General features: G+C 38.6%; 24 protein-coding genes and 1 pseudogene across 36 annotated transcripts in view; 11 read left to right on the top strand and 14 right to left on the bottom strand.

The window, feature by feature from the left end:
• LOC148212553 (uncharacterized) overlaps positions 1-1,907 on the top strand; it is a 4,503-nt gene extending 2,596 nt beyond the window's left edge. Inside the window, exons 3-5 of the mRNA XM_088122045.1 lie at positions 337-489; positions 592-1,037; positions 1,174-1,907. Of these exons, the coding sequence (XP_087978171.1) occupies positions 337-489; positions 592-1,037; positions 1,174-1,800 (1,226 nt within the window). The 3' untranslated portion in view covers positions 1,801-1,907. The remainder of the gene's footprint in view (positions 1-336; positions 490-591; positions 1,038-1,173) is intronic.
• A 9,091-nt stretch (positions 1,908-10,998) lies between these two features.
• LOC148212552 (uncharacterized) lies at positions 10,999-13,732 on the top strand. The gene is made up of 3 exons (XM_088122244.1): positions 10,999-13,081; positions 13,125-13,265; positions 13,323-13,732. Exons 1-3 carry the CDS (start codon positions 12,133-12,135, stop codon positions 13,730-13,732), a joined length of 1,500 nt encoding a protein of 499 aa, XP_087978370.1. The 5' UTR covers positions 10,999-12,132.
• A 4,172-nt stretch (positions 13,733-17,904) lies between these two features.
• LOC111025740 (uncharacterized) lies at positions 17,905-21,509 on the top strand (annotated as a pseudogene).
• Positions 21,510-25,449: 3,940 nt separating this feature from the next.
• On the top strand, positions 25,450-25,950 carry LOC148212551 (uncharacterized). The gene has a single exon (XM_088122243.1). It carries the CDS (start codon positions 25,450-25,452, stop codon positions 25,948-25,950), a length of 501 nt encoding a protein of 166 aa, XP_087978369.1.
• Positions 25,951-25,952: 2 nt separating this feature from the next.
• Positions 25,953-29,205, top strand: LOC111025722 (uncharacterized). Its single transcript, XM_022303621.2, has 3 exons — positions 25,953-26,598; positions 26,825-27,254; positions 28,112-29,205. Exons 2-3 carry the CDS (start codon positions 26,856-26,858, stop codon positions 28,739-28,741), a joined length of 1,029 nt encoding a protein of 342 aa, XP_022159313.1. The 5' UTR covers positions 25,953-26,598; positions 26,825-26,855; the 3' UTR covers positions 28,742-29,205.
• A 3,354-nt stretch (positions 29,206-32,559) lies between these two features.
• LOC111025721 (uncharacterized) lies at positions 32,560-37,065 on the top strand. The gene is made up of 5 exons (XM_022303620.2): positions 32,560-33,122; positions 34,623-35,111; positions 35,495-35,647; positions 35,750-36,195; positions 36,332-37,065. The coding sequence occupies exons 1-5, from the start codon at positions 32,912-32,914 to the stop codon at positions 36,956-36,958; spliced, it is 1,926 nt and encodes a 641-aa protein (XP_022159312.1). The 5' UTR covers positions 32,560-32,911; the 3' UTR covers positions 36,959-37,065.
• A 10,943-nt stretch (positions 37,066-48,008) lies between these two features.
• Positions 48,009-50,830, top strand: LOC111010878 (uncharacterized). Its single transcript, XM_088121760.1, has 4 exons — positions 48,009-48,449; positions 49,596-50,084; positions 50,458-50,607; positions 50,691-50,830. The coding sequence occupies exons 1-4, from the start codon at positions 48,149-48,151 to the stop codon at positions 50,804-50,806; spliced, it is 1,056 nt and encodes a 351-aa protein (XP_087977886.1). The 5' UTR covers positions 48,009-48,148; the 3' UTR covers positions 50,807-50,830.
• Positions 50,831-50,984: 154 nt separating this feature from the next.
• LOC148212550 (uncharacterized) lies at positions 50,985-52,219 on the top strand. The gene is made up of 2 exons (XM_088121759.1): positions 50,985-51,137; positions 51,298-52,219. Exons 1-2 carry the CDS (start codon positions 50,985-50,987, stop codon positions 51,922-51,924), a joined length of 780 nt encoding a protein of 259 aa, XP_087977885.1. The 3' UTR covers positions 51,925-52,219.
• A 2,194-nt stretch (positions 52,220-54,413) lies between these two features.
• On the top strand, positions 54,414-58,868 carry LOC111010939 (uncharacterized). 5 transcript variants are annotated; one of them, XM_088121534.1, is made up of 5 exons: positions 54,414-54,615; positions 56,866-57,060; positions 57,149-57,659; positions 57,761-58,393; positions 58,424-58,868. In XM_088121534.1, the coding sequence occupies exons 3-5, from the start codon at positions 57,198-57,200 to the stop codon at positions 58,484-58,486; spliced, it is 1,158 nt and encodes a 385-aa protein (XP_087977660.1). In that variant the 5' UTR covers positions 54,414-54,615; positions 56,866-57,060; positions 57,149-57,197; the 3' UTR covers positions 58,487-58,868. The 5 variants fall into 5 exon arrangements, with proteins under 5 accessions (XP_087977660.1, XP_022140216.1, XP_022140217.1 ...); XM_022284524.2 differs by having other exon boundaries at positions 54,416-54,615; positions 56,866-56,963; positions 57,761-58,868; XM_022284525.2 differs by having other exon boundaries at positions 54,416-54,615; positions 56,866-56,963; positions 57,146-57,659; positions 57,761-58,868.
• Positions 58,869-59,637: 769 nt separating this feature from the next.
• Positions 59,638-64,046, top strand: APA1 (aspartic proteinase A1). The gene is made up of 14 exons (XM_022284252.2): positions 59,638-59,797; positions 60,722-61,100; positions 61,221-61,281; positions 61,450-61,544; positions 61,632-61,744; positions 61,838-62,006; positions 62,087-62,126; positions 62,275-62,339; positions 62,619-62,732; positions 62,864-62,928; positions 63,039-63,195; positions 63,280-63,399; positions 63,559-63,647; positions 63,749-64,046. Exons 2-14 carry the CDS (start codon positions 60,729-60,731, stop codon positions 63,831-63,833), a joined length of 1,545 nt encoding a protein of 514 aa, XP_022139944.1. The 5' UTR covers positions 59,638-59,797; positions 60,722-60,728; the 3' UTR covers positions 63,834-64,046.
• Positions 64,047-64,125: 79 nt separating this feature from the next.
• On the bottom strand, positions 64,126-66,201 carry LOC111010735 (putative F-box protein At4g22030). Its single transcript, XM_022284255.2, has one exon. It carries the CDS (start codon positions 65,505-65,507, stop codon positions 64,227-64,229), a length of 1,281 nt encoding a protein of 426 aa, XP_022139947.1. The 5' UTR covers positions 65,508-66,201; the 3' UTR covers positions 64,126-64,226.
• A 931-nt stretch (positions 66,202-67,132) lies between these two features.
• On the bottom strand, positions 67,133-70,877 carry LOC111010769 (Glycine cleavage T-protein family). 2 transcript variants are annotated; one of them, XM_022284308.2, is made up of 5 exons: positions 70,633-70,877; positions 69,957-70,018; positions 68,566-69,141; positions 68,199-68,317; positions 67,133-67,927 (listed from the first exon to the last, which is right to left on the bottom strand). In XM_022284308.2, exons 3-5 carry the CDS (start codon positions 69,121-69,123, stop codon positions 67,381-67,383), a joined length of 1,224 nt encoding a protein of 407 aa, XP_022140000.1. In that variant the 5' UTR covers positions 69,124-69,141; positions 69,957-70,018; positions 70,633-70,877; the 3' UTR covers positions 67,133-67,380. The 2 variants fall into 2 exon arrangements, with proteins under 2 accessions (XP_022140000.1, XP_022139999.1); XM_022284307.2 differs by lacking the exon at positions 70,633-70,877 and having other exon boundaries at positions 69,957-70,265.
• Positions 70,878-71,378: 501 nt separating this feature from the next.
• LOC111010750 (uncharacterized) lies at positions 71,379-72,613 on the bottom strand. The gene has a single exon (XM_022284278.2). It carries the CDS (start codon positions 72,408-72,410, stop codon positions 71,511-71,513), a length of 900 nt encoding a protein of 299 aa, XP_022139970.1. The 5' UTR covers positions 72,411-72,613; the 3' UTR covers positions 71,379-71,510.
• Positions 72,614-77,536: 4,923 nt separating this feature from the next.
• Positions 77,537-81,171, bottom strand: LOC111010870 (uncharacterized). 2 transcript variants are annotated; one of them, XM_022284448.2, is made up of 4 exons: positions 80,870-81,171; positions 80,179-80,223; positions 79,135-79,242; positions 77,537-78,426 (listed from the first exon to the last, which is right to left on the bottom strand). In XM_022284448.2, exon 4 carries the CDS (start codon positions 78,316-78,318, stop codon positions 77,755-77,757), a length of 564 nt encoding a protein of 187 aa, XP_022140140.1. In that variant the 5' UTR covers positions 78,319-78,426; positions 79,135-79,242; positions 80,179-80,223; positions 80,870-81,171; the 3' UTR covers positions 77,537-77,754. The 2 variants fall into 2 exon arrangements, with proteins under 2 accessions (XP_022140140.1, XP_087977963.1); XM_088121837.1 differs by having other exon boundaries at positions 79,160-79,242.
• A 3,159-nt stretch (positions 81,172-84,330) lies between these two features.
• LOC111010709 (L-ascorbate oxidase homolog) lies at positions 84,331-88,395 on the bottom strand. Its single transcript, XM_022284216.2, has 8 exons — positions 88,015-88,395; positions 87,734-87,843; positions 86,347-86,617; positions 86,067-86,169; positions 85,577-85,922; positions 84,943-85,308; positions 84,790-84,868; positions 84,331-84,697 (listed from the first exon to the last, which is right to left on the bottom strand). The coding sequence occupies exons 1-8, from the start codon at positions 88,153-88,155 to the stop codon at positions 84,485-84,487; spliced, it is 1,629 nt and encodes a 542-aa protein (XP_022139908.2). The 5' UTR covers positions 88,156-88,395; the 3' UTR covers positions 84,331-84,484.
• Positions 88,396-89,290: 895 nt separating this feature from the next.
• On the bottom strand, positions 89,291-92,212 carry LOC111010713 (endonuclease/exonuclease/phosphatase family protein). The gene is made up of 4 exons (XM_022284220.2): positions 91,488-92,212; positions 91,265-91,410; positions 91,076-91,183; positions 89,291-90,150 (listed from the first exon to the last, which is right to left on the bottom strand). Exons 1-4 carry the CDS (start codon positions 91,999-92,001, stop codon positions 89,566-89,568), a joined length of 1,353 nt encoding a protein of 450 aa, XP_022139912.1. The 5' UTR covers positions 92,002-92,212; the 3' UTR covers positions 89,291-89,565.
• A 732-nt stretch (positions 92,213-92,944) lies between these two features.
• Positions 92,945-97,208, bottom strand: LOC111010711 (O-Glycosyl hydrolases family 17 protein). 4 transcript variants are annotated; one of them, XM_088121834.1, is made up of 6 exons: positions 96,878-97,208; positions 96,181-96,774; positions 95,220-95,439; positions 93,825-95,132; positions 93,283-93,349; positions 92,945-93,183 (listed from the first exon to the last, which is right to left on the bottom strand). In XM_088121834.1, the coding sequence occupies exons 3-6, from the start codon at positions 95,281-95,283 to the stop codon at positions 93,000-93,002; spliced, it is 1,623 nt and encodes a 540-aa protein (XP_087977960.1). In that variant the 5' UTR covers positions 95,284-95,439; positions 96,181-96,774; positions 96,878-97,208; the 3' UTR covers positions 92,945-92,999. The 4 variants fall into 4 exon arrangements, with proteins under 4 accessions (XP_087977960.1, XP_087977961.1, XP_087977962.1 ...); XM_088121835.1 differs by having other exon boundaries at positions 96,710-96,774; XM_088121836.1 differs by lacking the exons at positions 96,181-96,774; positions 96,878-97,208 and adding an exon at positions 95,574-95,900.
• A 148-nt stretch (positions 97,209-97,356) lies between these two features.
• Positions 97,357-100,182, bottom strand: LOC111010712 (5'-adenylylsulfate reductase 3, chloroplastic). Its single transcript, XM_022284219.2, has 5 exons — positions 100,006-100,182; positions 99,791-99,919; positions 99,552-99,681; positions 98,083-98,896; positions 97,357-97,949 (listed from the first exon to the last, which is right to left on the bottom strand). The coding sequence occupies exons 1-5, from the start codon at positions 100,085-100,087 to the stop codon at positions 97,719-97,721; spliced, it is 1,386 nt and encodes a 461-aa protein (XP_022139911.1). The 5' UTR covers positions 100,088-100,182; the 3' UTR covers positions 97,357-97,718.
• Positions 100,183-103,668: 3,486 nt separating this feature from the next.
• On the top strand, positions 103,669-105,795 carry GLX1 (glyoxalase/bleomycin resistance protein/dioxygenase superfamily protein). The gene is made up of 8 exons (XM_022284424.2): positions 103,669-104,153; positions 104,232-104,356; positions 104,438-104,502; positions 104,604-104,819; positions 104,936-104,983; positions 105,064-105,171; positions 105,257-105,409; positions 105,533-105,795. Exons 1-8 carry the CDS (start codon positions 104,029-104,031, stop codon positions 105,572-105,574), a joined length of 882 nt encoding a protein of 293 aa, XP_022140116.1. The 5' UTR covers positions 103,669-104,028; the 3' UTR covers positions 105,575-105,795.
• Positions 105,796-106,010: 215 nt separating this feature from the next.
• On the bottom strand, positions 106,011-108,083 carry LOC111010852 (autophagy-related protein 8C). The gene is made up of 6 exons (XM_022284425.2): positions 107,907-108,083; positions 107,723-107,778; positions 107,127-107,182; positions 106,993-107,045; positions 106,532-106,650; positions 106,011-106,435 (listed from the first exon to the last, which is right to left on the bottom strand). The coding sequence occupies exons 2-6, from the start codon at positions 107,757-107,759 to the stop codon at positions 106,344-106,346; spliced, it is 357 nt and encodes a 118-aa protein (XP_022140117.1). The 5' UTR covers positions 107,760-107,778; positions 107,907-108,083; the 3' UTR covers positions 106,011-106,343.
• A 704-nt stretch (positions 108,084-108,787) lies between these two features.
• Positions 108,788-112,508, bottom strand: LOC111010866 (Galactosyltransferase family protein). Of its 3 annotated transcripts, none has more exons than XM_088121585.1 (11): positions 111,566-112,508; positions 111,116-111,173; positions 110,800-110,861; positions 110,484-110,695; positions 110,322-110,385; positions 110,158-110,230; positions 109,887-110,010; positions 109,639-109,726; positions 109,425-109,550; positions 109,227-109,336; positions 108,788-109,132 (listed from the first exon to the last, which is right to left on the bottom strand). In XM_088121585.1, the coding sequence occupies exons 1-11, from the start codon at positions 111,688-111,690 to the stop codon at positions 108,984-108,986; spliced, it is 1,191 nt and encodes a 396-aa protein (XP_087977711.1). In that variant the 5' UTR covers positions 111,691-112,508; the 3' UTR covers positions 108,788-108,983. The 3 variants fall into 3 exon arrangements, with proteins under 3 accessions (XP_087977711.1, XP_087977712.1, XP_087977713.1); XM_088121586.1 differs by having other exon boundaries at positions 109,887-110,007; positions 111,566-112,500; XM_088121587.1 differs by lacking the exon at positions 111,566-112,508 and adding an exon at positions 111,418-111,513.
• A 1,454-nt stretch (positions 112,509-113,962) lies between these two features.
• On the bottom strand, positions 113,963-115,952 carry LOC111010704 (protein S40-1). The gene is made up of 2 exons (XM_022284213.2): positions 114,828-115,952; positions 113,963-114,687 (listed from the first exon to the last, which is right to left on the bottom strand). Exon 2 carries the CDS (start codon positions 114,679-114,681, stop codon positions 114,157-114,159), a length of 525 nt encoding a protein of 174 aa, XP_022139905.1. The 5' UTR covers positions 114,682-114,687; positions 114,828-115,952; the 3' UTR covers positions 113,963-114,156.
• A 1,611-nt stretch (positions 115,953-117,563) lies between these two features.
• On the bottom strand, positions 117,564-127,975 carry SS3 (starch synthase 3). 2 transcript variants are annotated; one of them, XM_022284536.2, is made up of 17 exons: positions 127,777-127,975; positions 127,430-127,694; positions 126,936-127,008; positions 125,548-126,849; positions 124,592-124,806; positions 123,970-124,240; positions 123,618-123,793; positions 122,484-122,591; positions 121,912-122,021; positions 121,334-121,439; positions 120,469-120,639; positions 119,980-120,108; positions 119,447-119,629; positions 119,170-119,301; positions 118,976-119,087; positions 118,368-118,491; positions 117,564-118,021 (listed from the first exon to the last, which is right to left on the bottom strand). In XM_022284536.2, the coding sequence occupies exons 2-17, from the start codon at positions 127,559-127,561 to the stop codon at positions 117,892-117,894; spliced, it is 3,474 nt and encodes a 1,157-aa protein (XP_022140228.1). In that variant the 5' UTR covers positions 127,562-127,694; positions 127,777-127,975; the 3' UTR covers positions 117,564-117,891. The 2 variants fall into 2 exon arrangements, with proteins under 2 accessions (XP_022140228.1, XP_022140229.1); XM_022284537.2 differs by having other exon boundaries at positions 127,430-127,686.
• A 1,913-nt stretch (positions 127,976-129,888) lies between these two features.
• LOC111010801 (ATP synthase gamma chain, chloroplastic) lies at positions 129,889-131,623 on the bottom strand. The gene has a single exon (XM_022284359.2). The coding sequence runs from the start codon at positions 131,173-131,175 to the stop codon at positions 130,045-130,047; it is 1,131 nt and encodes a 376-aa protein (XP_022140051.1). The 5' UTR covers positions 131,176-131,623; the 3' UTR covers positions 129,889-130,044.
• A 139-nt stretch (positions 131,624-131,762) lies between these two features.
• Positions 131,763-134,578, bottom strand: LOC111010800 (Pentatricopeptide repeat (PPR) superfamily protein). The gene is made up of 2 exons (XM_022284357.2): positions 134,255-134,578; positions 131,763-134,070 (listed from the first exon to the last, which is right to left on the bottom strand). The coding sequence occupies exon 2, from the start codon at positions 134,031-134,033 to the stop codon at positions 132,078-132,080; it is 1,956 nt and encodes a 651-aa protein (XP_022140049.1). The 5' UTR covers positions 134,034-134,070; positions 134,255-134,578; the 3' UTR covers positions 131,763-132,077.
• Positions 134,579-135,467: the final 889 nt, after the last annotated feature.

Genomic DNA, 135,467 nt, shown 5'->3' with positions numbered 1-135,467 from the left:
AGTAGAGAATAGAGATACATAAATGAACATATACCATCTAAATAAGAGTAATTTTGAGAAAATGTGGAGACCACTAAGAGCTAAATCCAGTTATTCCAAATAATCTTGGTCTATGTTGGGTTGGTAAGGTGTGCAAATAAAATTTCATGGAAGAGAGTGATTCATGGTATATAGATTAGGACAATTATCTCCTACGAAACCTTTTAAGTGAAACCAAAGCAAAATCGGTTATGCCCAAAGCAGAGTACAATAGCAAGAATAGCGTTGTCCTTTTAACACTTTGTAGGAGTAAATTAAATGCATGCATGGCTCATCTTGTTTCTTTTTTCTTTACAGATATAGCTTTGGTTATTCAAAGTTGCAACAGGTCGTTAGCACTGCAACGGGACATCAATGAAGATACACCCTTGCATATAATGGCCCGAAAGTGGAACGCGATTGGCACCAAAAATGAGCCAACCAAGTGGCAATCATACATCAATAGCGGCTGTTAGTTCTTTTTTACTCCAAAAAAAACCGGATTATAGACAAGAGTTCACTCTCACGGCTTACTTTATTTAGGTACTGACACCATTTTTGAAATTTTATTAGGGTCCAAATTTATGTACAGAAAGACAATGATGCAGATCCAAGCCCGTGAAATGGTTGTACAGATGTGGAATACTGTTAAAAGCAAAACGACTTCAAAAGAAAAGCTGTTGGATTTCATTGAACATCCGTCAAGCATGCTACACGAGGCTGCAAGAGTTGGAAATGTTGAATTTCTGAATGTATTACTCCAAAAAGATCCTGATCTTGTGTGGAGAGTCATCGAAAATGGGAAGACCATACTTCACGTAGCTCTAGAGAATCGACAAGAGCGTGTCTTCAAATTAATTTATGAAATGGGCCTCATCTACAAGGATGACTTGCTATGCTACTTCGATGAGAAAAAAATCAGCCTGCTTCAATTAGCTGCCAAAAAGCCCGACCCAATTCATCTCAACCGAGTCTCCGGAGCAGTCTTTCAAATGCACCGCGAACTTCTCTGGTTTCGGGTATATAAAATTATCTGTCTTGTTCTATCTTTCTCTTTCTCTGTTAATGATGCTACTCAACTTTCTTCATATATTAGATATCTAACATTTTCGTATTTTTGTGTTTCTAAATCGCCAAATTTACCTGAAATGATAGGATGTGGAGAGTATGGTAGAGCTTACAATGACAATAAAGAAAGGGGAGCAAACACCACATGAATTATTCACCCAAGAGCACAGAGAGCTCAAGGAAGAAGGAGAAAAATGGGTGAAGAAAACGGCGAATTCGTGTATGCTGATCGCCACTCTGATCGCCACCGTAGTTTTTACAGCAGCCTTCACGGTTCCGGGCGCCAAAAACGAGCACACGGGCTTTCCCATATTTCTTCACCACAAATGGTTCACTGTGTTTTTGATATCAGATGGGATAGCTTTGATCTCATCTTCAACTTCAATACTGCTGTTCTTGTCAATCTTGACATCGCGGTGTTCAGAAAATGACTTTCTGGTGTGGCTGCCACTGGAGTTGGTGTTGGGCCTTGGATCGCTCTTCCTCTCCGTATTGGGCATGGTGCTGGCTTTTGGTGCTGCCCTCTTCTTGTACTATGGCAAAGATACGGCTTGGATTCCATTGCTGATTACTGGGATGGCCATTGTTCCAATTTACTGGTTTGGTGTGCTGCAATGGAAACTTTGGGCAGATGCATTAGCAGCGTTACGTGGATCATTACATGCCATTGGGCTGTCTCGCTTGTTAAAAAATAGGAAGACCAAGGTATTCTGATGAATCATTCTTCTTCCTCTTCTTCTTTTTCATCTTCAATTGAACTTTGTTGATTGTTAGTTATACTTTCCTATATTATATAAATTATGTAAACATGGTTAAAATTAGTCGACCGCAAATTTAATAGTTCTTTATTATTAACTAATGATTTCGGACTACCATCCATACTCTGTTGAAAATTCATATAATTAAATTTGTTCAACCTATTATTCATCCTTAACATGGTATAAAAGTTTCATGTTCAAACCTCAACATTGAATTAAATTTATCCAGCTGATAGATATTGGGTTGAGTAATAATTTATTCATCTATAACAATACTCAAACGTGATTCAATTATAACGAAAGGTTTAGGTGTAAAATGTTTATGAATATTAAAGTAGATCGAGTGTTTATTTGTTATAGAAAAAAAGTACAAAAGTTTAGATAACGATTTGTCCCCTAATAATTAAGGTTAAGAGAAGAATAGTTCAGTAGGAATTCGTCAAATCTTGAGCGGAGACCTGTTAATTTAGAAAGAAATAAATAATAAATTATCCCGGCATTTGTTAGGTGCTCTACTTATTTATTCGAAAATAAGTCACTTATACAAAAAAATAAATAAATAAAATAAAATGGAAGCTTTAGCAAACAGAAGATAGCTACATCTTCCAACAAATGCTTCTGGGAAAGTTCGTATTCGAAGGCGGCTCCATGTGCATTACTTCGATGGTTACCCTTTGTTTGGGGAAGGGAATACTCTGGACACGTGGAAGACCCCTATTGGTGCTCCAAGATGACTCATGAATCATGCCCAGCTCGGAAGGCCGAGATGGCCGCCACCAACGCCGACAAATGCCAAGTGTGAGGGCCGAGGTGAGCCTGGCCCAGGTCCGACCCACCGAGGAGCTCGGTATGGGCCGAGATGCGCAACTGTCTGCGGCGTGATTATCGGGCATAACCGTCGGTCCCGAGATTACCGGATGTAACCGACAGTCCCGAGATTACCGAATGTAACAATCGCTAGATTAGCGGGACCACCACCCATAAGTAGGGGACCTCACTCCCCGATCAGGTACGATGATGTCTGGCTTCGAACTAGACTTGGAATCCGACCTATACTGACTTGATCGTCGGAGTGCTCACCTTTTTGTGCAGGTCCGCCCAAGTGGTCAGGTCGGTCCGGAGGCCGGGTTCGAGCTACAACCAGGAACACACTGTTGTGCACATCTTTGCATAAACATTTGGCGCCGTCTGTGGGAAACGACTGACAATCTGAGTCATCCCAATTCCTTTAAACCAACACGCGAGCGAACATGGTTCAACCAGCGAATTCGACCAATACGACGGATCGAAGGACTCTAGCTGCCAGCGATGCCCACCAGAGGGAGGTCGGAGCAGCGGCGGTAGGGTAAGGTCACGACGGCCTAGCAGCGGAACCCGTCCGCAGGTCGGCACGAATCACCGCGCCTGCCCTACCGCCTGCACACCCGAGGACGTCCAAGGCCACCCGTGGTCGAGGTGGGACCTCTAAGAAGGGCGCCCGGGGTCCAGCCCCGGCTCCAACAAGCGAGAATTTTGATGCGCTCCAGAGAGAGATGGAGGCAATGCGCACACAAATGCGCTCCATGGAGGCAATGTATAACGAAATGGTGCTAGCTGCAAGCGCAGGGTCCCGATCTGAAAATTGGGCGACGCGCATGGACGTACGCGAGCAAAAGGGTTCCCACCTCGGCCCAGCCGAGGAGGAACGTCCCGAAGACAACGAGAGTGAGTGGTACACTCGCCAGAGGGGAGACCTCCGCGAGCATCTCAACAGAAAGAGAGGCTCATCTCTCCGAAAAGGGCAGTCGTCGTCCCGCTCCCACAGGAGCTCCAACCAGCAGGCTGAATCCTCTCACAACCCCGCAGGGATGATCACAAGGGAGGAGTTCGACCAGCTGAGGGGGGAGCTCGATGCTCAAGTGGAGGCCTTAAAGGCCAAATGTGAGCAGAAAGACGATTCACTGAACGATGGCGACTTGGGAGAATCGCCTTTCACCTCGGACGTTTTGGAAGCACCAATCCCTCCGAAGATCAAAGCTCCTACCGTGAAGCCTTATGACGGGACGAAGGACCCCAAGGACTATGTTGAAGTCTTTGAAGCCCTCATGGACTTCTAAGCGGCATCAGACGCAATCAAATGTCGCGCCTTTCAGATCGCGCTTACTGGCAGCGCGCGATTATGGTACCGGAGACTGCCAGCCAGGTCGATCTCGACCTACTCTCAGCTGAGAAGGGAGTTCCTCGCCCAGTTCTCTTCTCGGCACTACGACAAAAAGACAGCGACCCATCTCGCCACTTTCAGGCAGAAGGAGGGGGAGACGCTGCGGGAGTATGTCACCAGATTCCAGGAGGAGCAGTTGAAGGTCGCACACTGCTCTGATGACTCGGCCATGTGCTATTTCCTCACCGGTCTAGCCGATGAGGCCCTCACGGTGAAACTTGGAGAGGAGGCCCCGGCCACCTTCGCCGAGGTGCTCCAGAAGGCGAAGAAAGTCATCGATGGACAGGAGCTCCTCCGAACCAAAACCGGCCGACCTGAACGAAAGATCAGCCGGGGCAGAAGTGGAAAAGATGAAAGGGCAGATCCCAAGTCCAAGGACAAAGGATCCTTCTCCAGCGGCCGAGCTGAGTATCGAAGGGCGGAGAACGGACCTACCAGGAGCCGACCTTACGAGCGCTTCACCCCAACCACGATTCCAATTTCCGAGATCCTAACGAACATCGAGGATTCTGGAATGGAAAAACTACTCAAGCGTCCGGAGAAACTTCGGGGAGCCCCGGAGAGCCGCAGCAAGGACAAGTATTGCCGCTTCCATCGGGAGCACGGCCACAACACGTCGGACTGCTGGGAATTGAAGCGCCAAATTGAAGATCTAATTCAAGACGGCTACTTCAAGAAGTTTGTGGGAAAGCCCGGGACCAGCTCAGCAGAGAAAAAGGAGGAGCGAAAGCGTTCAAGGACGCCACCTCGGCGCACCGACCGACCTGCGGTCATCAATACCATTTTTGGAGGGCCAAACGGGGGTCAATCCGGACATAAAAGAAAGGAGTTAGCCCGTGCAGCCAGACGCGAGGTGTGCATCATCAGGGAGCAGGGGCCGACCTGCCCAATCACCTTCGACGGTGCAGACTTGGAGGAGGTCCACCTGCCCCACAATGATGCCCTTGTGATTGCTCCCTTGATTGATCATGTGGTAGTTAGGAGAGTTCTGGTAGACGGGGGCGCATCCGCTAACATCCTGTCCTTATCGACCTACCTCGCCTTGGGCTGGACGAGGTCGCAATTGAAGAGAAGCCCGACGCCGCTGGTTGGGTTCTCTGGAGCATCGGTCATCCCAGAGGGTTGCATCGACTTGCCGGTCACGCTGGGGCAGAACCAAACCCGGATCACTCAAATGGCCGAGTTCGTGGTAGTTGACGGTAGGTCGGCCTATAACGCCATCTTTGGGAGACCCATCATCCACTCATTTCGGGCCATTCCTTCAACACTTCATCAAGTTTTGAAGTATCCCACCCCCAATGGCGTGGGCACGGTCCGAGGAGAACAAACCGCTTCGAGGGAGTGTTATGCCGCCGCACTCAAAGGCCCATCGGTCTGCGCCCTCGAAACTCTCAGGGATGGGACGCTCGAGTTCGAGGCCGACCTGCCGAGAAAGGAGTTTGCCGCGCCCACTGAGGAGCTCGAGCTTGTTCCTCTGCTTAGTCCCGAGAAGCAGGTAAGCATAAGAACCAAGCTGGGGGCCACCGACAGAGAGGAGCTAATCCACTTCCTCAGATCCAACTCGGACGTCTTTGCGTGGTCCCATGAGGACATGCCTGGCATTGACCCGCGAATTATGACGCATCGCCTCAGCATAGATCCATCATTCCGACCTGTGAAACAAAAGAGAAGACCTATGAACAAGGAGAGGAGTGATGTAATTGTTGAGGAAGTTAACAAACTTTTGAAAGCTGAATACATAAGAGAAATTTCGTATCCCGAGTGGCTCTCCAATGTTGTATTAGTTAAAAAATCTAACGGCAAGTGGAGAATGTGCGTAGACTTTACGAACTTAAATAAGGCATGCCCGAAAGATTGCTTCCCACTGCCGAGGATTGATCAGCTCGTGGACGCCACAGCTGGGCACGAACTGCTCACTTTCATGGACGCCTACTCTGGGTACAACCAAATCAAGATGCATGTCCCAGATGAAGGTCATACCGCTTTCATAACAGACCAAGGTCTGTACTGCTACAAGGTCATGCCCTTCGGGTTAAAGAACGCAGGAGCGACCTACCAGAGAATGGTGAACAAAATGTTCGCCAAGCAGATCGGCCGGAATATGGAAGTGTATAGGGACGAGATGCTTGTCAAGAGCAAGCAGTCTAAGTCGCATCTCTCCGACCTGGCCGAAGCCTTCGAGGTTCTGAGGCCATATCAAATGAAGCTCAACCCTGCTAAGTGTGCCTTTGGAGTCTCCTTGGGAAAATTCATTGGCTTCATGGTAAACAACCGGGGAATCGAGGCCAACCCCGAAAAGATTAAAGCCGTGATCGAGATGGAGGCACCTAAAACGCTGAAACAGCTTCAGTGCCTCAATGGCAGGATTGCGGCCCTGAACCGGTTTGTTTCAAGGTCAACGGACAAGTGCCTCCCTTTCTTCAAGGTCTTACGAAAGAAAGGGCCGTTTGAATGGACGGCGGAGTGCGAGCAAGCGTTTCAGCAATTGAAGAACTACCTCTGTTCGGCACCCTTGCTTGCCAAGTCTATGCCGGGGGACAAGCTCCAATTGTACCTAGCAGTGTCTGACAGTGCCGTCAACTCGGCCCTAATCAGGCAAGAGGAAGCGCGGCAAAACCCGGTCTACTACACAAGCAAGGCTATGACCGAAGCCGAGACTAGATACCCTCAGATGGAGAAGTTGGCTCTCGCTTTGGTCACCTCGGCCCGACGACTTAGACCATACTTCCAAGCCCATACGGTGGTGGTGCTCACTAACTTGCCCCTTAAGAGTATCTTCCACAAGCCGGAAGCTTCCGGACGCCTAATGAAGTGGCAATAGAGCTAAGTGAGTACGACATCCAGTTCGAACCCAGAACTGCGTTGAAAGGGCAAGCAGCGGCAGATTTCATAGCCGAGCTCACACCACCTTCCGAGCTGAGCGGGTCCGACCTGCCTTGGACAGTCTATGTCGACGGATCCTCCAATGAGAAGGGGTGCGGAGCCGGGGTCCTCTTGCTCGGACCAGGGGGTGAACGATTTGAGTACGCCTTGCGGTTCTGCTTCCGGACTTCTAACAGCGAGGCTGAGTATGAAGCATTTATTGCCGGCCTGCGAGTCGCTCAAGCATTGGGGGCCTCTTGTGTTAAGGTCTTCAGTGACTCCCAGCTGGTTGTGAGCCAGATCGAGGACGAATACCAAGCCAAAGACACCCGAATGGAGAAGTATTTGGGCAAGGTCAGATCATACCTCGCCCAGTTTCGAACTTACGAAGTAAGCCGGATTCCGCGGGCAGAAAATTCTAATGCTGACGCCTTGGCCAAGTTAGCATCGGCGTACAAGACCGACCTTGCCAGGTCGGTCCCTGTCGAGATCCTAGATAAACCCTTGATCTTAGAGCCAGATCTGATGGAGATCGGCGCTCCAGAACCCTCATGGATGGACCCGATCGCAGACTTCATTAGGGGCAACTCACCACAAGACCCCAAGGAGCGCAGAAAGTTGGCAAGACGGGCAGCTCGGTTCGTGGTCCGAGATGGGGCATTGTACCGACGTGGCTTTTCCCTGCCTCTGTTGAGATGCCTAACCCCTGAAGAGGGCCTGTACGTCCTCAGAGAGATCCACGAAGGAGTGTGCGGCAATCACTCAGGCGCCCGGTCGCTGTCAGCTAAAGTGATCCGACAAGGATACTATTGGCCGACCCTCAGCCAGGACGCCAAGAAGTTCGTTAGAACTTGCGACAATTGCCAATGCTACGGAACCATAATCCACCAGCCTCCCGAGCCGCTCACCCCCATCTCGGCCCCGTGGCCATTCGCGCAGTGGGGGGTAGATATCATTGATCCTTTCCCTTTGGGCAAGGGCCAGACCAAGTTCGCTGTGGTTGCTGTGGATTACTTCACCAAGTGGGTTGAGGCTGAAGCGCTCTCCCACATAACGGAATCCAGGGTCACGTCCTTCGTATGGACGAATATCATATGTCGCTTTGGTATACCACAGGCCATAGTGACAGACAATGGGAAGCAGTTTGACAACGCCAAGTTCAAAGACTTTTGCAGCAAACTTGGCATAAGTCATCTCAGCTCGTCCCCAGCACATCCGCAAGCAAATGGGCAGGTGGATGCGGTCAACAAGATCATCAAGCGAGGCATCAAACTTAGACTGGACTCCAAGAAAGGCAGGTGGGCCGAGGAGCTACCAGAAGTTCTATGGTCGTACCGGACCACCCAACGGGGGTCGACGGGTGAGACCCGTTCTCCCTGGCCTTCGGCTCCGAAGCTGTAGTCCCGGTTGAGATCGGCATGCCATCTGACAGAGTAGAGCATTACGAGCCTTGACAAATGAGGAAGAGCTGCTCCTCAACCTCGACTTGTTGGAAGAAAGAAGAACAATGGCCCAGCTACGCCTGGCGGAATATCAGGGCAGGATGGCCAGACATTACAATGCCCGCGTTCGACCTCGGGCCTTTCAGGTCGGACATCTGGTCTTAAAGAGGGTCCAAACGCATGTGGGTGCCCTTGATCCGGCCTGGGAAGGCCCATTTGAGATCAAGGGCATAGTCCGACCTGGGACGTATGTATTGGCCGATCTGAAAGTTGATGTCCTCGCGCACCCGTGGAACGCGGAACACCTGAAGCGTTATTATCCTTGAAATGCCAAAAGGGTTTTCAATGAATTTGTAACGACTGTTCCAAAAGCATTATGATCGGAATAAATGTGATGATTTAATTTCATGCTTCCGAGTTCGACCAGAAATTAAATGGGGGCCACGGACTCCCACGCGATCGCATTCCAGCAGTTGGTTCAAATTCAATCCTTCGAAGCCTAAGGATACGAGGAACGATATGAAGAATAGCTACGGATTTTAGCCTTTTTTTACCTTGTTAAGGGTGAAATGTTAAAAATCCAGAGTTGGTGCAATGTGTTGAACATTAAGAGATTCAAACTCAAACTTTCAAATTATTTTAATTAAAGGCGCGACCTCAAAAGTAAAGAGGTGCGAGGTGACATTAGCTGCAGTTCAAAGGGAAAGCAAAGAAAAGAGGTCACTAACAACAAAGTAGAAGCGAATGGGAGTCTCTTTATTGAATGAAGAGCAGAGCCAAGGCTTATAGACCTTGCAGCTCTGCCCTGACACTTACAAACAAAAAGAAAAGGGAGGGAGAACAGCGAAAAGCCTCGTGAAGGATGGTCGCCTAAGAGCCTGCTGGGGGAGCGCCCTCCTGAGTGGAGTGACCTGGTCCTCTTCGAGATTGGAGTAGTCAGAGTCCAGATCCCTGACATACTGATCCACCAACGCTTGGGGGCCAGGGGTGCCGCTAGGCCCAGACGCCCACTTCTCGGCATACCTTCTTTTCAGACCACTGAAATCGATCTGAAGGTCGGGCATGTCGGAAGCAATGCCCTTCATGAGGAACTTGAAGCCCGCGTCAGAAAAGTCTTTGGCAAATCCATCGAAGTCAGGATGTTGCCTAAACGATTCCTCCAGCAGGACTCCATTGCTGAGGCGCTCCTTCGCCGTCTCCAGCTCGGCAGTCGCATGCTCCAACTCCTTATCCTTCGCTTCGAGCGCCTGGAGCATGTCGTCCTTCTCTTTCAGGAGCTGGAACTTCTCCCTCTCCAAGCCCCTGGTGATGGCGTGGGCAGCTCGGAGTTGAGCCTTGCGCCTGTCCTCCTCCTTCTTCAGTAGCTCGGCCTGAGACTCCACCTCGCCCTTCAAAGTCTCCACCTCGGAGTGAGCCTTCAGCAGCTCATCCTTCATGGTGGAGGAAGCAGCCTCCAAGGCAGCGGAGAACTCCTCTTTCTCCCTCGATGCCAAAGCTTCCCTCCCATCCAGCTCGGCCTTTATAACGAGAGCCGATTGAATGGAAGCAACAAACGCCTGAGAAATGGTACAAGGAAAAAGTTAGATCGAACTACCTGTTGGGCGAAATCAAGCAAAAAATGGGGCACTAGTCTTACCTCGGCGGCGTAGTCAATGGTCCTCTGCAGAACGGACCCAGGAGCGCTCACAAATTTGGACGCCCTCCTTAGGCAGCGGTCCAAACTCGCAGCTGAGATGCGGGTCACCTGCTCCCTCACCCCGAGACTTGACGGCTCAATTCTGAACCGCGCCGTCACATCGGACGTCCCGCCCATCCTGGCCGCAGGATCGTCCACCCGATCAGCCCAACCTGCAGGCAAGACCCTGCAAGCTCCGACCTCCGAGGGAGAGATCGCCTTCTTTTTCTTCCTTCTTCGCTTTAGAGGGGCTTCCTCCCTCGCCTCCTCTCCCAAAGGCGGGGCGTCCGCCGCCTCGGTCTGGGCGTCCACCGCCTCGGTCTGACCCCTGGGGCGCTTCTCCCTCGAGGGACCCCCAGAAGACTCCAGCTCGATCACCGGGACTGGATCTTCCGAGGCAGGCCCTACCACGGCAGGGGTGGGAGGTTTCGAACTCTGGGCAGCCTCAAGAGCATGGGCTCGGCTTTTAGACTTGCGCTTCACGCCGCTTGCAAATCCGCAAACCATGGCTACAAGATAAAAATAAGGGTCAACACAAGGTTAGAGGAAAAAGGGGGAAGGCAAGTTCGGCATACCAAGTTCAGAGTTCGGCCTTGAGGATTCGATGGGACGAACTGCAGGGTTGTAAATAAATTATTGGACAACCCATATTTTATAATCATTAAATGTTATTACGGTACTAAATTTTGGTTCACATTTCATCGACATTTTCATATATCCACTGTGAGTTAGACATTTATTTAGTATTACATAAAAATTTGATCAAATATTATAATAAATATGGACATAATTAATATTAATATTAACAATTTTTAACTTAAAAATAATTATTTGTTAATATAAATTTTTGTTATGAACTTTTTATTTTCATAATTTTTCAAAAGACATTGATCGATAATGGACATTTCTAGTATCAAATTTTAAAACCTTGCACATTATTAGATGTTTGTTTAAAAAAAAAAGATATTTTTTTTTCCCACTGTGCATGCAAGAGAGCATTTTTCGTTTACTTCATAATGACTAATACTGAGTTGTTTTTGAGTGGCTCCCCACCTGGGAGTCGTTGCATTAAACTAATGTAAACTATATTAACTAATCATAGTGGGGCGGTATTAAATTTATATGTTGTTTAATACTTCCACTCTCTGTCTGAAAGGACTAAAAATAAAATACTTCCAGTTCCATTGTATGAATGTTTATTAATGATGTAGAGCTTATTCATCCAATGACTGAGTAAATGGTCCAATGCGCTTATAAATATGATTAGTAGTGTTTGGGAAAGAGAATACCCTGGACACGTAGAAGATCCCTATTGGTGCTCCAAGATGACTCATGAGTCATGCCCAGTTCGGACCGCCTAGATCACCACCACTAGCGTTGACAGATGCTAAGTATGAGGGCCGAGGTGAACCTGGCCGAGGTCCGATACTAGGAGCTCGGTGGGGGTCGAGGTGAGCTACTGTCAGCGGCATGATTATCGGGTGTAACCGTCGGTCCCGAGATTACCGGGTGTAACCGACGGTCCCGAGATTACCGGGTGTAACCGCCGCGAGATTAGCGGGACTACCACCCATAAGTAGAGGACCTCACTCCGCGATCAGGTACGATGATTTTCTGACCTCGAACTAAACTGGGAATCCGACCTATACTGACTTGATCGTTGGAGTGCTCACCTCTTTGTGCAGGTCCGCTCAAGTACTCAGATCGGTCCGGAGGCCGAGTTCGAGCTGCAATCTGAAATACACTGTTGTGCATATCCTTGCATAAACAAGTAGCATGGCTAAGAAATCTCATTGCCAGCTCTCGAAGTGCTATTGATCAAAGTGTGTACTAATTAAGCAGAATTCAATCACTTCCAGTTGCGTAAAGGTTTCCAAATATGAAGCCATTGACTCCAAAGCCTTCTTCAAATGAATCAGACACTATTAGGACTATATTGTAATTTTGTCCTAGTTAGTTGGGTATTAGTTGTACAGTTTATTCCTCTGTACATAGACACTTGTATATATATTGGCTACGTGTTATTGAATAAAAATAAGCCAAATATTATTTACTCTCAGTTTCAATATGGTATCAGATTTTCTCTGAGAGGTTCCACTTCCCACCGCCATGGTTGACGAAACCATTGTTCCTCCGCTTGATACTTCTTCGACAGATGCAGGAAATTCTTCGTCTACAAATGCCGGTGACGGCATTTCTGTTCTTGAGAATTATTCCAATCCATATTATCTTCATCACTCGGATAATACCAGTCTTGTTCTTGTTTCTGATCTTTTAAATGAGAACAATTATACCTCATGGAGTCGGTCTATGCTGATTGCACTCACTGTGAAGAACAAGTTAGGTTTCGTCGATGGATCGCTTCCTCGTCCTTCTGGTGCTCAACTCAATTCTTGGAAGATCTGCAACAATGTTGTAATTGCTTGGCTCCTTAATTCTCTTTCTAAAGAAATTTCTGTGAGCGTATTGTTTTCCGATTCGACTAGGGAGATCTGGCTTGATCTTCAAGAGCGCTATCAACGCAAGAATAGGCCTCGGATTTTTCAATTGCGGCGTGAATTATCCAATCTGTCTCAAGATCAACTATCTCTGAGCGCGTATTACACGAAATTGAAGACGCTGTGGAACGAACTTGTTTCATATCGTCCTTCTTGTTCATGTGGACGGTGTACTTGCGGCGGCGTCAAACATTTGATCAATTACTTTCAAACCGAGTATGTCATGGCTTTCTTGATGGGCTTAAATGAGTCGTTTAATCAGGTTCGTGCTCAACTCTTGCTCATGGAGCCTGAATCGACTATTAATCGTGCTTTTTCGTTGGTTGCTCAAGAGGTTGAACAACGAACTTCTCTTGCTACTGCTTCATCTGCTTCTGCTTCTTCAGTTCCTGCGGCCTTTTTGGCGCACACCTCAGCCTCTTCGAACAATACTCGTGCTTCGTCACAACCTCGCCGGAAAGAGAGGCCTTATTGTACTCATTGTCATCTCCAGGGTCACACAGTTGATAGATGTTATAAACTACATGGTTATCCTCCCGGTTTTCGTTCTACTTCGAAGAGTACCAATTCTTCTTCGAAATCACCCATCGATGCCATCTTCAGTTGCTTCTTCGTCCAATGCTGATTCGTTGAGTAATTACAATGCTGATCAGTTCCAAGGGCTTTTGACTTTTCTGCAGTCTCATTTGGCATCCATGAAGCCAACATCCGATTCTGGTGCCTCTTCTTCCAGTCATGTGGCAGGTACTTGCTCCCTTGTTAATCAAGTTCCTTGGTCTTATTGTTGGGTTCTTGACTCAGGGGCATCATCGCATATCTGTTTTTCTCGTGATATGTTTACTTCTCTGCTGCCTACATCTGGTATTTCAGTCACTTTGCCAAATAATTCTCGGATTCATGTTGAGTTTATTGGAGATATTCAGATTAATCAACACATTACTCTTAAGAGAGTGTTGTATATACCTTCTTTTCGGTTCAACCTGCTCTCTGTGAGTGCCTTGGCTGCTAACTTGGATGTTAATGTTCAGTTTAATGCTAATACATGTCTCATCCAGGCCAAGTCCTCTTTGAAGACGATTGGCAAGGCTGAGCTCTGGAATGGTTTATATCTTCTGCGTGCAGATGCTTCTCGGTTTGCTCATTCCAATTTGCTAGAACATGATTTGTTGCCTGTCTGTAGTGTAAATTCTGTTTCTGATTTTAATAAGTGACATGCTAGACTTGGCCACCCTTCTGATAAACACATGTTAGCATTAAAGGATATCTTACCTATTGATGCTTCTCGTGTTTCTTCTCTGCGATCATGTGTTATTTGTCCTTTATCAAAGCAGAAACGGTTATCTTTTCATGCTCACAATCATATAGCTGATATGCCTTTTGATTTACTTCATTGTGATATTTGGGGGCCATTTCGTGAGCCTACATATTCTGGTTATAAGTATTTTCTCACCTTAGTTGATGATCATTCTCGATACACATGGATTTTTATGTTGAGGCAAAAGTTTGATGTTCTTAGGCTCATTCCCCAGTTTTTTAAATATGTTGAAAATCAATTTGGTGCTACTATCAAGCAGTTTCGGTCGGATAATGCTCCAGAACTTTCGTTTACTGAGTTTTTTGCTTCTAAGGGCGTCATACATCAATTTTCTTGTGTTGCTCGCCCTGAACAGAACTCGGTTGTTGAAAGAAAACATCAGCACTTGCTCAATGTGGCTCGATCCCTGTATTTTCAGTCTAGAGTGCCTCTTTCTTTTTGGGGTGATTGTATTTTGACAGCAGCTTTTTTAATCAATCGGACTCCATCACCTGTTATTTCTTGGCAGACTCCTTATCATCGTCTATTTCATAAAGATCCTGATTATTCTCATCTTCGAGTGTTTGGATCCTTATGTTTTGCTTCCACACTCTCGTCAGGACGTTCTAAGTTTTGTCCACGAGCCACTCCTGCTATATTTGTTGGTTATCCTCCAGGGATGAAGGCTTTCCGTTTATTTGATATAGTTCAGAAGAAGTTTTTTATCTCAAGGGATGTCACTTTCTATGAACATATTTTCCCTTTCCATGAAGTTACTCTTCATACTGACATAGAGGACCCTTTTCCTCACTTGGTTCTTCCCAAGTCGTTTGATTTTTCTGGGCAAGGTCCTATAACCTCGGTTGGTTCTTCATCTGGTGCATCTCCTGTTATCCCTGATGTTTCTCCTGATATTGGTGTTTCTGATGGTGGTACTTGTGTTTTATCACCGAATGGTTGTGCTCCAATCGAGGCCTCCACTGTTGATGTTGTTAATACAGGAGAATCGTCTATTGTAGCTACTGATTTGCCTTCCATCCCTGGTGCTAATGACCCGGTTTCTTCTAGTTTAGTTGTGTCTCGTCGGTCTTCAAGATCTATCAAGCCGCCAACATACTTGAAAGACTATCATTGTAGTCTTCTTAATGCTGAGCCTATACCACAGTCTTCTACTAGCCATCCTCTACACCATTTTATTTCATATATTAGCCTTTCTCCTACCTATAGGTCTTTTGCCCTGAATGTTTCCTTACATACTAAACCCCAATTTTATCATCAAGCGGTTCCTCATGCTCATTGGCATGAGGCTATGCATGCTGAATTGCAAGCTATGGAAGCAAACAAAACATGGACTGTTGTTCCATTGCCTTCTCATTCTCATAATATTGGCTGTAAATGGGTGTATAAGATAAAGCATAAATCTGATGGGACTATTGAACGGTATAAGGCGCGCCTTGTCGCAAAAGAATATACTCAACAGGAAGGGTTGGATTATATCGAAACTTTCTCTCCGGTTGCCAAATTGGTTACTGTAAAAGTTATTTTGACAATGGCTATTTCTTTTAATTGGCCCCTAGTTCAACTTGATGTTAACAATGCGTTTCTACATGGAGATCTTTTTGAAGATGTTTACATGGATATCCCTCTCGGTTATAAGCATTCTGTGGTTGCTTCTCAGGGGGAGCGCCTTGTTTGTAAACTTCACAAATCCATATATGGATTAAAACAGGCCTCTCGTCAATGGTTTGATAAGTTTTCGCATGCTTTGCTTGTTTTGGGTTTTGTTCAAACAAAGTCTGATTATTCTTTGTTTGTTCGTGGTCAAGGCCGTCGTTTTATCGCGCTTCTAGTTTATGTGGATGATATAATCATTACTGGAGCTTCCTCATCTGATATTGTTGTTCTTAAGAAGCATCTTGATGCTACCTTTCGGTTAAAGGATCTGGGATCCCTTCGATATTTCCTCGGATTGGAATTAGCGCGTTCTGCTCAAGGCATTTTTCTTTCTCAACGCAACTATGTTCTTCATATTCTTGAAGACACTGGTTTCCTCGGTTGTAGGCCTGCTTTGGTCCCTATGGATCCGAATGTTCGTTTATGTGCTGATGATGGTGCTGTGCTTGCTGATTCTACTTCTTATCGTCGTTTAATTGGGCGACTTCTTTATCTTACAGTATCTCGGGCTGACATTACTTTTGCTGTGCATAAATTGAGTCAATATGTAGCTCGTCCTTGTCAGTCACACTTGAATGCTGCTTACTATCTGTTGCGTTATTTAAAAGGAACTTCTGGTCAAGGCATTTTGCTTCAACCTACTACTTCTTTTCATATACGTGCGTTCACTGATTCTGACTGGGGTGCTTGTTTAGACTCCCGTCGTTCTGTTTCAGGTTTTTGTATATTTCTTGGTACTTCTCTTATCTCTTGGAAGTCCAAAAAGCAGGCTACTGTTGCTCGTTCTTCAGCTGAGGCGGAGTATAGGGCTATGGCTGTTGCTACTAGTGAAATCGTGTGGGTGCAGTCTTTACTTCGTGACTTGCAGATTCGTGAGTCTTCGCCTGCTGTTCTTTTCTGTGATAATACCGCTGCTGTACATATTGCCACCAACCCAATTTTTCATGAACGTACAAAACACATTGAGCTGGATTGCCACTTTGTGCGGGACAAGGTTCTTGATGGTTCGCTTAAACTTCAACCCATCAGAACTCATCTCCAGCTTGCTGATATATTCACTAAGGCCTTACCTTTCTCGTCGTTTTCTGTTTTGTTGTCCAAAATGGGCATTGTTAATCTTCATTGTCCATCTTGAGGGGGAGTATTAGGACTATATTGTAATTTTGTCCTAGTTAGTTGGGTATTAGTTGTACAGTTTATTCCTCTGTACATAGACACTTCTATATATATTGGCTACGTGTTATTGAATAAAAATAAGCCAAATATTATTTACTCTCAGTTTCAATAGACACTTTCAATAAGCAAAATCCTGGAGCTGTTCGGTGGTCGGAATTGGTATACCAATTCCGATGGCCACCACGAAATCAATGTCATCGATGAAGCTGGGTCGTCATCGATGCAAGTGTATGTGAACGAGGATCAGAATCAGAATCAGCTTACCGTTGTTAACGAAAAAACGTCAAAACACAAGATTGATCTCCGCTGGGCTAAATCTAAATCTCATGGCTAATGTAGTGAGTGTGTAAGTGATGCCCTTTTGTTTTTCAACTTTCAAAAGGTCTATTTTAATATTTTTAAACTTAAAAAAAAAGAAAAAAAAAAACTAACTTAAGATAGTTCCAAAACCTGCCTAACATTAACACATAATAAATATGATCAAAATTAAATTTGAACTTTAAACTCTTCCTTGACTAAACTATAATGATTTTATCTACGTAGCTTCTAAAATTTCGAAAAGTTTCTATTACCTTTTTTAACTTCTGATTTAAAATCTAAGAAGTTGTTATTAATATCACTATCGTTTCTATAAATGTTGATGTGTGACAAGTTTAATGGACTAATAAGTGCTTTGCCACCTTTGTTAAAAATATGAAGCTGTTTTTTTTGGGCTACTCATCTTTCTTTTGTGATTAAATTACAAATTTGGTCCTTGCAATTTAAAAGTTTTCATTTGATCCCTATGATTTTTTTTTTTGAGATACACAGTACACTAACTAACAGAAAGCGACCAAAGAAGAAACAAAACAACCAAAAAACACTAAAACCAAGGAAACTAATTAAATTAAAACACCTCGACCATATGTAGCAATAACTTCAGAAAGATCAGGCGGCCACTCCTCAACCCAATTTAATTATTATATTTTTTACACATAGATTCAATTTAGTCTCTATGATTTTACTTTTAATTTAATTTATGTTGTTTTATAATCTTTAAATTGATTTATATGGTTTAGTGAAACTTTACTAATTGTCCCATGACTCCCATTTATTTACCACATTGACAAGATTTTATTTGTACATGGCATTGAGCCAAATATTTCGTATTTGGTCGACTGCATTAGCTGACTAGTTTGCCTATCGATTTGAGTGAAAATTGATATAGGAAAAAAACTTACTCCAACCTAATGTCATTAATATTTAATATTTGACAACTCATTATCTTTTTTAAGTTTTTATATTTTTCTTAGTTGTCAAATATTTAATGATATTAAGAATCATGTTAGATATCCATAAATGAATTAAATTTACCAAACCAACCAACTTAAACTTTTGGGTTAAGTAGTGGTTTATTCATCTTCAAGAAAGGGAGTTCCTCCTTAATTTTAAGAAGCCAAGTTTTTTCCTTTGATATACGAGCATTTTTTAGGGAGTATGAACTCGTCGGGAGTTCCTCCTTAACTGTAAAAAACCAAGTTTTTTCCTTTGGTATACGAGTATTTTTCAAGGAGCATGAACTCGTCAAGAGTTCCTCCTTAATTATAAGAAACCAAATTTTTTCTCTTGATATACGAGTATTTTTCAAGGAGCATGAAACCGTCAGTGGAGCATCATCCACATTTTCGGCTACGCGAAGGTGCAAGCAGGGGTGATTGGAAGACTGCAGAAGAAGTAGAAGAGGAACATTCAGGAGCCCTATCCGAACTAGGCAATAAGTAAAGATAGACAAGAAAGTGCTCTCTGTATAGCCACCAGATTTAAGAAGGCTGATTTTGTGGAGAAACTGGTCGAACTTCTCGACAAAGACGACTTGGCCTCCAAAAATAGATATGGAAACACAGCTCTTTGCATTGCCGCTTCTTGGAACGCTGTTTATTGCCCACTTTATGGTGAGCAAGTGTAAAGATTTGGTTCTCATTGGCGGGGCCAAAAATACACCACCACTTTTAATTGCTGCCAGATACAAACACCAACGATATGGTTTCCTATCTCCTCTCTGTCACGCCCGTCGATGATCTGCCACTTGACCAACAAATGGAGCTTCTTTTTAATGCCATCTCCGCCTTTGTTTGTACCTGTTTCGTACCATCAATCCACTTCTCTCTCTTTTTGTTAAGGATCTCACATGAGAAAAAAATAAGAGATCGATCTAAAAACCATTTGTAATAAATATTGATATAATATTATAACTCAAAAGTTCAAACAAACATCCAATTAAAAAATAGGATCCAATCCCAGGACTAATGATATCTTTCACAATATTATTGCATTACATACATTCATTCATTTGGCTTGGGCTCATCTTATTCTTAATTTGTTCCTTTATCTTTACAGATTTAGCTCTGGCTATTTTAAAGTTGAACGGTTCATTTAGCACTGGAACGGGATATTAATGGCGATACACCCTTGCTTATAATGGCCACAAAGTCAAATGATTGGCACCAAAAATAAGTCAACCAAACGGCAATTATTCATCAATAGCTGTAATTCGTTTTTTTTTTTATTTCTGTTTTCCTTTAAAAAACCTGACTATAAACAAAGAGTTGACTCATGTTAAGTTTAATTACTTTATTTCGGTACTCTAATACTTCTTAAAAAAAATTTTAGGGTTCAAATTCATATACAAGAAAAAAATTATGCAAATCCAAGCACGTCTCAGATGGTTGAACTGATGTGGGAAAGAGTTGCCAGAGAGATTCCAAAGGAAAAGCAGCTGGATTTCATTCAATGTCCGACAAGCATGCTACGCCACGCTGTAAGAGTTGGAAATATTGAATTTCTTAGAGTGTTACTACAATCAGATCCTGGTCTTTTTTTTGGAGGTCTATGAGAATCGGAAGATCATATTTTACATGGCAGTAGATAATCGACAAGAACGCGTATTGAGGCTAATTTATGAAATAGGGATGTTCAACTCAGATGACTTGGTATTTTACTTTGACGATGAAGATATCGAATTGCTTGAATTAGCTGCTAAAAAGGCTGAATCAAGTCATCTTGGCAGAGTCTCAGGAGCAGTATTTCAAATGCATCGCGAGCTTTCATGGTTTAAGGTATTTTTACTAACCGACATTTTTCTCACCTTTTTTTTTTTTTTTTTTGGTTTCTCTACTCCTTAAAACATCCAATTTTATTCTCTATCTTTTAAAAAAATGACCAATTTGAAATTTAGTATAAATTTCATACACAATAGAGAGGCTTTAATACAAATTTACGTTTACACTTGAAGAAATTGACTGCAAGTGAAATGTCATGCAATAAATGAGATATGAACGGACCAAAATATAGTCATTTTTAAAAGTACATGGACTGATAAATACACATATTTTAAAATTACATAAACTAAAAATGATCAAAATTTGAAACTATAAGATTGTCCAAAATAAACATTTTGAAAGTAGAAGAAAAATGAAACAAAGAAAAAACATAAAAGCCAAAATAGTATTTAAGCCCATTTTTATAAAAGAAATATTTGCAAATTGTATTTTTTTTTTCTAAAACTAAGGGTAAATATATGTCATTTCAAAAATAGTCACCTCTAAAAATTATTTTGTTTTGGTTTTCTTTTTTTTAAACGACACACCGTTCATTAAAAAAAGTTTGTGAGAAACATACAAGAGGAGGAAGGCTACATAAATGCACTTTAATTCAAAGAGATTGTGGAAATATTGTAATTACCAAAGAAAGATGATTCTGTTGACCAAGAAGAGGTAACCGACCTTGATGGCCTCTCATATATTAGCCGCGGGTCTCGAGATTCTAAAAATGGTTAAATCAGCAATATTACTTAAAATAATAATAGTAATTAAATCAGTGATTATCTTAAATATTGAATTAACTTAAAATAATAATGGAAAAAATTTGGCTCCAATTAAGGAGGTGATTCCTCTTCTTAACTCAATTAAATGTTTTACAACTCATTATTTTTTATAATTTTGTTTAGTTTTACATTTATCTCTCTTAATTGTCAAATATTTAATACTCGAGTTTTTTCCATCTTAATATTAAATGATCCACACGATAGTCTCGAGTAGTATACTTATTAACTATTTTCTGGATAAAATCAAATATTTTCTTCTCATTTTATCATAATTGCAAATTACTTTTTCATGTGAAATTTTTGCAATATATTACGCTATAATTGCAATTGCCTTTTAACCTAAACCTAATTATCTGATTGAAGGAGGTGGAGAACATCGTTGGGCTTACAATGAGAATAAATAAATGGAAGAAAAAACACGGTGCGAATTATTCACCGAAGAACACAAAGAGCTCGTGGAAGAAGGAGAAAAATGGGCGAAGACGACAGCAAATTCATGCATTCTGGTTGCAACTTTGATCGCCACCGTAGCTTTTGCCGCAGCCCTCACGGTGCCCGGCGGAAACGACAGCAACACGGGCTCTCAAATATTTCTCCACGACGAATGGTTCATGCTTCATGGTGCTTGTGATATCAAATGCGATCGCTTTAATCTCATCTTCAACTTCAATACTGTTGTTCATTTCAGTTCTGACGACACGTTGTGTAGAAGAAGATTTTCTATTCCTTTCTGTGCTGGGCATGGTGTTGACCTTCAGTGCCACCTTCTTTCCGTACTATGGAAAAAAAAATGGAGACTTTGGGCTGATGCGTTATCAGCATTGCATGCCACTGGGATCTCTTACTTGTTCAAGAATAGGAAGACCAACTATTATTCTGAATCTGATGACACTCATTAGACCTGGTGTCTTTGTATTCTCAAAAGAATCTCGTGTACTTTTCTTTCTTTTAATTAATTAACCTTGTTGCATTGATAATTATGTTGCCTGAAAATATATTTATCTTCAAGATCAAATATTCCTATTCTCACTCTACATTATTGTTGAATTTCGAAAAAGAGATGGAGAAGTTATTAACTGTGATTTCATTTTATGGAAAATTTTACAAATAAACTGTTCATGAGGAATTTTAAATAAGAGAAACTTGGATTATTTCTCCACGCAAAAACCAATGAACCAATTATTTTATCTTTACAAAATAAGAAAATGAACTACACATCAATCAAACAAAATTAATTAAAGACATGGAACTTAAAAAATAGCCAAAGAGATTATAACAAACATTTATTGAACTACAAAATGAATGACTAATTTAAAAATAACATTAATTTGAGCCTTTAACAAACATAGAGAAAAATAGATTACAAACTTTGGAATTTTACCGAGGAAGAACGACAGAAAGACACGGAAGAGAGAAGCCGTGGTGATAGCACAACGGTGGCATCATATTATTTCAAGATATATACTCAAATTGATTTGAAAAAAAAACAACATAACAAGTAGAGATTGTACCCTAAAGGAAGAAGAAGAGCGGTGGTGAGGGACAGAACGATGGAGATGACATATCCACGGCCGACGGATGGAGGTAGAAAGACCAATGAGGGTGGAAGGAGGGAACGATAACGACGGAGGTGCGGAGGGAGGGGAGGAAGCACACGGGACGCAGGTGACTGAGGAAGGGAATATCGCGGAGGTAGGGGGGAGAGGAAGAAAAAAAAAGTAAAGATAGAAGGGTAATGAAGAGGGTTAGATTGATTACTATCTATTTCTTATTAATATATTATTTTATTATTAATATAATACATGCAAAATTATAAAGGCATAATACTAAAATGTTATAATTTGTTTACCTCTAAGCATTCAAACAATAAATTTTAATTTCAATGCTTTGAAATTCATTTAATTCCATATATAATTAGAAATTTGAAATTATTTCAATCTTTAAAATATTGAAATTTGAATCCTTTCTAATTAATCAATTTTAATGTTAATATAATATAATTTTTTTGTTAAACCAAGTATAACTCAGCGGTAATTGACATATACTTCCAACTAAAGATGGTGAGTTCGATCATCCACCCTATATAAAGGTAACAGAAATAACTATAGAAAGGTTAAACTGAAAATGCCAGATAACAAAACTCTCTGTTAATAAACATTTCATCATATATATTATTAAAATCCTGCTTAAAAATTATTTAAAAAGCAGAAGTGTGTAGATAATTAATTATGCCACGTCATATGACCGAAGATGGTGATAAATTAATTCTGAACTAGTTTCTACTCTAACGAGACCACGGCTGATATTTATTAAAATTTGGTGGCGTCTTATTATAAAAAGAAAAAAAAAACCTACGATTGATAATAAGTTATTAAACAACTCATATTTTATAATGGTTAAATATTATTATAGTATTAATTTCTAGAAAATAATTAGCTACTTACCCATGAGGATATATTTGTCTTTACTACCATGGAATGTTTGATGACTAAGAGATAAATACAAAATTGAAAATTTATTTTCTAAATAAAAAGATGTCAAATATTCCACTAGTCAAGATTAAAATTTTTCAAAATTTTCTAAATAAGTCGTTGCATGAAGGTTAAATTAATATTTCTACAGTATTGCATTTAAAATTGACAAAATATCAATAAATATTATCAGTATATATAGACATAATATGATATAATAATTAATATTTCTACAGTATTGCATTTAAAATGGACAAAATATCAATAAATATTATCAGTATATATAGACATAATATGATATAATAATTTTTAACTTATTTAAAAAAGTGAAATATTTATTCTTTCAATTTTTGAAGAAATATTTATTGATACCGATCTCATTAAAAAAAGTAGATGTTTGTTAAAAAATATATAAAAGTAATGGTCATATATATATATATATTTTTCCCTGCCGGCATTTGCATGAGAGAGCATATTTCGTTTACTTCACAACTCCCAATACTAAGTCGTTTTTTGAGTGGTTGAGTTGAAAGGGGTGTGGCCTAGGGGAGTTGCCATTTAACTAATGAAACTATATTAACTAATTATAGTGGGGTGGTAATATATGTTATTTAATACTTCCAACTCTCTCTCCCAAAACGAGTAAACTAATTACATTGTATTAATTAATGTTAATTTCTTAGTCATGTGGAGATTTTTTTTCTCCTTTTGTTGGGGGCACATGTTAGGTATATCGTGGGTAAAAAAACATCTCACGACCTAAGATTGGACATAAAAGAATCAATCAAAGAAAGATGACAATAAAAAGTAGTAGAACAACGGAAAAAAAAGACACAACAAAACAAAAGTAGAACACAAGCCAACAACAAAAACTAGAAAATGAAATACCAGTTATGAAAAATAGATTCAAACCAAACCTCATCAAAGTTCAAGATCTATAATGAACATAATCTCATCAAGTTGTAGTAGGAACATAAATATTATTTAGACATTCTCAATGGATCATTTTGAAATATAATTCAACTTTAAACTTTTTCTTTGTTAAATTATAAATTTAATGTTGAACTTTTTGATGATTTTATCTACGTAGCATCTAAAATTAGAAAAGTTTCAACTTTTGAACTTTCTATTAAAAATTGCTACCAAAGTTCTTATTATTAATGTCATTCCTTCAACCGTTGATATATGAGAAGGTAATTGAATCGATGATTTCACCAAATGTGCTTGGTACAAACGGAGTTTTTTGACCTACCCATCTTTATGTGGTTCAATTACAAATTTAGCATCTATAGTTTAAAAGTTTCAATTGAGTGTTTATAATTTGAATTTAATTCCTTTAGTTTTAGAAGTGTTTTTTAAACTCTCAACTTAAACAACGGTCTTCTGATCCTGTTAAGGATCCCACATTGAAAAGAAAAATTATCTTGTATATATTAATAAACGTAGACTAATCATCTCTTTGTCAATTGATTTTGGAGATAGATTCGTCCTAGGAATATTAATAAATCTTACCCAACTTCCCACTTGAGGTTGTTAAGAATATTAGTCGCTAAATTTGAAACCATTACTTTTAAATTTTTCAAAATGGTCCTTAGACTCCTTTGTATCAATCATTTGGAAAGGAGTGAAAGTCAGGTGGAGGGAGAAAAAACCTTGGAAGGAGGAAATTAAAAATAAAAATAAAAAAAGTTGTTGGCTTCTTAATAAAACCCATAGTGGGTGTTAGAAAGAGAGAGGTCGAGAAGGGGATGATGGGAAGCAAGAGAGAGGAAAAGAGCTCTCTAGAAGTGGATTTGAAAAGTCGGAAGCTCGTCGGAAAAGTTGTGGCTGTCGCCGGAAAGTAGGCAACGATTTTAACCGGCCGGTAAGCTTGTTTCTAAGGGGGAAAAAAAGAGAACAAAATGGATGATTTATCTCATTAGTCTTCTTTATTTAATTTGTTCAACAAATTTTATGGATTTTTCTAATCTGCTCTCATTTGGGGTTGATTTGAATAGGAAGACGGAGACAATTTATGTGGGTTTCTCGATTTTTGTCCTTGCTCAAAGATGTTGTTTTCTTGCTTGAAATTAGTGTTGAAAGAGAAATTAAAAAGAGAGGGAAGAAAAGATAGAAAGGGATAGAAGAAAGGGGGGAGAAAAGAAAAAAGTGGAGAGGATTCCATAGAGAGAGGAGTAGGTGCCTTAACCATTTGAGCTATGTTCGGTTGACTAAACTTAAGATTGTTTTTAATCACTATATATATATATTTTTGTTTCTAGAAGAAATCGAATTTGTATAATTTTTTCCAAGTCAAAATTTGTTAGCGAGGATTTGATTTTTCAAAAGCCTTTTTTATTTATTATTAAATACCATAAATTTTAGAGAGAAACTCATTTAATTATCTAAAATCAAGAAAGCATAGGTAGTTAACACAATAATTAAAAATTTCCTTTTTCAGGAAGAAAAAGTATGGTGGAGAGTTGGCAGCGGGCTCAGATGTACAAAGCAGCGGTGAAGGGTGAGTGGAAGACGGCGGAAGAAATGGAAAGGCTGTACCCGGGAGCTCTGTCCATGGTAATAAGCGACACAACTATGGAAACGCCTCTCCACATTGCCACTAGAGCCATGAAGGCTTCTTTCGTTGAGAAGTTGGTGCAGTGCCTCGGCGAGCACGAGTTGGCCTCTAAAAACAGATACGGCAACACTGCCCTCTGCATCGCCGCCGCACAAGGCGCTGTGGATATTGCCAACATACTGGTCCACAAGTGCAAAGCTTTGGCCCTCATTCGCGGCTCTGGAAACTCAACCCCACTTTTGATCGCCGCCAGGTACAAGCGCAACCACGTGGTCTCCTATCTCCTCTCCAAGACCCCCGCCCATGGTTTCTTGACCATTCACGAGCAAATGGAGCTCCTCCTTGGTGCCATCTCTTCAAGTCTGCCTACAAATGAGGGGAGTGTTAAAATATGAATTAATAAATTAATACTCAAATTATAAATTTGGTCATGAACTCCCAGAATTATGCCTAATAAATTCATAAATTTTTGATGTTGTGTCTAATAAATCTCAACTTAATTCATGAACCTTTAATTTTTTGTGTCGGTATAGTATCTCATAAATCATGGATTTGTTAGACATAATATTGAAAGATAGAATTATTAGATCATTTCTAGTCAAAATTAAAGCAGTAATTGGCATCAGATGTTCAAACTCTCGTACCCTTTATTTGTTGTACTAAAAAAATATCATTTCTAAAATTTAAAGACTTATTAGACGTGTACACAATCAATCAAACTTATGATTTAACATGCTTAAATTAAATTTATCAGAACCTTTCATTCATATTAACTTTGGAAAAATATTTGGCTCATTGCCAGTACTAATCTTAGAATTTTAAAGAATAATAAGTTATCATTCGGATTAACACGAAAGGTTGTTTCTTTTGGTTGATATGCACAGATATAGCATTTCTCATTCTAAAGTGGAACAAGTCATTAGCACTGGAACGGGACTCCAACCAAGATACACCCTTGCATATTATGGCCCGAAACTCATATAAGATCGGTACCAAAAATAAGCCAACCAAGTGGCGATCAATATTATCTCGGATGAATTGCGGTTAGTGTTACCAATTATTGTTGATCTAGGTTCAATGTTAGCGTTCACAATCACAATTATACCTTATTATACATTATTGCACTTACACTTTTCTTCCAAATATCTTTTTACGAACATTCATGCAGTTCCAACCTACTTAGGTATCTCTATTATAAATCCTTGTATTTTCCGTATCAGATCTTTTTTAACACTTTTATTAGTTTCAAGTTAAAATTTATGTGTGCAGGGAGAAGAATGATGCAGATAGAGCGCACCAAATGGTTGAACTGATGTGGGAAGTTGTTGTCGATAAAGTTAAAAAAGAAAACGTAGTGGATTTCATTAAACATCCCTCGAGCATGCTACACGACGCGGCAAGAGTTGGGAATGTTGATTTTCTAAGAGTGTTATTACGTTTATTTCCTGATCTTGCATGGAATATTGACGATAAGGGGAAGAACATATTTCACGTAGCAGTTGAGAATCGACGAGAGAGTGTGTTCTGTTTAATCTATGAAATGGGAGACTTCTTAGACTTCTTGGATTGTTTGCCATATTATTTTGACGAGGAAAACGTCAGCCTGCTTCAATTGGCCGCCAAAAAGCCTGCTAAAAGTGATCTTAACCGAATTTCTGGCGCAGCCTTTCAAATGCACAACGAGCTCCTATGGTTTAAGGTACCTTCTAAAACCCAACTAGAGAATTCATTCATGCTATATTTTTTTAATTTCAAAGACTTCATTTAATAAAGATATTATATATTTTGTTTTAAATTTTAATTTTGAAATTTTAGCCAATTTAAACGACAAAAATAATTTTCTTTTTATTTTAAAATTTGTTCTTTTGTGTAGCCTAAATTAAATAAGAAGATAATTCCCTTGAATAAACTAATAACAATTTGAGTAACCTAAATATAAGAAGTTTATTAGTTTGTTTTACTAAAAATTATTAATATTTGTGGGTCCTATCTCATGATCCATTGGGAATGAGAGGGGTAGTTCATGTTTATTATAAACTTTTGTTACATTCTCTCGTCTGTTCATCTATCTTGGCCGGATCTCATTCTTAGACCGAAGACTCGTTTGAACTTTTGAACTATGATACCATATTAATATTCATGGGGTTTAAGTTTGGTTGGAGTGCAATAATCAACCTTTCATAGATTCTTCAAAAGCTATTCAAAAGTTTATATCATCCTTATTGGATGCCATCATAGTTCTTGCCTCCTCATGGTCATCAAAATCTACTCTTTTTTTGTAATAATTATGATATACCTTCCATTTCCTAGCCTTCCTTTTCTGTATGTTTTTCACCTACTTTAATGAAATGGTTCTGGTATTTTTTTTTTAAACAAAATATTCATGGGTTACCTCTCATAACCCAATTGACAATGAGGAAGTAATATGTTATAAACCTTTGATAGGTCCTTAATAATGCAGGATCCTTAACAAAAATATATATTTGACTTTAAGTAGGGTTTGAAGTTTACAACTTGTGTATTGGTGTATTCCTCACGTTTTGTGGTCCTAACAAGGGAGTGGAGAAGATAGTGGGGCTTACTTTGAGTAGAAACATAGGGAAGCAAACAGCACGAGAAGTATTCACCCAAGAACACGAAGAGCTGGTGAAAGAAGGAGAAAAGTGGATAAAGGAGAGAGCAAGATCATGCATGGTGGTTGCAACTCTAATTGCGACAGTAGTTTTTGCTGCAGCCTTCACTGTACCCGGCAGCGTCAACAACAACACAGGCTTTCCCATGTTTCTTCACGACAAGTGGTTCACCGCATTTGTGTTGTCGGATGCAATAGCCATGATCGCATCTTCAACTTCAATACTGATGTTTTTGTCAATCCTCCCGTCGTGCTGTGCAGAAGACGATTTCTTCTTCTGGTTGCCTTATCTTTTGGACATCGGTCATGCGACACTCTTCGTTTCTGTAGTGACTATGCTTCTGGCTTTTGGGGCTGCCTTTTTCCTCTACTATGGAACAGATACAGCTCCTGTTCCATTGGCCATTGCCTGTGCCATGGCGCTTAATCAACTCCATGCTTCTATCATACAGCTAAACCTGTGGGCTGATGCATTCCCAAAATTAAGGACTTATTGGTTTTTTCTTGTGAAGAACCGAACTTCTGATCTAATCAGGTTGCTCTCATCAACTTAGGAAGCATAGGTTTTTTTTCCAACAGGAAGCTTGGAAGAGAGATGGTTGTTGTTGAGATCTTAATCCTGATCGTGTCGTCCTTTCAAAAGGGGTGCAAGACGAGGATTTTTCAAATGGTCATCCAACTTAGTAATACTCTCACTCACGCAAGCTTAACTGTGTAATTATGATGGAATCCAGTACATTAGTATTGGTATGATCGCACCCCTAGTCGTGTCCTTTATTCGAGGGTTAATAGAATATGATATTTACAGTCATTTCCCTCGCTCCTCTCAATATTGACAGCTTGGTATAGGACATATTGCTATGGGTCACTTGATAAATTGAGGAATTTTTCAATTGGCTCTTTCTCTGAAAGACTCGTTATTTCTTCCCTTTGTAACTTCTCCTCCACTGAAAGCTTTGAAGCTCCAATTTTTTTTTTTTTACAAGATATATCTTTGCCATGTTCCTTTACCTCTCAAAATTGATGATTTTATTGAGGAAGGGCCTTATGATAATAGCCTAAATCGAAGTATTTTTGAAGTTTAACGCAATTACCGCTATCATCTCACATCTTTAGCTTGATCTATTCTATAATTTAACTCACTTTTGGGAAGAAATTGTTACATATGCCTCAACTTTGGTCCACAATATCAACTTTATTTTATAATTATGATATATTCTTAATTGGAGTACTTTTATATAAGTCTCTTTAGCCTTGCACACTTGAATATATTAATTTCTTAAAAAGAAGGAGAAAAAAAAAACTCTTCAATTCTTATCATCGTAAGGGACATGATGGGTGAGATTGACTTATTTTTAAATATAATTTTAAGTAGATAAGAGTTCGTTCCTCATTTTGAGGATAATACAAGTTTTATATTATTAATTAGTTTAATTTCTTTCAAAATAGGAGGGCAAAAGAGTATTCAAGTATTAATCATGGGTCTTTCCGGGAAGAACTAGTGAAATGGAAATGTTGTCTATTGTTTTGAAAATGTTGGTTTACATTTTTTTTTTCTTTAATTAAACTTGTTAATCAATATTCCCATAGAATCGTTTTTTTTTTTTAAGTTATGTTATGCTATATTAATAAGGCATCAACGTGAGCATAGTTCAAAATTAAAGTATTCTGTTCTTTTTTCAGAAGTCGAAGTTCCAATCTTCCATCTCCATATTTGGAGTACTAAAAAAGAAAAGAGGTGATATTTAGTTTTAGCTAACCCTATTGAATTTATGAACCTTAGACTTTGGTTTAAATTTGTATGGTCAGGATTAAATTGAATGAGTTATACAAATTTGAATTTGTATAATGTATAGACATAAAATAGTAAGTGAGCGGGAGTAGGCTTACATAGGAATTTATTAGAATTTTGATTTGATCCAACAGTAGCTACAGCTACAAGGCTACACCACAAAAAATTGAAATTGGAGACGATCGACTTTGGGGGCGCCAATGGACAGCACACAGCACAATAAAATACAAGCAAAAGGAGAAGCATGCGATCGGCTTGGGCAAATGAAACGATAAAGGGGAGAATAAATAATTTTAAATAGGGACAAAGTATAAATGTTAACAACAAAATCTTTGTTAAAATTCATTTTAAAAAAATAATAATAATTTTAAAAGCAATTTTTTTCCAAACTATTTTTGCTTTGATTGAGTTGACGTTTTGACCCGACATAATACGCTAGCTATAAAACATGTAAAATCGAGGTTTAATTGTTTATATAATTGTTGCAATTAAATCGTAACACTCTAATTTAGTGATTGATTGTAAATTGCATAAATTGTCACCACTAAACAATAAGGATGTGGACTTTATTATGGATTTCTGACCACATTTTCGATAGGTCCCTCTTATCTCTTCCTTCCCATGCATTCAAAACAGTCAAACTAGTTACAATTTAACTTACAAATTTTCATTCTATAAAATTTTAGAACTATAATATTAACCTTTAAAATATTAGTTTAAATGTAATTATAATTCTATATATAGTTGGAGATTTGATGGTAGAATTAAAAAAAATTAAGTTAAATGGCCTAATGATTCTAGACTTTTAAAAATTTATGGAATTAAAATTTTGGATTAAATCGTAATAATTATTTGAAGTTTGAATGTATCGGTTCTTTGACTGTGGCGATTCTTAGAGTCTAGGGTTGACTTTTGTGATTTGCAATCTGTCACTATTATAATTAGAATTTAGTTTAATTACAACAATTTCCTAAGTTTAATTAGGAGAATGATTGATTATATTGGATGGTAAATTCATGGGTGTGATTGTGATTGTAACTATAAATTTAAAACATGATTTTTGTAATTAAAATTTTTGAGCAGGATTGTAATAATCTCTAGTACAACCTGAGATGGGGTTGGAATACAACTGAGTTAATATTTGCTTTTATTAATTCCAATTGTTGAACTATCCACAAAAACATCACTGTGTATCTATATTTACTAACATGCCCCTAACATTCAAAACATATATTTACATGCAGATGGTGCAAAATTAAGAGGGTTGTTGTTTTGGAAAAGATTTTGTTTTGTCAATAAACTAGATTTAAGTGACCAAATATATAAACATATAATGATTTATTAGAATAAACAGAAAAGGAATTTTTTCTTTTAACTAATTGAAAATAGAAAATTTCAAAGTTAAATTTTACATTCATATTGAAGCACAAGTAGGGGCAATCCAGGTACAAAAAATATGAATAAATGATAGATAGGTACATTACATTCTTGTAAATATCTATGAATCCATATAATGTGACAAATCTAAAAATATTTTCAGTAAATTGACAATTTCTACTGTAACATCGGGTTGGGTCTGTTTAATTTAAATGGCCGTGGCCCCCTCCATCTGACCCGCTCTGCTTGGGTCATTGTTGGAACAGCTCAATTGTGACTCATGAGTGGGTTAATTCTCTCACCTACTCCGGGCTCTGGGCTCTGTTTAACCCCTCTGTAAATACCCTTTCTTTTTACTTGAGATATATGTGAGTGGTAGAGAGAGCTCGTGATAGAAAAATTATTCAATCTGACCAGTGACACTGTAGCTATACTTCTATTAATATAGTTGAATTGATTAAGACATTTATTTACTGTTAAAAGGTCATAGTTTGAATCTTCGCTCAAATTGTTATAATACTCGAGAAAAAAAATGATCCTTATGGTTTAGCCTCTAATAGGAGACTTTTTGACGTATCTTTAGAGTAGCAAAGTTACAAATGTCAACACCGACAAAAATGTAAAAAAAGAATTAAAAAATTATTAAGGTATTAATATTATGTTTAGTCTGACATTTTGTATACTTCTTTCACATCACTCTTTTAGCTTGGATCCTCTAAGGTTTTCTCTCTTTATTTCATTATACAAAAATAATTCTCCATTTTGATATCAATATATTACATAATTCCTCAAAATTGATAGAGTTATTGAAAGTTTCAATACTTATTATACATCTTATTAAGATGTGGATATGAGTATGTTCACTTTGATTTTCGTTGTCATTAGCATAAGTGTGTTGAGTTTTGTATGAGAGCATCAACGAAGAGATCTATTTGTTTGATATAATTATTTAATCAGTTTATGTTTCTTAAAAGTATAAATTCCAATCCAAACATAATAGATTATCCAATTTTGTAAATAAATTATTATAAAACTGAAACTAATTTGAAATTTTCCTAATCATAAATAAAAGGTTTTCATCTAATAAATGCACAACGAAGTATGAAAGCTGGACTTTTCTTTCTTTTTTTTTTTTTTCCTTCCTTCTTCTTTAATTTGTTTTCTCTTGCTGCCAAAGGAAGGGAAACTTCAAACTTGGTTTACTTTCTCTAATATCCAGTCGTTTTGTTGGAGACACTGATCGACTTCCAGGAAGGAGAGTAATTGCGTTTAACATTTCTAAGCTGAAACTTTTCTAATACTTCCATTTTTTCGAAAAGAAAAAAGAAATATAGCGTAAATTACTTATTGCAAGTGTATGAGTCAAGTCACGTAAGAAAGTTGACGTGGTGGCAGTCACGAGCTCAAAGCCTCGCAACTTCCACAAAGTGGTGTGGAAAGTTCAGGGTACGCGGTTTGAGCGGACCTATTGCAAATGTATATTTGTACGTAGACATGGCGAGGTGTTGCAGTTGCAGAAGGGTTTTGGTTTTAGTTTCCAATTGATCCAAATACGATGATGCCCTGGTCCCGTAGCAGTAGCAGCTGGAGCTGGTATTCTTCAAATGGATCACCAGAAACGAATGCCAATGCCAATTCCAATAATGAGCATCTGCCCATCAACAACAACGACCTTAACCACAGAACTAATCCAAAACTCATCGTTGCTCTCCATAATCTCATGGCCTGGGCTAAATCTATTCTTCCTACCTTCAATGTTCCCAGCTGTAAGTGCTGCTGCTCTTTTTCTTTTATTCTATTTCATTTCTTTGCTTCGTTATTATATCTATTTATAAGTTTGAATTTCGATGATGGATTGTGTCGTCTACAATTATAATGATTTTATTTTGCTGCTAAATTTATTCTATTCACCCGTCCAAGTGCTGCTGGTTATTTTGATTTAAATAAATGTGTGTCGTTAATTAATGTGTTGATATTATATATGATGTCAAACTGTTAGTTGGATGGGAGAATTTGGGCCAAAGAAAGTATGTCAATTAGATAAGATGGGGATAGGGAGCCACAGGGGGCTCCAATCACCTTTTTTTTTTTACCTACTCACCCTTTATTCCTACTTTTTTTATTAGATGCATTTTATATTCAATAACTTATTACCCAGAACTTTGAAAATTTAGTGAAAAACAAAAGAGAGTGAAAATAATAGTAGAGTATATTTTCATAAATATCCCTCTTGAAATGCATTAATTGCTATAGTTATACCTATAAACTTGTAATTATAAAGGTTAAAGAAAGTGAAAGTGTTAAAAATAAAAAACTTTGATTTTTTTTTTTTTGAGAAGATACCCACCATTCATTAAGAAGTAGGTGAGAAACATACCAACAAAAGGAAAGCAATAGAGAGGCTTTCCAAAGTGAGGTTGGGAGGTACATGACAAGAAGGGAATTATAAGAATGTTTTCTCAAAGGGAGGGTGGAAACATTGTAATCACAAAAAAATTTTGATTTAGACGACCATGAGGAAGCTGCAACTCTTATGCCTTCCCATAGATGATTAAGCAGCTTCTCCTTGTCGCTAGAGACCCGATTGTTACGCTCCAATCATATTATCATAAAAATTAGACTCTCAAATTATCATAAATATGAAAAATTGGGTCCCCTCTCTCTTTTCTCTCTTTTTTTTCCCCTTTCATTTATATGATAGTTTGAAAGAAAAGTAGTTTATTTTTGCATTCTCGTGAGTGCAACTATAATAATCACTATACTTCAAGAGTGGTTTATATAATTTATTCAAAATAGTGATAACAAATACAATCTTCATATTTGGTACAAACGAGACGACAGTAGGACTCGGAAAATTTGAAACTTATTCTACCTAAAATAATAATAACAATCTTCATAGCTTCGACCTATGAACATTAGACCTCTAAAATTTTGACAAGGATATTTTTTTTTTCAAAAAAATAAAGAGTTGTGTCAAACTCTCAGTGGTTATCAGCAAGAAAGATGAGTGCTAACAGCCCAGTGTTTAAATTTGATACATAGTTTAAAATAGTGAGGATAATTTTTATATTCAACATATGTATACACTACATATAGTAAACCATCACTCAACTTCTAGAACCAAAATCTTAAAGAGTTAGATAAATTGAATCTTTTATAGGTATCTTAACAACGCACCAAACTCAAAAATTTTAATATTTTAATGAGATCAACTTGTGTATTAAATATAGGGTGTGTTGGATTCATATTTATCAACTGTTTTTCAGGGAGCAGGCGATCATTAAGCAACGATTGGGCGTACGAGCACCAGCTATGCAAAGCTGCGAGCGAGGGCGACTGGGAAGCTGCAATGAAGATCGAAGAAGAACAATCAGGAACCCTATCAAGGGTTATAAACAATGATAGACAAGAAACGGCTCTCCACATAGCCACCAGATTCAACCAGGCTGCATTCATAAAGGAGCTGGTTGAGCGTCTCAACGATCAAGATCTGGCCTCCAAAAATAGATGCGGAAACACTGCCCTTTGCATCGCTGCTACTTCAGGCGCTGTTGACATTGCCAAGTTAATGGTGCGCCAGCATAGCGGTTTAGCTCTCATTCGTGGGTCCAAAGGCACAATCCCACTTCTAATTGCAGCAAAATACAAAAACAAGAACATGGTTTCCTATCTCCTCGATGTAACGCCCTTGGATGGTTTGAAAGTTGAAGAGCAAGTAGAGCTTCTTTTTGGTGCCATCTCTGCCGATTATTATGGTTCGTCTCTACTTTCTACCGAGTTACACGTTAATTTGTGTCGTTCTAGTAGAGAATAGAGATACATAAATGAACATATACCATCTAAATAAGAGTAATTTTGAGAAAATGTGGAGACCACTAAGAGCTAAATCCAGTTATTCCAAATAATCTTGGTCTATGTTGGGTTGGTAAGGTGTGCAAATAAAATTTCATGGAAGAGAGTGATTCATGGTATATAGATTAGGACAATTATCTCCTACGAAACCTTTTAAGTGAAACCAAAGCAAAATCGGTTATGCCCAAAGCAGAGTACAATAGCAAGAATAGCGTTGTCCTTTTAACACTTTGTAGGAGTAAATTAAATGCATGCATGGCTCATCTTGTTTCTTTTTTCTTTACAGATATAGCTTTGGTTATTCAAAGTTGCAACAGGTCGTTAGCACTGCAACGGGACATCAATGAAGATACACCCTTGCATATAATGGCCCGAAAGTGGAACGCGATTGGCACCAAAAATGAGCCAACCAAGTGGCAATCATACATCAATAGCGGCTGTTAGTTCTTTTTTACTCCAAAAAAAACCGGATTATAGACAAGAGTTCACTCTCACGGCTTACTTTATTTAGGTACTGACACCATTTTTGAAATTTTATTAGGGTCCAAATTTATGTACAGAAAGACAATGATGCAGATCCAAGCCCGTGAAATGGTTGTACAGATGTGGAATACTGTTAAAAGCAAAACGACTTCAAAAGAAAAGCTGTTGGATTTCATTGAACATCCGTCAAGCATGCTACACGAGGCTGCAAGAGTTGGAAATGTTGAATTTCTGAATGTATTACTCCAAAAAGATCCTGATCTTGTGTGGAGAGTCATCGAAAATGGGAAGACCATACTTCACGTAGCTCTAGAGAATCGACAAGAGCGTGTCTTCAAATTAATTTATGAAATGGGCCTCATCTACAAGGATGACTTGCTATGCTACTTCGATGAGAAAAAAATCAGCCTGCTTCAATTAGCTGCCAAAAAGCCCGACCCAATTCATCTCAACCGAGTCTCCGGAGCAGTCTTTCAAATGCACCGCGAACTTCTCTGGTTTCGGGTATATAAAATTATCTGTCTTGTTCTATCTTTCTCTTTCTCTGTTAATGATGCTACTCAACTTTCTTCATATATTAGATATCTAACATTTTCGTATTTTTGTGTTTCTAAATCGCCAAATTTACCTGAAATGATAGGATGTGGAGAGTATGGTAGAGCTTACAATGACAATAAAGAAAGGGGAGCAAACACCACATGAATTATTCACCCAAGAGCACAGAGAGCTCAAGGAAGAAGGAGAAAAATGGGTGAAGAAAACGGCGAATTCGTGTATGCTGATCGCCACTCTGATCGCCACCGTAGTTTTTACAGCAGCCTTCACGGTTCCGGGCGCCAAAAACGAGCACACGGGCTTTCCCATATTTCTTCACCACAAATGGTTCACTGTGTTTTTGATATCAGATGGGATAGCTTTGATCTCATCTTCAACTTCAATACTGCTGTTCTTGTCAATCTTGACATCGCGGTGTTCAGAAAATGACTTTCTGGTGTGGCTGCCACTGGAGTTGGTGTTGGGCCTTGGATCGCTCTTCCTCTCCGTATTGGGCATGGTGCTGGCTTTTGGTGCTGCCCTCTTCTTGTACTATGGCAAAGATACGGCTTGGATTCCATTGCTGATTACTGGGATGGCCATTGTTCCAATTTACTGGTTTGGTGTGCTGCAATGGAAACTTTGGGCAGATGCATTAGCAGCGTTACGTGGATCATTACATGCCATTGGGCTGTCTCGCTTGTTAAAAAATAGGAAGACCAAGGTATTCTGATGAATCATTCTTCTTCCTCTTCTTCTTTTTCATCTTCAATTGAACTTTGTTGATTGTTAGTTATACTTTCCTATATTATATAAATTATGTAAACATGGTTAAAATTAGTCGACCGCAAATTTAATAGTTCTTTATTATTAACTAATGATTTCGGACTACCATCCATACTCTGTTGAAAATTCATATAATTAAATTTGTTCAACCTATTATTCATCCTTAACATGGTATAAAAGTTTCATGTTCAAACCTCAACATTGAATTAAATTTATCCAGCTGATAGATATTGGGTTGAGTAATAATTTATTCATCTATAACAATACTCAAACGTGATTCAATTATAACGAAAGGTTTAGGTGTAAAATGTTTATGAATATTAAAGTAGATCGAGTGTTTATTTGTTATAGAAAAAAAGTACAAAAGTTTAGATAACGATTTGTCCCCTAATAATTAAGGTTAAGAGAAGAATAGTTCAGTAGGAATTCGTCAAATCTTGAGCGGAGACCTGTTAATTTAGAAAGAAATAAATAATAAATTATCCCGGCATTTGTTAGGTGCTCTACTTATTTATTCGAAAATAAGTCACTTATACAAAAAAATAAATAAATAAAATAAAATGGAAGCTTTAGCAAACAGAAGATAGCTACATCTTCCAACAAATGCTTCTGGGAAAGTTCGTATTCGAAGGCGGCTCCATGTGCATTACTTCGATGGTTACCCTTTGTTTGGGGAAGGGAATACTCTGGACACGTGGAAGACCCCTATTGGTGCTCCAAGATGACTCATGAATCATGCCCAGCTCGGAAGGCCGAGATGGCCGCCACCAACGCCGACAAATGCCAAGTGTGAGGGCCGAGGTGAGCCTGGCCCAGGTCCGACCCACCGAGGAGCTCGGTATGGGCCGAGATGCGCAACTGTCTGCGGCGTGATTATCGGGCATAACCGTCGGTCCCGAGATTACCGGATGTAACCGACAGTCCCGAGATTACCGAATGTAACAATCGCTAGATTAGCGGGACCACCACCCATAAGTAGGGGACCTCACTCCCCGATCAGGTACGATGATGTCTGGCTTCGAACTAGACTTGGAATCCGACCTATACTGACTTGATCGTCGGAGTGCTCACCTTTTTGTGCAGGTCCGCCCAAGTGGTCAGGTCGGTCCGGAGGCCGGGTTCGAGCTACAACCAGGAACACACTGTTGTGCACATCTTTGCATAAACATTTGGCGCCGTCTGTGGGAAACGACTGACAATCTGAGTCATCCCAATTCCTTTAAACCAACACGCGAGCGAACATGGTTCAACCAGCGAATTCGACCAATACGACGGATCGAAGGACTCTAGCTGCCAGCGATGCCCACCAGAGGGAGGTCGGAGCAGCGGCGGTAGGGTAAGGTCACGACGGCCTAGCAGCGGAACCCGTCCGCAGGTCGGCACGAATCACCGCGCCTGCCCTACCGCCTGCACACCCGAGGACGTCCAAGGCCACCCGTGGTCGAGGTGGGACCTCTAAGAAGGGCGCCCGGGGTCCAGCCCCGGCTCCAACAAGCGAGAATTTTGATGCGCTCCAGAGAGAGATGGAGGCAATGCGCACACAAATGCGCTCCATGGAGGCAATGTATAACGAAATGGTGCTAGCTGCAAGCGCAGGGTCCCGATCTGAAAATTGGGCGACGCGCATGGACGTACGCGAGCAAAAGGGTTCCCACCTCGGCCCAGCCGAGGAGGAACGTCCCGAAGACAACGAGAGTGAGTGGTACACTCGCCAGAGGGGAGACCTCCGCGAGCATCTCAACAGAAAGAGAGGCTCATCTCTCCGAAAAGGGCAGTCGTCGTCCCGCTCCCACAGGAGCTCCAACCAGCAGGCTGAATCCTCTCACAACCCCGCAGGGATGATCACAAGGGAGGAGTTCGACCAGCTGAGGGGGGAGCTCGATGCTCAAGTGGAGGCCTTAAAGGCCAAATGTGAGCAGAAAGACGATTCACTGAACGATGGCGACTTGGGAGAATCGCCTTTCACCTCGGACGTTTTGGAAGCACCAATCCCTCCGAAGATCAAAGCTCCTACCGTGAAGCCTTATGACGGGACGAAGGACCCCAAGGACTATGTTGAAGTCTTTGAAGCCCTCATGGACTTCTAAGCGGCATCAGACGCAATCAAATGTCGCGCCTTTCAGATCGCGCTTACTGGCAGCGCGCGATTATGGTACCGGAGACTGCCAGCCAGGTCGATCTCGACCTACTCTCAGCTGAGAAGGGAGTTCCTCGCCCAGTTCTCTTCTCGGCACTACGACAAAAAGACAGCGACCCATCTCGCCACTTTCAGGCAGAAGGAGGGGGAGACGCTGCGGGAGTATGTCACCAGATTCCAGGAGGAGCAGTTGAAGGTCGCACACTGCTCTGATGACTCGGCCATGTGCTATTTCCTCACCGGTCTAGCCGATGAGGCCCTCACGGTGAAACTTGGAGAGGAGGCCCCGGCCACCTTCGCCGAGGTGCTCCAGAAGGCGAAGAAAGTCATCGATGGACAGGAGCTCCTCCGAACCAAAACCGGCCGACCTGAACGAAAGATCAGCCGGGGCAGAAGTGGAAAAGATGAAAGGGCAGATCCCAAGTCCAAGGACAAAGGATCCTTCTCCAGCGGCCGAGCTGAGTATCGAAGGGCGGAGAACGGACCTACCAGGAGCCGACCTTACGAGCGCTTCACCCCAACCACGATTCCAATTTCCGAGATCCTAACGAACATCGAGGATTCTGGAATGGAAAAACTACTCAAGCGTCCGGAGAAACTTCGGGGAGCCCCGGAGAGCCGCAGCAAGGACAAGTATTGCCGCTTCCATCGGGAGCACGGCCACAACACGTCGGACTGCTGGGAATTGAAGCGCCAAATTGAAGATCTAATTCAAGACGGCTACTTCAAGAAGTTTGTGGGAAAGCCCGGGACCAGCTCAGCAGAGAAAAAGGAGGAGCGAAAGCGTTCAAGGACGCCACCTCGGCGCACCGACCGACCTGCGGTCATCAATACCATTTTTGGAGGGCCAAACGGGGGTCAATCCGGACATAAAAGAAAGGAGTTAGCCCGTGCAGCCAGACGCGAGGTGTGCATCATCAGGGAGCAGGGGCCGACCTGCCCAATCACCTTCGACGGTGCAGACTTGGAGGAGGTCCACCTGCCCCACAATGATGCCCTTGTGATTGCTCCCTTGATTGATCATGTGGTAGTTAGGAGAGTTCTGGTAGACGGGGGCGCATCCGCTAACATCCTGTCCTTATCGACCTACCTCGCCTTGGGCTGGACGAGGTCGCAATTGAAGAGAAGCCCGACGCCGCTGGTTGGGTTCTCTGGAGCATCGGTCATCCCAGAGGGTTGCATCGACTTGCCGGTCACGCTGGGGCAGAACCAAACCCGGATCACTCAAATGGCCGAGTTCGTGGTAGTTGACGGTAGGTCGGCCTATAACGCCATCTTTGGGAGACCCATCATCCACTCATTTCGGGCCATTCCTTCAACACTTCATCAAGTTTTGAAGTATCCCACCCCCAATGGCGTGGGCACGGTCCGAGGAGAACAAACCGCTTCGAGGGAGTGTTATGCCGCCGCACTCAAAGGCCCATCGGTCTGCGCCCTCGAAACTCTCAGGGATGGGACGCTCGAGTTCGAGGCCGACCTGCCGAGAAAGGAGTTTGCCGCGCCCACTGAGGAGCTCGAGCTTGTTCCTCTGCTTAGTCCCGAGAAGCAGGTAAGCATAAGAACCAAGCTGGGGGCCACCGACAGAGAGGAGCTAATCCACTTCCTCAGATCCAACTCGGACGTCTTTGCGTGGTCCCATGAGGACATGCCTGGCATTGACCCGCGAATTATGACGCATCGCCTCAGCATAGATCCATCATTCCGACCTGTGAAACAAAAGAGAAGACCTATGAACAAGGAGAGGAGTGATGTAATTGTTGAGGAAGTTAACAAACTTTTGAAAGCTGAATACATAAGAGAAATTTCGTATCCCGAGTGGCTCTCCAATGTTGTATTAGTTAAAAAATCTAACGGCAAGTGGAGAATGTGCGTAGACTTTACGAACTTAAATAAGGCATGCCCGAAAGATTGCTTCCCACTGCCGAGGATTGATCAGCTCGTGGACGCCACAGCTGGGCACGAACTGCTCACTTTCATGGACGCCTACTCTGGGTACAACCAAATCAAGATGCATGTCCCAGATGAAGGTCATACCGCTTTCATAACAGACCAAGGTCTGTACTGCTACAAGGTCATGCCCTTCGGGTTAAAGAACGCAGGAGCGACCTACCAGAGAATGGTGAACAAAATGTTCGCCAAGCAGATCGGCCGGAATATGGAAGTGTATAGGGACGAGATGCTTGTCAAGAGCAAGCAGTCTAAGTCGCATCTCTCCGACCTGGCCGAAGCCTTCGAGGTTCTGAGGCCATATCAAATGAAGCTCAACCCTGCTAAGTGTGCCTTTGGAGTCTCCTTGGGAAAATTCATTGGCTTCATGGTAAACAACCGGGGAATCGAGGCCAACCCCGAAAAGATTAAAGCCGTGATCGAGATGGAGGCACCTAAAACGCTGAAACAGCTTCAGTGCCTCAATGGCAGGATTGCGGCCCTGAACCGGTTTGTTTCAAGGTCAACGGACAAGTGCCTCCCTTTCTTCAAGGTCTTACGAAAGAAAGGGCCGTTTGAATGGACGGCGGAGTGCGAGCAAGCGTTTCAGCAATTGAAGAACTACCTCTGTTCGGCACCCTTGCTTGCCAAGTCTATGCCGGGGGACAAGCTCCAATTGTACCTAGCAGTGTCTGACAGTGCCGTCAACTCGGCCCTAATCAGGCAAGAGGAAGCGCGGCAAAACCCGGTCTACTACACAAGCAAGGCTATGACCGAAGCCGAGACTAGATACCCTCAGATGGAGAAGTTGGCTCTCGCTTTGGTCACCTCGGCCCGACGACTTAGACCATACTTCCAAGCCCATACGGTGGTGGTGCTCACTAACTTGCCCCTTAAGAGTATCTTCCACAAGCCGGAAGCTTCCGGACGCCTAATGAAGTGGCAATAGAGCTAAGTGAGTACGACATCCAGTTCGAACCCAGAACTGCGTTGAAAGGGCAAGCAGCGGCAGATTTCATAGCCGAGCTCACACCACCTTCCGAGCTGAGCGGGTCCGACCTGCCTTGGACAGTCTATGTCGACGGATCCTCCAATGAGAAGGGGTGCGGAGCCGGGGTCCTCTTGCTCGGACCAGGGGGTGAACGATTTGAGTACGCCTTGCGGTTCTGCTTCCGGACTTCTAACAGCGAGGCTGAGTATGAAGCATTTATTGCCGGCCTGCGAGTCGCTCAAGCATTGGGGGCCTCTTGTGTTAAGGTCTTCAGTGACTCCCAGCTGGTTGTGAGCCAGATCGAGGACGAATACCAAGCCAAAGACACCCGAATGGAGAAGTATTTGGGCAAGGTCAGATCATACCTCGCCCAGTTTCGAACTTACGAAGTAAGCCGGATTCCGCGGGCAGAAAATTCTAATGCTGACGCCTTGGCCAAGTTAGCATCGGCGTACAAGACCGACCTTGCCAGGTCGGTCCCTGTCGAGATCCTAGATAAACCCTTGATCTTAGAGCCAGATCTGATGGAGATCGGCGCTCCAGAACCCTCATGGATGGACCCGATCGCAGACTTCATTAGGGGCAACTCACCACAAGACCCCAAGGAGCGCAGAAAGTTGGCAAGACGGGCAGCTCGGTTCGTGGTCCGAGATGGGGCATTGTACCGACGTGGCTTTTCCCTGCCTCTGTTGAGATGCCTAACCCCTGAAGAGGGCCTGTACGTCCTCAGAGAGATCCACGAAGGAGTGTGCGGCAATCACTCAGGCGCCCGGTCGCTGTCAGCTAAAGTGATCCGACAAGGATACTATTGGCCGACCCTCAGCCAGGACGCCAAGAAGTTCGTTAGAACTTGCGACAATTGCCAATGCTACGGAACCATAATCCACCAGCCTCCCGAGCCGCTCACCCCCATCTCGGCCCCGTGGCCATTCGCGCAGTGGGGGGTAGATATCATTGGTCCTTTCCCTTTGGGCAAGGGCCAGACCAAGTTCGCTGTGGTTGCTGTGGATTACTTCACCAAGTGGGTTGAGGCTGAAGCGCTCTCCCACATAACGGAATCCAGGGTCACGTCCTTCGTATGGACGAATATCATATGTCGCTTTGGTATACCACAGGCCATAGTGACAGACAATGGGAAGCAGTTTGACAACGCCAAGTTCAAAGACTTTTGCAGCAAACTTGGCATAAGTCATCTCAGCTCGTCCCCAGCACATCCGCAAGCAAATGGGCAGGTGGATGCGGTCAACAAGATCATCAAGCGAGGCATCAAACTTAGACTGGACTCCAAGAAAGGCAGGTGGGCCGAGGAGCTACCAGAAGTTCTATGGTCGTACCGGACCACCCAACGGGGGTCGACGGGTGAGACCCGTTCTCCCTGGCCTTCGGCTCCGAAGCTGTAGTCCCGGTTGAGATCGGCATGCCATCTGACAGAGTAGAGCATTACGAGCCTTGACAAATGAGGAAGAGCTGCTCCTCAACCTCGACTTGTTGGAAGAAAGAAGAACAATGGCCCAGCTACGCCTGGCGGAATATCAGGGCAGGATGGCCAGACATTACAATGCCCGCGTTCGACCTCGGGCCTTTCAGGTCGGACATCTGGTCTTAAAGAGGGTCCAAACGCATGTGGGTGCCCTTGATCCGGCCTGGGAAGGCCCATTTGAGATCAAGGGCATAGTCCGACCTGGGACGTATGTATTGGCCGATCTGAAAGTTGATGTCCTCGCGCACCCGTGGAACGCGGAACACCTGAAGCGTTATTATCCTTGAAATGCCAAAAGGGTTTTCAATGAATTTGTAACGACTGTTCCAAAAGCATTATGATCGGAATAAATGTGATGATTTAATTTCATGCTTCCGAGTTCGACCAGAAATTAAATGGGGGCCACGGACTCCCACGCGATCGCATTCCAGCAGTTGGTTCAAATTCAATCCTTCGAAGCCTAAGGATACGAGGAACGATATGAAGAATAGCTACGGATTTTAGCCTTTTTTTACCTTGTTAAGGGTGAAATGTTAAAAATCCAGAGTTGGTGCAATGTGTTGAACATTAAGAGATTCAAACTCAAACTTTCAAATTATTTTAATTAAAGGCGCGACCTCAAAAGTAAAGAGGTGCGAGGTGACATTAGCTGCAGTTCAAAGGGAAAGCAAAGAAAAGAGGTCACTAACAACAAAGTAGAAGCGAATGGGAGTCTCTTTATTGAATGAAGAGCAGAGCCAAGGCTTATAGACCTTGCAGCTCTGCCCTGACACTTACAAACAAAAAGAAAAGGGAGGGAGAACAGCGAAAAGCCTCGTGAAGGATGGTCGCCTAAGAGCCTGCTGGGGGAGCGCCCTCCTGAGTGGAGTGACCTGGTCCTCTTCGAGATTGGAGTAGTCAGAGTCCAGATCCCTGACATACTGATCCACCAACGCTTGGGGGCCAGGGGTGCCGCTAGGCCCAGACGCCCACTTCTCGGCATACCTTCTTTTCAGACCACTGAAATCGATCTGAAGGTCGGGCATGTCGGAAGCAATGCCCTTCATGAGGAACTTGAAGCCCGCGTCAGAAAAGTCTTTGGCAAATCCATCGAAGTCAGGATGTTGCCTAAACGATTCCTCCAGCAGGACTCCATTGCTGAGGCGCTCCTTCGCCGTCTCCAGCTCGGCAGTCGCATGCTCCAACTCCTTATCCTTCGCTTCGAGCGCCTGGAGCATGTCGTCCTTCTCTTTCAGGAGCTGGAACTTCTCCCTCTCCAAGCCCCTGGTGATGGCGTGGGCAGCTCGGAGTTGAGCCTTGCGCCTGTCCTCCTCCTTCTTCAGTAGCTCGGCCTGAGACTCCACCTCGCCCTTCAAAGTCTCCACCTCGGAGTGAGCCTTCAGCAGCTCATCCTTCATGGTGGAGGAAGCAGCCTCCAAGGCAGCGGAGAACTCCTCTTTCTCCCTCGATGCCAAAGCTTCCCTCCCATCCAGCTCGGCCTTTATAACGAGAGCCGATTGAATGGAAGCAACAAACGCCTGAGAAATGGTACAAGGAAAAAGTTAGATCGAACTACCTGTTGGGCGAAATCAAGCAAAAAATGGGGCACTAGTCTTACCTCGGCGGCGTAGTCAATGGTCCTCTGCAGAACGGACCCAGGAGCGCTCACAAATTTGGACGCCCTCCTTAGGCAGCGGTCCAAACTCGCAGCTGAGATGCGGGTCACCTGCTCCCTCACCCCGAGACTTGACGGCTCAATTCTGAACCGCGCCGTCACATCGGACGTCCCGCCCATCCTGGCCGCAGGATCGTCCACCCGATCAGCCCAACCTGCAGGCAAGACCCTGCAAGCTCCGACCTCCGAGGGAGAGATCGCCTTCTTTTTCTTCCTTCTTCGCTTTAGAGGGGCTTCCTCCCTCGCCTCCTCTCCCAAAGGCGGGGCGTCCGCCGCCTCGGTCTGGGCGTCCACCGCCTCGGTCTGACCCCTGGGGCGCTTCTCCCTCGAGGGACCCCCAGAAGACTCCAGCTCGATCACCGGGACTGGATCTTCCGAGGCAGGCCCTACCACGGCAGGGGTGGGAGGTTTCGAACTCTGGGCAGCCTCAAGAGCATGGGCTCGGCTTTTAGACTTGCGCTTCACGCCGCTTGCAAATCCGCAAACCATGGCTACAAGATAAAAATAAGGGTCAACACAAGGTTAGAGGAAAAAGGGGGAAGGCAAGTTCGGCATACCAAGTTCAGAGTTCGGCCTTGAGGATTCGATGGGACGAACTGCAGGGTTGTAATCTAGCAGCCCGGACTCAAGCAGCAGTTCGTCAGTCACCAAGGTTCCGACCTTCCTACCCCTCGGAAAGCGCTCCTTGTAGTATTTCAGAGTATCGAAGGAGGCCTGCGTAAGCTCGGGGACTGGTCGGATTGAAACTGCACGAAGACAAAATCCTAGTTAGACCTGAATGACAGAAGAAAATTACGAAAAGTAAGAACTACTCCGTACCTAGGTTCCCAAACCTAGTGGGGACGTCAAAGAAGGAACGACCTGACTCGTCCTTTGCGAGCCATTCCCCCGAAGCGTAGAACCACTTCCTCACCCATCCCTTGATGGAGGTCGGCCCCTTAACTATACCGCCTGCGCCTTTCCTTGCGCACATATAGAACCGACCAGGCTTCTTAGCTATTCTTTTCGCCTCGAAGCACGCGAGGAGCTGGTCTACGTCCAACAGCTCGGCCTCCTCACTATCCCTAGCTCGAAGCCAAAAGAGGATGGCCAAAGCGAAAATGACACCCCACCCATTGGGGGCCATTTGAGCCGGAGCCAGCCCAGTCCGGAAGAGAAATTCTTGGACAAAAGGGTGAAGGGGAAGTCTGAGGCCGTACTCAAACATTTTGAAGTAGAGAGTGACCCATCCCTCTGGAGGATGGTTAGCTCTCTCCCCCTCCTCCGGAAGCCTGAGGAGGATGTTCTCAGGGATAGCGAACCCCCTACGAAGGGATCCGAGATAGTGCTCAGGTATCCTAGAAGGGTATTCCAAACCCTGACCTGAAGTGGAGGCGTCGCTATCCTCCCCGTCATCGGAGATTCTAAAGTTTTCTATCTCCTCGAGCTCGGACTCTAACCTACGAGCTAAATCGGATCCTAGGTTGCTGCTAATAGAGGATGACATGACAATTATGTTCGAAAGAGAGAGGGAAGAGACCGACCTACCAGGGTTCAAGCTGCCTTCAGATCGAACTCCAAGAATTCAAGGAACGTAAGGTATGATCTGAAGGATTGGGGGCATTTATAGCCCGTCGGAAGAATGTCCCACCGTACACGTGTAATCAACGAGCGGCTGGGATCCTCTCTGAGATCCGAAGCGTCGGAATATCTGAATATTCCGACGATAAATCTTCCGCGACGGTTGTATTTTCCCACGAATAGGAAGTCGCCACGTGTCCAAAGCAAGTCGAATGAACTTCTCTGCCAGGTCGAGATCGGACCAGACAGAGAGGGGGCCAATGTTTGGGGAAGGGAATACTCTGGACACGTGGAAGACCCCTATTGGTGCTCCAAGATGACTCATGAATCATGCCCAGCTCGGAAGGCCGAGATGGCCGCCACCAACGCCGACAAATGCCAAGTGTGAGGGCCGAGGTGAGCCTGGCCCAGGTCCGACCCACCGGGGAGCTCGGTATGGGCCGAGATGCGCAATTGTCTGCGGCGTGATTATCGGGCGTAACCGTCGGTCCCGAGATTACCGGATGTAACCGACGGTCCCGAGATTACCGAATGTAACAGTCGCTAGATTAGCGGGACCACCACCCATAAGTAGGGGACCTCACTCCCCGATCAGGTACGATGATGTCTGGCTTCGAACTAGACTTGGAATCCGACCTATACTGACTTGATCGTCGGAGTGCTCACCTTTTTGTGCAGGTCCGCCCAAGTGGTCAGGTCGGTCCGGAGGCCGGGTTCGAGCTACAACCAGGAACACACTGTTGTGCACATCTTTGTATAAACACCCTTCAATTTTAATTTTAATTAATTTTTTTTACCAGAATGAGAAAATTGAGAACTATTTATTTTGAGAAATTGTCAATCCTGAATCTAAAAGCTTTTGAATTTAGAATTATGGGTCGTGTCTTCCTTACGTATCCTACTCCTATTCCTTCTCATCTTTCTTAATTTTTCTCTTCCTTTCTTCTTTAACCTCTCTCCCTCAACAAACACTTCCTTTCCTATTTTTCTTTTAAACGTCTATTTCTTACATTTCTCCACCTTGTTTTTTTAATAAAGGGATTCAAATTCAAAACTTTTTAATCGTGAATAAGTGCTTTAACTACTTGAACCGTGTTCGGTTGTCACTTTTCTATCTATATTTAGGTAGTGAGATGACAATAGGTATCTAAATTTTATTAGTAAATAAGTTGGTACCTTTCTATTAAAAAAAAAAAAAAAAACCTTTCTACGTATCATTATTAAAATGATTAGAAAAATTAGAGGGTCATTTATTTATTGTCATCATTTATGCAGTCATTTGATATATAGCTGTAAATATTTAAGTGTGTAAACGTAGTTACCGCCGGTAAGATTTAATTCCGACGACTACTACTCAAAATATGGTGCTCTTGACTTGGCTTTGTGGAAATGGAATTAGCTCACAGCTTCCACGAAGTTGCTGTGATTTGCGAGTGCCTATGCATATATAAACAGTTAATAAGTCTTGCAGTTATTGCAGGTTTCAGAAGGGTTTGGGCTTTAGTTCCACTTCCAAATTCCAAATTCCAAATTCCAAATACGATGATGGGGTCACTGGAAACGAATGCCACTTCTTCTGATTCTGGCCGCCACCATTGCAGCATTCAAATGATGGAACCCGCTTCAAAACCCATCATTTCTCTCATCACCTGGGCCAAATCTTTTCTTCCCACTTTCACTATTCACCGCTGTAAGTGCTTCTGCCTTCTTCTTTTCTTTTCTTTTAATTACTCTATTTAAGTTTTGAATTTTGATGGTAATTGTGTTTTAGATTTTAGTTCATTATTTTGCCCATTGTCTTTATTCAATTCTTCAATTATTATAGGTTTGACTTTTTTTTCTTTTTTTTTTTTATCTCGATTATAGGTTTGACTTTTGATGGTTGTGTTCTGGGTCTTTATATATATTATTATTTTGCCCACTGTGTTTATTTAATTTGAATTTTGATGGTTGTGGTTTCGATTTTTATTATTTTTCCAATTGTGTTATTATTTTTCCAATTGTGTTATTTAATTCTTAAGTTATAAGTTTACACGTCATTTTTAATTTGATACTATGAAATATGACATGTTAGTTAGGTTTTTGTCATTGACCTAGAGCTCAAAGTTCAACCCAAGTCTAATGTAAGATCAACCCTTGACTGGTTTGACAGAGTCTAACTGATTTGTTTGAGCTGTATTTTGATAATTCATTGAGTTAGCCTCTAAATCTAACATAATAGTTTATTTATATTAAGTTTATATAAATATTACTATTAATTATAAACATATAATTAATTAATATTTATTTATAAAGAAATAAATAATTCATTATACAAAAATTGTCTGTTACATGGGCCTTATCCTACCTAATATTTCACAAATGTCATTTTTTAAAAAAATATTTACAAATATATATTTTCAAGATTTTTTTCTCCCAAATTATCCTCCAGAAATGTCATTCTATTATATTTATTAGTATATTTTAAGATATATTTTTTAGGGTTTAAGGTTTAAGGGGTAGGATCTAAGGGCCACCGACCAGTGGTGGCGTAGTGGGCTTGTGGTCGAATGGAATACTCCCTCCTAGATTCAAGTCTCGTGGGACACATTTATTTTCGATAGAAATGTCAATATAGATAAGAGATTTAACAAAAGTTTATACACTCAGAGTTGTAAGTAAATATCTTAGAATAATTTGGATAATTTCATGAACCTTTATCCTATCCCAAAAAGTCACTTATTGAAAAATAGCTTTCAAGAGTTGTTACTTATTTTTATATATGTGACTCAAAGTTTGGAATGATAACAGAAATAGACACATTAAAAAAAATAATAATAAACATTGTGTTTTTCAGGGAGTAGGAGATCAATAAGCAATGATCGTGCATATAAGGACCGGCTATGCGAAGCTGCGAGTGAGGGTGACTGGGAAGCTGCAGTGGAGATCGAAAAAGGACATCCAGGAACCCTATCCAAGGTGATAAACGATGATAGACAAGAAACGGCTCTCCACATAGCCACCAGATTCAACCAGGCTGCATTCATAAAGGAGCTGGTTGAGCGTCTCAACGATCAAGATCTGGCCTCCAAAAATAGATGCGGAAACACTGCCCTTTGCATCGCTGCTACTTCAGGCGCTGTTGACATTGCCAAGTTAATGGTGCGCAAGCATAGCGGTTTAGCTCTCATTCGTGGGTCCAAAGGCACAACCCCACTTCTAATTGCAGCAAAATACAAAAACAAGAACATGGTTTCCTATCTCCTTGATGTGACGCCTTTCGATGAATTGATCATTGAAGAGCAAGTGGAGCTTCTTTTTGGTGCCATCTCTGCTGATTATTATGGTTCGTCTCTACTTCCTACAGAGCTACACGTTAATTTGTGTCATTCCAGTAGAGAATAGAGATACATGAATGAACATATACCACATCTAAATAAATAAGAGTAATCTTGAGAAAATGACAAGACCATTGAGAACTAAATCAAGTTGTTCCAAATCCTTGTCTATATTGGGTTTGTAAAGTGTGCAAACAAAGTTTTATGGAAGAGAGGGATTCATGGTATATGGATTAGGACAAAGATCTCTATTGGTACGATGGTTTTTGGGTGAAACCAAAGTAAAGTCCAAAGCAGACAATAGCAAGTGTAGCATTGTCCTTGATACTTTGTAGGACTAAATCAAATGCATGGCTGATCTTGTTTCTTTTTTCTCTACAGATATAGCTTTGGTTATTCAAAGTTGCAACAAGTCGTTAGCACGGAAACGGGACATCAATGAAGATACACCCTTGCATATAATGGCCCGAAAGTGGAATGCGATTGGCACCAAAAATGAGCCAACCAAGTGGCAATCATACATCAATAACTGTTAGTTCTTTTTTTCCCCCCAAAAGTTCACTCTCACGGTTTACTTTATTTAGGTATTGACACCATTTTTAAAACTTTATCAGGGTCCAAATTTATGTACAGAAAGACAATGATGCAGATCCAAGCCCGTGAAATGTGGTTGAAATTATGTGGAATACTGTTAAAAGTAACGAGAGTTCAACAGAAGATCAGCTGTTGAATTTCATTCTTCCGTCAAGCATGCTACACGAGGCTGCAAGAGTTGGAAATACTGAATTTCTGAAAGTAATACGCAAAAAAATCCTGATCTTGTGTGGAGAGTCATCGAAAATGGGAAGACCATTCTTCACGTAGCTCTAGAAAATCGACAAGAACGTGTCTTCAAATTAATTTATGAGATGGGCCTCATCTACAAGGATGACTTACTATATTACTTCGATGACACAAAAGACAGCCTGCTTGAATTAGCTGCCAAAAGGCCAAACCCAATTCATCTAAACCAAGTCTCCGAAGCAGTCTTTCAAATGCACCGCGAACTTATCTGGTTTCGGGTATATAAAATATCTATCTACACCTTCAAAGATTATATTTTTATTAGTCTATTTCTATCATGGCACGCGCAAACTAGTGCACACTAAGTATAAGTATATTGTTCTACTTTTTGTCACATTTTTTCATTTCTAAACCACCAAGTTCTTCAACTGATTATAGGAAGTGGAGAACGTGGTAGAGCTTACGATGACAGTAAAGAAAGGGGAGCAAACACCACATGAATTATTCACCCAACAGCACAAAGAGCTCAGGGAAGAAGGAGAAAAATTGGTGAAGAATACCGCAAATTCATGTATGCTGATTGCAACTCTGATTGCCACGGTAGTTTTTACCGCAGCCTTCACGGTTCCCGGCAGCCAAAACGAGAACACAGGCTTTCCCATATTTCTTCACCCCAAATGGTTCTCTGTGTTTGTGATATCGGATGGGATAGCTTTGATCTCATCTTCAACTTCAATACTGCTGTTCTTGTCAATCTTGACATTGCGGTGTGCAGAAAATGATTTTCTGGTGTGGCTGCCATTGGAGTTGGTGTTGGGCCTTGGATTCCTCTTCCTTTCAGTACTGGGTATGGTGCTGGCTTTCAGTGCCGCCTACTTCTTGTACTATGGCAAAGATACGGCTTGGATTCCATTGCTGATTACTGGGATGGCCATTGTTCCAATTTACTGGTTTGGTATGTTGCAATGGAAACTTTGGGCAGATGCATTAGCAGCATTACATGGATCATTACATGCCATTGGGGCGTGTCACTTGTTAAAGAATAGGAAGACCAAGGTATTCTGATGACTCATTCTTCTTCTTCTTCCTTATTGATCGAACTTTGTTGATTGTTATATAGTTAATACTTTCATTTATTAAGTAAACATGTATAGGTGATCTCTAAATGTGTTAATAATGGCCATTTCTATACTCATTTTTTACAACTACGTTGTAATTGTAATATTGTGCTAGGTTCATCTCGATTTATTCACTCGTTTTTCTTTGCTGGTTAAGTTTCTATATATTCACTCTCGTTTTCTAGAATAATCTGTATGCTTTTGAACTTAGTTGAGTGAAGATCTTTAGGAGAAGTTATTCATATTTTCGTTCATATCACTTTTAAGATATTGTTAGTGAAAGATTATTCGACGAAGTAAAAATAAATTAGGTAAAAATGTCTGGATAAGTTGGTGAAATTTTTTTATTAGGTTTACCATATTTACAAAATCATTATTATGTGATTGAAATTTCGTTATTATATTTTAAAATGTCTTAATTTAGCCCTCTGAAAAATGATTATGCTACTTAGGGCTATATTTGACGAGAGCAAAATACGGAGAAAATAAGTATTCAGACGGATGGATATAATTTTCACAACATATTTGAATTTTCAATGTTTAAACTTGAGAAATATGAATTTATGTAATATACGCAATAGATTATAAAATTTTGACTTCTTAAAATATATATATATATATACACTATATATTTATAGATAACCACAAAAGTTTAGGATGATTCAAGAATGTATATTTATTTTAAAATCTTTCTTCCACATATAATTTGATAAGAATCAACCTTAGCTTCAATCAGTGGCAAATCCAAAAATTTTGTTCGAGGATTTGATGCTAAATTTTTGGATTTGATACTAATTTACAAGCATGTAATTTCAAGAATTCATAAAAGTATGATTTTGAGGCTGTCAAAGTCCTTTTTTGTAATATTCTTTATAACTTGGTTTCAAATATAACAATTATAATCAATAATTCTAATTTTTAGATCATGATCTGCCGATAATTCTTCTAAATTTACTAAGAAAAATATCTATTAAAACTACTATATATTACTTTTCTTCAATAGAGATATGACACCTGGGATTTGTTTTATAGTATCTTTCCATTCAGATACTATATATTAAATCTACAAGAATATTAATAAAAATATAATATAAAGTTAAAATATAAAAATAAGAATTATAATAATTATATGTATTAAAACAATGGGAAGATGTCAATTTTATAGGATAGTTCAACTTTTTATTGACTATTATATTTAAAATAACTTCAAATAGTCAAATTCGTAGTATATATAATGTAAAGTTAATAAAAATGTAACTTAAATAATTAATCTCCAAAATTATCGATTTCTATAGATTCTACAGAATTAAAATTAAAAATTATATAAAATAAGAATAATTGAATTCAAAAATTATGATTTAAAGAGAATAAAAAAATATCAGTACAAATATTATATATACGTATGACAACATATAAATTGAAAAGAAAAAATAAGTCTTGAAATTTGCCGTCAATAATTAGACCAAAGAAACGAAAAATGATGTATATAAATTTTAAAAAAAGTTTGAATTTCAAAAAGAGTGTAGATACACGATTTAAAATTAAAATTAGGGTTTGAATGTCTCAATGTTGTATTTTTTTTTTCACTTTTAAAAATGGACCTAATTTATGATTTTTTAATTTAAAAATAAAATTGACAAAAGTTTTTCATTCTATAAAACTAACAAAAAAAATAAATAGAAAAAATTTAAGGAAAATCACGGAAAATATAGTGTACAGAGGTTCCAACACGTTCAACTGACTTAATAAGAAAAATGATTAGGAAAATAGAGTTACACTTAAGTCGTTCACGCAAAATTTTGTAAGAAAAATAGAATAAAAAAATTTATAAAAATAGTGTTATATGTTCAAGCTGACTCCAACAAATGCGCTCAGGAGAAAAATTAATTAAAAAAATGTAGAAGAATTAATTAAAAAAATGTAAAAGAATAAAAAAAGTAGATTAATTCAAGCACTTTTCATTGAGCCAAAGGTAACTTTTATAAATTTTATGTATAGTTTTATTTACTTATTCAATAGCTTCAAAAGTTCGGGGAGGGCTCGAGTCGTAGCTCCACCCCTGGCTACGACTCTCACTGAAAAGCACACCAATTATTTAAAATCACGTCGATATAAATGTTATCAAGGTGAGTAAAAATGATTGGACATATAGAAAAAATTGTAAAAATAACAAATAAGTTTTATATTTAGAAGTATCTTTTTATATTTTTATCAATATTTTTGGGTATTATAAAAATCCATTCATCCTCTAAACAGCGTGGGCGCAGCATAGATTCCCATGCACACAATAACTGTTTCATGCAACTGAGAGCCACGTCGCGTGTGAAGTACCAACACATGCATGCGTTGCAGACACGTAGCGAATCCCCGATTACTTTAATCCTGTCTCTCCATAACATGATCGACGGTGGACATAAATCCCGAGAGGAAAAGACAACTCTTCCACCAAAACGGACGGCCCCGATCGAGAATCAAGCACCATCTTGATATTTTCAACCGGTTGATGAGCTGGGCCCGCTTGATTTAACCGGAGCGAGCGACAGGTCGTTTTGCAGTCGCCCCCTCCCCCGTTTTGTTCCTGTTCCTTTCTTCCCCAGTAGCCACTACCAACTTTCCCGTCCTCTGCAATCCATTTCCGGTGAGTTTTCGGTTTTGTTAAAACTGTGGTTTGTTATTTATTGTTAATGTGAGATATCGAAGTTTTTTTTTCTTTTTGGTTTATACTTTGATGAGATTGTGGTGGTTATTCGGGTTTTTATTTTTGAGCTCTTTGCATGCGTGTGGGTTTGTTTTTGTTATGCCATTTAAGGTTTCTTTTTCTTCTTTTGGTCTCCATTTTAATTTGATCGCATCATCTTAATCTTGTTTAATTCAATAATTATTTTTTTTAGTTAAACTCACACCCTTTTGGACAGACTTTGCAATTCAATAATTAGTTATTAGCCAATTATTTTGCGGGGGATATTTCTGCTAAACAATTTCATCAGTACTAGTAAAATTAAAATTAATGTATTTTATCTATTTATACTAAATCATTAAAAATTTTGTAATTATTAAATTGAAGAATTTTAATCATACTAAACTTTAATGTTTTATATTCTAACTTTTCACAGTGTGATAATTAGTCAATCTTTTCCTAGTCCAATTATACATAATAATTTTAGAGGCTGAAAACCATTAGAGCTCAATCACCTCTAACTCAATCACTCCAAATAAACATATTTTTAATAAAGATTGGTGTTGAAGTGTAATTTGGAGAGGTCAATTGTATTGGTAGTCTAAATTTGGCTCAACAGGTTGTGAATAGGGGAAAGATGGAATCTTGAATCGAACAGGTAGGTCGAAGATGACTTGTCCACAGAAAGAGTGAGGCGTCGGTATAAATTGACTCGCCTTTTTACTCAATTTTAGTTGTATTGAATTGTCTTACTTTTAGTTGCCTTTTTACTCAAGGGTCAATATAAAAACTAAATGCTTAAGTCAAGAACAAAAGAAAATATAAAAACTAAATGCTTGACTAGAACAAAAGAAAAGAAAAGCTCAGTTTTTAGTTACTCAAATTTTAACTGCTTAAGTCGAGAACAAAAGAAACGGAAAACTCAATTTTAGTTGTAGCGAATTAACTTGCCTTTTTACTCAATTTTTTTACTACGACTAATTGCCTTCTTACTCAATTTTTTTACTCAATTTTAGTTGTATTGCATTGTCTTGCTTTTACTTGACTTTGTACTCAATTTTAGTTGTATTGAATTGTCTTGCTTTTACTTGCCTTTTTACTCAATTTTAGTGGGCTTGGGACCCTTGTATTTATAGGGGTTCTTATACCCTCCCCCAAGAAATCGTTGCATGGGATATAGTGCATCAAGGAGGCGTGTAATGGGCCACAGGGTAGCATGTGCACCACACCAGGCACGTAGGTGGGTTGGGTGAACAAGGCAAGAAGTTGCGAGCAAGTTTGCTTATAACATCATTCTCTTTCATTTCATTTTTGTCTAACGCGTCTGGTTTAGATGACATCCGAGAGTTGAGTCATTTTGATTCATTCTTAGAAACATTCGAAGCTTCGGGCCATTATGAGCAAGTTTTTTCTTCTGTTTCTCCTCCGAGGTGGGTACCTTGGGAGAACATGATGGGAATGTGCTATTCCTACATGGGTCATTTTTTCGGTAGACACCCAAGGGATCTAGTCATCCATCACCCAAAATGATTTGGTAGTTATTCGTACTTGCTATGAGATCTTTTCTTCTATTACGCGAACCCAAAGGGAGAGAACACCCCAACACGTGAAGAGGTGACATTTTATGCAAAGATGTTCAGCAGCGGTCTAAGGTTGCCTCTGCATCGCTTCCTCCAACATCTGTTAAGATTTTCTCAATTTTCTCCTACTCAACTTGTACCAAACTTGTACCAAATAGGTAGTCTATGTAGTTGGGGTGTTACGTTACGTGGAGGCAATTAGGCGGAGGCTTGGTTCTCAAACTTGAGACCATTTCCTCTTTTTCAAACGGATGGCAACTCCACCAAAGAAAAACATGTTTTTCTACTTATCGAAACAAGTGGGGGCACATGGTTGGCTGAGTCAAAAAGTTGGGGAGTGCAATCGTGGTGGTCACCCTCCCTCTTAATGGGAGTAGTGTGGCCAACTTAGCCGCGGTGGATTCTTAATAGACGAGATAAGAGGGTAGAGTGAATCTCAAGGTTGTTTGTGGGATTCATGCGATCAAATGTCTCATCTTTGTGGAAAGATGGAAAGACAAGCGATTTTTTTGTTTGTCATCCGATCGAGTTTGGATAACTGGGTCAGTACTCTTTGCTGTCTCCACTTGCCAGCTCGACTGGTCACTTTTTTTTTTCTAAGTCGTGTTTTTTTTTTCTTTTTGGTGGGCAGCGCGAGTTCGATCGACCTTTTGCACGGATGTGGAGCTATTGAAGAGCGCTTTTGACTTGCTATCTTCATGCGATCCAAACGATATTTCCTTGGTCGAGGTGTGGTATCTAAGGATTTCAGTCATCTCACCTTTCCTATCCAATTCCTAGGTTGCAACTCACTCATTTAGAGGTTGCAACTCTAGTGGGAAAAAGGGTTAGCTACAAGAATCTCCTTCGTCTAGGTGTATATGTTCTCTTTTTTCTCTTATTTATTTATTTATTATTATTGTTTTTCTTAGCAGCTTAGCATAGATATCTCACACTTCTCCATAGACTCAGAGCTTCAAAGCTATGCCTTCAACATCCTTTATTGACCGCCTTCGTGCTCAAGCAGCGAAGCGCGCGACCTCTCATTGTGCGGAGCAAGATGGCTGTTCTGGGACAGCTGACTTACCTCCTCACCAGCGTCGTCGTACTGGGGATTCTTCTCAGGAATATCTTCCTCTCCCATTTGATCCCCAAGCTTTTCCAGCAGTCCGACCTCCACCTCTTTCCACCTCTAGTCAATCTCGGCCATCTATGGTGCCCTTAGCTGGAGCATCGCCCAACACTCCCCGTAGGTACACCTTCCGAGATGTACCATCTCCTGCTTTTGGCTTCCCCGGGCCCTATATGGCTCCTTCCCCTCCTAGGGTAGTGAACAAGATGGGGAGAAAGATTTGGGAAAATATGGATCAAATGAACGTGGGTGGAGACTTTGCCATTGAAAACCCAGAACGCGAGTTTTGTCAAGCTGTCTTTGATCTGCAAATGGTACCATTTATTTTTGGTTTTATTATTTTATTTACTTTTTTTCCATACGTTTTTTAAAACCCAGAACGTATGTTCCCTTACGTTTTTTCCTTGCAACACAGGTTGGCATGAGGGCAAGCTCAGCTGCCTACCGCATGGGGTTCGAACTTCAGCATGCCCATGCGTCCAAGTCTGCTGCAGTGGGTGCCTTGGAAGAGGTGCGGTCCTTGTTGCTGTACTCGAACCTCAAGAGGGCGGAGTTAAAGGTGTCCTTGGAGAAATCCAAAGCCGAGACTAGTGCGGTCATGGCTAAAGCGGAGAGGGTACGGGTAGAATTGGAGCGTTGCCAAGTAGCTTTGAGAGAGAAGCTCGCCGAGTTAGAGGCCTTTCAATCTGACTGGAAAGACTCTACGAAGTTAGAGTCTGCGCTGCGTTCTATTGGGGCCTATGATGCACTTCAAAGGGAGATTATGAGGATGAGTTTAGGTTGGGTGGAAGGGAAAGTGAGGGAAACTCATCCAGGGGTCGACGTGAGTTTCCTTTACACCGCCTTAGAGGTTGAAGAGAATGCTTCCCATAACGACGCTGACTTGGCTGAGCCTACACTAGACAAGGATGCTTCTTCTCGATCTGGTACTCCAAGGAGTGGCGAGGAGGTGGAGGCTGCAATGACTGCCAAGGCGGTCAGCCCTATCCCTTCTAATGTCGAAACTAACTCTGCTATCGCTGCTCCAAAGATTAGTCCTACTGAGGAGGCCATGAACAAGATTAGTCCTACTCAGGAGGCCATGAACAATATGGTGGCGCATTCGAACGATTCCTTGAGCGACACAAGGGATTCTGCTTAAGAGTGTCATTAATATTTTCTTTCTGTTTTTTTTTTTTTTGGTTGGTGGTGTTGTAGTATTTATCTCCGTTTTTGGTATTATGCTATGAAGATCCATAGATTGGTACCTCTAATTTGAAAAAGTACAACTGTGTTTTTATTTTTAGTATATTATATTTTTCTCTGGGGTTGTACAATTTTAAATGTTCCACATTCTATGGAGGCGTTAAGTGGTATCCTAGTCGAGTCGGACAAATAGTTTACGGTAATTTTTGACACATGTAGTTTTAATCTATGGGTTCTTTCTGCGATGTGCTTGTTCTCGATAAGGATCTATTGTATTTATTTTGTTGAGAAACGAAAACCATGAAGTATTAATAGTAGTATTTGTATTTGGAGTATAATAGTTTGATTGTAGTCCAAGTTCTCGGAGGCTTGTCAATTCCATGCCAAAGATAAGTCGCCGCTCATGGTACTTCCTTTTTCTTATTTTTTGGATTTATATAACTAAATCCAAGGCCAATACTTATTTTGATGTGATGCGGCAGTTATTACTATTGTAATATGAAACTTAATTGGTTGATTGAGATCATGCTGGGTTGGAGAGTGTTGGATTTATAAATAGTATAAAAAAATTCTACGGGAGGAGTGATCTATGGTATTTAATGAAATTATTTTCATTAATACGAGATCTTTTTAATAAAATAAAAAATAAAATCGCTGGAGTTATGTCAAATTATCTCCATTCATCCCCTTACTTCGATTTCAGCCCACCTTAGATTCTCATGGAGATAGATACACAAAATAACTCTTTCCTATGGCCTTGGATTTCCATTTCATCCAACCCACCCAGGAACCGAAAGCCACGTTGCGTGTCAAGTAACCAACACATGCAGCTTTGCAGACACGTAACCGTTCCCTAACTATTTTAATCCACGTAAGCCATGCCTCTCCATCACCGTCCATCACATGATCAACGGTGCAAATAAAAGGGAAAACATTTTAGTCTTTCTAATCCTGGCGGCATCAGATTCTCAACCCCAAAATTGCTTTTCCAAAGCGTGGACGACTCCACCGGAATCCCGCGAGGAAAAGACAACTCTGCCACCAAAACGGACGGCCCAGATCGAGCATCAAGCACCATCTTGATAGTTTCAACAACTTGGACCGGTTGATGAGTTGGGCCCGCTTTATTTCACCGGACCGACAGGTCGTTTTGCAGTCGCCCCCCTCTCCCCTTTATTTCCTGTTCCATTTATAAAGCTTTTGAGGAGACGAGGCTGTATTCCCGTACCAACCTATCAATTTTCCCGTCCTCTGAAATCCTCTTCCGGTGAGTTCTTTTTGTTTCCGGCTTTGCATTCCGCGATCATTTTTCTTGTTATAGGTCTTGTTATTTGGACTTCATTGTTTACTTGATCGGCAATTTGGTAATTGGTTTTTGCCTACCTTTTAAACTGTGGTTTGTTATTTTGATAATGTGATCGAAGTTTTTTTTTGTTTCTGTGTATCTCGTCTTTGGTTTATCGTTAGATGATTATGTTTTGATGAGATTGTGGTGTTTTTGAGTGCGTGATCGTGGCTGAACATGTTCGGCTTTTGATCTTTTAGCTTTTCTGCATGCGTGTGAATTTGTTATGCCATTCATGATATTAAGGTTTCTTTTTCTTCTTTTACTCCGCATTTTGATCGCGTGATCTTGTTTGAATCAATAATTAGTACTTTAACTGGAGGTGAATTGAATTGGAGGTCAGGATCGTTCTGCTAAACAATTATATCATTATAATGTTTCTCTTCTCCTCGTATTAATTTTGTGATCCAGACTTGGTGGAGTTTCTCTTCTCCTCGTATAATTAGTACTTTAACGGTAGCTTCTTTGGACACGTTTTTATTTTTATTATTTTTAAACCTCAATCCGGAACTATTCAAAAGGTTTATCACCTGAAACTTATTTTTGAATCATAGTCTTGCATATGAAAAGTTAATAGTTTAAGGCTTCTCCAACTTGACTTGTAGCGGGTTTTAGTTTTTGTGGATAATTATTTTTTACTTCTTCAAAGTTAAAAGAATTCAATGAGTTTTCTTATTGTTTTCTCCGCCCCTCCTCATGAGTCTGACTTTTAATTGGTAATTGAAACTGCTCTTATCTGGCAGAAATTTTATGTTCAATGGTTTTCTCTAGTCTTCTTATCGATTATCACCTAGGAGATGAGTTTTTATTTATTTCTTAACTTGAATCTTCACTTTGGACTTGTAGGTCACCAATGGCTGCTTATCACTTCAAAGCGGTTTTCTCATGTTTATTCTTGTTGATTTCTTTTAATCTTGTCTCGTCTGCATCCAATGATGGCTTGCTTAGAGTTGGACTGAAGAAGATTAAGTTAGACCCGGACAGCCAGCTAGCTGCACGGCTTGAGTCTAGGGATGCAGAGATTTTGAAAGCTGCTTTCAGGAAGTATAACCCCAATGGAAATCTTGGAGAATCTTCTGATACGGATATTGTTACCTTAAAGAACTACCTGGATGCTCAATACTATGGTGAGATTGCCATTGGTACTCCCCCTCAAAAGTTCACTGTAATTTTCGACACGGGCAGCTCCAATCTATGGGTTCCTTCTGCAAAGTGCTTGTTCTCTGTAAGGATCTATTGTGTTGATTATGATCAGAAACGAAAACCATTAAGTATAAATGGTAGCATTTGGAGTGTACTAGTTTTATTGTAGGCCACATTCTCATCTTTTTGTGTTCTGATGTAGGTGGCTTGTCGTTTCCATGCCAGATATAAGTCAAGCCGCTCAAGTTCGTACGAGAAAAATGGTACTTCCTTTTCCTTAGTTTTTGGGTTTATAAACCTAAATCCAAGGGCAGGATAGGATTGTCATTATCAATACTTATTTTGATGTGGGTATATTTATACTTGAATGAAGTGACGTGGCACTTATTACTATTGCAATTTGAAACATTTTGTTTATTGACATCATGCAGGGACATCAGCTTCTATTCGGTACGGGACTGGAGCGATCTCTGGTTTTTTTAGTTATGACAATGTCAAAGTTGGAGACCTAGTTGTAAATCATCAGGTAACTTTCTGCGTTAACTAGTATTTCTATTAGATTGAATTGTTGGAATATCGACCTTTTGTTACTTATGACTATTGTCTCTTTCAGGTGTTCATCGAGGCAACCAGAGAGCCTAGTCTTACATTCCTGGTGGCCAAGTTTGATGGGTTGTTGGGACTTGGTTTTCAAGAGATTTCAGTTGGGAATGCAGTCCCAGTATGGTAGGATATGTTCATCTAAAATTAATGATTCTTGTTTAAGATCCCTCTCGATCCATAGAGGTTTGAATGAGGCATTTGTAATTTTTTCCTCAGGTATAACATGCTTGAACAAAATCTTGTGAAGGAACCAGTCTTTTCATTTTGGCTCAATCGCAACGTTGAGGAGGAAGAAGGAGGTGAAATTGTGTTTGGTGGGGTTGACCCAAAGCATTTCAAGGGCAAACATACTTATGTTCCTGTCACGCAGAAAGGTTATTGGCAGGTTGGTCGCAGAGCCACCATCTCATCCTTGCCCTTGAGTATTGTTATTACTCACCATGCTTATATTTTTCTGATTTGTAGTTCAACATGGGCGATGTTCTCATAGATGGGGAACCAACTGGTATGCTTCCTTTTTGCACTTTATAAGTATAATGTATCTTACAAAAGTATAATCCAAAAGTATCCAGAGAGATAGTGTTCTTATTTTTGCAACATGAGAATAGAATTCTGCATTTATCTGCTTCTGATTAAAGAAAGTCATTGCCCAGGATATTGCAGTGGCGGTTGTGCAGCAATTGCAGATTCTGGAACTTCACTGTTGGCTGGTCCAACTGTGCGTATATTGACTTAAAAGCTTTACCTTCCATGTCATCTGTAACTTCACTTGCTTCCCATCTGTTTCTATGTTGCATGATACTTTTTGAATCATTTTTTGTGTGTGTCTGAAATGTATCATGTACCTGAACCGCTTGTTAACCTAATATTTCAGGCCTTTTATATATATTCTTTGGACATAAAGACCTCTTCTTAGCCTTTTATGCAAGAGCGCTGTGATTGTCTTTGGAGTTGGGTTAAATTACTAATTAGTCAAATGTTTTCCTGTCTCTATTAGCCTATTATAACCATGATCAATCACGCCATTGGAGCTAAAGGAGTCATCAGCCAGGAATGCAAGACAGTTGTTGCACAGTATGGGCAAACCATTATGAATTTGCTTTTAACGGAGGCAAGTTAATTCTATCGTTTTTAATTTCCTGGTTCTTAATGAAATGTTTTGGTTTTATACTGCCTTAGAGACTCATTCTTTACATATTTTATTGATTATTGACCTATAAGCTTTTATGCTATCTTCAACAGACAAATCCAAGGAAGATCTGTTCTCAAATTAATTTGTGTACTTTCGATGGAACTCGAGGAGTTAGGTGAGGCATAAATGCTTTTTTATGGTTCCACAGTATTCCTACTGCATGAATCGTCCTCATACACTTACTTGGTGAATTTACTGATCCATGAAATTATGTTGTTCATGTAGTATGGGAATTGAGAGTGTGGTGGATGAGAATGCCGGAAAATCATCTGGCGGTCTACGAGATGCCATGTGCTCTGCATGTGAGATGACGGTTGTCTGGATGCAAAATCAACTTCGTCGGAACCAAACCCAAGAACGCATAATGGACTATGTCAATGAGGTAGAAAAATCTCATGCTTCAAGAATTTTACAGATCTTTTAGAATATTGGTTCTTGATGACTCAACTAATTAAATCCTCTGCAGCTATGTGATCGTATTCCTAGTCCAATGGGTCAGTCAGCTGTCGACTGTGGAAATCTTTCTTCCATGCCTCGTGTTTCCTTCACCATTGGTGGCCAAGTTTTTGACCTTGCCCCGGAAGAGGTAGATGCAAAAATAGTTGCTTCAGCTTCAGCGTGTAGAAATTGTCTCCATTTGATTATACTTCTTAAGTTCATGGAAAATTGTATGCTTGTTTAATGTTTTCTCGATATTGCACTTGTTTTTCCCAACTTGCTCTAAAATGGCGAGCAATGTGAACAGTATATACTCAAGGTGGGGGAGGGCCGTGTAACTCAGTGCATCAGCGGATTTTCTGCGTTCGATATTCCTCCTCCTCGTGGACCCCTGTGGTATATGTTTTCCCCATTATTTTGCATCCAGAATCATTTAAAATACCTTTCTTCTAAAGATAACTATGTCAATTGAATCGACATCATTTTGTTGGCTCCAGGATCCTGGGAGACGTCTTCATGGGCCGCTACCACACCGTCTTTGATTTTGGCAATATGAGAGTCGGCTTCGCTGAGGCAGCATGATGGAAAACAAAAAACTCATACTTCGGTGGCTTTGTTTAGTTACCTTTTAATGTTTATACGGACGAGCATCTTTATTTTCAATCCATCCTAACTTCGTAAACTTGTTTATGTCTGGATTTATGGAATGTTAGAAGAAGCGCCGAAAATGGGATGAACAACCCATGCTTGTAAATCCTTGCTACTCTTTTATCTTTTATAGATACAGCTTGTACAGTTGCTTGAGCGTCATCTCTGCTGATTTGAATGCATACAGAGGCTGTTATATATTTGGAGAAAGAGATAATAGTGTCAATGAATGAACCAAATTTATATTTGTGTTAAGTTGATTTACAAATTACAAGACTGATCCCGTTATGTGAAGGAGATTTACAACTCCACTAGAAAAACAGGAACTTAAAAAAGCTTGCTTGCGAGCTCTCCCAACTCTTCCCCAGATGCAGCTAATTGCCTGAGCTCCAATAAACTTCTTCCCAATTGCAGAGCAACCTTCATTTCAAACACTTCTCCATTCTCCCTTTTCTGAACGTCTCTCAAGTTTATATTTGATTCAACCGTTTCTTCCATGAGCTTAAAGAAACCTGCATTACTTCTGTACATTTCAAACACCATCCCAACTTGTCCACCATGCTCCATTGTATTCACAACGCTTGCCATAGATCCAGCTACAACTCCAAGCAAAACAGGCCAAGCCCCTGAACAAGAGCCCACAAAAGCAGACCCAAATGCCCCAAGCAAGGTTAACAATGGACCTGAAACTGCTAAAATCTTGTTGATTTGTAATGCTTTTTGGCTCAATCTCAAGTATTCTTGCTGGTCTTCTCTCTTTAATACTCCAACGATCTCTCTCATTTCATCTTCTAGAGTTCTACTCCAACCATTTCCACTGCACTTTGTCCTTGCCTGCTTAATTAGTTTGTGCATTGACCTTTTTTGAGGCCACCAAGTTGCAGGCTCCACGGTGGTGGGAAATTTTTCAATCATGGATCCTAGTAAAGGAAGAGGGTATGCTCTATCTAAAGCCAAGACTTTCTCCGTTGCTTCATCTACTTGGTTGATGTTAACATTTCCAAGAGAGAGTTTGGACTGAAGCTGACAATGAAGCTGCTTGAACAATCTTGCAGCATTTCTTTGTTCTTCAGCTAGTTGGGATGGTTGTAACTTGCTCATCACCGCCGACATTCCCGTGGCTGCTAAATATAGCAATGTCGAAGACATCTTTAGCGCCATGATCGGTGCTCCGGTTGTGGCTGCAGCTGCCAATCCAGCCATGGTAGCAGCTCCAAGAGTAATTGCATTCAAGGAAGTCAGCAAGAGATGGTTCCAATTGTCCCGTTGCTCCCCGATATTCCGATGCATTTCCACTCTATCCGCTACGGCCTCCATAATCGTGTACAACTTCGTAGCCACAACGGGATCCAGACAACTCGCACTGTTGCTGTTTGAATGTCTATCAGCAGCTGCATCTGTAAACGTTGGAATCTTAAACCCGCTCCCCATGTCCAACTTCTCAACCAACTCTCTGTTTTGCAACTTAGGAAATGACAGAGGCGTAGGCTGAAACACAGGTGGACTGATCGTAGCTTTACAAACTCCTCTGCTGTAATTTGCAGAGAAAAAAGACGAGGAAGAAGAATCCTGGAAATACAATAAACTTGAAGCTCTAAATGCAGCCATATTCACTAGAAGTAAATAATGATCTGCAATGGCTGATTTGAATAAAATGGCTTCAGAATTCTATTTATAAATATATGTAAAGGCAGAGATCTGCAAACTATGCATGAAAGAATCAAGACGGTGATTCTGAAGACCAAGACTTCAGCGGTGGGAAATGGCTGACTTTTCAACTGATCCGTGTTAAGTGATGAACAAAAGGCCAACAACTCTGAAGTCTGACCTGATTCATAATGCAGACCTACCACTGTTCTTCACCCATTCTTAATCATTCAAACAGCTTCACATTACGTAATAATGGAGAATGTAACATGTTTTTGCTCAAATATTGCCTTCAAACGGACAAAACATGGTTCTGACAACGCACACAACATGCTCCATGCATCTGAATTTTCAAATATATTTCAAGTTTGTTCGTTAATTTAAAAATGAATCCGACAGTCGAGGGCTGATGTTTGTATTTTTTGACGCGTTTCACTCAACAGTTTTGTCCGTAAAACTTTGAGGACTCCAAAATCGAACTCCCATACGGTTAGTCCAAGAGGGTTGGTCAAATTTAACCACTTGTGTTCAGATTTTGATCTGGTATTCAACCATTTTTTCCTTTTTCCTCATTTGACAAAAAAGGAAATATGTAAAGAAAGAGATGTAAACGGACCTGGTTATGACTTTAATGCTGAGTTGAGTAATTTCGATGTAAACAGACATCATATTTTCTTCGTGACAATTAAGATTAAAGGAGTAAAAATTAATTTCTTTTCTAAACTTGAGTGCGATAGTTTACAATGTCGAGGAAAAAGTAACATTTTTTGGTTTGTTCGACCATCAAGAATATGGCAGGAGTACTATTTAGATTTGATTTATTTAGTCAATTTAAATATGACTAAAAAAAGTACTTTAACATTCAAAGGTGGATAGGTTCGAAGTTACTATGCAATTCTTAGAACTAAAAAAACAAAAAAAATTAAAGAAGGAATAGAAAATAGAAAAAATAAAGTTATAAACATATGATATTACATTAGTAACAACATATTTAAAATTTATAAATGTAAAATCTTATTCTGTTTTTTAAAAAGTTTTAGAAGCATATTAGTACCGTTAATTGTTTTGCATCTGAGTTTCACACAAAAGGTCCAAAACTAAGATGCGATTCTACTTTATTATTTAATTTGAGTATTGCAATTTCCGATTATTAAAATCTTCTGAAAACTACTCGAAATGTATTTCTCAACTATAAAACTATTTTTAACTTAAAAAACTATATTAGGCATCAATCTCTAGTTGAAAAGGCAGACATGGAATCTTCAAGCCCCAATTTTTTACACACGACCTTCAATTTTGTGAAAAATGGTAGGGAATCACATTCGAATTCCTACGAATCAATCATTTATTCTTTGGTTCCTGTAAAAATACGATCTTACAAGGTTTCTAAGCGCCAAACACAGAATCTGAAGACAAATTATCAACCATTGCAAACACAGAGAAAAAGCTAAAGTTTTTTTAAGTACTTGTTTGAAATCTGTGTATAAAAATTCTTTACATTCTAAAAATAAGAACTTTAAAAAGAAGAAAAGAAAAAAGTTTCTCCAATTTATAGTTTACTCAGCTTTCATGCGCCAACTTCACAGTTTTCAAAGTGGGTACTCTATTATGCAGATTGACACAAGTTATAGTTCAGATTGTTCAACAGATGCTGAAATGCAAGTGGCTCTGCCAGTGCAAGATTACATTTTCATCATCTACAAGTTCTGACTAGTGCAGTTGAGAAACAAAATAACCCAATGCTTCTGACATCTCGCAAATACAGAATTTGGTCAGAAGACATGGGCCATATCAGAAAAATCTTAGGGACAGGTCACATAGTAAACATGAAGAATTATGCTGGCTTGTAGTATTTTGTAGGAACGAATGGCATTTTAGTGACAACACCATCGTAGGTTTTTCCTCTGATAGCAATCTTAACTTTGGTGCCAGCCTTGTGAGATCCAGATTTCACATAACCCATAGCAATATTCTTCTTGAGGCAGGGGCTAAATCCTCCGCTGGTGATTTCTCCGATGTTTTTTCCTTCCTCATTCTGAATCTCACTGTGGCCTCTTGCAGGGGGGCCTGAAGAGAAGAAACCAACACGCCTTACTGCTGGGCCCTCTGCAAGTTGTTTCAGAATTACCTCGGCACCGAGAAAACCGCCTTCTGCTCTCCTCCTTTTTCCTATGGCCCATGCTAATCCTGCCTCGACGGGTGTTGTATGTTGTTCCATGTCATTTCCATATAAACACAGGCCTGCCTCAAGTCGAAGACTATCTCGGGCACCCAATCCTGTCAGTCTTACCTTCCCTTCTGATTTTTCCAGGATTGCTTTGGCAAGATCCACTGCATGCTCTGAAGGGACTGAAATTTCAAATCCGTCTTCACCCGTGTACCTGGTTTTAAGAAGTATAAGAAAAAGAGTAACAAGTTCCATTTTAGATGGTACTTAATCTGTTTGTTTACCATCTTCACCCATTTATTACAAGTTTTGAAAGCAACACGTAGACTTCAATCAGTTCTTTCTTCAGCCACAGGTGATAATTGATGTTATGACAATTAGAGAAAAAAAATTCATGTTGCGTGGTTATTCAAACATTTTGTGTGGTACGAAAAGACTAACTCATTCAGACTGGAAAAGGAAATATAAGCCTAAAGGAAGCATACCCTGTCCTGGTGAGAAAGCAGTGAGCTCCATTGATATCCAAAATGCGGAACTCACCAAAGTAAAGTTTGCTCAGATCCTCTTTTGTCAAGTGTTGAAGAACTGGTGCAGCAAGAGGGCCCTACGAAAGGAAGTCAATAAAGTTTTTCACATTGTTATCAAAATTGGAGCATTCAGAAAGAAGCCATACGTAAAGTAATATAACAATGAATTCAACCTGTATTGACAGGATTAATGTAAAAGGGGAGAACGAGTCTGACAATTTAAGATACAGGTGACACCAACTTTGCAAAAAGGAAGTCTAAACTCGTGACAGTGTTTATGCAATTTAAATTTAGGTTAGGGAAATGAAATGAATGGAATATAGACCTGCAGTGCTATAAGAGATCTCTCGTCATGAATATGCCATGAGACATCCCCGCCCTTCGCCTTGAAGGCCTTCATATGATGCTCAATGTGAGCTAAATCCTTGTCTCTGCAGCCCGCATTCACAACCAAGTATATGTGGTCATCCTTCACCTTGGTGATTACTGAGTCGTCAATGGCTCCTCCTTTCTCATTAGTAAAGACAGTTAGTGTCCCAGTTCCAGGAGCAAGCCCAGCAACGTCAGCAACAACGAGTGTTTCAAGGAAAGGGATACAATCCTTCCCCTTAAGGCTCAGTCCACACATATGGGCAACATCAAACAGTCCACCATTCTGCCTACAGTTCACAGTAGAATCCATTATCGAGTCCTTGTACTGAATAGGCATGCTCCATCCAGCAAATGGAACCATCTTCCCACCGTTAGCAACATGAAAATCATATAGAGCAGTCTTTTTGAGCTCAGACTCTGCAGAAAAGAATCTCCGTCCCACAGCCTTCTTATCAGCCTGTGCAAGTCGGCGGGTAATTGATTGGCCTAGTTGCCACAGACCTCCCCTCATCTTGCTACTCTAAAATATCTGGTCATAGAATTGAAAGAAATTCAAGTGAACAGACAATACTACTTTAAAGTTTAAACCATGAATACCCCTTTGTTAGGAAAGAACAAGATGGAAAACTGAATAACTAGGCAGCTAAAATAAGAGGCAAAATCAGTAAGAATATTATGATGCTTGAAAAACAATTCGGATATATCATGAAAATGGTTCGTATATGACTTAATAACATAAACAGTTCGAGTAACAAGCTACCAACTAGCTAGTTCCTCCAGCAGAGCAAAATTCTTTAGCATAAATTGCAAGCAACCAATTTCAGCAAAACTGGACCATTTCAATGCCATGAGACACTAGAATTAAGAGACGTAGAGTATCATATGATTCAAATACTTAAAGATTGTCCAATTTTTTAAAAAATCAGCCACTTACTTGGAATACCAAGAACAGTACAGATATCATGGAGAACCCATATATCACATTGCAAATTTAAAACGTCAAGCGAATGTAATCTTGAAACAACGCCTGTAACAATAATAGACTGACCGTCGAAAACCGAAAAACAAACCAGTAAGATTACAGACACTTCTTTTAGTAACCCAGAGAAAAATGAATTCCAATTTCCTTCCACAAATATCGAATCTACAAAACATTGTGGTCGTGTGTACGTTTCAAAGTCGATTTCCTAGATCCCATCAGACTATCCAGAAACTTACAAGGCAAATCGACCGACCGCAAGAGGAAGATGAAAATGATCGGAATAGAGAAGAAAAGAGACGGGAAGATGCAATGTCAGCAGATTAAAAACCAGAAATTAAGAGAAGAGAGAGCGAAGCACTTACAGAGATGGGTTTTTCTTGTTGGCCCTTTTATTTTTAGTCCTCCGAGAAACAAATCTGAGAGCCTAAAAGAGCATTTGTAGATTAGTCTCGAGATAAGAGAAAAGCTTGAAGCTTTATATATGCGTAGGTTATCCTACATCATACAGCAACAAAATAATAATAATCAAAAGAAAAAAAAATTAAGAAAAAATGGGAAAAAAAAACTGAGAGAAGTTTGGTGAAATATAAAGTGGGTGGCGTAGGGTGCCCTCTCCCTAATCGATCAGCCAAAAAATCCCCATCTTTAACGGGTGGTGGTGGCACGATCTCACACACCTCCCAATCTCTTACTCTGCCCATTCTTCAGTTGCTTCGATCATATATATACCCACAATGTACAGCGCCTGATGCGAAACCAAATCCAACACCAGCGTATCTCCACCGTTAAATTCGTACTACCATTGACATTGGTGGGACCCGATGGCTGACCGACGGAAATCGGTCAGGAAGAATATCAGAATTCACCTAAGTTCGGTAGGCGATCGCTTCAAAACTGGGAAATAGAAAGGAAAACGGAAAACGGAAAACGAAAGAGCTTCTTTTCAGTTTCTAATTGCGAGTGATACTTTTCGGAAACTTTTGGTAGTACAGTTTCAGACAATTTATTAATTTTTCCGAGGATAGACTTTTGACTTACACGTTCATGAGGTTGAAGAGTTTGGTGGAGAAATAAATAAACCCTAATGCATCTTGTGTTGGTAAAAAAGGCCATATATTGTACTACTTAATTTGAGTCCGGGAAGATCCTCGATAGTCGATCGTGCGCCACCGCGGGAGCAATTGGAAAGATTTTGATGACTGTCATCGAAACTACGTCGGATTTGGACTGATTTGATTGCAGGCGAAATGGCTCATCGTCTCCAAGCGCATCTGATGAGAATGAGATTTTGATGGAAACCTGAGGAGCAAGAAATGGTTTCCGTGGACATACAGCAGCCCGTTAATATCCGGTTGGGCCTAGTCAAGCGATTCCCGCCAATGGATACAAATGGGCTGGGCCTACGTTTACTGATATTGGGCCTAGTTTTGGTAGAGGATATAAATCAGTTCTAAAAATTGTAAAATCACTCATTATTATTATTAATGGTTGATTTAATTATTATTTTATTATTTGGATTCAGCTTCATATTAACTTTAAATGTCAACCTGAATTTAGCTCAACAATTAAGACATCTAATTCATTCTTTCGAGATCGGAGGTTAGATTTTCCATTCCCACAATTGTTGTACTAAAAAAAATAATTGAGTAATATAATTTTTTAATGCCCTTTAAACTAGATCTCATTATTGTTAGCTTGGGTTCTTCTACCATGAAATTGTGACTTGTGAGTAAGGAACTAAGAGAAGTGATTATTGTAGACCAATGGTAAATTTTCACATTGAATGTGTGAAATAGTAATGACATATATATATTGGTAAATACATGCAAAAGGATAACACATGAAGATTTAAAGTGCATGGAATTACAAACAAACAAATTTAAATGGGCAGAGTGTCTGTAAGGCTAAGGCTAAGGCTAAGGTTGAGTAGTAGAGGTTTTAGTTGTAGTTTTAGCATGATCAGTGGACTGATCATCAGCCCCATGGTTTCCCATGCCAAAGCCCATTCCCATCCCAAACCCCATTCCCATGCCGAATCCCATTCCCATGCCTTGTCCTCCTCCATTCCCGCCGCCGCCGCCGCCAATGCTATTTGTGTACCCTCCAAATCCCCCTCCCTCCCCTTTACCATATCCTCCCCCTCCATTTGAACTACTTTCTCCTCCCCCTCCACCGCCGCCTCCTCCTCCTACTCCACTACCTACGCCGCCGCCAAAACCACTGCCGTAACCATTGGAACCTGCTGATCCTCCACCGCCGCCGCCGCCTCCAGCTCCACCGCCACCTACACCACCACCTCCCCCAAACCCACTTCCATGACCATACGCCTCCCCTCCCCAAACAGAATTACCACTACCGCCGCCGCCGCCGCCTCCTCCGCCGCCACCACCTCCTCCGCCGAGGCCAAACCCTGCTCCGAAGCCCATTCCTTGGCCGTAACCATTGCCACCCCCACCACTGCCGCCGCCTCCTCCTCCGCCTCCACCAGCCCCAACACCGCCGCCGGCGCCATATCCACTGCCATGACCAGACCCACCTCCCCCAGCCCCTCCCCCGGACCCTCCCCCTCCGCCGCCACCATTACTTCCTCCATAACCTTCACCATGGCCGGACCCAACCCCACCAACTGAGTTCCCTTCGCCGCCGCCGCCACCGCCACCTCCTCCACCCCCAAAGAAGCTTCCGCATCCCCGCCAATATGGGCAATATTGTTCATTGTTAAATCCCCAGCCGCTTTCACCTCCCCCATACCCCAAAAAAGTTCTGCTTAAAACAAGAATCGTGACACAGAAAAATCTGAAACGAAACTCACCCATTGTTGGCTTTGCGCCACCAAAAATTGGATTGGACTGGCTTGATGTTCCCCATGTTTTCTGGTTTGTGCCTTATAAAGGGGAAGTGGCACGCCTTTACTGGTACTAATCATCAGTACTAAGTTTACTGTGTTTCAAAAAGGCATGAAATCTGCGGGACAAAAAAAACTATATTTATTTGTCAAGAAAAGTCTTATGCATCTCTAAAGCTAAACTACACACCCAACTCAACTCAAAAAGTTCCTTTTTTGTTTAAATAAAGTAAAGGAAAATACTTAGAAATTTCCGGTAACAACTATTGTCCTATATATTGTACTGATTTTCCTTAAATGTTATGATAATTAAATGAGATAAATATAAAAATATTTTTTTAAAAAAACTAATCACCTTTGAAACATTCGACTCTTAATCATATATATAAATAAGTCTTTTTTTTTTTTTTTGAGAATCATATATAAATAAGTCTTGCTGTCAAGAAGTAAGCATTTTTCTTAAATAAATATATCTTTCCAGAAATTCCAAGAACAAAAATTAATTAAAATATAGTCTCCTGGTCAAACTATTTCGTAAAATAAAATAATTAAGTTGAGATTTTTGACCGTTGATGCAGAAATTTGGCCTTTGGGATCTCGCCAAATTCGAACAAGGGACCGATGAGACCTGCAAAATATAATAGCACTAGTACCGGTGTGGCGGCTCCGATGCTTAAGTTTTTAGGGTTTGGTTCACTCTTCTATTTATAGAAGTTGAATTCTATCTTTTAGGGTTTACCCTAGTCGAATCCTTGTAGGCTCTAAGTCGAATCGAGAATCAAGGTAGGACAATTCGGATGGGACTGCGAAACGGGCGGGATGAACCGCTACAATTCTCAGTCGGGAGGTCGAGAACTGCTTGGTGCCGAGGAGGTCTCGACACTGAGGCCTGGTCGGCTGGGGGCCAGCTTGGATATAGTCGGGTGCCGGCCCCCTTTTCCTGGTTCGTGCTTTCTCTCTAGTTTCCTTCGGCCCTCGTCGCTACTACTCGGCGCCGACGGCCACTGGTCAGCTGGGGGCCGACTTGGATCGTCGGGTGCTAGCCCCCTTTTCTTGGTTCGTGCTTTCTCTCTGGTTTACTTCGGCCATCGTCGTCGCTTGTTCCGTTCTCCTTTTCTCTTCCCATAACATTGACATTTCTTCCATGGTTTTAATTTTTATCATGGTCTTAGTTTTGGTGGCTCTTGTAATTGCTTATTTTGAAAGAAAAATATCGATGAGTTTATACCCACCATTTATACGGACCGTAAATAAAAATTTGATAATGCTTAATTTGTTGAGAAATATAAAAAATATTTACCAACACTTAAGTCGTGATCGGTTAGAATTTATCTTTCACTATTAAAAAGATTGATAATTTTCTATTTAAAAAAGATATTAAAAAATCTCATTTTATGCTTTGCTTTCTCTTATTTGACAAAAGTTTAAAGGTTAACAAAAGATGGTAACAACAAATAACACCTAATTAACTTTAGATATTAACAAAAAAAAAAAAACTTTAGGTATTATTAAAAAATATTTCCTTTCATGTATCTTTCATTTCTATTTTGTAAAAAATTTAATAATAATCAGTTCCAATCTTAACCCTTTAAGTATTGTTGTTTTGGAAATCTAAGCTATACATGTTTACCATAAATAATTTTTGAAATCATTATTTAAATTTAAAACTTTTTAAATAATAAAACATATATGTTATTATAAATTATAATATATTTTGTTTAAGAGGAAAGTTAAAAAAAAAAACGTGATATAACTAGGAAGACGTTTCAAATACCGCACATGGGTTATGGGTATGATTTTTTTTTTATTCTTTTCATTGATTAAAAAATCAAGTTAGACAAAGAATATTAGTTTAAAACCTGATCTCACTAACTAAATATATTTTTTTCGAATTTACAACCTCTTGGTTGGAGGTATATGTCAATTACTGCTGAGCTATGCTCGTTTTGACTCACATTAAATTAATATTATTGAACTTAACAATTTTAATTCATAAATTAGTATATATATTTAAATTTTTAAATATACTCTTTATATGAGTGTCAATTTTCTTAGACCATCACCATGTGATAAAAACAGTCATTTTAAATTCCGTTTTTCTTTTATATATATATATATATATATATATATATATAATCTAAGTGTAAAATATAGTTGTCCATGTGACAAGTGTTATTTCCCTACATGCATTTAATTAACCAAATAATTATTAAATAGTTAAATTTCTTAGATAGTGGAGTAGGTGACAGCATTCTTCAAGAATGCCTACTGAAATTGTCATCCATGATCGAAGCTTCAAGTCTAATACAAGGAGGCCCCCATGAGATTTATTTTATAACATTTTGATTTAGTCCAGTCTGTCAGTATACCCTTTTTTTCTTTTCTTTTTCAAATTGATTGTATTTAATTTATTCATGCAAATTGAATATTCATTAATTTATATAAGGCATGGCCGCTTGAATATATTGTTCAACCACGACAGAGAAGCACTCCACTTCTTTGGCCACGTCAAGGAAACTGGAAAGTGGCCTTGTTATTTTTTTTTTAAATACAAATTCAATAACAACATTTGAGAAATAATTATACTTTTGAGTTCACCTCTAGAGTTATTTTTAAACTCAAAGATTTGGAATTTGGATTTGGCATTTGATGACTTGGACGTTCCTTATCCCCTATAGACCAACATAAATTCTTTTCGGATATGCTTTATATTCACTCACATAATTTAAGATTGTTCGTAACTACGTACCATTAACTTTGGAGTTCTTATAATTGAGATACAAGTCTACTTTGTTGTTATAGGGTATATATAGTTACGGTCAATTCTTTCAAGTATTTTTTAACCATGCAAGCATGATCTCAAGATCTCTCTCATTTGAATGCGATGTCGGTTTATTCATGTACTCCTTCTCTACGTAGGTGTCATAATTTAAAAAATAAAAAATATATATTCATAATAATAAACCCCAAGCATTTCTTAAGATTCAATGTATTTCATTTAAAAATTATAATTTGTAAAAAATTTATATTTTAAAAAAATATTTGTACACTTTTTAAGCATATATATTGAAAAAAGAAAACTATTTTGATTGATAGTAGAAATTACCAAAAAGTTGGAGAATTATTGCAGCTTGATTATGTATATATGTAAGAAACAAAACGAAAAAGGGTACGTAAAGGACAAAACACAAAAAAGGAAAAAAAAAAAGAAAAGAAAAAATAATGGTTCATATTTTTCGAAGCCCAACGAAGAAAAAATCAAGGAAGAGACTTTGAAAAAATATGATAGAATCTTTTTTTCCATCAAATCTTGATTTGTATTGCTTGAAAGTTTGAAGTTGTAGTGCTCTCCAACACACACAAGGAAAATTTAAATATAATCTATTAATATATTATTGCATGGCTTTTATTAAAAATAAAAATTAAGAATTTGGTTGGACTTTGATTTGGCTAAGTTCAGACACAGCTTAACCTGCTTCCATTGCTTTTGATCAATGGAGTATGAACTACTCCCACCCAGCAACTCTCTCCCAAAAGATATTATCTTCTAGATATGCCTTTTCATTTTTTATGTATTTATTGGTCTGCAATTCAATGAATATATATCCTAATTTTTCAAACACCATGGAATTATATATGGTATATAATTGGATGAGACTAGGCCAGTGTAGTTTTGATTGAATAGGTTATTTAGAGTGTGTTTAGGGAGAAAATCGTTTTTTTTTTCATTTTCAAAATCATTCCTCTTTAAACTGATCATGTTTGACAAATTAAAAGATTGATTTCAGGAAAACTTAAAATTATTTTAAATTTATTTTTAAGGTAAATAATGATTTTGAAAAATCAATTATGCTTAGGGTGTGTTTGGGAATGATTTTGATATGGTACAAATTTTTTTTTTGCTATGGTCAAAATCATTTCCTTTCTTAGTCATGTTTGGAAAATTAAAAATTGATTTTAAGAAAGCCTAAAATTACTTTGGTACTACTTCGACAATGATTTTGAAAAACCAATCATACTTAAATCTCTTTTTTTTAATTACTAATTCTACCATCACTCCCAAACACACTTAGTGATTTTGAAGGAAAAAAAATAAGAGATTTTAGTACAATTGATTTTTCAAAATCACCATCTAAATGATACCTTAAAAATCAATTTAAAATCATTTCAAGTTTTTTTAAAATCAATTTTTTAATTTGTCAAACATAATCAATGGGAAGGAAAGTAATTTTAGGAAAGTAATTTTGACAATGGTAAAATTGATTTTCATCCTGCTAAGTTAATCACTTCCAAATCCACCCTTAAATTTCTATTTTTCAAAATCACTCATTCTACTATCACTCCCGAACACATGGACAAATAAATATAATGTAGTATGCGTATCTGCTTGTAAATTGGTTGATGGCCTGACGGCTTCTAAGGTAAATGTCATAAAATTTCTCTCTCCGTTCAATTTATTATAATTCACTAATTAATTAAAGAAATTGATAAAAGCTCACTAATTTAACAAAAATCAAATTTCTCAAATTAAGTTTGATTAAGGTATAGAATCAATTGTTAGATAATTCTATCAAAACTTTTAAATTTAAGACAAAAAATCAACTGTAATTTCGTTTTTGTCTAAATTCTATCAATTATTTCATAAAAAAAATATTTGTTTTCTAACTCATTAATGAATTTTTCAACAATTTTTCAAATTAAAGTCTATCGAAAGGTAAAATTTGCAACACAGGTGTCCCCAAGAGACAACTTTGGAGGCTTGAGGCTTTAAAGAATAACCTTAGCCATCGAACAAAGACTCCTTGCGTATGTACGAGTATGGGGCAATGCATAGATCCAGATATAGGGGCATAAAGCCCAAATGGTTCCCGACTCCTAGGTAATAATTTGAGTATGGGAAGATCCTCGATTGTGTGCCACCAAGAGAGCAATTGGAAAGATTTTTATGCCGGATCATATATTGTATATCATTTTGATTGGGTCGCCAATGATCTAACTTCTTTCCTAGATGGTTGGAAGGTTCGATCCTCCATACTTAAAAAAGGTTGACGTTAATAATAATATAATGTTTTTAATAACATATATATATTGGTAAAGTTAACCAAAACACAGCTCAATAGATTAATACATATATAGTAATAATATATATATATAGGTAAAACTAACAACGAATTAAAGTACATGTATCTAACTGTAAAACTAACAACGAATTAAAGTACATGTATCTAACTATGAGATTGAGAGTTTTAATTCTCACCTCCATGTGTTGTATATATTAAAGACTTAAACAACGAGTGACAGTGGGCATAGCGTGTCTAAGGTTGAGTATTTGAAGTGATTTTAGTTGTAGTTTTAGCTAGATGATGAATGCATTCATCAGCTCCATGGTTTCCCGTGGCTTGTCCTCCTCCATTCCCCTCACTGTGCGCGTCCTCCCCTTCGTTGTCGTCGTCGTAGTATCCGCGGCCATTGCGAATTTCTCCTCCACCCATCCCAATACCGGCGCTGACACCAGCAGCCCTAGCACCGGAGCCGATGCCAACGCCGAAGTTGGGGTCAAATCCTAGTCCACCAGGCCCAACACGGACGCCGGTGCCGGCGCTGACGTTGGAGCCAATTCCAATACCAATACTACCAGTACCTCCCCCAGTCCCTCCTCCAACGGCCTCAATGAAGCTTCCGCATCCCCGCCAATATGGGCAATGATATTGTTGATTGTTAAATCCCCACCCGCTCTCACCTCCTCCATACCCCAAACAAGCTCTGCCTAAAACAAGAATCGCGATCACGACACACAAAAATCTGAAACTTGCAAACTCACCCATTATACGTTGGCTAACAAACTTGGGTTGCAGTGGCTTGAAGTTGATGTTCCCCATCTTTGCTGGTTTGAGCCTTATAAAGAGGAAGCGGCACGCCCTTTACTGGGCCTGGGCCTAATCATCAGATCACTACTAACTCTACTGTGTTTCAAAATGCCGTGAAATCTGCGCGACAATAAAACAAAATAACAACATCACGACTGTTGTGGCGAAAGGATTTGGTAAAATTAATAAAATAGCAGTCACGTTTAGGTTTTTTCAAATATAATATTAAAAAAAAAAACGATGTATATTTGTAATACTAATATTAGTGTTTGTGCAATAGTATGTGATATACATCTAATAAATATTATTGATATAAGTGTTTGATTTACTATCAAAATATTATCTAATATATTACCAATGATATAAGTGAAATTTTTTTGCTATATTTGAAAATTTTTAAAATAAGTGACATATTTTGAAATACATAAAAGATTTTTGCTACTCAATGCAATTTAAAAAAAAACGATATATTCCTTAATCATATAAATTAGCTCTTACTAGAAAAAACAAGTAAATATTTTTTTCCTTCAATAAATATTTCTTTCAAGAAATTTCTGGAACAAAAATTAATCGGAAATTGAGATATATGACTCCTTTAATAATTCATTGACACGACCCGTCCCAAAACACCTACTAGTCTTAGAACGAGTCGCGCCGACCACAGAACCTGTCTGACTATGGAGTCCATGATCAACTTTTTCTTTCTTTGACCTGAAACTTTGACTAACAAATTCTGGATGGGAGCATACTAAAATTATATCTTTATAGAAAAATTATTCTTACATCCATTCTAAATATTCTTTTCTATCAAAGGGTGCGGATAAATACTTTATACAAACAATTGCTTGCATACAGAATGTCATGCAACTCTTGAACTATTCTGGATGGCAGAAACTGATCTACTTTCCTCCTAAAACTCAAAAGCTCAAGTATAGCCTGAGAGAAAACAAATGATAAAGAGTGAGCTGAAAAACAAATGATAAGAAAGTAATATCGTAAAATTTCTTACATATACAATTGAAATTTCAGGTTTTAAAACAAACTTCATAAAACTAGAGTAACAAACATTCTCATTTAGATTTCATAAAACTTATATAATTAAAAACTCAGTAAACTTTATCATAAATGAACTTGTAACAAGGATTTTCTTTCTAGGTAAACTAAAAAGGCAACACTCCCAAGCCCAGGATTTGGATTCGGATTTGGAATCCGAATTTGGCCCTAATCACCTCAGCATTCCCCTGCGTCCCCTACGACCTAGTTATGCCAACTTCTCAACCTGCTCTGAAACACATTCTAAAACATATAAAACATCCTTCTTTCAAACATAAAACAGATAGATAAAACTGAACACCACACATGTATTCATATTCTATTCTAGTCTACTGGCATAGAGTAATCTCAATACACACAATAGAATAATTCTCTCAACGCAGAGTAAAATAGTTCCAATGACCTTCTATTTCTGGGTATACTATAGAAACACATTCTTATAGCATACGGGTAATTATCTGGATACAATAACATGATGATTTGAAAACTCTTCTCAATCTCATAAACTGTTCTAAAATTATTTTCTTCTTTCTGAGAACTTTTCTAACTTTCTCAAATCATTTCTAACATCTTTCTTTCTAACAACATTTCATGAAATTCTAAAATCATTTTCTGAAATCTCTTTCTAAATAACATTTCAAACATTTCTCTAAAATCGTAAAACATTTCTAAATTCTCATAAACATTTATAAATTCTCAAACAAACACATTTTCTTTCATTCTTAGCAGAAATGCTAAATCACACATAATAATAGATATAATTTTTCAGAAATTCTATAATAGTAGATATCTAAAACATTTAATAAGGTAATTACTCACAAATCCTTGAAACCAGGTCATTCACCGCTCCAATTTCTGTCTGACCTGAAATATATTAATCCAATATCAAATTAATTCATGCTTTAATCAAATATAATTTCAACATACTCTTATTCCCAATATAAATTATATTATCTTTCAAATTACCCCATGTATCAAATTAAATAATTCATTCTCTCTCTTTGTTGAAAACCATAACTTTTTCTTTTTCTTATCACCTTACAAATGTAGGTCCCACAAATACAATTCAATTTCTTTTCTTTTCAACTTCACACGTCAAAGCCCCCAATTTTCAACAATTTCATTTTCATTCTCATTTTTTTAAACTACCATTATTTCTCTCTCTTCCATTCAACAACCCCTCTTTTTTCTTCAAAACTCAACTCACGTCCTCTTTTCAATCTTCTTTCTACCATTTCCATGGTTAATTTCTACCACCCCTATACTACATTTAATTTCTACATTTTACAACTATTATTCTCCTCCAAATAACCTTAACAAGCTCATAAGTAAAAGTTTAACTCAAACTTCTATGGAAGTCTAAAATCCATCGTCTCTAAGAAACTTCTTGAACATAAAATAGAACAACCCATAAACCCATTTCCACTTTCTATTCTTCCAAAATCATTCAAGAAAACAAGTTTAATTATCAAGTTTTGCTCATTTTAATAGTGGAAATATTCACTTTTACCTTCAAATACAGGATTCCCGGCCTCTAATCCTCAGAATTTTTTGTCAAAACCCTGCTCTCCCTCTCCTCTGTTCATCCTCTTCATCTTCGTTGCTTTCCCCTCTTCTTTTCTTTCTTTTGCTAAACTTTTCTTCCCTTCCTCCTTAATTAGCCACATGTCCACCCTAAACCACATATGTCCACCCTAAACCACATGCCTTTCACAAAAATTCTCAAATCTTTCTTTGTTTTTTTTCTTCTTTTTCTAGACCCAAAAAGACCATAATGGCCTTATAACTTTGCCCCTTTTTTTTTTCCTTTTTAGAAATCAATGACAAATGGGTCCTTATATTGATTTAGGATTTATGACACCCTTTTGAAAAAACTTAGTTTGTGACCACACTTCCCCTTATTATTTACCTCTTATATTTTTATCACTGGAAAAAGACGAATTTATCCTCATGGTCAATAAATAAGAATTTATGATACATTAAATTTTCACCTAACTATTCAACCCAACTCCAAATTGTCAAACCATCGATTACTCATGTTTTACATATGAGTATTTGTACAATACGTATGTGATATACATCTAATATACTAATGATATGAGTGTCTGATATACTGTCGATATACTATCTGATATACTCTGATATAAGTAAAAATTTTGCTATATTTAAAAAATTTTAAAAATAGGTAATATATTCTGAAATACCATATTTCTTAATCATACAAATAAGCTCTTGCTAGCAAAAAAAAAATGTAATTATTTTTTTCCTTCAATAAATATTTCTTTCAAGAAATTTCAGGAACAAAAATAATGGGAAATTGGATATGTGACCTCCTCAATAATTTATTTTGAATTTATGACCCATTTTTGAAAAAATTTAGTTTGTGACACCACCTCCCCTTATATTTTACCACTTCAATTTTTTATTACTGGGAAAAGACGAATTTACCCCAGGATTAATAAATAATTATTTATGATATATTAAATTTTTACCTAACTATTCTACCAAACTCCGAATTGTCAAACCATCAATTACTCATGTTTTACATATGAGTATTTGTGCAATACGTATGTGATATACATCTAATATGCTACTCATATGAGTGTCCAATATACTGTCGATATACTATCTAACATACTCTGATATAAGTGAAAATTTTTTCTATATTTGACAATTTTAAAAATATGTGACATATTTTGAAATACATAAAGATTTTTGCTACCCACCACAATTAAAAAAACACTATATTTCTTAATCATACAAATAAGCTCTTACTAGCAAAAAGAAAGTAAGTATTTTTTTCCTTCAATAAATATTTCTTTCAAGAAATTTCAGGAACAAAAATTAATGGGAAATTGGGATATATGACACCTTCAATAATTTCATTTTGGATTTATGATCCCTTTTGAAAAAACCTAGTTTGCGACTACACCTCCCCTTATTTTTGACCTCTTAAATTTTTTACAACCGGGAAAAGATGAATTTACCCTCATGGTTAATAAATAAGCATTATATTAAATTTTCACCTAACAATTCTACAAAACTCCAAATTGTCTCAATTACTCATGTTTTACATGTGAGTATTTGTGGAATACGTATGTGATATACATCTAATATGCTACTGATATACTGTTGATATATTATCTGACATATTCTGATATAAGTGAAAAATTTTGCCATATTTGAAAATTTTAAAAATAGGTGACATATTTTGAAATACATCAAAGAGTTTTGCTACCCACTACAATTAAAAAAAACACTCTATTTCTTAATCATACAAATAAGCTCTTACTAGCCGGAAAAGAAAAGGTAAGTATTTTTTTTCCTTCGACAAATATTTCTTTCAAGAAATTTCAAGAACAAAAATTAATGAGAAATTGGGATATATGACCAATTCAATAATTAATTTTGGATTTATGACCCCCTTTTGAAAAAACCTAGTTTGTGACACCAGCTTCTCTTACTTTTTACCTCTTCAATTTTTATCATTGGAAAAAGACAAATTTACCCTCATGATTAATAAATAAGTATTTATGATATATTAAATTTTCACCTAACTATTCCACAAAACTTCAAAATTGTCGAACCATCAATTACTCATGTTTTACATATGAGTATTCGTGCAATACGTATGTGTATACATCTAATATGCTATTGATATTAATATAATATAATTTTTTCTCAAATATTATTTTAAAAATGTTTATGATAGTCAATGTAATATTAAAACTTTTCAAAATATAGAGGTATTTTTAAAACATATGATAAAGTTGGGAGGTATTTTTGCAGTTCAACCTTTATAATAAAAACGCAAGCTTATATTATATAATATTATAACATGAAATCACATAAATTTGTAAACAGCACACAACAACACTTCAACTAAATAACAAATACTGAAGCCAAATCAGCTGCTAACTTCACACTCAGCGAAGACCACATAGAAAGTAGATTTGATAAAAAAGAACAACACAATTTGAACTCAGGGCAGTCCACCGCCAAATCCTCCACCGCTTCCTCCTCCGGCTCCGCCGCCTAAAATTCCACCGCCACCTCCTCCGCCAAACCCGCCGCCGCCTCCACTTCCGAGCCCTCCAATTCCAGACCCAAAACCCCCTCCACCTCCACTGCCAAAGCCTGAACCACCGCCTAGTCCACCGCCACCGCCGCCACCAAACCCTCCGCCGCCGCCAAGCCCGCCACCAAATCCAGGAAAGAATTGGAAGGGCAATGTCTTCTCATTCTCATTCTCATTCTTAATGTCTCCCCCATTTCTTACAATCTTTCTGGGCTCTGAGGCACAGATAAGTGCACCCAGAAGCACCAGCCACAGAACCTTAGAAGCCAAAGCAAAAGCCACCATATTTTTTAAAGAGGGATTTCTTTGGATGTGAATTGGGAGTTTTTCAGAAGGAATTTATAGAACTTTGAAAACTGAAAAATAAGGAAAAGAAATGGCTGAGATGACATAAAAAAATTTCTCAACATATCATCCATTATCCGTGCCTTTGCCTTGCCAGGGCAGTTCAATTTACAAAGCCAGAAGAAGCTGCCTTTTAGTTGAGACTTCTCATGCATTCCTTGTTGATGAGCAGTTCCTGATCAGGAATATTCTTCCACTTTTTTGGTTGCCCCATCAGTTTTCCCATTACATCATTTAAATTCTCTTTCGACCAATCACAAAGATTGAACTGTTGAAGCTCTTTTTTGTAACATTTTCTGACCTTTTAGGTAAAGTGAGATAACTTCTTCAATTTGAGTAGTTCAAACTTCTCTCTCTGTCTCTTTTGTAGATGAATGAGATTGATTAGATCGTACATCAACTTAAACTCTTGAGTTCTCTTTAATTATATTTGAACTTCATTTGATTGATCATTGAAACTTCCTAACAGACTTTGAATTCAATTTCTTCTCTTTTTTAACTCAAAGACTGAGTTATAAGCAAAATGTGCAAGTATTAATAGCCGAAACTGGGGTAGGTAATTGGACGAATTTGATTAAAGAGCTCAAGTTGAGCTTTTTGAACAACTTATGTTCGAAAGGAAAACTAAGCCTATGTCCGCTAGATCAATCACCAACAAGAATATCGTGTCACCCGCTCGTGACAAGTGTAAGATTTTGAAACTTAGAGAGGCCTCGTGTGACGACCACTGGCCCGACCACAAAGAAGCACATTTCTAGGGACTGGCAGCTCATCTCTTAAGGAGGTCGATGAGGTATAAACCCTGAGATAAAACTGCTGTCCCAGGTACTGCCTTGCCCAGCTCTCAGATCTTACATTCCACATTCCTACATTATCCAGTGCCATATAGATTGCTGTCCACGACTTTGGATAAACCTGAATTTTATGAAAAAACAAAGGTCATCAAAAGATCATATTTAGAGACAAATACAGATTGAGCTAGCTCTTGGATTCATAGCAGAAATTACCTGAGTCGTGCAGCGGGCAACCGTGTCCCGCAGATTGTATCGAGCTCTGCTGGCAGGAGTCCACTGGCCTCCATCCATCCTGATCAAGCCAGCAACATGTTAGTGAGACTAGAACTGATAACTTGGTTTAAAATATGAAATTATAAGCCTTACCCGACAACAAAGAACGAGTAGCCATTGATATGCCAAGACTGCACAGTGTCTTCCCAATTTTGCAACACGATTTCGATGTATTCTCGAAAGTTAGAACCCATGACAGAGGTCTGTAGGTAGGCATTTCCCCAAGTGGGAGTGGTGGGAATGCTGTTGAGATTGAAAACTCCGGAGATCTTGAAGAAATCTGCCAGTTTCAAGGGAGTGTCCGCTTGAACAAATGAGACACTGTTGACAGCAAACCTCTGCTTACCATTGATAATTGGGGCCGAGTTCGCTAGTATTATTGTTCGGCTCGTTTTAATCAGTCCATAATGGTAGGAGCCTTGTGGGTTGGGTCTAGGTCCACTTGCAGTCAGATTCCAGCTGATTGCAGAAGAGAATGAAACTAGATTTTAACAAGCAGTGTAGCCACACAATTTTGCAAAACAGGAATAGTACATTTATATTTACAACTTCCATGTTTTGCAAGTTTTCCCCTAGTTAAGCAAAGTGAAGGTAACTAATAATTAACAATGATTCAACCATATGGCCAAAAGAACATTTTAGATTTTACTAGACTAACAAGCACTTGAAATGCTAATAGAAGAGTGAAAGCCTTTGAGAAGCAGAGGAAATGAAGTTGACAAAATACCGGATAGATCTGGCCTGCTGGAGAGACCAAGCGATCTCAGTGGTCGGGCCACCTGGAACTGGACCGGAAATTTTCTGCCATGAATTGCTGTAGTGAAGTACAGCTGTTGTCGTGAGTATCGGAGAGGTAAACCGAGACGAAACGACAACGTAGTAATCCTTAGGAGGCTGATCGGCAGTGACCAACACAGAGTAGGATTGCCCCAAATGAATGTCGAGAGAGGAATACGTGTTCTGGAGAGTGTGAGATCCTTCTACCTCCACCAGTTTCATCAAATGGCCCTGAATTCTGAAGTTAATGGAAGCTGAAAGACCCACATTTGATATTCTGAACCTATATGTCTTCCCTGCAAACAAATATCAAGATCAATAAGGAGAACCCCAAAAGCCTCCTGTTTGCAACAAATAGAAGTTCTCTCATTTTGAACTGCACATCAGTGTGAGTTATAGAAATGTTATGAAAAAAGTTGACAGCAACGATTGTTCTTCACCTGGATCAACATTGAATGTGTATCCATTCCACCCTCGACCGTTGATTAGAAGCCCATCTGGAGATGGAAGATTTCGACCGCTATCCAGAACTTGTCTCAAAATCTAAAACAGAACAAGACACCAACTTTAACAGAATTCAAAAGAATGAAGAATTCGTTTTCTTGTTCTACTTTCTTAACTGCATTTCTCAAGCATACAGAGAATGGAGAACAAGGAACAGGGAAAAGAATCGGGTACGGAATCTTCGTGGCAGAATTTGATTAGAGTTAGAATGCTTACATAGTGATTGGTCTTGAACCAGTCACCTGCTAGCACTGTGAAGTCGCCTGCAGGAGGAGCAAAAGGAACAGGAATTCCAGGGCGGCTCCAAATTCTGATGCCTCCAAATGCTCCAGCTGCTTTGTGGAATGCTGTTGATGGGAAGTAGAAGTAACTGCCAATTTGGTCTTTTGCCTGCATAATATAAGTGAAGTTCCTGAATGGAGGAATAGCACAAGTAGTCCCATAAACTCCATCCTGCCATGAGTTCCTCCTTTGCTGTAGCCCATTCCTGCAAAATCAAACGCACACGAAATGGTCAGATTTCGTTCTGGTTAGAAGTTGGAATCTCATCCCGATACAATGTATTGTCCATGTTGAATCCCATCCCAAAATACTAAATCACAACTAGATTCAAAAGCTTAAGTTGTTAAGGTAATTTTAGATCATGTCTAGAAGTTGGATTTTAGAACTACTTTTGTTTGTTTGTTTGTTTCCTAGAAACGTATATGGACAATCGTTTTTCGAGTTTATTTTTGCGTATTCTGTTCTTGTGTTGAAAAGGCAATAAAGTTGAAGGTACAGAAAATGGAAAACGTAATGATTTCTTCACCTTACTCAGGACCCATCAGATTTAATGCAGCTGAGATCAATAAAATTGGTACGCCATACAGACCAAGATTCAAAGATGATAACTTTGCCTTATTGTAGCAATTAATGTGGTTTCACTGGGGAAACTTTGTAGAATGATAAATAAATAAATAAGAGATGCAAACATCTAGCATGTGAACACTGAGAGCTACCATAAGATGCCCACTAGTGGAGAAGAATATTTTAATCTTACAGAAAAATTAATGCAAGGAATCAATAAGATCTAAGAGGGTCATCTAAATTAGTAGGGTCTGAGAATTTGCCTCAGACCATCACAGCAACAGGTCAGATTAACTAATCTAAACGTCATTAAGGTTGTTTTAATGACACCCATGTAACAGAAGCAGCTACCAAACAAAAATAATAGACATAAAAAGAGTGATTAAAGAGGATGTTTGCTTTATAAAATTTACCCCCACCACCAAAAAAATTTTTAAAAAAAACAGCCTCATTTCAACAACTCACTGACTTTACTGCGCTAAAACTTAGATCTAGAGAATGGAGCAACGGTGAAAGTAGAAACTTTCCCAAGTTTCCATTTTCCCTCCCAATCCGACTTATTGGCACATTTCCCTATGTAATTGAACGCAACAATTTTACATTTGCTACTCCCAAACGAAGAGTAAATGCACATCATTTGCAAAGCAACAGACAGAGAATTAATTTCCTCGGTCCTGGTTTTCCAGTTTCCCAGTAACAAAACAGAAAATGCAAGCCATTAAACCAATAGAAAGTAATATATGATCAGTATAGTTACCAAGAAAGGAGAAACGGCTCCTTAAGATAGTTGTAAACATTGATAATCAAATTATCATTAGTAACAGCATCGATCTGAGGCCCTGGGAACTGCCCATTGATCAAGATTCCCTGCCACATGTTCCCCACAACAACCAATAAGCTCCAAACTCATTCTTTTCAAGATACCATATTGAACACACAACAAGAAGTTTTGAGAAAAGAAGAAAAAAATGTCAACTTTTATCTCTAAGAAGAAAGCCCTTTCCAAATATATACATAGAAATGAAAGAAACAGAGCACCTGTTGCTTAACTCCAAGCGGGTAGATATCGCCATAAGTGACTTTCCACGTGAAAAACCTATATGGGTTATCAGCATTAGCCCCATTAACAGCTAAAAAAACCAAGATAATGAGAGAACAGAGTACTCTGCATTCCCTCATTGTAATAGAGAGAGTTCGATATCAGCTTGAACGAACAGAATGACAGATCTAGAAGAAAAGAGATTTTTCAGCAGCCTAAGTAGAGAAAAGAAAGGAACCAGAAACTGGCTTTCTCTCCCTAAATCTACAAAACTCTCTGTGTTTCTACGTTTGCTATAAGCTGAAAAGAACGTCTTGGATGTTACCCAGAAGGCAGTGTGGAGGCTTGTGAGTTGTCAGTGTTATAGTTTCACAGAAAGGCGTAGGAGATGCAATGAAATATGGAGGATGGTCCCTCCAATCAGCCACCGTCAATCTCAGCTTGTTATACGCCCAGTGGGGTAGGCGCATTGGCATGGACGGTCGTGATTGCGTTGAAAAATAAAATTCCATGAGATGATTGATGAAGACCAACTGAAATTTACGAGGGTTGCCCCTCTCACGTGCAGGTTGGATAATTGAAAAGCTCTGCCGATATAATTAAATGCAAGATTCTTCTACTGATACAGCACTCCCCAGTAAACTCACCGTCACGGGGGCTTATCACCGCCGCCGACGCCGCACCTCTCGACATTGAAATGCTCCGGCGGTCTCTCTCCCCAAGTTTCAACTTTCAAGTACATCGTCAAAAATACAAAAAATAAAATTAGTTTAGAGTTGAACTTAAAAAAATGATTTATAAGTTTTTTTTTTCCGTAAAACATGGGGGGTACGGGTAGGGTTGGAGAATCGAATATGGCAAATCTCTAATATATTTTAGTACTCAAAAAACCTAATTCACATACATAAAATTGAACTTAACTTTCATAAAACCATTAGATACAGTTTTTAAAGTTTTTGAAAGTTCTAAATTTATAATCTGGGCTTGAATTTTAAAGACAACGTTAATCTCTCCGAAGACAAAGGAAGGATGTGTAAAGATTCTTGTAAGAGGAGAAAAAACATGGAAACTTTACTCCCTTTTAATTAAAAGTCAACTAATCGACCTTGGCCTGTTTAAAAAGGAAAGAAAACAAAATACAATTTTAGTTCAGCATATTTAGTTTAGTTGCTTATATTGCAATAACAAAACAAAATCACATGCAGTAGGAGTATAGGCCGCACGTGCCTGTGTCGGATCAAAGTCCACTCAATCGGTAGGCAAGAGAACCTCAAATAATTTTCAATCTTCCGTAAGAGGAAAACCCTCTTTCAATCTTTCTGTGTTCCATTATCTTGCTGCCTTCAAATTTACATAATGTTTGTACCAAAAGATTCAACAAGAAAGTGCTGAAAAACACAGAAAGAACAAAATCTTAAACCCACGGTTTGGTTTTAAGCTAGATACAAAATCGCACGCGATAAAGCATGCATTTTGAAGCACTGCAAATGACCAAAAAACACGATTCGAGCAGGCTTCAACCATACAAAACTGACGACAAAAGCCTCACATTACAGGCTGCTTATTGTCAACAGCAGGCCATAATGATCACTGGGCAAAACAGGGAGCTCCAGTTCCTTCATCTCTTTTCCCACTTTCTTCTCCTTGGTGTATGATAAGCCAGGTATTGGATCAGTACCTATCATTTCAATGGAACTTGCCTTGTAATCTTGTAATTTACAAACAAATCGGTCCAAACGCTTTTGCAACGTACGGTTCCCAGATAGCATCTTGTTTGATTTGGTGTCGTATGTCCAACCGTTTTCGCCAGGCCTTAATTCTTCCCAAGCATCAATCCAGCCATCAGGAAATGGGAACCGACCGTCCAACTTGTCGTCCCAGTTCATGTCACCGCCAAAAATGACATTAGGAGACTCCTTGAGAGAGTCAATGGCTTCTTTGGCTTGAATTACGCGCTCTTTGCTATACATTTGATTCCACTTGGGAGGTGCAGGGCAAGGACTCTCAAGATGGCTTGTGGCAACTGTCAATGAAATCCCGTTTTGAAGTTCAAGATTGGCAATACAGAGTTCTCTCCCCATTATAGAATTGAAAAATGGTTTAACACTGAAGGATTTCACAGGCAGTTTGCTCAACTGCACATTAAAAGGATAAGGAATATCATTGATGCAAAACTACTAAAATCGAGCATAATACTATAACAACAATAGGTACTTCCCCTCTTCTACCTCTCTGCACAGACAACAAAAGAACTAAAACGAGAATAAGATTAGGAGATCTATATAGATGATAAACAAAAAAAACAATAGTACACAAAACCTAAGCTCATACAGAATTTCAAGAGTGAATGTGGTTGATAGGAATGCTAGACCTCTACTTATGGGAGAAAGATAGAAAAAAGTAATTAGTAGAGTTAGTTATATGGGAGTGTGGTGAGGTGTCTTGTGTGCAAGTGTCGGTCACATTTGGTAATAACAGACAAAATAGAAGTTTGTTGGGTGTTTCAGAAAGCAGTCACACCCATATTTGGGCATTCAGTCTAGTCTGTATTTTGGTCTAGAGTTTGCTCTTGGAAGGAAGGGTTTTCAACTTTCAAGCCTCTCAAAGAGCTTGGTGGTGGCATTCTTGTTGTTTTAGTGCATATTAATCCAATAGGTCATCTGAGACCTATTAATGATCGGGTCATGAGTCGAACCATAAGCGTACTGGAATTTAGAAGATCGAAGAAGCACTGTACTAAACTAACCATGTATACAACATTTGCCAGACAATCAATAAAAATAGTACTAATTCCAAAGTATTTCAACAAACGCTAATATACTCCAAATGTTCAAACAGCACTTCTCAATGATGAGGGAAATGTTAATTTATGCATTGAATCACTTGACAAACCCCAACACTAAATATTGTTGCGTTTATTTTTGGCAGAGGAGACAATTTGACATCATATCATCAACCATGTCGATTACAAAAAATTACACTTTGCAAAGCCAACCCAAAACATGCTTTAGTAATGTAGGAAATGAAAATATCAAGCAAATGAGGTGACAAAAAGCTCACCAGCAGACAAAAGTATCCCCTAGAATGAGCATCCTTAGAGACCGAGCAGCGATAAACTTTCCACCAGTTGAAAATCTGGAAGAAGTTGTATATAGCTGGGGTAACTTCCTGCGGCACATTGTAGATAGATGTAATGCAAAACTGAATTCTAGAAACTCAGACATGGATATAAAACTGAGGAGGGAAAACCTGAAAGCAAACAACATCTGGTGAATGGCGTTGGATAAGTTGTCCAAGGGCTCTCATTCTATTATGCATCTCCAAGTCTTCCCGGAACCAGACATTGTAACTCAAAATCTTAATCGACGTCAAACTTGTCCTAGTACTAGAATCCCCTGTCAGACACCAAGAATGAGACAAATTCCCTGGTCATATACTACAATACTAATGCGAAGACAATAATAAAACAAACCCATCTCAGCAACCGTCTTCCCCGATGCCTTAATGTCCCGAAATGCGCCTAATTCAGCGAAATCGTCATGACCCACCACAGGAACAGGATCGTCTAGTTTCCTTTTCTTGCAGGGCTGCAAGGGGAAGAACACAGACCCCACGGAAGAACCCGCATCCGCATCTTCGCTGATTTCGATCAAATCCTTGAAACTGGAAAGCGATAGGGCTGGAGCCCTGGTGCCACAGAGTTCGCAGTCGGAACTGTTATAAGGGTTCAGAAAGGTGCAGGCCTTGCAGGACCATTTAGGGGCGGAGGAAGAAGATGGTGGTGGTGGCGGTGGGGAGGAAGGTGATAGACAGATTTTGCAGGCTGTCTTTTGGGATGGTGAGTTGATGAAGGTGCACTTTTTGCAGGACCAAGTAGACATCGGGACGGAGAGACTGCGAAATGTTTGAAAATTTGTCACTGGGCAATGGAGAAAGCGGCCGAATGAGAAAATTAGCGAATCTGGTCTTGTTTGAAACTGAAACATTAACGATTTGGGGGTAAAAAAAAACGATTTCCTAGACTTTTGCTGCTTTAGTTCCTATTCAATTTCAGTCTGACGCTGGACGCCGGCGCGCTGCCGCTTGCGGAATGTGACGTATCCGACGTCGTTATCTTCATGGAGCAAAAGTTGTGAGATAGGTATTATACCGATCTAAGCTCATGTTAATTCTAGTGGACAAATCCAAGAACAAGGATTTAAAAAGAAAAAACTATGAAAAAAAATTAATTTTTAATAAAAATCAAATTCATCTTTAGTGGTCTACCTAAATTGTTTAAGTCATGTATCTTTGGCAAAAAGTAGTGACTTTGAATCCAATCCCCACATCTTGTATTTAAAAAAAACATCATCTAGTCAAAATAAACCAACAAAATCTATCCAAATTCTAATTTTTAGTTTTATTTATTTTTCTTTTCAATGATTGAGAAACATAAGTTTTATTGTTTATTACTCAATTTTAAAAAACACTTCCAAAACTGGATAAAAATTTTGAAAATAACAAACTCTAAGTTGAAAAGAAAATGAAATGATGCGTAGCTTAGTAGATCTATAAATACCATTTTACTGTTGTTATACCTCTTTATCCTTTTTCCCCTACAATGCCTAAAAAAATGGTCTAGCAACATTAAAATAAGAACAAGATAATAAAGATTGGAACGTTTTAATATGGCAAAGAGTAATAAGAATGGGATTGTGCAAACTTAGCCATTCTTACTCTTTGATAGACATCTAAGAACTTTAGGTCATATTCAACAAAACTACTTTACTTCTCTTTATTAAAATTATTGTAAAGTAGAGGGAAAAGGTAGATTATGAAATTTTCAACCCCCAATTTTTCTTGATAATTTCTCATTGTTGAATAAAAGGATAGAAAGAGGCCTTTCCCAAATTCTCCCAAATGAATTTGAACTACTTCCTGAGCAAAACATTACACTTCAAAAAATATATATATTAAACCCTTTTTATTTTCTACATCAGCCTCCTCACCATGGAGCCATCCAAGGAATGAACAGAAAGAATAAGAAATTTGCAAGCAAAAAAATGTGGACTCTCTTCTCTTTCCCACTCATTTCACCAAATAATCTCAATCTGTGAGCTGCTGCTCCACTGGCTTGGGGGGTTTGTGTTGAGTTCACTGTCTCTTTAGTTTTATTGCTAACTTTCTTACTGCAAAAAGAACACAGTTTTTGATCAGACAAAGCTGAAATCCAACAACAAAACACTAGCTTTTACTTGGGAATTGCATGAAACACAGAGCTTTATTACCTTCCAGGAAATATGCAGCTCCCATGACCTGCAAATACAAGCACATTCCCCACATAAGTTGGTGATGCTGTCACAATTCACAGAGTACCAATAAAAAATAGTACACAAAACTATGGGGAGCCCATGATGCCACCAAAATCTAAGGCAATACCTACAAATCTAGGCCGGGATAAGGAATCTTTCGTAGTGCTTATGGGACACTGATGTTGGTAGAGTAACCACTATGTAATGAAAAATATCCCCACCCATCCCCACAAGCTAAAAGATGAACAAATAAACAAAAAGAGAGAGAAGCAGTGCGTCACAGAAGTGAATTGGGACAATACATATGTTGGATCTTCTTCCTTTGTCATTCAATTGTGTTTAGTTTAACGACTTCACTGTTAAAAAAGTTTGGAAAACCCATATCTTGATTAACTATACTCATGCCATGCCAGAGTAAATTTAATAAAAAGCAGAAAGTTCCCATGAATTTGAGTTGAAACAATGGCGACCCAGAAGAAAATTTTGAATGAAATTTTAAGTAAAGAGAGAGATCTTACTTGGGTCAGTGGTGGTGATCATGGCCACGCCCTTGAAATCGCAAGACCCAGAAGTTTTCCCTTCCTTCTGATAATAGCTATCAAACGCATAAGAAGCATGGTTCTTCACATTATTAGGCTGATAACAAGGCTCTCCCGGCTGAATCTCTGTACAATTCGCTTTACCAGGTCCACAAGCCCAATCTAACGCCGTCTGCAATGTCTTGGCGTCGAACTCATCCATGGCTATACAGTACGTCTGGTTCGTCGTGTCGTTCGCCAAAAACGTCCCACTTCCGGTCACATGAAGCAAATAAACCGGCGTGGAGTTGCCGTAAAACAGCCCCCAATTCGCCTCCGACACCGGCGGCGACCGTAAATCCTCATTGAACAGCTCGTAGATGTACACACTGGAAGTGATTTCCGGGTGAAATGGGGTTCCGCTCCGGTCGAGAATATGCTTGATTAGATTCGAATTGAAAGTGTCGGCGTTGTCGATTGTGGCGTACGGCTCTTTCGAATCGCCCTTCGACGGCCACCCGCTCTCGGTGACGAGAACCACGACGTCTGTGATGTTGAGGTTCTTCATCGAGAAATAGGCGGAGTCAATCATGGCGTCGAGAACATTAGTGTAGTGAAGCAGAGTATTGGGGTCGACCATTTCCTTGGAGGGCGTCAAGGGTTTGAACAGCGAGTTATCGAGAGGAACCACGCCTTTGTTTTGCATAAAAACGTAGTAAGGGTAAAAATTCATCATCAGCGGCGACCCAGTTCTGGAAAGGAACTGAAGCAGAGGAAGCATGAACTGAACCAGGCTCTGGTTGAAGAAAGCCTGCGACGGCGGAAATGGGTCGAGAATTATCGAAGCAGCATGTGGAGTGGAAATTGGAATCTGGGTTTGAAGATTCGCTGAAACTAGGGCATTGTAGAGGGATTCAATTGCGGGGAGCAACAGAGGGGAAGCAGAGGGGATGGTGGTTAAAACCTCGTCTCCGACGGAAATGCCGGAAATTAGAGTCTGGGGATAGTACGCCACCACATTCCGGCCGATCCATGCGGCGGCGGTGGCGTTGGAGGACCCAATTGCAATAAGTTGGTTGTTGGGTACACTGATTATTACTCGAATTTTCGTCCCACTTAGGGCTTTGAGAATTTCAGGGTTCGCATCGTACAGCCTAATGTGAGTGATTTTCTGAAAACGCAAGAACGAAACCAAGTCCGAAGGCGACAATAGATTCGAAACGTCACTCCCAATATTAACCCCAACAAATGGCTGCCTATCTTCCTTCTCCAGCTTCTGCCCCTTAATCAATGGCTTCTGAAATTTACCTGCAAACCCCAAAAGAAAGAAACATCAGAAGAGAACTTCTTCAACTTCTAAGTGAATAATTTCATGTTCGTTTGAGACTTCATTACCTTCAGAAGCAGTGAGAAATACAAAAAAGAAGAGAAAAAACAGGTGAAACTTAGATTCTGCCATCGAAAGGGGATTGAAGCTTCAGCTCAGCTACGTCACTCTCTGCCTCTGGTTCAGCTGCAAATCCTTGCATTATCTAATCTCTATCGATTCTTTTTTGTTCCTGTACTTATTATGTCGGTTTCCTCTTCTGGGTCTGAGCGGTTGACCGAAAAAAATCTACAAATTGCAAAGGCCAACAACACCCAAATCAAATTTAAGAGAAGAACCCCTTCGGATTAATTACATTGGCGCTAACAGAAATCACAATGAAAACATATTCCTCTCTCGCCAAAGGAATTTACAAAAGTAACCTCGTGGGCCGACCAAGAAGTATTTTTGGTGGACTTAGCAGTTAAGTTTTTGGAATTCCTATAATGGCTGTGATTCCTTTCCCTTCTAGCACGATGGTTGCCCAAAAGGCTGAAACGGAGGAGGGGTTGGGGAAAAGGAAGGACTCTTTTGAAGTTTAAACTGTGTGTTGGGGACATTATTGTAAATTCACAGAGAAATTTTGAAAAGTGTCCGTTCTGGACATGTTAGATTGTTCTTGAAAAACCAGGCTGTCCCTTACACAACAAAGAGACGTTACACTTACACTTACAACCGCTGCTGTGTTTGTTTATTTATGGCGCGTGCTTTCAAACATGTCTTTTACCAATCCATAACACCAAACTCACTGTGCCTAATTTACTGCCAAATTAAATACATCATTAAAAAAGATTATTTTTTTTTTATCTTGAATTCGAAATTCAGCCACCGACCACAAAGTGAATATCTAGAACTAGAAGAATGGGCAATTTTTATCTTTACTGAAAAATGGACTTGAATGATTGATATGTTACAAGTTCATGTATGTAATTATGGGATTGTAATATAAGGAGAATGTTAATAAAAAGAAACCCATCTCCGTTGAATTACCATAAGAAAGAGAAAGAGGCACGCTTTTTCTGGCAATGGCCACAGATTTTGATACTGAAAAGGACAAACAAAGCTGTGTACCTTCTTACATGGCACAGAATCACGAGCGCCTGTAATAAAATCACGTGACTCTATGCTCAAACGATGAACAAAACAATTTCACAAGAAAGGAGTAGAAAGAGAACAAAGAAGACGACATGGCTTTGATGTTTTATTACATTAGAATTGGACACACATTTGTAAAAGTCGAGGAAACAGTAACTAAGCCATCGAATACAAGGTTGGCTTCGTGAACCCTTCGAATTTCAAGATCAACTTTCTGAACTAATGGCAGAAAAAGGCATAGGATCCCTTTCGCTAGAAAGGGTACGACCCAGAAGTGAACTGAATTATTTAGTCATGGCAGTGGGTAGCATTGATCTGGTGCTCGTCAATTGGTCCAATAATTAGGCAAGAAGAGAGGGGATTAAACAACTATTTTTAACAGAAAAAAGAAGAGGTTTTTAAGTGAATATTGTGGTTCACCCACCTGCCTGCCACGCAGACACCATAATTTCTTGTTCTTGGTGGCTGGCTCTCTAACTCTCAACTTCTCTGCAAAAAGCAAAAGAAAAATAAAAACATTGAGTGAAATCAAGGGACGATTGTGGTTTAGAATTTGAAAAAAGGGAAGACCAAAAAGTTCATAGGTACATACGTATGTGATCATATGATTAATTCGGCAAAAATGAATGATGCTGCTTTTTGTGATCTGAGGCAAATTACGACACTTTCCCAATCAATAATTTTGGTATGGAAATCCCAAAGGAGTTTACTCTGTAATCATTCGACGGGTACATAAAAACATGGGAGATTCTGTCTCCGTCGTGGGATTGTTTGCCACAATGGAGTTGTAAAGAATTGCGGGTGGGGCTTGGCTCTGGCTCTGGCTCTGGCTGATGCTTTTCTCTTATCTTTCATTTGTTTGTTTCTGTGACGCTACGGCCAACCATTAGAAGATTAAATATCAAATCATGGGTTCAGCTATTAATGGGAGTTTAATGGAGTGGGTCGCACTAGCCATCTTGGGTCTAATTGCCACAAGTTTAAGTTTTTTAACATCTCGTCTCATGAAAAGTCCTCACCTAACACCGACTGCGGCACTGATCAAAACACACAGAATTTAGAGACGTGGGGGAAACATGAAGCCCAACTATTGCACAAACGAAGATCATTACAACCAAAAGAGACCCGAGACCAGACAAATCCTCAAACAAAACAATCTACAATCTATTCCTTGGACTCTTTGTACATGTACGTGCCACGGATAACAAAAACTTGAGCCTATAATTTCAGAACCAGAAGCTCTAAGCTCCAAAAAGATGCCCAAGTTTTGATTTCAATCTCAACGTCCATCCCGGTGGTGGTTAACGGTTAGTATCCTCGGATGAATACAGAACCCAACAAGATTGGAGCCTGTGTGAGTTTTTTCCACTTGGATAATGGCGATCAATGTGTATCTATTAGGACTTGATTTTTCCTTTGCTATATGTAATATATCATCGTAGGGCATTCACAAAAGCCATCAACGAGTCAACATCCCTCTTCTCCGATGGGTACTTGATTGGGTTAGATGAGTGTTTGGGAAAGAAGAGTATTGTGGGGAAGGAGCCTAGCTGCAACTCTCGTTTGGCGAACTCCTTCTGCTCACCGTCGGCTCTGAACTTTCCAACTTTCACTCCACTCCCTGCCAACTTCTCAGCCAATTCAACATATGACCCTTCCATAGCCTGTAGGAATTCACCAAAAAATGTTAGTCAGCGACATTCCAAATCAAAACTGGGAATAATTGTAGTTTACTTTTACTTGTTTACATTATTGCAATAGTCAACTGAAACGTGGTTAGTGCAAAATCGTTTTTACCTGGCAGAACTGGCACCACGGTGCATAGAGAACAACAAGCCAAGGTTCTTTCCGGTTCCCCAGTCTGGCCAAGTTTTCTATTCCAGTTCTGTTAAGGTTCACCAAGTTCTGGGAGTTGAAGATGTCATTAACTGTGGGAGTTCCACTTACGTGAAGAGCTCCATTTCCATTGCCATTGAGCTGGGGAACAGCTTCCTGTTTAAGGTTTCCTTTGTGAAGACCGCATTCCTTGGCCTTGGAATCCTCCCACCACCACCTTCCTTCTCTTTCATGCTGCCCTGGGAGGACAGGCCTTGTGCACGGCTCACATCCAATTGAGACGTATCCTCGAGAATGCAAGGAATTCACAGGCACATTCATGGTCCTCAAAAAGTTCCATATGTCTCTACCATCAACGTTGGCTACAGGGTTCCACTTAATCAGACTCCCAATGCCACCATCCAACCCCTCGAAAACAGGATCAACTTGAACAATAGGAACCTCAGACCTAGTTCCAGGAGATTGGTCTTTTCTTTGTCCGGTGATCCATGCTCGGAGCCCCTTTAGGGCCCTCCTCAAAGGCCTCACTTTCCTTACTCGGCAGCACTCCTGGTGGCCATCCTCATAGAATGAAAACAGCCCTTTGTTCCTAACTAATCCCTGAACTTCAACAGCATCTGGGAACATGTACTCGATATGAATGTCATAATGTCTCTCCACCTCATCAAAGAACTTATATGTTTCCGAATTCAACCTCCCAGTGTCTAGGCTAAACACCCTAAATGGTCGACCAGTCAAACGAGCATACTCAATCAATGCAACATCTTCTGCGCCACTGCAGTGAATAATTTTTGTTAGACGTTTTGTTGGTGAGAGGAGCATAAGGAGATTCTTTAAAAGTTAAAACACAATGAATAAGAAACCAAATGCTTCACTAGCAAATTCTGGTAAGGATGATTTTGATTTTTTTTTTTTATGGGAAGGATGAAAATTAACAATACCCTTAAATCTATGTTTTGGTGTTCAGAAAGAACTTCGGAAACATACTTTTCGAGTCAATCTAATAGTATTAATTTATCATGATGTAATTAAATTATGAGTTTCAATAAAATTTATCCTATCTTTACTCAGTTGACACTTCTTCAACATTTTCATAATGTTTCATTATGCTCTACCATCTACAATTGACCGTAGCTAAAAGTTTACGGAAACTGAAAGAAGATTGACAGAGGTAACAGGTAGCGGCAGAGAGAATAAATAAAACTAACAAAATATGAAGCAATTAGTTCGACAAAAAATAAATTCCGGAATCATGGATCTCTACGGTACGTGAATTTAAGGACATGCTCGATAAGGTCTTATCCTTGAACGACGATGATATTCATCTATACAGCATTGCAATACGAAGTTTAGACATTTGAGACATAAAAACGGACGTTGAATTATACAAGCTAAAGACAATTTAATCGAATAATCGAACAAAAACATACCTGAATGCAATCGCAATGTCATCCCCAAATTTCTCGAGGGCTTTGTCCATAATTTCCAGAGGGGACGCATTTTCAAGGTCTTTGGCTAATCCATTATAGTCCTCCACCGTCTCCACTTTCTCTGCCACCTCTGCAGATCCAGCCCCAAAACGTCATCATCAACACCAGAAACATTTTTTCCACAAATATCCAGAAATGAATACTAATTCGAGCAGATAATACTAAGAAATCAGAATTACCAGCAGTAATGGTATTCGCTGCGAGAGGGACAAGAGAAGCATTCCGTTTGGATCCTCTTGGTGAGTAATTGAGTCCAACGGAGGCAATGTGCGGCCGATTCAACAGGTGAACAGAACCGATTCGTGGAGCTGCAAATCGAAACGATTCCGATACTTAGGAATTAGCATTGTAGACTCAATCATAATTATAAGACTACATTATTTCTGATCTGTACCTTTAGGTTCAGAGGTAGCGGCAAAATGTTGCACATTAGAAGCAGAAATCGCAGAAGCAGTAGAAGCAGCAGCAAGCGCCATGAAAGACAAAAGAATAATTACTCTTCCCTTTGGGTTCCGCTTTCAAATTGAATTGAATTGAATGGAATTGCTGTCTGCGTTATTCTGGAACGCTATAGAATAACTCTATATAGCGTGTAAATAAAAGGGATGGAAGATGATACATTGAACCTGGACGGAATTGGAGCATTAGGGATTCATTAACTTCTTGCCTAGTTGGCGGGCTGTGATTGGTGGGAAGTCCACTCGCGTCGCTCCATCGTCCCGTCACGTAGCAGTCTTTGACCGAAACAGAATGACATCTCACGTGGCATACTCAATTTCCATTTTTCTGCTCGGACCTTCTACGAACTTTCCGCCTCTAAAATATCGTGTAAATTTAGATTTGGTAAACGTAAATATCAGTTCGTGAAAAAAAAAATTAAAAATAACACAATTGGACCTACTTTTTGGGTAATTTTCAGTTTAATTCTTTAAAATTCTTAATTTTGTTTTATTCTCAATTAAATCTAAATATTATTTTTAAAAAGTTGATTGATTATTTTATTTAGGGGATTTGTAATGGGTAGCTTTTCTATATTTAACAAAATAGCATGCATTTTTTATATTTTCAGATATAGCATTTTTTTGAAAATCCTGATTTTAAAATTTTTAGTATTCTCAAATTACCCTTTTCAGTTATCGCTTCGTTCTTATATATCAAACATATATCACATATATATCAAGAGTATATCTGACAACATTAGTATATCAGAAGTAAATCAATAGTATATCAAAAATCAATCAGTTTTATATCAGTTGTATAATAGTAAATCACTATTTTACCTGCTTTAACCCTTTGTCTTGTATTTTTTTGATCAATTAGAAATTAGTAGGTATTGACATGCATGGAAAATGAGAAAAAAATTTGATACTTACTGAAAATGAGAAAGAAAACTTGAAAAGGAACGTGAATGTGAATGTAAATGGTGACTTTCGAAATTACTGTGAATGAGAAATCAATTAGAAATTAAAGGTAAATAGAAACTTAGAGTTTTTCTGTATATCAATAATATATCAGTGATATATCAAGTATACATTGTACATATATCAATAGTACAATTAAGTTTTATTTAAAGTTTTAAAGATCAAAATGAAAACAGCAACAATGTCATTTTTAAAAGGTTTAAATATCATTCTTGGGTATCAACATCAACATCAAATCAGCAGCAAAGTTCTTCAACCAAAAACTTAAAGGTTTAAACATCAAAACGAACCAGTAGCATAAATCAAAAGTAGACTAACAATGTCATTCTTAAAATTCTATAAAAGAAGAAGCATAAGTTCCATATGCATAAGTTCCAACAGTCTAGAAAAGCATAAGTTTCATTCTTGTATAATCTTTAGGTAAAAGCTTGAGACATAAATCTTCGTTCTTGGTGATTGTCGTGTTTTCGGAGATACTATCTTTGAAGCTTTTCGTTTTTCCAAAGACAACACTTTTGGCATTGGTTTATGTTATCTTTTGGGACGAACGACATCAACATTTTCGACGATGTTTTTTTATTTCATTTTTTGTGTTTGTACCATTGCTTTTACCTGAAAAAAATTATTTCATATATTAGTATATCATAAAACATATATTAGAGGTAATATGTTCGAAATAATTGGTAGATATTATAGTTATATAAGAAGTAAATCAATTTCATATCATATGTATATCAAACATATATCAAATATATATCAAGAGTATATATATTAATCATAGTTATATCAGAAATAAATCAATAGTATATAAGAAGTCAATTAGTTCTATATCACCTATAGTAGTAGATATCATAGTTATATCAGAAGTAAATCAATTTCATATCATATGTATATCAAACATATATCACATATATATGAGGAGTATATCTGTCAATCATAGTTATATCATAAGTAAATCAATAGTATATCAAAAGTCAATCAGTTCTATATCACCTATAGTAGTATATATCATAGTTATATCAGAAGTAAATCAATTTCATATCAAATATATATGAAATATATATCACATTTATATCAAGAGTATATCTGTCAATCATAGTTATATCAGGAGTATATCTGTCAATCATAGTTATATCATAAGTAAATCAATAGTATATCAGAAGTCAATCAATTCTATGTCACCTATAGTAGTAGATATCATAGTTATATCAAAAGTAAATCAATTTCATACCATATGTATATCAAACATATATCACATATATATCAGGAGTATATCTGTCAATCATTACTATATCAGAAGTCAATCAGAAGTAATTTATTGTTGGTTCGGGCCTGTAGGGTATATTTGTAATTTATAATGTGGGCCTCCGTTTTTTTGCCAAAAAAATGCTATATTTGAAAAACCAAAACCTTATTGCTATTTTGCTTATTTTCCTAACTTTTTTTGCCATATCTCAGATTGCCCCTTTTATTTATAATATTTCAACATATATGAAAATAAAGTAATTATTGTTAAATAATGCTAAAAGAAAATCCCTTTTGCTAACAAGACGTAAGGTATGATCAAACATATGAAAATAAAGTCTAGATTACTTTATACAAAGTATTTTCATCTCTTTCTGTATAGGAATTGTGAAAAGGAAAAAGAGAAACCGGCTATAGAGCACGAGTCTTTACAAGCAATAAAAGTGGCAGAACAAGTGAAATATTTGAGATTTATCAAACTTAAGGTAAGGGGCACGAGTGAAAGAAAGTTATTGTTTCGAAGCTCAAGTATATATAGGAATAGGGAGAATAAAGTAAGTTAATAACTTATATTGAAACTTTACTAGTTGATAACATTGATATGTCTTATGTCGTAGGTCTCTCGATGGTTCGTCCAAGCGAACTGATCAATGAGAGATAATGATGGATATTCCTTCAAAGAAATGAGTACTAAGGTACTTTTTAATTTGGTATTCAAGATATCGTACTAATTAACCAAGGCAATTCGAGCATTGTTCAGTAGATATTGACACTATTACCATCTAAAAGGTCGATGATCTGATCTTCGTAACCTCAACAAATCAACTTCCAATTAATAAATTCTCATTATACAAATCAAATAATCACTTCTTTCTGAAAGAGATCAAAAAAAATTATCTTTTTTCCTAAATAGACCGGTAAGCGAGTAAACTTCTTTCATTGAAATTTTGAAGGAAGAGGAAAACTAATCCAACCTCAATTCATAATTTGAATTTACAAATGACAACCCAACTGAAAAGATTATTGAATCACAAATGTTATGGAGAGTTTTTCTTTCTTGAAATATAAAATTCTTACTAAAAATAAAAAACCAAATATTTTAATACTCACGTGTCACGTGATATTAAAAATACCCTCCAATGCAAGCATGCAATAAACAAAATAAAAAAAAAGGACCATTTTGGTCCCCAGCTCCAGCTTGTCCTATACAAAGTGTCAAAGAATCCATGTCAATAATGAATAATTTATATGCAGTTAGTTTCAATATCACTGTCAAGCACGAACCATAGGCTGATATATATTATATACAGTTCCTTGATTTCTCTATTCCTCTCATTAAACATGATTTTCCAGCCCTTGAGCAGTCCAGATCTAATAAAAAAAAACACAGACACACACACAATGAAGAAGTCTTATGTAAGACAAATCCTTAAATAAACAAAACCAGTTTGAGTTCTATAAATTACTAAAGCAGATCTGGATTTGTTGATTTATGTTTATGTCATGTGGTCCAATGTTTACCAGACAAATTCAGAGTTGTTTTCACTCTAATAATTGAACTTGGTGTTTTGCCAAGTTCAAAGTTCATACATTTTCAATGTCTAAAGATGTTCCTATTCATCTCCATTACACTTTCAGTTTTTACCTTTAATTACTCTGTTGACTATGAATTTATCCGGATCAGTTTTGGAACTAGCTTATAAATCACCTTGTTCATTATTTGTAGAAATGGTGGCTGAAGAACAGAGAACATGGCAGAGCAGGCTACACCTCTGGCTCCTGATGCAGATGCTCAGTTGTTGGAATGGCCCAAGAAAGACAACCGCCGCTTGCTTCATGCTGTCTATTGTGTTGGTGATCTCGATCGCACCATCAAGTAAATTTTCTTCATTCTTACTCTGGATCTCTCTCTTCTCTGTCTTTCTCTTCATGGCCATGTATTTTCCTTCTTCAGGTTCTACACTGAATGCTTTGGGATGAAACTCCTGCGAATTAGAGATGTCCCAGAAGAGAAGTATTCCAATGCATTCATGGGGTTTGGCCCCGAGCAATCTTCGTTCGTCGTCGAGCTGATTTACAGTACGTGGCTTTAACAACTTCTCTGAATCAAGTCATAATCTTCTTCCCTCTTCAATCCAAACTTGTGTTGAAATCATACAGATCATGGAGTAACTTCATATGATATTGGTACTGGATTTGGACACTTTGCCATTGCTACTCAGGATGTGAGTAAAACTAATCAATCAAGTGTCATTCTTCATGACTTTGCCTTGTTCTGCAACTTGAGATTTAGAACATTAACGTTGACCTTCTGTTCATTTCCAAGGTTTACAAAATGGTTGAAAATATCACGGCCAAGAGTGCTGATAGTATCATCAGAGAACCTTTTGAACTGAAAGGCAGCTCCTTTGTGCTGGCCTATGTGAAAGATCCTGATGGTTACATCTTTGAGCTGATCCAAAGAGCTCCCACTCCTCAGCCACTCTGCCATGTAATGCTTCGTGTTGCCGATTTACAACGCTCTATCAACTTCTATGAGAAGGTAAAAAGAATTTCTCCCCACAACTGTTGAAAAAAGTCAAGAGAGACGTTTTTCTGCAGTGCCACTAAAAATTCTCATCCTGAGTTATAATTCTGCATGATTTTGTCTCTGTACAGGCATTGGGAATGAGGTCACTTAATAAGGTTGAGAGTGTTGAACACAAGGTGAACTTTAATATTGACCAATTACAGAGTTTCTATTCATCTTCCAAAAGTAAAGCCTGATGAAATGCTATAATTCTCAGTATGCCATAGCCATTATGGGGTATGCAGATGAGTCAGAGACAGTGGCGCTGGAGTTGACTTACAATCATGGTGTGACAGAACATTCCAAGGGAAATGGATATTCCCAGGTCAACACTTATGTTTTTGTTGGAGTTGTCCTAGATTAAAGTACCATTTTCCCATGTTTATGGTAACTTCTAGTTCTGGTTTCAGGTTGCTATTGGCACAGATGATGTATACAAGAGTGCTGAGGTTGTCAATCTGATTACCAAAGAGCTTGGAGGAAAGATAACCCAGCAGCCCAGTTTGATTCATCCAATCAATGCGAAGATTACCGAGTTTCTCGATCCCGATGGCTGGAAAATTGTGAGTTATCTTTATAAAATCAAATCCTTGCAAATGACAAGTGGATTTTTGTTAAACTATACGCTTGATCAGCTACGAAACTATGTTCAAGTAGTGCTTCAATCCAAACCTTCTCTGTTTTAGGTTCTTGTTGACAATGAAGACTATCTGAAGGAGCTGCAGTGAAGAATGACTCTACCGACAGTGAAAACGTACTGTTGAATCGACAATCTTCGAAAAATTTGGAGATTTATAAATATGAAAATATTTTAAGCATTTCAATTGGCTTGGATTCTTTCGAGATTTCAAACTGTGGTTTTTATGAGATACTGTTGGTATTTGATGTTTTCTTATTAAATAGTTGGGATCATTCTCAATTTCTTTAGTCTATTCCAATTTGCATGCTATATTACAACTTCTTGAATTTTTCTCTCTCGTCGGTTAGCCTCTAGCTAGAAATTATAATTGGAAGAGATTCCTTTAACAATTACACGTAGTAAAGATAACTTAGATGTAAAATTCTCTTTAGATAAAAGAATAATTAATCGAAATTAGATGTTTCATGCTTCTCGTGAATATCCTTAAATGTCACTAACATTTTCTACTAAACAGACGTGAAAACTAATTAATTACCAGCAGAGAACATTTGATATTCCCATGAAATAGAAATTAGAATTTGGATGTGGATGTGGAAATCATGGAGGATTCTCACCAAACACACCCACATTTGTTTTCGGGTTTGGGATGGGGAGAACACCACAAAATCCAGAACCCAACTCAATGAAGTCCTTATCGAGCAACATACACCAGTGATAGTGACCACTGGTAAAAGGAAAGAAAGCCTAAGATAGTCAGAAATAGACAAGTTAGTCAGCGAACTGACTTGGGGGGAGCAAGCAGAGAGAATTTACAGCTTTTCCAGTTTTATTTACAGATGAATTTTGATTTGGAGCAATCAGAATCCAAAGGTGTTCTCTCCACTGTAAGTCATGTAAAGAAAACCATCCTCATCCTTGTTTTCTTCGTAGATTGCTGACATCAAAGCAGCTGTGACAATTGAATACACATATCAAACAAATGCAAATGCAATTCTAGATGCAACCATGTGAAATATATATCAAAAGAAACAGAAATTCAACTAACCAGTTGGAGGCAATGTGCTTTTGATAAAGATGAAAATAGCCTTCTCCGCACTAAGCTTGATCCTTTTCCGGACAACATAAACAAACTGCCCAACAGTCAGGTCAGCAGGGACAAGGTACCTGAAATCATGTAAAAGGGATGTGGTATAAGTATATACAACCATGATATAGTCAAATGTACGTATAAAAATTGAACTGCTTTCAAATTTGGTTAATACTATTCCACCAGCACTAGAACAAAGATGAGCCACTACTCAATATCAGACAATCAAGACTGCACCATCCTGATGCGTAACTTCTACTGGAAATGAAAGAATAAGCCAGCACCTAATGATAGAAACAAAGTCCTATAGTTGTAATTCAATTGAAAGACCTCCCCTTTCAATTTAATCCCAGCTCATTTCGGTTAGTAAGTCCAATTTTTAACTGGTTTATGTAAAATCAAGTCATTATGGAACTTACTTCTTCTTGTCGATGTCGGGAATGTCACTCCTTTCAGCTTTCTCCACAATCACCTGCAGTTAAATCATATCAACAGAGGAAAATTGGAGCGCGCTCAGTGCCAAAATACTATTATGAAAGTTTAACATTCTTACGGGAATTCTATCTGGGTATTTCTCCCTGATGCGAGCAGCTTCAGCTTGTCTCCTTTCTAGAACATAGGAGTAACAATTTTAGAACAGAGTAAAGAGCATGCACAACTGCAGTGGAAATCTGAGTTTGATTGAATGTGACACTCAAACATATGAGAATGAGGCTGTGTGAGAGAGCGCGCAGAAATCAAAAGACTCGTCTTTCAATTGACGCCGGAGATCAAATTCACGGAGGAAACATGTTTCCACCATAAGTGACCCTCTCACATCAAGATTCCAGCGAAAAGGAGGACGAAAGGGAAGTAAAATTAGCCCCAATTACACAAATCAAAGAAACCCTTATGCAATCATAAGAACATTACCTAATTCAATACCCACCCGGGTGACTCATCAGTCATCGACGCAAGAAAAGTAACCACAAAAAAACGGTCTAGATATCAAACATCGACAACCCGGAAACTTAAATTAACATGGAAGTAAGCCAATTAAGCATCAAACGTACACGAAAACTGATATGATCCGTCACAGAAGGAAACAAAAAATAGAGAGAAGAAAACTAAAAGAACGACCAAAAAGGCCAAAATCGTCAAAAGAAAAACCTAGAGGATGTTCGAGCTTGAACGTGCTTTTAGCCATGGGGAATCTCAAATCTTTTCTGCAAATTCAAACACCGGACAATTACAACTCAAAATTCCACGCCCAGGACTTCAAATAAAACATCGAATGAACAAAATAAAAGAAAGTACGAATAATTAAGAACAATAGTTGGGTAAAATAACATACCAAGACAGAATCAATGCGATCAGCGTCTTACGTCTACGAAACCGATTAGTTTGAGCTAACTAAATGAAAATGAGGAAAGAGACAGGAAAATCAAGCTGTGAAGATCGATCGTAAAATAACGGCTGAAGACTTCGAGACGAAGAAGCGTACCTCCGTTTCCTTCTTAATGCCCCCACGTCAACCCAATAACCCTTTTATCTCAGATCGGATTGCTTCCGTCGCAAGTTATGCCAGTATAGCGGGCCCATATGGCTTCATCAAAATTAGGCCCACTCTTCTCAAACCCAGTCTTGAGGCCCAAAGTTTTAATTCAGGCCCAAGATAAATGAAACACTCCGGCCCAACTACTTCTCAATTTTTTTTAATACAACTACTATGAATGGTTGATTGACAAAAATAAAAAACTGATATCCTTCCAAAAGATTCAAACTTTTGTTAACATTTCAAAAATACCCTTGAACAAACTTCCGTTGATATTTCCAATTTTACCTTAAAAGTCTTCATCATCTATTGTTTACCCAATTTTTCCCTAATCCTCTTTTAAAAATGATAATTTCTTCTCTATTTTCTCTTATTTTCAGACTTAATCCAAACAAGGTTTCATCATTCTAGATACTGCCAAATAAAATTTATGTTCAATATATTAAATGATGTATGCTTAAATGATATTTTTGTTTGAAAGGTCAATAGTATTATTGAAACTTTTGGTATCACTTTTGTTTTAAATAGATGTCAAAGTTCAAAAGATTTTTTTTTTTTTTTAACTTACCATTAAAATATTACATCATAGATTAGGAAGAGACACAGCTATCTAATCACTTTAGGTTATATGAAAAAAAAGAAAATAAATTATATATGTATAACTGAGAAATATATTAATGTTGAGGCAAAAAGGAGCTTAAAGCTGCAAATACAATACTAGTTTACTTCCAACTCTGTATAACATATAGATAAGAAAAACCTATATCAGATCAACTCCAACTTGAATCAAAGGCAGACAAAAAATGAGTACAACATTTTTGCTTTCATTCTCTCAAGTCCTTGAAATCCTTGTCTGATGAGTCTTCTCCTCACAATTCAAAAGCTTGTAGTCCATAAAGAAGTCTCATTTTCAGCACACTTCTGATGAACTTCCCTCATCCTTTCGACCGAGTTGCAGATCCCGCTGCATCTCCAATCAAACGATGCAACACAAACTTCACCTCCAAGAGCTTTCGTCTCGCAATCTACTCAAATGGATCATAGACCGAACCGTTACATATCGTTACTCGAAAATGGAGGAAGAAGAAGAAGATTAACATGAGTTTGTTAAGAACTTACCAGGTGGGGTGCTACAACATAGTTTCTTATCATCCACCTGCTCCACATCTAAACCAATAAACCAAGATCCTAATGAAACATCTTCATTGGCATACTTGTGCAGCACATCCCTATAGGTTGACACAAAGAATAGCATAAGGTTAAAGTTGTGTAATCAAGAGGGAAGCTACTTCAAAATGATTGTGTGTGCAACTTAACTGGTTCTGCAAGATGTAAGTAGCTAAATCTTTTGAGATTCCATATAACTGTCCTGTAGCATGACGAAAATACTTGTTTCCCTCGTCCCCGAATCTCAAATACTCCGGTTCGTGGTACTTTACTCCTCTATACCATATAGAGAGACATTGTGAGAACCAGATATAATTGGTAAGATTTTTTGTTTTCAAAGCTAAAAGGTACAAGTTACTCTTACTTTTTAGATAGGACAGGTCCGGACTTCATACAACCAATATAAACCCGAGGTTTATTCTGATGTCGAACCAGGGTCGTCCCGAGCGCAGCTGTAATAGATGAAAGGAAAGGATCTAAAGCTTAAATATTTGAGGATACACTTTCCTCATTGCATATCAATAGTTTGGTTCATCTGAACTTTTTCTGATGAGTTCCAGGTATGATATTTCTTGACAGTTCAAATAAGAGAATGTCTTGGTGTATGCTCACCTAAGTTCACATGGATGTCATCATCGACTTTGACATAAAATTCAGCATCCCACAAAGTAACTGCAGTGGCGAAGTATGTCTTCGTCTTGGCCGATAATTCGAGGTATCCCTCAACATGATTCTGCTTGTAAAGTTCAAAGAAAGATGAGCAAACTTTTATCAGATATCATAGTTTGATCTTTGATTATTCTCTTCAACCGGGAAATGATAAAAATTTGATCAAAACAGGTAAACATGAACAGCAGCAATGACAACGGCAGGATGGTATTACCAGCCTCAGGAAGTCTCCATGTTCAAGCTCCTCTGCATCAAGTGACTTGTCTAGTAGACTGCCAGGAGTTGAGCTAGCAAGAAAATAAAGTAATTGATGTTGTTTTGTTATTAATTCTTCATAGTTGTATCTTTATGAAAATGGAATAGGTGTTTTTCACTTACCTGCGTCCGATAACGAATCGAATGATTATTCCTTTCTCTTCCTCCAACTTCTTTCTCTTTTCACCTAGTAAGATTAAATTATAAACATCACCATCAATTTGTTCGTATGATTAAAAATGTACCAAAATCAAGAGAGAAAATTCAGGACTTGTCATGGCATACCTTGTGGCATCCAAGTTGCACGAACCGAATCTCGTCGTTTTCGGCTAGTAAATGCTGTGTTGATACCTACAACCACAAGATGTTTTCTTTTGGTAGTTGGCTCTGCATTCTTTACCTTCATGGCAATGTGAGATCCATTCGATGTAGACTCGTCACCTGCTGTTGCAGCTGCTAATTTCTTCTCAAGATTTAAGATACTCTTAGCAAGTTTCCTGCAATCAAAATTTAAACAGAAGTTTGCTCTTAGGTTACTCATTAATGTGGCAGCTTAGAGGGAGTAAATCCAGTCTGATTCAAGCATCAGCATGTTACTTACTGAATACTCAGCTGGGACCTTGAAAACTCCTCCAGGCTTGCGCCAGATGTTTTGCTTTTCACCTTGTTAAGGAAAACAATATTGAAAAGTTCATCACAAAGAAAATAAATAACACGAAATGCCACGAGAAGGAAACCGAAAGCTAGAAAATGATGAATGTGATTGTCCCTCTCAACAAGTTTTTAGTGAAAATAGTTAACATAACGTGTTAAGGAAAAACTAAAATTTCATTAAGTTTGTAAAGCAAAGGGCATATGATCAAGATTTAAAGCTATGATTATTATAAAGTAGAGCTTAAAGGCAATGAATCACTCACAAGTTCTGGATCATAAGACTTCAGTGCAACACCATTAGCTATAGGCACTATCCACATCCTGTCAAAATTATGCAGCTCATTAGCATGAACAGCTAGCTTCCTGATAAAAATTACAAGGTTTGTTAACATAAAACGTATCTTTTGGGATTAATTTTCAGAAGTTACATAATTGGTCGAAAGCACTTTTTTGATGAAGATCAAAAGTGCTCTCAATCCAGTTAAAAATGTAGTAAAAGGAAAGATATTTTGAACAAAAGAAGATCTATAAGCTGTAAAGGGCAGTCGCGGTTCAATAAACAGACTTTCAGGTTCTCCCATTTTCATCTGCAAAAACTAGCTAATTTTCTATGTTCTGGCTGGCAGCTATTGCAACAATACACTGTACAGAAGCAATTAAAAGCTAAAAGTTTACTTAAAATGTAACAAATAGAGACTTACTGAGTATAGTACCTGTTTGTAAAAAGCATGCCAGCAAAAAAGCATACAGAACATAGAAAAAAGGCCCACTTCCTAGATAACACATATCTTGAAGCAAGGTCCAATCCAATTCCTCCAACTTTATTCTTCGTAGACATTTTTGTCTGCCTTTCTTCACCTATTTTACTGTCTACAGAGTTGGAAGTAGAAATTCAAAGTTGATCAATGAGAAAAGTCCTAGAATTTGATACGAATTCTTCAGATTATGCAGTTTCTTCCCCAAATGAGAGAGGTTTCTGCATAATAAGTGACTGATAAACAAATGAAATTCTTGAAACCTAAATGGCTGAGAGCTGAAAGTGAGAATTTTCACTTTCAGCTCAAATGTGTATGGTGGAACTGAAAGGAAGGATTTGCTGATGGCTCAGAACTTGAACATGGGGCTTTTATTAAGCTTGTTGCAACAGCATTAATCATGTAATAAATGAGATTAGTAGAACTGAACCCCATTAATTTTTAAATTTAAACTGATAGATTGACCAATTAATCTGAAGAAAAATTTGAACCGTTTTAAAAATAAATGCAAATAAAACTGTCCGTTGTAAATGATCTCCTCCTCTCCCTCTCTCAAAATGGCCCTCCCTGATCCATAAATACTGAAAATTTGCAACCTCAGTTCTTACAGATCTTTTCCAGACCAAACAGAAAATTTGCTTCCAACCTTAATCCCCTCTAAAACAACCAGATTTGCCCTTGAAAAATCATAAGTGGGGCAACAACTGAGTATGTAAAAAAATGTAGTGAGAAAACATTGCTCATTGGTGCTGGGCATTTCCAAATCCACCAAATAAAGTTAACAAATTTCACATAGAAAAAATATGGACAATCTGCAGCAAATATGTTCTTGTATTTTGATTCCCTTCTTCAGTTTCTTTCAAGTGTAGATGACAATGACAAGAGCACCCAGCACATTTTGTTCTCTCTCTCTTTTCCTTTGATCTTTCACCCTGAATTTTCAGCACAAGATCTGCATCCATGTGGGAGCAATCTAAATCGAGGGAAGATGAACCTTCCTTTTTAGGCTTTGCATCAAAAAGCAGAATAATAGAGAAAACACATAGTTAGAAATAAGAAGAGAATATAATTAGTGCTCTTTTCTGCCCTCCTTTTGGATTTGATGAAGATGAGACCCATTTGCCACTAGTCCAACTTTTTTCAACTTAAGAGAGAAATGGGGCGGTCCCTCCTGTAAAGTGGAAAGATTCTCAACTTATTCCAAACGGAAAGAAGGGAGTGAAAAAAAAATGTGTAGTTTTCTCCATCTTTGTTTCAACTTTAACAAAACTTTATGTCATCCAAATTGATTAGGACGAACTGGAAAGGATATTGATGAATAACAAGAGATTTCTACACTGAAACTGATGAAATAAAATTCTGAGAAATATGATGGTTGGTTGTTGGTGCCGGGAAAAGGGGGAAAGGCAGAGCATTTTGGTGGAGTCCCAAGAATCTGTGAGTCAGGTCTGAGAGATCAAAACGACATGGTTTTGGTATAGATACCAAGGAAACTGGAATCTGTCCAGTGGAAGAGGAGCAGGATGATTGTTCCTCTTTTTTCTTTCTTTCTTTCTTTCTTTTTTTTTTTTTTTTTTACCTCTTTATTATCGCATTATTCGTGGACCCTTATTTGGATCAGAAAGCCTGTGGAATTGATTTGATGTATTTGATGCCACTGCCATATCCCACAAAGCTCAAAGCCAAAAGGAAACAGCTTTTATGAGCAAACAACAATATTAACGTTGTTTTAAAGCAGGTAGGTTTGCTTAGAGTAAAATGGATAAAAAAAAGTATTTCCCTCTCAAAATAGTTAATAATTTGGCAAGTTATACTTTTTTTTAGTTCGTTAAATCAATGATAGATATTTTAACCAATTTAGTTACCGAGTTAATATCTATTTGACACTCCAACAACCTCTAAAGTTCAGAAAGTAGGTTGTTTTCAATTTATTTTTTCTTTTCTTTTTCCTTCTCTCATATAAAGAAAAGGAAAGGAAAGACTGGAAAATGTGCAGAGATGGGGTGCTATCAGTTATGTGAGTGCACCATAAATAAACTAATAAGAAATATTCAAATAGGAATGAGAGAGAAGATCTTAATGTATTAAAAAATTGCATTGACAACATTATAAAGTTTGATGCATTTTGGCTCTTAGTATTCTGGAAAAAGCAAGCACTCAGCAAAAGCAATGGACAATAAAAATATAAGATCTTGAACTAAACAACCCATTAATAATCCTCTTCCATATTCCCAATTTTAAAATTTCAAAATCACTTCCTTCCACATAGCAACTTGCAGAACATAAACAACTGCGCTCCAGTTCCATATTCCCAAAAAAAAAAAAATTAATTAATTAAAAGAAGAATAAAGAAAATAGCTCAATAACCATCTGGGCATCACATAGAATTCCCGACACACTGCAAATTCTCCATCTTTTTTCTTTCTAGAAACTCTGTTCTAAGTTCTAAGAGACCACAAAAATTGCAGTAAGCAAACAAGAAAAACGCAGAACAAAACGATGATGATCGTCTCTGCCGTTTAGGTTTAGAAAGCAGAGACTGTTAAACATCACTCTAAAAAACCAGTCTTTGTTAAAATGGCGTTTCGAACTTTGCTGAGGTCTCTCCCCTTGAGAGTTCTTCCGATCCCTTCACACACAGAGAAAGACGAAATTTGGCTTCTTGCCAATTTCTGAGCAATCCATTCATGGGGAGGCACCATGTCGTCTTCTTCACCGCCGTATTGGTCACCGTCGTCATTTTTTCCGCAGGAACGGTCGCCGGCCGATGAGCCCATTTTGCCGTAAATTTTGGACCAATCGGGAATGTCCACCGGAGCAGAGGATCGATTTGCCGCCATCTGGGTTTCGTGGGTTCTTGTTGAAATGGATTTTGGGATCATTTTTGGAGCAGTGGGTACACGCCACGTGGTGGAAGAAGAAGAATTAGAAGATGAGTAGTAATAATCTGTGGACTTTCTAGAGTTAAAATCTGAAGAATCTTCTCTTTCTTCAACAGAATTCCATACTTCTCCTTCTTCCAATTCTTCACTGAAGCCATTGCTTTTTCTCGGGACGCTGCTCCAATTCGCCATTGATATCTGGTTTATGAGAGAAAAAAGTAAAATTATTTCGACCCAATATATATAGTTATACTGAACACTGATTAGTCGTCTATAAAATCGAAGAATAAAAATGGAGCAGGAGAAAAAGAAGAAAACTATAGATTCTAGAATTCTACCCAGGCTCTGTCACAGTCCCTCTAGAAAAAAAAACAGAGCTTTTGAAGAGTTCCTGAAATGGGTTTCGTGCATAATCCCAAAAGTAGCCGAATAATGACAGAGAAGCTGTAAATGAAGAAGAGGGGTAAAAAAGAAAAGAAAATGGTTGGTCTGAAAATCCCCAACGAAGATCACCGCTTTGAATGTACTGTGGCAAAAGACAGGGAGGGTTTAAAGGAGACCACAAAAACAGAGAGAAGACAGAGAGAGATCAGAGATGGGGTTTCCTTTTAACTCTAATGGCCCATTAAAAACTGAAAAGAAAATAAAAAAGAAAATAAAAGAAAGTGATGGGATATTAGAATCTCAGTTTCCCAATATTACACATTCTCACTCTTTTTTAATATGGAAATGAACTTTGTAAATATTGAAAGGACAAGGGAAAGTGGTGGCAATTGGCAGAACAAAGAGGAAAACGACAATAAGCCATTATGTTTTTCTTTTCTTTTTTCTTTTACAATTTACTCAACAGGAAAAGCCATTATAACCCCGTCTGAGGAAACACAGTTAATGGTGACCGAACAAATCAAAAAGACAGAGCATTTGATGCTCTATCTCTCTCTGTGTAGCATTATAAACAAAATAAAATTGTAAGGCTAATTAAAGGCTGTGTTAGTAGTTAGATGAGAGAGAGAGAGAGAGAGAGAGAGAGTGGGGGATGGGTGTGATTCTGACAGAAGCCTCACTGATTTGTGATTTGTTTCTGTAACCTTATCCTCTAACACAGCAACAGCAACTGCTCTGATTTGGCTTTTTACAGAGAGAAAGAAGAGTTACAGAGAGAGGTGCCCAACGTAGGACTTGGGGGGGCAGCTGCTTCAGGACAACGTAGTACTCTTTCTGCAGATATTACATTGAGATAGCGCAGTTAATTTTTGTTGTTTATGAGCCTATACATTTAATACAACTCCATCCCCCCTCTTCTTTTTCTCCTACCCAACCTTTGATGTGCTGAAGCTTCCCTGGTTCTTGGGAAGTTGGGAATCGGGAAACAATTGGCTTTCTTGTTTCCCATTTTGGTTGCAGAATTCAACTTTGTAAACCCCTTCTTTTTCTTTTTCTCTCGAGAACGGGAATTCGAATTCATGAACTTTTAGTTGGAGATAGATCTCTCAACCAGTTGAGTGTACTAAAGTAGATAGTAAACGTCTTACGTATATCTAATTACGTAACACAACAATCTACCTCCTTTCGACTTTCTCCAATAATTTCTAAAATTTGAGATGCCTCGGAGAAGGTGAAGTATTTTTGTTTAATAAATACTTTTGAAAGAAAATTAGTTAAATGCTTAATCAACAAGATTTAAGTCTTTTTTATATAGTTTTTTAGTTGGTTAAATGTACTTTTTAATACTCTTTAAAATTTCAGCAAAATTTTTTAAAAAATATTTTAATCGACCACAACTATATTAATAGACATGTCAAACACACCTCTACTCAAAATTTCCTAAGTTAACCAAAAGAGGATTGAATAGAAGAGAAAATAAGAACGGACAGTAAATTAAAATTTCACATCATCCCTTAAAAGAATAATATGGTTAATATATAGAAAAAGTAAATTTATATATTAAAAAAAAGACATTTTTTCAAATATCTTTTTAACTTTTTTTAGAAAGAGACAATTTTTTTTTAAAAAATAACTTGAGTAATAAGTCAAATTCACTAAGTTAATTAAACAATTTGTAATTCTAACATATTCCATCTTATCTTTTATCTCTCAACTATTTACCAAACAATTAACAATTTGGAGCCCTTTTTCAAAAGTTAAACATCAAAATATTCAAATTGATTCGTTGGTAAAGTAAGAATGGGGGAAAAGGCATTGGCTTTTTGTCATTTGTATTAAGTGAGGATAAGAGAAGAGGTTGAAAAGGAAGTCTCCCAATCAGGAAACCCACCGTAGGCTGCAACTTGGCTGTGAACCCAAAATTGTGCTCAACTTTTTGGCAACCATTCGTGACACTTCAAAAACTCCATTTACAACTTTCAGCATTTTTCCCTTTTCCAAAAAATATGTGTTAATTCAATAAAGATTTGGAGTTAATTATTATCTGCACATTCAAAGTTTGCCTACAATCCAAATTTTGGCCCTACCTAAAGTCAATAATTTGGATTTTGTAGTATGATAAGAGTTGCTAATTAGATTCACTAGGTGGGTAAGCTTTTCATCAATGAAGGGAAAAAGGAGAACCCATTTATACCAACCCAGAAAAATTATGAGAGAAAAAATTACCCACAATCGATCTTTTTGTTAGATTGTGTGATTCGATTTCGATATATCTCAATTGATTATTTTTATTGAATAATAAATAGTTACTAGAAGAGGAATTCTATGGTGGTAGCTGGAGGACTAGAAAAATAGGAAATTTTGGGTATATAAGGATAAAAAAAGGACCACCTTGCTTCAAATTTTAGTTGATCTAAGCGCACCAAAATTCCACTCCCCTTCTTATTACATTTTTTTTCCCAAAATCTTATGAACTATTCTTGTCTTTGAGATAAAGAGCATTAAATGGGGCCTAGAAATCAAAATCAATTGCAATCGTCCAAAAAGTTTTGGTTTACGAGCACCGCACAGCCAGTCTCAAAACTATCATTCCCACCACCATGGCTGTCCCAGCAGAAGCAACTTCGACCGTAAAAATAATAATAAATTCTAAAAAAAGAATGGTCATTTTTCAGTGGTGAACAGGTGACTGTACATAAACCACTTGATCTTATTTTCAGATTCTAGTTTTGGAGACATCAGAACAGATAGCTGCTCACTAGAAAGGTAATGCTGCATTTATCTCTAAGCTGAAATATGTTTGCGATGTACAGAAAGATGGATCATTTATTGAACTCTAAATCTCATGCTACCATGTATTCCTTGGCCTAAGGGCAAGGGCAACCAGTTCGTGACTAAGAGATCCTTGTAAATGGGGGAATGAAAGCAAGAATTATTAACTAAACCTGTACAGGACGATGAGTGTTGAGCGAGATTGAGTTTGATATCGTTCTGCTTTTCTATTGTTTATCTTGTTTTTCATTTCCTTGCTGCATGATAAAGCTCCAAATAGTCGAGAGCAGGTCGGTTCCAAGACCAATCTTGCTCCATCACTCTCTTGCACAATGAATGAAACCAACTTCGATCGTTGTACCATGCAGAGATTGCCCTGAAATGAAAACAAACTATTGTAACATGTATATAAGAATGGGAGAGCGTGATGGTTGTAGATCTGCAACCAATTTGATCGGATTCGACGAGCGATATGCAATGCTAGAATGTTCATCGCTACCGACCACTCTCAACATTTTTCCCACATTATAACCAAATAAATGAAAGAGTAGCAAAGAAAATGGATAGTAATCAATTATCAGCGGGTAAGGTAGAAGAGTTTGTCATTTGAATTCACCTTTCCATGGTATGCTTAGACAGGCAGTATAAAGAAAAGAACATGAACGGCAGAAAATTTCGTATGAAGAAGAAACTCACTCATCAGTTATGAATTTTCAACTGACCTATTAAGAGCATAGTCAACACCAGATGGATCTGCTCCTTCAAAATTGAATCCATTTGGTTCAAGGCCTGCTGCTTGTGCTCTTTCTTTATCATGATCAACGTCAAATACAGTGTCGTGAAGTCCTGCAAACAATAATAATCAGAAACTTTAGTGTATGATTAATTGTGAATTGTTGAAATAAAAACTGCGTTTTCGTTTAACTAAGTTTCAGAAATGGCTAATCCGCTGTTTCTCAATGTACTAATTGTAACGATTTTACAACTTCATATTTTAGACGAGTATGGCATAGTACTTCCAAAATATGATAAATGTATTTTAAATTGAGCATTATCCCTTGATTTACAACCAGATCTTTCCACCGGCATTTTATTTTAGCCCTGTTCGGCTTTTTTTTATTTTAAATAGACGTTTTTCATTATAATATACATTATTTAGCTATATATGGTTTTTTCACTCGATTATTACATTTACATATAATACTGATAGAAATATAAACTTTAAATGGCAAGCTAAAAAGTAACTATGAGCCAAAGTAACTCTATTTAGAAACAGATAGCTAAAAATGAGTGTGCCACTCTTTATTGGGGGGGGGAATATTGCCCAAACCTCCAGTTTTTCGAACAACAGGTACTGAACCATATCTCATTGCAGTGAGCTGAGTTAGACCACATGGCTCAAAAATCGAAGGGACCAGTATCAGATCCGCACCAGCATATATCTGCAATCATTGATTAGACGTGTTAATAATTAAATTGCAAGAACGTCGTAGCCTATTGAATTGAGTTCTTGCATCAACTTACCAAGTGCGAAAGAGGCTCATCATAAGTCAAACAAAGGCGAGCACGGTCCCCATGAGTCGAATGCAATTCATTTGCCAAATTCACAAAATCGTTTTGAATGCGTGGATCCGGAGCTGAACCAAGCAACACAACCTATCACAACACACCTAATTAGCAACATACATCAAGGAGCTAATCCTCATTATGTTTCTTAGTAAGACGGGCTAACACTGAAACAATAATCAAGCATTGCATCCTGTTAATTTCAAGAAAATCAAAGGAACGTGGGAAGACAAACCTGTCCACCCCGATCTATAGTTCGCCAGATGGCATGCTTGATGAGATGGATTCCCTTCTGATGAGTCAGGCGAGTGATAATTCCTATTAAAGGAAGATCAGACCTTTTTAGGCCAAGTCTCTGTTGTAATGCTTCCTTAGCAGCTCTTTTTCCCTCGATGACATTCTCTGAAGTGTAAGATACCTGCATATTTTGTACAAATAGATATCAGAATAAACTACATTGGAAATAAAGTTCCAAAAAAGAAAACATGTTAGGTCAGGTTTGCGATAAAATATTTCAAACGCCATAATCACAATGCTAACTGCTAAGTTAATCTTTGAGGAAAACAGCAATCCAAGGGTAAAAAGTGAAAATCCATACAAGAGAATCCTTGAAACTATGAGACCATACTTAACCTATTGCATTTATGCGCCCATACACAATGACTTCAGAGGTAATTTGATTAGCTGCGTTAACTTTTATTGAGAAAACCTACAAAAATAGTTGCAACAGAAGAAAAACAGGTGACCAAGAGAACTATATACACTTACAGGAATAAACTTGTCATTATATGGGTCCCATATATCAGGGTCAATCCCATTCACTATGCCACGAAACTTGTGAAGATGAGGAGCAATGACAGGATTTCCTGCGACCTCCCTCGAGTATGTAGGAGACACCTGCATATACACACACGTAGATGAAAATTCCAATGAAGCAAAAACTAAAACAACACAAAGCAATTGTAGAAAAGGCTACAAATCAAGGTAATAATTAAAGATGTTGAAGCAGGAGAAAACATTTGAAGAAGGAAATTGGGGAAGGTATCGTGCGTGCATAATTTCTTGAAGAAAGAAGAAGCTTAAAAAATATATGTTCAGTTGAATTTTATGTCATCAGAGAACAAAGTATTCTACACTAAAAGGAGTAATAGACCAGCAAGCCTCAGAGAATTCGGAAACTAAACAATATCCAGAAATATCGCATCGCAAGTCATGCATGTAAAGTTATTTATTGCTTAATAACGTGAAGTTACTGACAGTTGTAGCCTTGTCCGAGTACAACATTGCTCTCCCAATAAGCTGCGCTCCAAATTCTAAATTGTGAATCGTGAAGACAACCCGAGCTTTAGAAAGGCCATAGTGCATGTATTGTTCCTTGAATAACCAAGCAACTGGTGCACTAGACCAATCATGGCAATGGATAATATCCTGCCAAAGACAAAACACAATTAAGAACGTAACCTTTGTTACCACGATACACATGTACTTGCACGCATAGATAGAGAAGGGAAAGGACCATCTAAAATCAAATTTCCTAAGCAGTCTCACACAAGGTACACAGAGATGCGTATTAGGACTTGTTATTCATATTCTGTTATTTTAGTCTGTTATTTAGTTAACAAGTGGTTAACTTTAATTACTATCTTGTACTATCTTTACTTGGGAAATATATATCTCTAAGTCATTAACAAAAAGTGTGCAAGTAAAACGTAAAGAAGTGAAAAGTTTCATTTTGAACTTACCTTCTTTTTTTTATGCAAATAGAAACTAACATATAGATGGTATATCATATTATATTAATAAAGGAAATGCCCCTAAAATCGCAGGACAATAAAAAAAAAAAAAAAAAAAAAAAAGAACAACACAAGGCGATTAATTTAATTTCAACATATTAATAAATATGAACAACAATTATATCCCACTTTGTAATAATTAGATAGTAGATAGTACTCACGCCAGACATTTACTTTTAAGTGAGCAGGCGCGCTTTTAAACATTCAGACCACTATTCGTTATAAAAGTTCTATTTTTTGCTTCATTCATTAATAATACAGATAACGGGTTACAAAAGCTTAAATAACAAAACAATTAAAAATTAGTACTTAGTTAAATGAATACTTACAGGATGAAATCCCCCTTGGAGTAAGAATTCAAGAGCAGCATGACAAAAGAAACCAAACCTCTCTCCATCATTTCTACAACCATATATACAACCTGTCCAAAAAAACCTAAGAAGTGGGGATAAATATATTAGATATTTCCTTGAAATGATCCTGCAAAGACGAAATTCAAGTGCAAGCATAAAGATGCCAATCATTTGAAATGATACTTTATTTAAGTCCATATGCGAATAGAAGGATTTTGTAAGAAAAGAAAATGAAACGAAAGGAGAGAGAATAGAGGGAGGTTTTGTCGTCAGAGTATCCTCTCAAAAAATAATTTCTGGTGCACAATACTATTGGAAGTTGCATACGCAAAAACAACTTGAAATGGAACTGGAGTTTATCAAACGATTTTTTTTTTTTTCTGGAGACAAGAAATAAGAAACAATATATCTAAAGGAAAAAAATGCACAACAATCAAGAGGGGAATATGAAATATCCTCTCCTCTAGCAATCAAAAGCCAAGGAAGAGATAATGAGGAAAGTCAAACAATACAACTCATTCTTGATAATATAATGACATAGTTATAAGATTTACCCATTTTGAGGCTCCAGAAAGTAAACAGAGAGCCCTTCCACTTTGCCGAACCAGACTTTTATTTCTGTTCCACCCCAAAAATAAGTTTGTTGATGGTGAAAATTTGCCACCTACATAATGAAATTTTTTGGTCAAAATCGTTGACATGTTCAGAATATGGGGAGTAAGTAAGACACGAAGGCTCCTATGCAGAGATCAATCGAGAAAAAAAGGATTTACAATATCTCAAGATATTAAAGCATTCGTAATGTGCATCTTTAAAAGGCCACGAGGATATGGTAAAAAGGAGGAAGTATGGAAATTTCAGTTTAGGCAAAAACTTGATCAATCTTGCAGCTAGCAGGTTGCACATCATGCAATACATCATTAGCCATTCTTAGCAAAATTCTTGTGCTGAAATCATTACAATGAGACCAAGCAGGTTGCACATACTTCAAGGTTCTCGTTTACTGCATGCATGTTCTTTCCAAGATAAAAAGTGAAAAAAGGGGACAACCCATGTGTATGCATATCCAGTAATAGAAAGATTAAAATGTAAGGAGATTTATAAACTAACTGGCAGTGAAGCTTACATTGCTAAGGTTCAGAGAGTCATATTTAGGAAGAATAATGTCCACATTGTGGCTCAAATCTTGAATGGCACGGGATAGACTGGTCACAACATCACCAAGACCTCCAACCTGAATTGCATAGTAAATAAGACAGATACAAATGTAAATGAGTATTTTTCTCTAGCAATAACTGCATTAACAAAAAGGGGAAATCATATTTATCACGACAATATCCCAGAAATTAGAAGCTGATGTATCAGAGGGACAATGTGGAAAGTGGTAGCAATTCTCAATCAATAATCGTGCATGTTTATCTGCTCTCTTACATTTTGGCATGGTAGTTTGATCTTCACCCTTTCATTTCATTTTTTTCCCTTTTCTGAATGCAAATTACTAAAAAGTTCTCATGTTCTCAGGTTCTGACTAGGACAGGATAGTGGATAAATCCTGCAGGTTGTATATATTCATCCTTGTATTTTAAGGAAAAAGTTCTCGTGCTTTCACCATTCTATTTTGTAAACATTAAGAAATTAATAACAATAAATAAATAAATAAACCCAGAAAAGCGCAAAGGACTGGGTTGGAAACTTATGGCAGAATAATGTTTCCAAAGATAAAGATCTGAATTAGACTACCCCTTCCTAGTCTTATATTGATAGAAACAATCAAATAACTACAATTAGCTTAAACACTACGAATCCTTACTCCCAACTGAGGGTGCTCCAAAAGGTCCTGCCGATTAGAACCTCGTCAATTGGGCCGTCTCTAAAGATTCTCTAATTTCATTTTTAGAACATAACCTTACCGGTGGGGAAATCCTTAAGAGTAAAATTAAAGGTGGGGAGTTGGGGGTATACCACTTGTCTTCTAATGAAAGATATGGTAATTATATCACATTACGGGGAAATTTGAACAAAGGAAGGTCTGATAAAAAAAAATTATGATTTCCCCACTTAATAGTAGGTTACTAAAAATAATGAAGAAAATAGTTCATAAAATAGCTTTTCAAAACAGTACTCCAATAGAAGCCACTATTTTAACAGTTTCACACTAACATTATGTAGTTTGAGAACTGCTCAAATAAGATTACTTAGTTAACCTTAAAAGAACAAAGAAGACATTGAACAATGAAACAACTCAGAATCAAAAGTTTACCTTAGCAATAGGGGCCATTTCTACAGCAATATGCACAATATGCAATGGTGGTTCCTTAGTTATTCCACCAGTCACAGGTATGTGATAATCCATGCCATTTTTGTTGTCAAATATCCCACCATCTTCTCTCTCAGAAAATACAAAATCCATCATATATGCATCCAGTGGAACCTTAACTGCAGAAACAAAAGGAAAATAATATGTTCAAAAATCTTGTAAGGGACGTACCGAGAGACGAAAAAAGAGAGAATCTCAAGGCATCAACATTACAGCAAAAGTGACTGGTTAGAAAACATCAAGGACATCTCTAATCTCACCCAATGATTAAAAGGTTATAGAAATGGAGTCTCACCAGTGGCTTTCACGTGACTGCCACTATCTGCAGGCAACATTTTCTGTGGTGGCAATGGACCTTTACGATGGGACCAACGATTAAATGAACATCTGAACCAAACTTCAGGTTTTCCATTCAGAGGTGCGTTGGCAGGATTGTAAAAAACTGTCACTGGACTTCCTGCTTGAACTTCAACAGGATCAGTAAACACTACGTGCTTCTGTGACAACAAAAAGTTTTTCAAGGTTCTTTCCCTCATCTCAGATTTCATACGTGCTGTTTTTTCAGCCTGAAACAAAAGAAATATGTAAATCAGTAGCTGTGAGAGAGAGATAGATTGCTTAAAACTTGGATGAGAGGAGGAGAATTTAAGCAGGCTAAGGCAAAACAAGAATATCCCACCTAGACTAAGCTACAGAATCACTTAAGAAAATAAAATAAAATAAAAACAAATAAAGAAAATACGCAGCAGTTCAGGTTGATGCTTGATATCATCTTCATTGAGCCAATATATAAGAAAGGGCGACCAAAAATTTTGTGCACATTATGGTTTTATTGTCAAGATATAGGTGTAGAATTGTTACTTAAAATCAAAAGGAAATTAAATAACAAGTCAGCCATAAATTTTTGGTGAATTGACCTTGGCACGGGCAGCCTCCTCCCTTAATCTCCTCTCTTCCTGAAGTTTACTATAAATCCGGTGCTCTTCCTCAACCCAGTAAAGCTCCTCAGAAATGGATTTTGGAACAATTGCATGGAAATCATGGCGATGGTTGTTATCATAAGTATTGGCATTTCGGGGTAGTCCATCAGCAAGAACCCAATCCAGAACAATGGCTTGATCAGGTACAATTACTGCAAAATGTATGGTTGTGTCTATATGATGAAATTCAATGCTAACTATAAAAATAACATCCAACGTTACCCTGAAAACAAAGAGAAAAAACCCCAAGAGTAAATTAATTTTTTTCCTCTTAAGCAGAGAGTGCCTTTAAATTTACAGCACTCTTTTCGTGATCCCCTCAAACATCTTTGTAGGGCCATTAGAAGAGATGCTACGCGAAGACCACAGAGCATAACATCTTTTACCCGATCCATTAATGATTAAACAACCTGGACCACAGGCAGACAATTCATTTTGGTAGCTAAAGAAGAGCACATTTTGTCTAATTTGACAATAACGACAGTCATGATCTTTCAAGGTAGGCCAGTGTCACTGGAATCCAGGTTAAAAAATATCTATTAAAAAGGACCCTTTTTATAGTGGAGGGAACTTGTGAAAATTTTCTGGAAGACTGATCAGTCGAATATCAATTATTTGATGTAAAAAGGCATGGCATGTAAAACAAACCAAGCAACAAGATCGATGGTAATAAGGGTTTTATATTTTTCAGGCCAGCACTTTCCATCGTAAGATCTATAGGTACTTAAAAGTCCAAACGGTACCTAAAAGTCTAAGACCTATAGTATAGGCTCTAAGTATGTGTAGCATTTCTGGAAAATTTTCTCCATTCAGTTAATACATCAGAGTAAATTAACATGTACGCCTACGTATTGCCATCAGCGCTCTAGATATAAAAGGAATAGAACACGTACCATCAGCATACCACCAATCACAACCGACCTTTGTCTCTGAAAAGACAAGCCTTTCGATAATGGACAATCCATCTGTCCAATTATTATGCCCACCATGAATCCAAAGCTCGTTGGCATGAGCCAGCGGACCTGATCTTTTATTGTAGTATAACCTGACTGAATCCCCACCTTGATACTCACTAGGTTCAATGAACCAAACATTATCAACAGACCTTGCTGCCATTTTCAAAACCTGTTTTAAAATTTCTCTTCTCCTTTCAGTCTCTGCCTTCGCCTGTGCTCTGTCAGCTTCACTGGCAACCTTCTCTGCTTCTTTTCGTCTCAGCTCTTCTTCTTGTCTCTCCCTTTCAGCCCTCTCTTTAGCAAGCCTTTCTAGTTCCTTACGTTTCTCCTCTAATAAGAAATCTTCAAATGTAGACGCATCCATTCCCCCTTCCACAGATATGCAGAAATCTCTTTTATCATTATTTTCATATACATCTTTCCCATTAAAGAAGACAAAGTCTATCTTGTAAGCCTCTTTGGGAACATGAATCTGACAAGACCACCAATCCCCGTCTAGATAAGCTCTGTTTAACCTTATGGTAAAAGATTTCCACTTCCAGTCATTGAATGCTCCCATAATCAAAACATCTGGCTCGTCATTCAGAATGGAAAGACTCCTATTAAAGAATACTTCTATATCTTGATCAGGTTTTACAACTGGCGGAAAAACAAACACTTGATTGCCACCTAAGAAGTTTTCCTCGGCCAGTCTCTCAATTTCCTGTTTCTTTGCATTTGCTTCCATCTCCAACTTTAATTTTAAAGAATCTTCCTCGGTTAACTTTTCTTCTCTCTTGAGGGGTTCATCATCCGCATAGTTATCTAAGACATCTGAAACAGTTTCATCCGGTCTATTCTCCACTTCTTTCTCCCGTGATCTTTTATCTATCCCACTAAACCTACCTACCATTCCATTTTCTATATCTGCAGTATTTTCACCAACAGAAGTAGACTTGCTTGTCAAAGAACTTTTAATGTCTGCATGATTCTCAATACCTTTTTGTACATCTTCATCCTCCAGCGAAATTTTACCTGCTATGTCTTCCTCATCCCCTACTTTCAATTTAAGTGTTGCCTGGATGGGCGGCTCTTTTTGTGTAGCAGATTTTAGCTTTGCAGAGCCTTCTTTCTCTCCATCTCGACTTCGATCTGTTTTAGGGGTGCTTGCTCCCACAGGCGCTTTGGGTTTGAATCCCTTGGGCGCAGAGCTTTCAAGTCTCGCTGTTGACAATTTCCTAGATCTCTTCCTTGAAGAATCTATCAATGATTCAGTTTCAGTTTAATCATAATGATGGATAGAAAGTTAGAACTATGAGATATAAACGGAAAAACTGAATGATAACCTGACTGGCGTGCAGCGGCAACAATTCTGAACGACGTCCCAGCTACAAGGTGCCCTCTGAACCACAAGGGAGACTGAACCATAAAGGTAAAGCAAGAAATGAAAGGTTTAGGTACGTCAACTTCGATTACAAATGTCAGAAATAGGAAAAGTAAGACATTTCAGCAAGGCAAGTGGTGTGATGCGAACAGATTATGAGCAAGTCTTCCAGAACTCTGCTCTTGTGGTTAAGAAATTCATCGTCTCATCATGCATTTCCAAATTTTTTCTCAAGTACGACATTAAGCTTACTCCTATCCTCCGAACTGATAGAAAACGAATAGAATGATGAAAAACAGTCCACTCGAGATAGAAACTACGCAGCAAATCTCAAGCACGACAACTTCTAACTCAAATGGACATCGTTTCAATCAATCACCAAATAACCAAAGAAGCAGAAAATGAAAACATACAGAAGAATGGAAACAACGACAATTCAACTCAAGCGAAAAATACCAGTGTACTAGAAGTAGTAGACGACGCTCTATTTCCATGAAAGAGTTTGAACTTCAAACTCCCTGCGCCTGCTTCACTGAAACTCGTCGTCCTCCAACTTCGCGACACATGAGCTTGCAGAGCCACCTCCATAAGGGGCAGGACGACAGCTAGAATACTCCGCTTCCTACTCTTGCTCTCGGGTAATGGGTTCAACTCAAACAGAAATTCATCGAAACAAGCTTCAGATCGAGCTCCCGATCAATCCGCCTCCGGAGCTGCACAACTGAGTAATAATTAAAGAAGGAACAATAAAATAAATCATAACCCAATATGGAGAAAAGGACGAAAGTTTCATAAGAACACACCATGCAGAGCTCCGGCGATAAACAGCAAAAGGGGAGTGGAATGGGCACGCTCTCAACCATTCGTATTTTTCATTACCGTGCATCCGAGGCAGCCAACAGAGGTCGGACACGAGATAACCGTCGATGAGTCCAGCCGAGTCGGTGGTTTTTGGTTGGAAGTGGAAATGGAAGAAGTAATTTAATCAGAAAATCAACGGTGGGAAATGGTTTTGGGTGTGGAGGCTGAAGAGCGGTGAGGGCTTGTGTGATGGGCGGCCAATAGAAGGGAGCAATCAGAAATTGCCACATCAAATGGTAACGTGCCACGTCATGGTACTGGTCCTGAATATTCTCTTTTTAGTTACGCGGTAATCACTGATTAAGAATGAAAGAGAGAGGGAGTTTCTAATGGGATGATTATCTTTTTTTGGTTAACTGATTTGATAGATTTCATTTCGAGTTTCTTTTTTCTTTTTTTTAATACTTTTATTTCGAGTTGGTAACGCACAAATATTCTACTTTCATTTCGAAATATAAATTATAACATTCGCAATAAATAATATTTTGTCTCCTTAAAATAGGATAACAATTTTTTCTTTTTTATTTAAATAAGATAACAATAATTAGTATTAATATTATGTCAATAATATTTTGTTAATAAATACTATTTTTAATATTTTATCAAATTTTATACATCCTTTTTAGTAAGTTGGGGATATGATAATTTAAATCTTCAAGAGTAAGTTCATTCAGCACTAAATTATGTTTATATTGGCATTGATTCACCCTTCATTTCGATATTGAATCCACATGGTTCAAAAAAAATTTAATACCCTACTTTATTTCAATTTTATACCCTACTTTATTTAGATTTGAATACTTATACCCTACTTTATTTCAATTTAATACCCTACTATATATATATATAATATATATATATAGGAATAAACTTTTTTTTGTCATTTTTTGCCCTTTCCTTTTTACCCTTTCCAATATAAATTTGGAGGCTAATTAGTCATTCAACAATCTCTTTTATATATTTAGTAAAAATTATTAAATGCCACCGTAAAGATCTACCCAAGCCAGAAAAGAAATTTTGTAAAATTAGAAATTAAGACCACCTACTATTTATACTCTAAGAAAGTTCGGTTTCAGAAAGAGGAAAAAATAAAAAACCAACAGAAAACAAAATCGAAGAGAAAATGGGAGAAAAGAACCAAACAATCCAGCGGCATTACCCTACACGCTTCATGTTTCCCTTTCAATACTATATAGTAATAAACAATCATCAATATTAATTTAATGCCCAATTATATCATTCCATTCAAGTTCCAAAAGATGTTTCATCTTCTTCATCCTTGTATGGATGAGCGAAGTAAATGCAAATTGGTTTTACTTGCCAAAGGAAGATTCTCTCTTTTTTTTTTTTTTTTTGATGATGTAAGAGATTAGTTCGTTAATTTTTACCTATTTAATACATAAAAAAATATAAAATTAAATCATATACTAATTTTCTAATTAGATGTTTTAATCGTGACAATCAATTAAATTTATTTGCTATATAGTAAAATAGGACTAAACATTTCACATGTTACTCACTAATATATAAAAGAATTTTTTCCTAGCTAAAAAAGAAATATGGTAAATTTTTTCAATCTTATATCATTTTATGTTATCTTTTTTTAGTACAACATGTGAAGGTTAGATTCGAACTAATAGATATCTTAATTAATTGAGTTATGTTTAATGTTATCTTTTTTTAGTACAACATGTGAAGGTTAGATTCGAACTAATAGATATCTTAATTAATTGAGTTATGTTTAAGTTAGCTATGATGTTATATAATTGATTATCATTGAAATATTAATTCTTTTTTGTACTATTTTTACAAAATATTTTATCATGCAAAAAATTTGTGATTCGAACAAATTTGCTTTTACTCTTTGTTTTCAGACCTGCTTAAAAGGCAAAAGTTGTCTTATAAGACGAGATCCATTCCGACCGTGAAGTCGAGGAAGTACACCAAATCATTTGAAAGAACAAAGACAAGCACAACGCGACTTTATAAAATCAAAGAATTGTAGCTTTGGGAATAAATTTTTAAGAGTTAACGAAGTTTCAATGGAAAACAAAGAAGCAGAACGAGATGACTTTGCATATATTCTATAAAATTGCATAATTGAATGATATCATGAATATGGAAACACCGATTGAAGTATGTTAAGGAGGGAAGGAAGGAAAAGGGGAAGCAAATATTTTCGGGAGAAATATACACAAACAGTGACCAGATTAAGTCAAGGCATTAGCACCAGCAACAATCTCTAATATTTCCCCAGTGATCTTGGCTTGCCGCTGTCTGTTGTACACAATCGACAGAGTTCTCTTCAGCTCAGAAGCATTATCAGACGCATTGCTCATGGCGCTCATTCTAGCCGCGAGCTCACTGGCCAGAGATTCTTGCAGTGCCCTCAAAACCTGGCTGTTCAAATACAGAGGCAATAAAGCATCCAGGATCTGAACTGGGTCCTGCTCAAACTCCAAAATTGGAGAGAAATCTGATGTGCTTGTCCTTACTGCATCCCTTTCCACTGTCAATTTCCCTTCCTTAGTCGTCAGCCTGAAAAACTCATCTTCTGCAGCATCCACGCAGATTCCATTTACGTCACAGATTTCTCCTTTGGGCGAGAGAGGAAGAAGGGTGTGGATTACTGGATCGGATTTGACCAAAGACACGAATTTGGTGTACAAAAGCTCCACTTTATCAACCTCCTCGCTGACAAAGAGCGAGAAAACATCATCAGCTATGGACTGAGCTTCTTTGGCAGTAGGAAGTGTGCCACCTTCGAGAAACTTATCCACTGGAATGTAAGGCCGGCGAAGGAAGTAGGAGTTTCCCTTTTTGCCAACACTGATGACGGTGTATTCAACACCCAGTTGCTTCAATTCTGAAATTCTGGCTTCGGCTTTCTTTATGATGGTGTTGTTGAAACCACCGCAAAGACCACGGTCGCCGGTGACGACGACTAATGCAACCTTCTTGACAGGCCTTATTTTGGTTAGAGGAACATCAACGTCTTCCGTTTGAAGTTGCTCGTTGATGTTGTAAAGGACCTCAACCAGGGCTTCTGAGAAGGGCCTTCCATTAACCACAGCCTCTTGAGCCCTGCGGACTTTGGCTGCAGCAACAAGCTTCATAGCCTCAGTGATCTTCTGGGTGTTCTTCACCGAGTCGATACGGTCTCGGAGATCCCGGAGACCACAATGGACCGGGGAAACCGACCATGGTCGGGACGGATAGCTAGAGCTTGAACTCTGGGAAGGAAGCTGAAAAGGGCTCAGAAAAGTGCGGGAAGAGAGCGATGATGCATCAGAGACGGTGGGTTTTGAAGACACCCACATGGTCAGATTGGAACAAGACATGGTGTAGCAGCCGGGGAGGGAGCTGTGGCTTGGCGGAGAAGAGGATCTGCAAAGGGGGGTTCTGGTTTTTCTTCGGGTAAAGTCTTATCTTCATTCATTGGCGATGGTGGTTCTGGTTCGCAAGAAAGGAGTGGGAAATGAGTGGAGTAGAGAACTGAGAGAGGATGAGGTTTAAGGATAACGATTTCGACAGTTGAGAAGGCCGGAGGCAAGCTATTGATTCAATTAGTAATGGTGGGTCCATTGTTCCATCTGTCGTGGTGGCTGAGATGTGGATACAGGATTTTTAGTTTTCAGCAATTTTTCTAGTTCCTGCCAATATTCTCTCTGTAGGCAAATCTTGCCAACCTTTTTCTTTCCTGGAATCAGAGACTTCAGAGAAAGTATAAGAAATAATAAAACTCAACTACTGAGTGGCAGCGTAGCATAGAAGAATTATCAGAAACATTCTTCCAGCACATGTGGGGGTCTCTATAAACTATGACACATTGCCATCAGAGGGGAGATTGATGGGCGACAAGGCTGACAGCCGAAGAAGATCATTTCTGGGAAATTGGATTACATAATCCAAGGCAAGAATGTTGGAATTACTAGAACCTGAAATGTAATTTTAGCACTTGAGAAAAGTAGAATTAAGACAGATGATACAAGTGCCAAAATTATCTAAGAGTTTGTAATTACAATTTACAAGTAATATTTTGCATTTGATCAGTTCAAGAATACAAGGGGCAAAACACTTGCATTTGTTATATGATACAGTTTTGGAGCAACGGATATCAAAATTTCCTGATCATTTGGGAATGATAGATGTTTTTGCTGGAATCGTTCATCCTACTGCTGCAATCCACCCTGGATGTCACGTCGAATAATCAGAAGCGCATGCCCCTACTACGTCCTGCCAGCTACCCTTGGACATTTTCTTGAAGGCAGGGGCTGACAAGAGACTGGTATGTTTGCCTATCAGGAACTGCTCCCTTAAGCACCATGTAATCATGTAACTCAATTACATCCTCGGGGCCACGACTCTTAACAAAATTGGTAATGAGAGTCGTATATGTTATAAAGTCCGGGACTATCCCCTGGTTAGTCATTACTCTCATCAGCTCCTTTGCTTCAAGGACAAAACCCATCTTGCACAGAAAGTTTATCATTATATTGTAAGTAACTCTGTTCACCAAGCTCCCCACACTAATCATTTCTAGAAACAATGCAAATGCCTTCTCGACGTTCTCATTGATGCAATATCCATTTAGCAATGTGTTATAGGTTACTGCATCGAGGAAACTGCTTTGCTGCAATTTGTCTACCAAAAGTTTAGCAGCATCTACTGAACCTTGCTTGCACAAACCATCTAAAATAGAATTATATACCACCAAGTTGGATTTTCCATCTGCCTTTACTGTTTTATCATAAATCTGAATTGCAGTTTCCATTTTTCCTTCTTTGCAGCACCCATCAACCAGAGTTCCATAAGTAACTGTGTCAGGCTTGATACCACGAACAATCATACTGCTCAATAATTGCTTGGCACCTGCCTTATTTTGGCTCCGTAACATATGGTTGATGAGAATGTTGTGTGTAAAAGCATCTTTTACGAGGTTTCTTTCAAGAACGTGATCATGTGCTCTTAGTGCTTGATTGAGATATCCATTTACACAGAGCCCCTTCGTAAGGATTGAGAAGGTAAACTGATCCGGGAGGATATGCCTATTAATCATGTCAGAGAGTAGAATAGCAGCTTCTTCTAATTCTCCTTCCATATAAAGCCAGTAGATGACGGAATTATATACAACAGTGTCTGGAATCAACCCCAATTCAACCATTATATCACACAGCCTAAATGCTACATCCAAACTCCCTTTTCTTGCATACCCGTCTATCAAAGTGGCATATGTTCTCACATTGAAGTCTACTCCCAGCTTAATCATTTCACTAAGAACATTTTCTGCAGTCTCTAATCTCCCTATTTTGCAGAACCCATTCAAGATACAATTATAAGTAACTATATTGGGCAATACACTGCCTCCTGAAATTACCCTAGTGCTCCTTGCAAGCTTCAAAGCAAGAACCATGTCGCCCATTTTACTTGCCTTATCAATGATCATATTAAAAGTAACGACATTAGGCCAGATTTCAATCTTCAACATCAAATAAACTACAGAGATTGCTTCTAGTAATTTACACTCCTTACAAAAGGCATAAATAAGCAAATTAAAAGTATTCACATTTTCACTGTACCCACAGGACACCATTTCCTTATACATGTTCCAAAACTTATCAGTCTCGTCCAACCTTAAAAGCTGATTTAAGAAGTTATTCCAAGCATGAATCGTTACCCAAAAACCTTCCTCTCTCAACTTTTTGATTACGTCGTAGGCACCTTCCACAGTCCCTAACAGAGTGCAAGTCCTCACCAGTGCATCAAAGACTGCCGGATTTGAATTACAAATTTCATAGCTACCAATCAACCCTTCCAGAACCTCCAATGGCGATTTACCATTTTTAAGCATTAAATTCTCCATTATAGACAGCGCATCATTGAAGTTTCTGGAATTGACCAACACATGAACTAAGGTACAACATGATTCCAACGAGTGCGAAAAGTTGTCTCTCGTCTCAACCCAGTTGTAGAATTCTAAAGCTAAGTGTGGAGAAGTCCGAAACTCGCGAACAATGCGACAGACTAACGAATTTGTGAGACTTGGTGATACTTGGTCTAAGAATTTCCATCTTCTCTGTTTTAGATTAACACAAACTGCTTTACAAATGATATCCTCGGTGCCTGGACTTAAAAGCTTCTTACCTGTACGGAAACCTCGGCAGAAAACACTTCTCAGAAAAACGAAGCTAAAAACCATAGAATGCGGAAAACCCAGTTCATGAAATTTCCTAAATCTGCAAGTAAAACAAAATGAAGAAAACTCCAACTAAGTAAACCTCTAAATACACTTATATTCATATTTCTTGAAGACTTAAACAGTGTGAAACAAAATAAAACCCTAATTTCGTTCAAATACAACAAATAGGGAAGATAAAATCAGAGAATGACCGAACCTAGTAATCAACAACAGTATCTCACCTCCGAAGCTTCGCCAAGGAGAACAGAGGATACAGGAACCACGGAACACAAAGTTCTATACGATAAAACTTCTGCAACCCTTGCAGCTGACGTATTCTGTTCCCAGCTCTGAAATTCTGGTAATCCCTCTCGTGCAATCGGAACTTAAAAGTGGTGAAAACCGAAGATGGCAACAAGATAGAAGCTGGAAAGCAGATATTCAACTATTATCAAAATATTGAACTCAGCACCGTAGTATTCACAACCATTGATTTTCCCGCGCGGTTCCGTCTTAAACCTATGTTACCATCATCCACCCCGCCGTTCCGTTGATGGCGACGATAAGCGAAAGTAGGAACTGTCCTAATAACTACCAGTCTACTCTTTGGGCTAATATGTGCCCTACGGGCTTGAGCTTCGGCCCATTATTTTACGGCCCATTAAATAGCCCACATTAAATAATTCAACTCTATTTAATATGCGCTTATTATTTTTTATTATTATTATTATTTTATAGCGTGCATGTTATTATTTTTATTAATTAAAAGAGTTTGGTAAATTTTTTTTTTAAAATATAAGTAGGGTAGAGATATTCAAACTCAACACTTTCTGATTAGAGATAGGTATCAATTACTACCAAATTCGAACTCAACACATTTTGATTAGAGATAGGTATCAATTACTACCAAATTCATGTTTGCAGTACAATTTTAAAACAAAAATTTGATGGTACCACTCTATAATTTTTGTTGAGTACATCCCTCCACAATTATTTAATTTTAAAGAGAAGTTTACAAATGTCTCGTTCTAATTTAATGGATTTGTTGTAAACTTTAATAATTTACTCACTTTGTATAACATGGCCTAAATAACTTTCCAATACGAGCATGTATGAACAATAAATGATATTTTTTCATTTTTTTAACACAAATCCATGACTCAATTCGGAGATAAATGTAAACATGTTGGGTGGTGGAGATTCACTTGTTAATTTGTTGTAATTTTTCTCTCCTGAATATCAAAAAAAATAGTGTAATTTTTTGTTCATTTGTTGATTTGTCTAAACATGTAAGGGGCGTAGATTCAAACATACAACTTTCTAATTAGAGATAAATGCCTTAGCCCATTCAGTTAAGTTCATGTTGGCTTTTATTTATCTTATATTGGAGCTTTAAATTCTTATACTTTTGAACGAATAAATTAAAACATGAACTATGTTTAACAACTCGAACAT

The sequence above is a fragment of the Momordica charantia genome, assembly GCF_013281855.1.
Source record: "Momordica charantia cultivar OHB3-1 chromosome 3 unlocalized genomic scaffold, Mcharantia_2.0 BLBB01000003.1, whole genome shotgun sequence".
Classification (NCBI taxonomy): Eukaryota; Viridiplantae; Streptophyta; class Magnoliopsida; order Cucurbitales; family Cucurbitaceae; genus Momordica; species Momordica charantia.
Note: the sequence above shows the minus strand (reverse complement) of the source record. Positions and strands in the feature narration are given on the sequence as shown.

Coding starts and splice junctions, on each gene's coding strand:
- LOC111010939 (XM_022284524.2), top strand. CDS start 57,198: ATGCCTTCAACATCCTTTATTGACCGCCTTCGTGCTCAAGCAGCGAAG. Junction 57,660..57,760: donor CTGTCTTTGATCTGCAAATG/GTACCATTTATT, acceptor CTTGCAACACAG/GTTGGCATGAGGGCAAGCTC.
- LOC148212550 (XM_088121759.1), top strand. CDS start 50,985: ATGGGCCTCATCTACAAGGATGACTTACTATATTACTTCGATGACACA. Junction 51,138..51,297: donor GCGAACTTATCTGGTTTCGG/GTATATAAAATA, acceptor AACTGATTATAG/GAAGTGGAGAACGTGGTAGA.
- LOC111010878 (XM_088121760.1), top strand. CDS start 48,149: ATGGAATTAGCTCACAGCTTCCACGAAGTTGCTGTGATTTGCGAGTGC. Junction 48,450..49,595: donor CACTTTCACTATTCACCGCT/GTAAGTGCTTCT, acceptor TGTGTTTTTCAG/GGAGTAGGAGATCAATAAGC. Junction 50,085..50,457: donor CATCTCTGCTGATTATTATG/GTTCGTCTCTAC, acceptor TTTTCTCTACAG/ATATAGCTTTGGTTATTCAA.
- LOC111010866 (XM_088121585.1), bottom strand. CDS start 111,690: ATGTCTACGAAGAATAAAGTTGGAGGAATTGGATTGGACCTTGCTTCA. Junction 110,231..110,321: donor CGATTCGTTATCGGACGCAG/GTAAGTGAAAAA, acceptor TTTTCTTGCTAG/CTCAACTCCTGGCAGTCTAC. Junction 109,133..109,226: donor ATGTTGTAGCACCCCACCTG/GTAAGTTCTTAA, acceptor CCATTTGAGTAG/ATTGCGAGACGAAAGCTCTT.
- LOC111010750 (XM_022284278.2), bottom strand. CDS start 72,410: ATGGGTGAGTTTCGTTTCAGATTTTTCTGTGTCACGATTCTTGTTTTA.
- SS3 (XM_022284536.2), bottom strand. CDS start 127,561: ATGGAGGTGGCTCTGCAAGCTCATGTGTCGCGAAGTTGGAGGACGACG. Junction 124,241..124,591: donor AGGAGGCTGCCCGTGCCAAG/GTCAATTCACCA, acceptor CTTTTGTTTCAG/GCTGAAAAAACAGCACGTAT. Junction 118,022..118,367: donor GTTGACTATGCTCTTAATAG/GTCAGTTGAAAA, acceptor TTTTCATTTCAG/GGCAATCTCTGCATGGTACA.
- LOC111010735 (XM_022284255.2), bottom strand. CDS start 65,507: ATGGCTGCATTTAGAGCTTCAAGTTTATTGTATTTCCAGGATTCTTCT.
- LOC111010711 (XM_088121834.1), bottom strand. CDS start 95,283: ATGGCAGAATCTAAGTTTCACCTGTTTTTTCTCTTCTTTTTTGTATTT. Junction 95,133..95,219: donor ATTTCTCACTGCTTCTGAAG/GTAATGAAGTCT, acceptor TGGGGTTTGCAG/GTAAATTTCAGAAGCCATTG. Junction 93,184..93,282: donor AGCTGCATATTTCCTGGAAG/GTAATAAAGCTC, acceptor TTCTTTTTGCAG/TAAGAAAGTTAGCAATAAAA.
- LOC111025722 (XM_022303621.2), top strand. CDS start 26,856: ATGGTTGAACTGATGTGGGAAGTTGTTGTCGATAAAGTTAAAAAAGAA. Junction 27,255..28,111: donor ACGAGCTCCTATGGTTTAAG/GTACCTTCTAAA, acceptor GGTCCTAACAAG/GGAGTGGAGAAGATAGTGGG.
- LOC111010713 (XM_022284220.2), bottom strand. CDS start 92,001: ATGTTTCAGTTTCAAACAAGACCAGATTCGCTAATTTTCTCATTCGGC. Junction 91,411..91,487: donor GAAGACGGTTGCTGAGATGG/GTTTGTTTTATT, acceptor GGTGTCTGACAG/GGGATTCTAGTACTAGGACA. Junction 90,151..91,075: donor GGGGATACTTTTGTCTGCTG/GTGAGCTTTTTG, acceptor TTTAATGTGCAG/TTGAGCAAACTGCCTGTGAA.
- LOC148212552 (XM_088122244.1), top strand. CDS start 12,133: ATGGTTGACGAAACCATTGTTCCTCCGCTTGATACTTCTTCGACAGAT. Junction 13,082..13,124: donor TTTTCGTTCTACTTCGAAGA/GTACCAATTCTT, acceptor TGCCATCTTCAG/TTGCTTCTTCGTCCAATGCT. Junction 13,266..13,322: donor TTCTTCCAGTCATGTGGCAG/GTACTTGCTCCC, acceptor TTCTTGACTCAG/GGGCATCATCGCATATCTGT.
- LOC111010800 (XM_022284357.2), bottom strand. CDS start 134,033: ATGGTTTTTAGCTTCGTTTTTCTGAGAAGTGTTTTCTGCCGAGGTTTC.
- LOC111010870 (XM_022284448.2), bottom strand. CDS start 78,318: ATGGGGAACATCAACTTCAAGCCACTGCAACCCAAGTTTGTTAGCCAA.
- LOC111010801 (XM_022284359.2), bottom strand. CDS start 131,175: ATGTCTTGTTCCAATCTGACCATGTGGGTGTCTTCAAAACCCACCGTC.
- LOC111010769 (XM_022284308.2), bottom strand. CDS start 69,123: ATGAGGGGAGGTCTGTGGCAACTAGGCCAATCAATTACCCGCCGACTT. Junction 68,318..68,565: donor GATCTCTTATAGCACTGCAG/GTCTATATTCCA, acceptor TTCCTTTCGTAG/GGCCCTCTTGCTGCACCAGT. Junction 67,928..68,198: donor TGCTTTCTCACCAGGACAGG/GTATGCTTCCTT, acceptor TCTTAAAACCAG/GTACACGGGTGAAGACGGAT.
- LOC111010712 (XM_022284219.2), bottom strand. CDS start 100,087: ATGGCGCTTGCTGCTGCTTCTACTGCTTCTGCGATTTCTGCTTCTAAT. Junction 99,920..100,005: donor CGCTACCTCTGAACCTAAAG/GTACAGATCAGA, acceptor TTCGATTTGCAG/CTCCACGAATCGGTTCTGTT. Junction 98,897..99,551: donor GACATTGCGATTGCATTCAG/GTATGTTTTTGT, acceptor TATTCACTGCAG/TGGCGCAGAAGATGTTGCAT.
- LOC111010852 (XM_022284425.2), bottom strand. CDS start 107,759: ATGGCTAAAAGCACGTTCAAGCTCGAACATCCTCTAG. Junction 107,183..107,722: donor CAAGCTCGAACATCCTCTAG/GTTTTTCTTTTG, acceptor CCTATGTTCTAG/AAAGGAGACAAGCTGAAGCT. Junction 106,651..106,992: donor CCCGACATCGACAAGAAGAA/GTAAGTTCCATA, acceptor ACATGATTTCAG/GTACCTTGTCCCTGCTGACC.
- GLX1 (XM_022284424.2), top strand. CDS start 104,029: ATGGCAGAGCAGGCTACACCTCTGGCTCCTGATGCAGATGCTCAGTTG. Junction 104,503..104,603: donor TTGCCATTGCTACTCAGGAT/GTGAGTAAAACT, acceptor TTCATTTCCAAG/GTTTACAAAATGGTTGAAAA. Junction 104,820..104,935: donor CTATCAACTTCTATGAGAAG/GTAAAAAGAATT, acceptor GTCTCTGTACAG/GCATTGGGAATGAGGTCACT.
- LOC111010704 (XM_022284213.2), bottom strand. CDS start 114,681: ATGGCGAATTGGAGCAGCGTCCCGAGAAAAAGCAATGGCTTCAGTGAA.
- LOC148212551 (XM_088122243.1), top strand. CDS start 25,450: ATGGTGGAGAGTTGGCAGCGGGCTCAGATGTACAAAGCAGCGGTGAAG.
- LOC111010709 (XM_022284216.2), bottom strand. CDS start 88,155: ATGAGGGAATGCAGAGTACTCTGTTCTCTCATTATCTTGGTTTTTTTA. Junction 87,844..88,014: donor CGCTTGGAGTTAAGCAACAG/GTGCTCTGTTTC, acceptor AACATGTGGCAG/GGAATCTTGATCAATGGGCA. Junction 85,923..86,066: donor CACATTCAATGTTGATCCAG/GTGAAGAACAAT, acceptor ATTTGTTTGCAG/GGAAGACATATAGGTTCAGA.
- APA1 (XM_022284252.2), top strand. CDS start 60,729: ATGGCTGCTTATCACTTCAAAGCGGTTTTCTCATGTTTATTCTTGTTG. Junction 61,101..61,220: donor CTGCAAAGTGCTTGTTCTCT/GTAAGGATCTAT, acceptor GTTCTGATGTAG/GTGGCTTGTCGTTTCCATGC. Junction 62,007..62,086: donor CGCAGAAAGGTTATTGGCAG/GTTGGTCGCAGA, acceptor TCTGATTTGTAG/TTCAACATGGGCGATGTTCT.
- LOC111025721 (XM_022303620.2), top strand. CDS start 32,912: ATGATGCCCTGGTCCCGTAGCAGTAGCAGCTGGAGCTGGTATTCTTCA. Junction 33,123..34,622: donor TACCTTCAATGTTCCCAGCT/GTAAGTGCTGCT, acceptor ACTGTTTTTCAG/GGAGCAGGCGATCATTAAGC. Junction 35,112..35,494: donor CATCTCTGCCGATTATTATG/GTTCGTCTCTAC, acceptor TTTTCTTTACAG/ATATAGCTTTGGTTATTCAA.